At 48.8% G+C, this 143,800-nt stretch overlaps 1 protein-coding gene and 1 long non-coding RNA gene across 2 annotated transcripts; one reads left to right on the top strand and one right to left on the bottom strand.

The window, feature by feature from the left end:
* Window positions 1-40,665: 40,665 nt before the first annotated feature.
* On the bottom strand, window positions 40,666-44,488 carry LOC132244742 (uncharacterized). The gene is made up of 2 exons (XR_009456489.1): window positions 42,373-44,488; window positions 40,666-41,411 (listed from the first exon to the last, which is right to left on the bottom strand). It is a non-coding gene; the product is annotated as an uncharacterized LOC132244742 (long non-coding RNA).
* Window positions 44,489-48,332: 3,844 nt separating this feature from the next.
* On the top strand, window positions 48,333-127,620 carry LOC132244728 (AP-2 complex subunit beta-like). Its single transcript, XM_059717083.1, is given in 18 exon segments — window positions 48,333-48,416; window positions 49,582-49,740; window positions 51,929-51,986; window positions 55,545-55,650; window positions 57,006-57,141; window positions 60,381-60,626; window positions 91,003-91,193; window positions 94,093-94,314; window positions 94,906-95,026; window positions 97,067-97,109; window positions 97,112-97,161; window positions 104,563-104,678; window positions 106,582-106,747; window positions 108,108-108,206; window positions 111,870-112,129; window positions 116,429-116,619; window positions 127,285-127,430; window positions 127,603-127,620. Coding segments are annotated over 16 exon segments (2,133 nt in total). The 5' UTR covers window positions 48,333-48,416; window positions 49,582-49,740; window positions 51,929-51,949; the 3' UTR covers window positions 127,606-127,620.
* The last annotated feature ends 16,180 nt before the right edge of the window (window positions 127,621-143,800 follow it).

The following is a 143,800-nucleotide window of genomic DNA, read 5'->3' as shown; positions in this document are numbered from 1 at the left end:
GAGCAGCCTGACAAGGAAAAGGAACTTTTTCCTAGATTTCAAAGTTTGAAAAAGTTTCTAAGTTTGAAAAAATCCCTAACCTTAGTTCATCTGCAAATGAGCAGTTCAGTAAAAATCCCTGGGTGGCTCTGAGCTCTATGCTTGCTTACTTTGCCAGACTGTAAAAACTTATGAAATAAAAATATCTCAAATAAGGTTAGTAGATGTTTGGATATACCTAATATGTTATCTACTCAATAATATGAAGCTGCATTATTCTAATATGGGAATCAAATGCACCTTTTTGTTGTCAAGTAGAGATCTCTTTGCAACCACTAACATAAACCTAGTTTTATTGTAGATGCAGTTTACCTGGCATAAAATCATTAAAGTAGCTCTAAGTGACCCAAAATTGATGTACTTTAACCTAGGTTCCTCTCTAAAATCTTCTGAACTATAGCATTCCCCCACCCCCTTCACCATTATCTTAGCTTAGCTCTAGTCAAGCAAATGCTATTTTAGTCTAAATTATCACTATTTAGCAGTCAACTAAGGTCTATACAGGGTAGAGAGGGAGGAGATGGCAAGGAGGTTTAAGGTAGAGGTTTTCAAGTGGAGTGATAGCTGGAGTCCATGTTGCAGTAGATTACCAGATCAGCTGGGTAGTGTGTGGCTAGGTTCTGAAGGTCCTGATGCAAACGTGAAGTGAGGAGCCCACAGAGGCGCCAAGGAGGAGCTCCATCTAGTCAGAGCAACAAACCAAGAAAATAATCTTAGTAACAACATTCTGGATAGACTTGATGGGTGCAAAGCTTCCAGAGATGAAGCCAGAAAACAGGAGACTGCTGCAGTGACAACATGAACTCATGAGTGCTTGGACCAGTTTTGGCTGTACAGACAGGGACAAAAGACCAGATACTATTCACATGAAAGACAAAATAGTATCAACAGTGGAGGGTCAAGTCAAAGATGACACAGGCCAGAGGCTGGAGTGACAAGGAAAGTGTAAGTAGTGTCTGTAGTGAAAAAGAAGAGTCTGGGATGGGAGATTGGGAGCTCAGTTTTGGCCAGCATAAGTTCAAGATGACATCAGAAAGGAACATCAGAAGCCCCTCTTTACTTACACATATGAATACAGAGAAGGCGAGACCCACCCCATCTCTGTCCCTGGCTGACCCAGGGCTGCAGGAGCCTCAGATGCGCTTCTATCCTGCTCCAGCTAGGGCTGTGGGGAGTGGGAGCTGAGCTCAAGTGGGGACAGCAGTAGCAGTGGTAGCATGTGGGCTCCCCTGCCTTGCTGGTCCCACCAGATGTTCCCCACCAGTTGGGGAGCAGGCATAGGGAGGGGAAACCCACCCATTGCCATTGGTGTCTACAGTGCAACCTGGCTCCCTTTGCAGCCGTTCCCTGCAGCCCCAGCTGGAGCAGGCAGAAGCAGCAATGGCACATGGGTCTCCCATTCCTGTGCCCCAAAGCATAAGTGAGAGTGGAATGGGAGGGGACTGGAGGTCCTGCTGAGCACACAGTGAAGAGAGGGGACACTGAGGGTTGGGGATGGGGAGATTCTTACCTAATCTGGGAACTTTAAAAAATCCCTGGATGCTGCTTATGGTGTGGGGGAAAGGCCAGGAGCAGGGGGTGCAGCCACCCCCGACGTGCCAGTTTTTACTTTGGACCTCCCCCGCCCCGCTTTTAAAAAATCCTGGAACCACCTATGATGGCAGCCAATAAAGGGCAGAATTTTAAGATGTGTAAGGTGTAACCGCCAGCATCAACACATACCAAGGGATCAAGGGGTCTAAGACTGCAGTATAGGCCTTGAGATGGGCCAAGAAGAGGTCATGGGAGTTGCTACTTTAGTAACAGACAACAGCTTCAGTGCAGTGCAAAGAACAGCAGCAGGATGGACAGCCATGGGAGTAATTCCAGAGAGTTGTTGCAGACAACACCTTCAGCTTTGCCATGAAGTTTTCCAACCTTACACTATCTTTCATACAGCAAATGAAGCTGTAAATTAGCTCGGGATGCAACACATAGTAACAGGTTTTCAGAAATTGCCTCATAGGTAGGGACAGAATTGATACCCAATATGATGCATCTTTCCAAGCCAGAAAAGTGACGCATGCTGTCAAGAACAATGCCATTTCTCATCATGTCTTCTGCTGTTGTGAAAGATGCCTCCAGCCTGAAATGCCTCATTTTGTTTCTCATTAAGGATGGCAGAATTTCTAATAGCTTTCCTTCTCTCTTACTGTACAGCATAAAACAGCAATGTCTTTCCCTGAGTAACCATTTTTTAAATATTGGAGACACTTATCAACCACGTAATGTGCTATTTGCCTCTGACTCAAATTATACTTTATGCTGTAAGAACCTGGCAAGCAGCGGCCACATTCTGCTTCATCTAACAACTCTCTCAATTGTTGACAAGGGATATTTAGCTGCGAATCTTCTTCATCTGTTTTGCCATGATATTGTATATCTGTGTTGCGTTCCGGACCCCTTTAACGAATAACATTGCGAAGAACCAGGGGAGATGGGATTAAACATCTTCCTCCCACTTAAGAACTAATCATCATCAAAGATGTGGCAGGCGAGACCCCTGGGGAGCTGACCCAAGGCTGCTCTCAGTAGCCTGGTCGTGCAACCCAGGTGGCGGTGGCAAGGTTTCAAGGCGACCCAGACATGTGACGCTTGGGGAGAGAGGCACGGGAAGCTACAATGGGTAATCATAGCAACACAGGACTGTGTAATAGCAAGTTGTGGTTATACCAACTCCATTATATCCTGGCTCTGGTTCCTACCAGCCAAGACTTCTACAGAGCACCCTGCAAAAACCCATAACTAAAAGGGGGTAACTGGGTCATCATCCCTGGGCACTAACTGGGGGGCAGGGGTATAAAAATAGGAGGTTCTAGCCCTGCTGCTGCCAGGGCACAAAACTGCCCACTTATGTCTCTACAGAAACCAAGGCTGAGCAAGTATATAACCAAATCTAAGCATAGGAGTAGGTCCATTAGGATGAGAGAAGTTTAACAGTATGCATAGATCTGTGCCAGGGTTGGAAATCGCATAAATATGTTTGTATTATCCATGGTGAAAGGGGCTGCATGTTAAACTAAACTGGAGAACATATAAACCTGACAGTGAGTGGTCATAGTAATACAGGGCCATGTAACAGCAAGCCATAGATGCATCAACCCCATCACATGATGGCTATAGTCAGGGATTCCTTACTATAGCGTTCCTTGGGGAACTAAGGCTGAACCTTCTGATTTAGCCCCTAGGCAAGAGGCTACTAGTTTGAAGTTTGTCGTCCTCCACAGGGGCAAGTCTCCCAAATGGGGCAAAGGGGATAGTTGATTTACAGCAGAATATTTGACACAACTCTGGAGGGTGAATCTGGCCCCAAATATTTCAAGACACATGGTCAAGAAAAGCTTTCTAAAGTGTCTATACTGGCCTAAAACATGAAAACTACCCTCCTAGCTGTGACATCTTCTCAAGTATTGATTCTGCTCTCCTGGAGGTAGCAGGAGTACAAACTAGAAATGTGGATGAGGACCAGAGGTTTTTAACACCATCTCATCTCCCCCTCATTAGTATGGAAATACATTGCTGCTGAACTATGAGCCTGCCTGCTCATACTGGAAAGAAGGTGTCAGAGAAGTAAAGGCTTCCTACAAGTTTGGGAAAGATTTCTGGCTATCAAGTTCTCCCCAGTCTTAATCCCTTTCATGTGTATTACTGTATTTTCCCTGAATCCAAGATGACCTTGAATTGAAGATGATGCCCCAATCATTAGGTTCTATACATGGAAAGCTGTGTGACAAGCAAGCTGTGTGGGGAGATTAAACAGTTTGCCCTTTCTTGTTCCTGCCCCCTTGCCACTTCTTGCCCTGCCTGTCCCCCTCTCCTCTCCCTACCAAGCTTTGCCCACCCATCTCCCTCCCCGTCAACCTTTGCTCTCCTCCTGCCTCTGCCTGGCAGTTCCCTCTTCCCCCCAGCCTTTGTTTCCCACCCCTCTCCTTACCCTTCCTTCGAGCTGGCAGAGTCCATGCCTATTCTAGCCTGGGATATTGAGCACAGCCACAGTCTAGCCCTGATAGCAGCTGTATGGGCTGCATGCCAGTACTACATGGCTGGGCTGTAGCCATGTTCAATGCCCCAGGTGGAAGTATGGAAGGAGCCTGCCAGTAAGGAGCATGGGTAAGGGGAGGGGGACGTGTGTGGAAACAGAAATTAAATGCGGCATGGAAATGTGGGGGAAGAGGCTGCAAGGGGCAGATAGCAGGATACAGAGACAGATGTGGTGGGGCAGGAAGCAGCTGCAGCTGCACCTACAGCCCTGACCCTGAATAGGAGCTGGAGCTGGTGCTGGAGCTGCAGCAGTCACTTGGCCCCCCACAACCCTCATACTTGGTTCCAAGACAAGGGGCTTCTTTTTCATGCTAAATGGAGAATAAAAACTCAGAATTGAGGAGATAAAGTATCTAAATAAGTTTGGAGGGACATCTGTAATGCTTACATCACCAATTCTCTCAGGGGATGATTCTCACAAATGTAGAGAATTTCCTTCATTTCTCACAGAAACACATTCCCTAACTTCTCAATGATCTTCAGGGTCACAATTGTTTTCCCTTTTCCTTGCAGGTGATAAATAAACAGCTTCCTGGTTTTGCAGGGGTCCATGGTCACTAACTCATATTGTTTAAGAGTCAGATGGTTGAAAAACTCACAGGAAAGGTGGTCACTTAAAAAGGACCTAAAATTCAGCAAGCCAATCACAAGTGCATCCAGTAATTTTTTGATGACTTCATGGGATATGATATAACTATTGCGATACATTATTTGCAACATAACGTATCCACTATCACTAGTGTCAAGCGCATCAGGGCAGTTGGCACAATTCTCTCGGAGGCGCTGCTGCGGGGGATGTCTCTTAGCAGGGTTTTTCAAACACTTGAGATTGAACCTCTGCTTTGGTTACTTCTTTTGTTGACATCAGTCTGTGGCCGTACGGATGGATGTAAAGGAACGGATCAAACAAGAATCTATCCAGCAACCTTTGGGGCTAGTCTTCTCCTTGTCTTCTACACGTGTCCCAGCTGAGAGAGCTGACGATAGGGATTCAGCAGAGTCTAAGAATTATTCAAATCTGAGCGGGCCATGACAGGAGTTGGAATCCTGCACTGCCCTGCTCGTGCAGCATCCTCAGCCCTCTGTACTTCTCTGCTAGGATACCACTGTGTCGTGGAAACACACGCAGCATGCTTTTGGGTCAGGTCAGCAGAAGCTTTTATTCAAAAGAAACTACAGCTGTAGTGGGGATTCCAAAGTGACATGGATTTCCCAAGCACTTGGAAGGAGTCCCCGCCAAGAGCAAAATCAGGAGGCTTATATACTTTTTAACAGTCGCTTACAACTCACGTGATCATATAGTGAAATTAGCATGAAAAGCGGCTATAACATTACTTCATTACTTCTTTGCTGTAATCAGGATGGGAACTTATGGGGGAGGCGAGGTTAGTTCACAAACCTCCTTCTTGCACCTGGAAATCAGAGTTGTACATACTTTTTGCTATCTTCAAGACTGCGGTGAGGGAAGCAGTTGCAGAGGAGTTACAAAGAACAAACACTTGCCCTTATCTGTTCTACTCTACAGAGCCAGCAATTCTCCACAAAACGGTTATGTCATCTTCTAACTCAAATGATCAAAGTTTAAGGCATTTATTTTTTTCTGATTCCAGTCCCCACTTTGAGACTATTTAGTCTCACTTTAGCCTTAAACTTCCATTCTCATGAGCCCCTCTATTTCATCATGCAGCCTTTCATGTTTTCTTTCAATTTGCTCACACTTTTGTAACACCATTATTCTAGACTCTGCCGTGGGTTTTCTTGCCTTGCTAAAGCTTCTATTGTGGCTGAAATGTTAATTATGGCTAATTCCAATTCTCTTACTCTAAGCCATGGTATGAAGGTTCTCACAAATTGATGGAACCCTGTGTTTATGGAAGCTAAGGGGTTAACCGCCCTTTTCATGTGATGGTTGAAATTTTTTACTTGTTCCAGATATATTGCACTATGCATTTCGAAACCAGGGATAACACGTCCAAGAGTACATGCCCCCACCCAATTCCAGGGCAAGATTTTTTGAGCCCTCTTCCCACAGAGCCAGTAAAGGCCCAGGGCAGAAAGGGTACTCAAGTCTGGACAGGTGTTGTGCCGTATCCGGCACTTTGGATTGATATGCATCGTATAAGGTGGACCACGTTTGGCTGTTATCCTGCTGGACCGAGATATATTACAAGAAGTAAAATTGGAGTGAATGTCAAATTCCGATCTGTTTGCAATGAGAGCAACATGAGGTTCCTTAGACAAGTTGTAGACCATGAATCCTGTACAATTGAGAGAGGGTACTTTACCCAACAGGATTCCACTGGTGCTATTAGGGCTATAATCTAGTGTAGTTAGGCAATGAGGGTAGTGTCCTACAGGTGTGGCTTTATTATAAGCTCCGGTGTTGTTGGATCTGTAACAGAAAGGCACCTCTACTATTGGGACCAGTTAGCAGGGGAGGCTCTCCATTCCTTAGCAGCGGACCGATGAGCAGCTAACTAGTAGTATCTAACGAAGCCGCCGTTTATTTTTCCCCATTGCTGGAGGGATATTGGCACGCCGATCACTGGGATTCCTTAGTGTAGGTGTGCTGGGCTGTGAGAGCATATCCAGCAGTCACTTTTATTTCCAGCTTGAGCCACCGTAAGGGAGATCTGCGAGTACAAATTTTTCTCCTACCCCACTTGGGTGATACTAACATACCCAGGTGTGATGTATCAGGATATCAGTGCCATTTTTAGAGACAGGAGGGACAAAGAATTTCAACAACAAGCATAACCAGCACGAGTAAGAAAAAGAACACTACCAGCCAAACCCAGGATGGCAGCCAAAGTCTTTCTTCGTCCTCTGGGCTCAGGTTACCTAAAGGACTGAGAAAGTCGGCACTTGGTCTTGATCGAGGTGGTGATCTTCCGAGTGGGAGCATTCACTTTCTTCGAGGCCGGAGATGATATCTTTGTTCTTCAACTGATGAATCTGGCTGGGCTGAGGTGTTGGGTTCAGGGGAGAGGTTACTAGCACTTGCGCCCTGATGCTCCTCACTTGCCTGAGTGAGGTCCTGAGGGTCTTTGTCCTTGGCCTCAGGGAAAGGTCCCAACCTTGGTTAGAATACAGCTGCTTCAGGGTCAAATGGAGGTGATACCTTCTTGCAGTCCGAGGCATGAGTCCACGTTTGGTGACCTTGGCAACGAACAGCAGAATTAGTGGTCAGAAGTACCTGGAAAGGTCCCTTCCATCTGGGTTGAAGTGCGTTTTTCTGTTGATGGACCTTTACATAGACCCAATCTCCTGCTTTGAGGTTGTGACAGGGAACATCCGGTGGTTGAGGTAAGGCTTCTTGGACCTGGGCTGCAGACTGATGTTGAACCGGTTGTTGCTGATGTGTGAGTCTCAGGAGAGCAGGGTTCGAACAAAGGTCAAGGGTATCCTTTGCTGGCTCTGGTGGTGGGGGTGCCCCGGGCAATGCTGGATACATCGGAGCGGTGGCCGGCGTCTAATTTGGGGGAGCAGCCAGTTTCTCCCGAACAGCTTTGAACTGCTGTTTTAATTTTTCTTGAGAGTCTTTTAGACTTCTAGTTGGAGATTCTGTCCGCCTTTTGGACATTTCATCATACCCATAAAAGAATGCGTCCCACTGGTTTTGTGGTGTTTTGGATCCACGGGACTCTAAAGCCCCTCTTAAGTGCACTATTTTATCACGATCCAATGTTCCTTCCTGTGGAAAATGCTTCACGGGATCATCCCTAGTATCCCAGTTCCACTTATCCAGGTACTTGCAAGCCTCGGGAGAATAGTGTGTGTACATGAAGTACGCCGGAGTCCCCTTAGGGGGGACAGGAACTTGTTTAGACTGACTTGTTCCCATTTGCAGTCACACAGGGAGGCGTAGGAGAGGCTTATTTAGGATGTCCGGGCCGCTCAGTGCCTTGCCCCGCGGTTTTTCACCGCCCAGACAAAAGGCTTCTGACCCGACACAGGCTCATAAAATGGAAATGGGGAGGGAAACACAAGAGGGATCCTTTCACTCCTGCTCTTGGCAGAAGCTACTGGGACAAGCGGTTTGGAAAAGACAAAATCACTCAGACACCCTGTCCACTGGGTCACGAGGTTCCAGCTGGGCCCCTTGCTTTCGACGCTACCTTTTTAGGCAATATCGGGGCGGCTAGACCCAGCCTTAGTCCCAGACCTGGTCAGTGGCTCATTTTTCTAAATACACACACACACATTCATTCAAAAGCCAGATAGAAAAAGACCAAATCACTGGGAAGCCCTGTCCACTGGGTCACGAGGTTCCAGTTGGGCTGCCTTGCTTTCCAAACTGCCCTGTCAGGCAGAATTCGGGTGGCTGAACCCAACCGTAGTCTCAGACCTGGTCAGTGGCTCATATTTCTAAATACACACACACACACACACACACACACACACACACACACGCGTATTCATTCAGTCAGCCAGACCTCCTCCCCCACACCGCCTGGGTTAATTAACTACAAGCCCCGTGTGCTGTTGGATGAAGGTGCTTCAAACTCTTTCTCCCTGAATAAAATGTACGTTACCAGACACAAAATTGGATCCTTTACCCGACAGAAAAGTTTAGCTGGCAGTAAGGTTCAGACTGACCTGGGTCTTGTCATTACCCCTGGTGACACGTCGGCATGACGATCTTGTCTTTTCTTCTCTCTTAGGTGTCTGGTGAGAATTAAGACCCCAAGCATTCTGCTTCTGCCTTTTATGTTCAACTTCACAGCTCAACAGGTAATGGAAGTTAAATGGCTCATACTGGGCAGCCAAGTAAGGCAATGATGCTGCAGAAGCCAGATGGGTGTGAACTGCTTCCCTGGGCATGCTGGCCTTGGGGAAAACCACCAGATCCCTCCTGGCTGGGAGGAGAGCATCTAACAAGTTGACAGTGTCCCAGTAGAAGCTCCCAGGGGTGCCTCCATCTGCAAGCCCACTTTTCCCCCGTTGCAGCCAAGCCCTTGGCCACTGACTCCACTGTTCGCCGTGACACTGGATGCTTGAATGGCGCCGGGCCACCTGAGTGGCAGTGCCGAGGTGAGTCAGGTGGGGGCCTGTGACAAGGTTACATGAGAGTGAGGGGGCAATCTCAACATGAGGACTACCAAGCCCGTCTGTTGGAGTGCGCGGGCCCAAGGCAAGGACACAAGAGAAGAGACTGCAGAAAACTACAAGGAGTGAGAAGCCACTTACATGCTCAGACAGGAAGAGGCACTAAAACTGTCATCCCGTGGACCCATCCAGGCAGATCGGGCAGGGGAGGACACAGGGAGGAGACAACAGGGGTGGGCAGGGAGGGGAGGAGTGCAAGGCTTCACCTCCTTAAGGTGAAGCAGCATGGGAGCAGCCAGGCGAGCTGGAACCTACGGGAGAAGGGCAGAGTCAGGGCACGCTCAGTCTGGGGTCCTTCCGCTCACTCCCGGGAACAACCACGGGGTAAAGAAGTGTCTCCTCAGCAGGGAGCAGGACATGGCTCTCACACATGGCTCAGTGGGGCTTTCTGTCCCAGTGGGCCTGGCCTGGGCCAGAAGCTCTGATTCCCAGGATGAACCCCTGGCAACAGGGTCCTGAGGCCCAGAGGTGGGCAATGAGGGGCCAACCCAGGAGACAGCTGGTCCATGCAGGGCACTAGGGCCCTGGCAGAGAGGTGGCATGGGTCATCCTGAGCGGCCTGGAGGAAGGGGGCACCCGATCATCATGTGGGCTGGTGGAGGGGCAGCCCCTCAGGCCTGGGTCTGGTTGGGGTGCAGGGGGGAAACTCACCTCCCTGCTGCCCCCGACCTTCTCCTCTTCCCCTTTGCCACAGTGTCAGCCCTGCAGGTGGGACGCAGAGACACTGGTCACCTCCCATTCACCCCATGCCCCCAGGCTCCGGCCACTGCCACCACCCCATGCCCAGGCCTCCCCTCTCTCCATCACTGCCTTTGTACCAGGGACTTGCCCTGGGTGTCCTGCCAGACCCACCTCCCTTCCTCCCGCTGTGCTGCCTGCGCCTAGCTCTGGTTCCTGGCTGCCATCTGGACATACACAACAGGGACGGCTCCCAGCACAGAGAGCCCAGGCCTGCAGCGCCCCTGTCCCAGCCCTGTCCCACCTAGACACTCAAGGTGCTGGAGGGACTTGTGGGTAAGGCACTTACTGAAGACACACTAGTCATACCCCTTCACTCACCTCTTCCCTTCCTGGGATCCTGGCCCCCACCCCGTCCTTCTCCCAACCTGCAAGACCCTTCCCAGGACCAGGAACGGACTCCTGGCTCCAGCCCTCCTTCAGCTCCCCTCACTGATCCCACGCTCACAACCTAACGCTAGTGAAAGCATCATGTTTGCCGGCTGTAGGGCCACTTATGGTTCTGCACTGACTCACGGAGCTGGCTGATTTGTCTTGGAGCATGAAACATTTCTTTAGAAAACCCCCCAAAAAACTAGGCACATCATCATACCTTTCCCCCTGTCTTGTCGTCTTTGGACCCTGCAAGGCTTTGGTCCACAGGGGCAGGGGGTCACAGCCCACGTCTACCAGGCAGAGGGCCCTTGTCTGTGTGGAGGCATCCTGATTTTGGGGGCCCTCTGCCTGGGTGCTGGCTTCCACAGTGGGGTGAGCACTTGTCTGTGTCCCGGCCTCAACCACCTGGGAGGGGCGTTTCCGCCTGGTTGCACAAGAAGCAACTGGTCAGAGATGGATCATGGACTGAATTCAAGCCCAACAGGCCCTTTTACGGAAGAACTCCCTGACCTGCAAAGACCCCTGCTCCCAGCCTGCCAGCCTGCCCTGAAGCGGGAACGCTGCACATGACACCCCCAGCACCCCCACAGACTAGTAGTATAAAAAGCATCAAACCTCTCCCTGTGCTCCAGTCCTTTTGGACAGTGGTGAGCCTCTGTTTGTGTGCTCGTCACTGTCCTGGCCAGGGGTTGCCCCTGGCAGCCCATATTGGCCAGGCAGAGGACCCTGGTCTGGTACCGGCGTGCTCGTGGCAGGGGCCCTCTGCCTGGGTGCTGGCTTCAATGGTAACGAGCAGGCACTCCTTCACGACCCCCTCCACAGGAGGCTGTTGCAAATGAAAAGACAGCGGTAGTAAGGACAAAATGTAAGCCCCTGGCACAGTGCTGTCAACCTGGTGGAGTATGAGGAAGGGGACAGCCAGCCACGAAGCAGGGGAGGTCCGTACAGCACAGACCCAGACCTGTCACCCCACCGGTCCCACAGTGTGACACCCACGGGGCCACACACACTCCCCGTCTCCCTGGGCAGGGGTATGCAGAGCAACTCTCCTCTGTGGGGCTGTCCTCCAGAGCCTGGCCCTGCTTCCTGTGTGCCTGGAGGGCCAGCACCAGGGCGCAGTTCTCCTGTTGCAGCTCCTCCACTTGAGTCTGCATCACAATCACCCCAGCCCGTCAGACCATGCCCACGGCTGCACCGAGCATATCGGGCACCCAACAGAGGCACCTCCTCAGGCACCCGTCAGGCCCCACCTGTCCCCACACGCAAGGTGTCAGGACTCTGTTTCCCAGTTTCATGTCCTCTGGGATAAACCCAAATGGCCAACCTCGGCCTCAGCCTGCTCCCTCCCCTGCAAAACAGCTGTGCTTCCCACGCCCCGCCCCTCCCCACAACTCACCAGGAGCTGCTCTTCCCTTTGCCAAGCACTGTGTGGACAAAGCACATTTGTGGGCTCAGGGAGACTGACGGCGCCATCCCACAAAACAGCCCTTTCCCAAAGAGAGACTCGCGCAGAAGCAGGGATGGGCCCTGTGCTTCAGCCCCGAGCCCTGCACCGCACCCCAGGAACAGCCCGGTGCCCCCCAGCCCCACACCTACCGGGACAGGAGGCCTGCTGCGTCCTCCTCCTGTTGAACCAGGCGGGCCCTGAGTGCCTTCAGCTCCAGCTGCAGGAAACGAAAGCGTCTGGGTTAAAGAGGCCTCACACCACTGCCTGTCTGTCTGCGCACGGAGCCACCTCTTGCCCCACCTGTCCCTCTGGCCCTGCCTTTGCCCTCCATCCCTCAGCCCAGGCCCAGGCTTGTCCCTCTGGTCCACACCTCCGTGCAGCCATCAGCCAGCACACTTGGTCTGCTCACAGCCCCCAGCCCTGCTGGGACCCGCTCACCTGCTGCTGGTGGTACCCGCCGAGGGGTTTGTCCTCCTGGAGAAAGAAAGAGCGCCTGGGGCGATGGGCTCCCTCGGGCAGCAAGGTCCCATCTCCCCGTGATGCAGGGTTGGTGGCCCCCCGAGCCCTGGGGCCGGGCAGGGCTCCTAGAGCTGGGCCCGGGGATCCCAGGGGTTGGTTGTTACCCCCTGTCCCAGGTGAGTCCCCACCTCCAAGCTCCAGGTCCCCCCAGACACTCGTATTTGGGAAGGACTGTCCCTGTGATCGGGCGATGAGCCCATGACCCTCCCTTAGTCTTGGAGGGCCCCTGGAGTTGGTGGGAGACAGAGACTGTCCCCCGGAGTCCTATGTCCTGAATGGTGCTGGGAGGGGCACGGGGCACCTGGGGAGAGACCCCCACCCTCACAGCTGGCCGTCTACTCCCTGGGCAGGGGAAAGACTCTCGGCGTGGGAGGTGCAGCCACGTCTGGCCCCTCACCTCGCTTGCCACCCGCACTGCTCCCGGCCCTGCGGGGAGACAAGGGGCCGCCCATCAGCTGGTCCCAAGCTGCTGCAGGGCGCAGGGCGACCAGCCCCTCTGGGCCACAACGCATTGGGGCACCTCCGAGGAGTCCTGCGTGCCACACGCGCAGGGCCTTCCTCCACGGTGGTAGGGTGGGAGTCTGTCTGGGGAGAAGGAACTTGTCCCCTCCCCATGCAACCACGCAAGTCCCTCTACCGCTCACACCAGTCCCAAACTCACCGGGTGCAGGGTCCCTCCTCTCCTGCACTTGTCCAACGGAGGGGACACATGAGGACCCCTTAATGGGGGGCAGTATTCTTTTGGCCCATCCGTCTGCGCCCAGGCAGGCATCTGGTGCTGAGAGGACATGAGAGCTGAGCGTCAGGCTGGATGGCACTGAGCACCACTTTTAGGATGGGGATCCCAGAGCCTGTATGAGTGCCACCTTGCAAGGGAGCAGAGGGCAGCAGGGCCATGGTCAGGAGGCAGGCTCCCAGGGCTGGGGCATGGGCAGGGGCTGCAGGGCCAGGACCTGGCCCAGCGTGAGGAGCCCATGGGGGCCAGTCCTGTTACCCTTCCCCAGGGAACTTGCTGGTGAAGAGCAGGGGGTGACACCTGGGGGGCGGGGGTGGCACAGGGCGGGGGCTGTCCAGATTGCACCTTGGACAGCGTGGGCTTAGCCTGCTAAACAAACCCTGCTGGGAGGGGAGGCCACACAGCCCTGTGGACTATCGTGCTGCCCAGCCCTTCTTGCTCCCACGGGGGCACGTGCCCAGGTCTCACCCAGGTTGCTGGAGCGCAGGCGCACGGGGGGCAGCTTCTCCCACCAGAGCATCTGCAAAGAAACACAGCCCTGAGCTGAAGGAGGGAAAGAGGAGCCGGACTGCCGAGAGCAGGGAAGAGGCACGGGGCTGAGTGCTGGGCCCTTGTCCACCCTCAGCCCCTGCTCACAACTTGTCACATCTCCCAAAAGTCCCCGGGACGGACCCGTGCTGTGTCCTCAGGGCTGCCCCCACGGCTGAGCGAGAAAGGGCACTCACGTCTGCAACTTGTGCTCGCCTCCAACGCCCGGATAGGAGGATGGACTAATCCTAACTACCTAACTAATGCCTAAGGAACTACTAATCTAACTAAGAAACAAACAAACAACTAACTAATGAAATAATGAAATAACTAATTAACTATTGAACTATCTAACGAACTAACAAACAACCTTTCAAGTAACAAACTACCTACCTAATGAACTAAGAAACTAACTACCTAACAAACTAACAATCTAACTGGCTAACGAACTAAGAAACTACCTAAAGAACTAACAAACTACCCAACAAACTGCTAAAGTAAGGAACTAACTAACCAACAGAGATAAGGCACGTGGACGAGGAAGGGCAAGTGGCGCAGGTGAAGGGCAGGAGAGCACTGGGAGGAGCCGGTACCTGAGAGTGAGGCTGGGCATTGTGATGTCACTGGGCACAACAGCTCTTTTGCCATGGCAACCAGGGGTCTCCCTCCCACCTGGGCAAGGTGCTGAGTGCGGGGGCTGTGGGCGCCTTTGGCCTGGCCTGGCCTGGCCTGGCCTGGGGGTGCTCCCGCCCCAGATGACCTGACCCCTGAAGTCTTTGGGCGCATTGTCTGTCCTTGTCCGTGTGGCCCAAGCAGTGACCGCCCCAGCTGGAGGGTCACTGCAGTGAGCGTCCTGGTGCAGGGGGTCCCAGTTAAACAGTAGCCCCCTCTGATCACTGCCCGGTGGGCTGGGGCTGGGAACACAGAGCCCAGCTTGGCCTCAGCCCCATCTGCAAATCCAGAGTTACAATGGCCTCCAAACTCTCCACCCCTGCTTCTGTCGGAGAGAAATAGCTCCCATTCCTCTTGCCCCTGCTCAGATACAGCTCAGCTCCCCAGCACGGTGCGGTCACTAGGAGTGGACTTTCCTGATGGTCCTCTTGCCCCACACTCACCCCCGCCACCAGCAAGGGGAGAGGGAGAACTCGTGCAGCTCAGGGGGACACTCCCTGGGCTCTGTTACCCCACATGGGGAAGGGGGAGCATGCTCATAGTTGTGGCACAACCGAATCACCAACAGGACATTTGTGGGCTCCTCACATGAGCCCCAGTGCCAGGGATGGGCCCAACAATAGTGCTTACTCTATGGCATGGGTCCCAGGGATGAGGCACTCACTCAGACCTCCATGCCTTTGGGGTCTGTCCACGAGTCACTATTCGGCTGAGACCGGGGGGTGGCAAACAGCTTGATCTTTATTGGGAACAGGATTCAGCAACTCACAAGCTCACAGCTTGCAGGGAGAACTACAACTACCCACCAGCACAAACCACACCTGCAGGGCATCACGAGGAGAGACTGGGTCATCCCACTGCTGGCCCCTTCAAGGGACCTCCCATGTACCACATCCCCGTCCTTTACTCGGGCAGCTCCCTCTTAGCTACTTAGATGTTCATCAGGCGCTACTTTAACTGGTGTGGAAGAAATAAAACTTCGCGTTGTGGTTGTATTAGAATTGGTAGAGCCATCTAGGTTTATTTAAAACTATACAAGTGATCACAGGGAGAGTTCTCAAAGGAACTCTGACCTCTACGAATTTACAAGCGTATTTATACTTTAGACAGTGAGAAAAGATGCAGGGTTCAGACAAAGCAACAGAAAGATGTTGCTCATTCATTTGTCACACGTAAGCAGTTTACTTATTTAGAAAAAAACACTATGTTTTGGGAACAGTTCACAGCTTCTGGCTCGGCGGAAAGGAGGAGGTTAACATCTGCACACAGACAAAACAAGGCATGAAGGTTTCTCCTTATCTTAGAACATTTTAAAACACATAGCATCAGTGTCAACACCTTTTTTCTTCTCTTTCTCTCTCCTCTTAGTCAAGTAAGAGGCCTGGTTAAACTTATTTCCACTTTCCCGCCTTTTGGGCCTTTTTGGCACAACATATTAGATATTTATAGCCATGAGCCTTTTAACTTCTAATTTTTCTTTCTTTTTACCTTTTCACTATTTTAACATACATATCACAAAAGTCATCCAATTAAGGGAGAAAGCAATCATGGGCACCCCTGTCATTGTACTAGGAGGCAAGTGGGGACATACCCAACATTTAGAAACATTTAAATCCTTTGCATATTGATAAGACAGTTGAAGAAAAGCATTTTGGTGAGCATGCCAGTGTGGGAGTGATCTTTTTGACCTGTTTTGAAGTCTAGTCTGATTTACAAAGTTTCTTTTAGCTGCTGAGTTTTTAAGTTCATATAAGAGGATCCAAAAGGAAAGACTGAGAAGTACCCAAGTCACGACTAATGTGGAATCAGAAAAAATATATGCCTTAAACTTTGATTATTTTAGTTATAAGATGACATAACCGCTTTGTGTAGAATTGCTGGCTCGGTACAGTAGAACAGATAAGGGCAAGTGTTTGTTCTTTGTAACTTTTCTGCAAATGCTTCGCTCACCGCGGCCTTGAAGGTAGAAAAAAAAAGTATGTACAAAGTAGATTTCCAGGTGCAAGAAGGAGGTTTGTGAACTAACCCTACCTCCCCCATAATTCCCATCCTGATAACAGCAAAGAAATAATGAAGTAATATTATAGCAGCTTTTCATGCTAATTTCACTATATGATCACGTGAGTTGTAAGCGACTGTTAAAAAGTATATAAGCCTCCTGATTTTGCTCTTGGGGGGGGGGACCCCTTCCAAGTGCTTGGGAAATCCATGTCACTTTGGAACTCCCCCTACAGCTGTAGTTTCTTTTGAATAAAAGCTTCTGCTGACCTGACCCAAAAGTAGTCTGTGTGTGTTTCCACGACACTAACCAACCCCACCTCGGGAACCAGGAACTAGGCAGAGGCCTTTTTCCTTTCCCGAAGGGCATAGTGGTGTCATTGGGGTACATTTTCTTCATTCTGTAGCGGTACATCCTCTTCGCTCTGTAGTGGCAAATCCTCTTCTCCAGTAGGCGCTTGGCTCACTACTGGTCTTGAGCTCTCTTGTTGGCAGGCGCTAGGCTCACTACCGGTCTGTGGAGGCTGATTACAAGGTTGATATGGAGGAGACCCTAAGTCTAACAGGGCTGATGTTTTCTTAGTGTGTGAAGCATGGATCCACAGTTGGAGTCCTTGACACTTTATTGCACTGTTGGCTGTCAGGAGTCCCTGGAATGGGCCTTTCCAGCGGGGTTCCACCGATGACTTCCGTTGATGGACTTTTACATGGACCCAGTCAGCAGGCAGGATGGAATGGCAGGGCTCATCTGCTTCCTTGGGGACAGTTGCTTGTACCTGTGAATGAAAAGCCTTAACACACTTCATTAGTGCCGTACAGTAGTCTAGAATAATATCATCAAGTAAATGTATATTGCAAAAGTGAGAGGCAACAGGTGGTGAGGCAGGGAGCCTCATGGGTCTTCCCATCAGGATTTCATGTGGGCTAACTCCAGTGTTTCGATTCACAGTAGATCTCATACTCATAAGGGCTATGGGAAGTGCATCTGGCCATTTCAAGTGAGTCTCAGCACAAATTTTGGCCAGTTTATTTTTTTAAATGCCATTTTGGCGTTCCACTTGGCCTGAGGCCTGTGGATGGTACGGGCAATGAAAGTTCTGCTGGATTTGCAGGACTTCGCAGACTTCTTTCATTACCTGCCCAGTAAAATGAGTTCCTGTATCAGAGTTTATGGATAAAGGAATACTAAACCTTGGAATAAAGTCTCTGAGCAACTTTTTGCTCACAGTGATGGTATCAGCTTTTGCACATGGGTAGGCTTCTACCCATCCAGAGAACATACATACAATAACAAGACCATATTCATAAGAACAACATTGCTGCATTTGAATAAAATCTATTTGTAAATTTACAAACGGCCCCCAAGGTGGGGGATGTGCTGCTTTTCTGTTTTTACAGGTTTTCCCTAATTTTGGGCTTGACAAATAGGGCAGGTATAACAGTATTGTTGAGCCACAGATGAACAAGTTGGAGCAAATCAATCAAGCTTAACAGCTTCTATCATCCCCGCTTTGCTCATGTGTGCTATGCCGTGGTGTATGCGAGCAAGATAGGGAAGAAGGACCGTTGGGGCAAACAAGTGGCCATCCGGGGAGCGCCACAAATGGTCAGGGTGTAACAAACGCCCAGCCAGTCTCCACGTATATTTTTCTGGTTCTGGAGCCTGATCTTGGAGGAGGGCAACGTCATGAAGATTTGCCAATGGAGACTGGTTAGTTGAGACAGACAAAAACACAGGTGTAGCCTGAGGAGTGGAAATAGCCACAGCTTTGGCAGCGGAGTCTGCCAGAGCATTTTTACGTGTAACATTATCATAAGGTTTGTGGTGAGCTTGGCATTTTATAATAGCAACAGCAGAAGGTAACTGTAAAGCATTTAACAAGGCATTTACATATGGCCCATTACTAATTTTGGCACTTCTTGACATGAGGAAGCCTCGTTGCTTCCAAAGTTGACCATAATCATGTACAATACCAAAGGCATAGCGAGAATCGGTGTCAATATTAACAGAGGTACCAGAGGCTAGGGTGCAAGCCCTGGTAAGGGCCACAAGCTCAGCAACTTGAGCTGAATACACATTGGGCGAGTGATGGCTTTCTATAACATCACATTGGGAACATACTGCATATCCTGCAACAAGAGAACCTTTTGAGTTTCTTTGACATGACCCATCAACATAAAATACTAGATTTGGGTTTTGCAAGGGGGTGTCCTTTAGATCAGTGCGGGGCATTGTTAGGTGGGCAGTAACAACAATACAATCGTGGGGTTCACCATCTAAAGGAGTAGGCAACAGGGAGGCAGGGTTTAAAACAGGGCATCTAGTGAAAGTAATATTTCCAGCAGAAAGAAGCAAAATGTCATACTTAGTCAATCTAGCATTTGAAAGGTATTGAGTTTCAGTTTTTAGTAAAAGGGCTGCTACAGCATGTGGGACAGCAACAGTAAGGGGAGAACCTAATACAAGGGTACAGAACAGTTCAACAGTAATAGCAGCTACAGCACGAAGACATGGAGGAAGTCCGGCTGCAACTGGGTCAAGAGCAGAGCTATAATAAACAATGGGACGGTGCTTGTCTCCATGCGCACAGCAAGTGCAAATCCATCTTTTTCATGATAAAAAAGAATAAATGGTTTGGTATAATCAGGAAGGCCTAGGGCATGAACTTGCGACAGAGCTTGTTTAATAGAGGCAAAAGTAGCTTCGGCTTTTGAAGTCCAGGGCAAAGGCTCAGAGGTATTAACAAGAGTCAGGTTTTGCAGTGGCTTGACTATAGAGGCATAGCAGAAATATCATGACCCAAATAGTGGACACGAGGGAGACAAAGTTGTAGCTTTTCTTTAGATGCCTTATAGCCTTTTAGGGCAAGAAGGTGAGAAGAGTTAAAGAATCAGCTTTAGGGCGTTTAGGTTGTAGCCGCGTTGGTCTAAGGATATAGGCAGACAAGGTTCTTTGGGTGAATTTGATATCTTTTATTAGACCAACCCAAATGGTTGGAGAATAGTTATTAAGCAAGCTTTCGGGTTCAAAAACCCTTCGTCAGGCTAAGGAAGCTGCAGGAGTTGGTGCGTGCTCTTCCTGGATGGAATGAAAAGTAAAGAAGCCAGGGGCTGGGCTGGGCTGGGCGGGGGAGTCAGTTGCCAGGCAGATTATAATGTATCAAAAATCCAATGTCTATGTTTAGTCCCTGATCTCCAGTATCCAGCTGGTTGATGAAATGGAGCTCATGGGCTCGTCTCTGGGAAGTGTTGTGTAAGTTCCCCTTGAGGATCAGGACTGAGAGATCTCTCAGTGTGCAAGGATTGCACTTTTTGGTTGGACGTGTGCACTGCCAAATGCAACCAATGGAACATGAGCTGGAGTCTTCCGCACTTTCCCTTGCAAAGGCTTTGCTACATCTGCTGGGATAATGTTTGCTTCTGCTCTAGGATCTCACTTCAAAGCAACTGGCAAGCCAGCGATCACGACTGTGCTTTACCAGGCATTCTGGCTATGAAAGCTCTGTGAAAGCCACCTTGCAGCCATTAGGACCATATATAGGGCACTGGCTCCTTTTGCAGATTTTTTACCCTCTGCCTTTGATTTGCACATTTTTGCAAAGTGGTTCACTCCCAAGCATTTGTAACAAGTTTCTCCAAAAGCTGGGTAGCACCGAGACTTGTGTGTGCTTCCACACCTTCTGCAGGCTCTGCCTTTGTTAGCTTCATTGGTCACCTGTGCAGCAAGCTCGCTAATGCTTTTGCAAAGTGCTCTGGCAGCTTGGCTTTTGATCCCCTGTATGCATGCTTGCTTCTGCAGACATAACTCGGGCCTGAGCACTTGTGAGAGCCTTTGCTCTGCGGATATCCACAGGCTGCGCTAGGGTGAGGGAGGGATTTAGCTGAAGCCTTTCTTTCAGGTTGCAGGCAGTTATGCTGAAGACAATTTTGTCCTGCAGCACAACATCCTCAGCAAGTGCAAATTCACAATGCTGCGCTCTGCTTCTGAGCTCCCTTACAAAATCACCTATGCCTGCAGCCTCACATTGTAGCTAAGTTTCCAGGATTGCTACCTTTCAAAGACAGGGTTTTTCCTGGGTTTGCAGTACTTTTTGAATTCTGCAAGCACCTCAGGAAGAGTTTTGACACCCCTTGCATGTTGGTGTCAGCTTCTAGGGCTTTATCCCCAGTGCAGAGAAGCATGACTGCAATTTTATAATCCTCTGCCTCTTCTGCAGCCTTTGTGACTGCAAGGTGTAATCGAAGCCTCTGTTCCCATCTCCTCCAATCTCCCCAAGATTTCCAGTGAAGGAGGATGCTGGTGGAAGTTTGAAATGCTCCATGTTTTTCTTGGAATGAACGCTGCAGTCCCCTTAATCAGAATGCCCGTGACTCGACCGAGAGACGGGTCACTTGTGACACTGTACAGTGTTTGCTGTATGCCACCGGGTCCCAGGGACGGGGTACTCGCTCAGACCTCTGCGCCTTTGGGGCCCCATCCTCCAGTCACCATTCAGCAGAGACCAGTGGAGTGGTAGATGGCTTTATCTTGATTAGGAACAGGATTCATCAACTCACATGCTCACATCGTGCAGGTGTGGTAAAAATGTATCTTGATCCCTTATTCTCACTCTACAGGGCCTCATAGCTGAACTGTGAGGTGTTTCTTTTTTCCTCCTGCAGTAGATAAGCAGTGTCATAATAAGAAACAGTCCAGGCAATGCTCGTTTTGAGATAAGTTTCAAGGTTTCTTGTTAGAGCACATAAATTTCGTAAACATCATACACGCTCATTACCCTAGAGTTACACCAAAACACAAGGTTACTAACGGGCACACAGTTCAGAACTGCGCATGTGGCAGGCCTTTTTGCCGCAGTTCCATGTTAGGACTACGCATGTACTAAACTTTGCAGAAAAATGTAACCAATTGCAAATTGCCACGCTGGAATCTATTGTTCATGTTAGCTATAAAAATGGAACCTCGGGCAAGGCTCGGGGTCGACTTTGCTTTGAGCAACTGAGCTCCCTTGTCGATCTGTTTGCAAACAATAAACTCGAGTTGGACCCAGCCTGAGTGTGTGACTCTCTCCTTGAGGTAAATTGGACAAGCCTCCGGGGGCACGAAACTAGCAGTTTGTGCAACACAGGGAGAACTACAACTCCCCACCACCACAAACCGCACCTGCAGGGCATCACGGGGGAAGACTGGGTGGTCCCACTATTGGCCCCTTGAAGGTACATATCATATACCACAAACAATGCTCGCATCCAAAGGGGTGTGATGGTGAAGCCTAAAGAGCTTGCCCAGGCTTCCCCAGCAGAGACGGGGAGGCCTGGCCAGGGACAGAGGAGTGCACATGCCCTCTAATCTGTCCCGGCCTCCCCTGGCACACTACCTCTATGCAAATCCCAATTTGATCCTGCTCAAGGACCTGCCCTCGGGTGCTGGGGACCACGGCCCCAGGAGCTGAGCTTCCATGCTTGGCTCTGGGCTCCCTTCCTGCAGCACCATGACCGCCCTGGTCAGGGCTCTGCTCATCCTGGCCCTGCTCCCCCACGAGTGCTTGGGGCAGGACTGGGGCTGGCAGCAAGGGTAGAGTCAGGAACCCTGGTGCCCAGTGCCAGGTGCCCCAAAGCCAGGTTGGGGCAGGTGAGGGGGACTTCTGGAGGCTGTGGGGAGAGACCCGCATCCCATGGACATCCCCCTGCTCCCCACAAGCAGTCCAACCCCAGCCCTGACCCTCCAGCCTCAGCTTAGGCCACACCAGCCCTCTGGGCCACCTCTAGCCCCAGCTCCTTCTCCCACGGCCCAGCCCCTGCAGCTTCCCTGCCACCAGCACCCTCTGCCACTGAGGCTCTTTCCTGGGCCTGTCTCCAGGAGCAGGAGGTGCTGGACTGTGAGGGGACCTTGTGAAGGTCAAGTGAGGCAAATTCAGAGCCACAAACACCTGATATCTGCTGGCATCTTCTGGCCCCGCCAAGGCTGGTGTGGTAAAAATGTCTCATGATCCCTTATGCAAGCTGCACGAGGCCTTACGGCTGAGTTGTGGGCTGCTTTTTCTCTTTTTTTTCCTCCTGCAATAGATAAGCAGTGTCATAATAAGAAACAGTCTCGGCAACGCTCGCTTTGTGATAAGGCTCAAGGCTTCTTGTTAGAACACATAGATTAATGCTTACTCTGCACATAAATTTTGTAAACATCATACTCGCTCATTGCCCTAGAGTTACACCAAGACACGAGGTTACTAAGGGGGGCCCACAGTTCAGAACTGTGCATGCGGCAGGCCTTTTGCCGCAGTTCCGTTTTAGGACTACGCATGTACTAAACTTTGCAGAAAAATGCAACCAATCACATATTACCACGCTAGAATCTATTGTTCATGTTAGCTATAAAAATGAAACCTCAGGCACGGCTCGGGGTCGACTTTGTTTTGAGCACTGAGCTCCTTTGTCGAACTGTTTGCAAACAATAAACTCGAGTTGGACCCAGCCTGAGTGTGTGACTCTCTCCTTGAGGTAAATTGGACAAGCCTCCAGAGGCACGAAACTAGCAGTTTGTGCAACACTGGGGCTGGCAGGGGGGGTCTAGGGGTTTGGGCCCCCACCACCCCTGCGGACCAGCACAGTGCAGTCCTGGGGGAAGCTGCTCTTGCTTATCACCACCCTGCCAGGTAAGTCCACGTCTCGCTGCCCTAAAATATCCCAAAGTGTTGAGATCCCAGAGACCTCGGCACAGGGTGAGCCTGAGCAGGGGATCCTCCAGGTCCCCCAACATCTTCCCATGTGCTCAGGCAAGGACTGGCACGATGCTTATTCTTACCCTTTCTTTGTTATAGAAATCTGATCTCGGATCTGGAGGGGGAGTTCAGATGCCCGGCATCGGGTTCGGGTTTGGGGCCAGGGGTGGAGATGGTCTCTGCACCTCTCTGCAAAGCCTCTGGACTCACCTTTTGCAGCAACTCCAGAAACCAGCTCCATCAGGTGCCCGGGGAGCAGCTGGACATAAGTAGCCTGAGAGCGGTGGACAGAGGGTCTTCCCAGCTGCCATCAGGAGGTCATCACAACTCAACACTAGCCCTGCTCCCCAGATGGGGGTAATTTTGGGAGTGCCAGGCACGCCTACACGAGACGTTTACTGCGCACTTGCCTAATGAACCGCACAGCCTGTCCATGCGTCTTTGAAAGAGCACCAAACTAATCTCTGCAGCAGGGTAGGACTTGTAAATACACAGCTGCAGAGCTTTTTTGTGCACAGCAGCACACAAGTAGACCTTTCCAGCTGGCTGTGGCACACGGGTGCTTCTGTGCTGGGGCTGTCTGCCAGCGAGACCCGCGCCAAAGCACCCTCATGCCCCAGCCAACCCCTCTGAGCACATTGAGCCCAGTCGACCCCCTGGCTCCCCTGCCACCTAGCGCTGCTGTGACTTGGCTCAGTGTGCTGTGATCTGGGTGCACTTGCAGACACACACCCAGGAGCTTTGCCCCCTAAAGACCTGTGTAAACGCTCCCACTGAATCTCCTATGCTGTAGACAAGACCTCCTGTCCCGGGTCTAGGGGAGTCCTTGGAAGCAGCACATTCATTTACTAAAGCCTTCATATTGCTCTGCCTTACACCAAGGCTAGGGAAAGGACCTGTATGGCTCCATGATACAGGGAACACAGTAAGAGAGGAAATGAGACTCGGGCTGCCTGCCTTCTCCAGGACACATCGATTTTAATATTTGAAGGTTGGTGGCCTGTAGATATTTGGACAGTTCTCCAGCACCTTGGCTCCCTGGCCCCAGGCCTAATTTAGGATGGAGATGTGGTCCATGTCTTTACAGAGCAGAAAGATCCCAACAAAAAATTTGCATGAGACGAGCCATTGCAGCGCTGGCTAGCTGTGGCAACAAGCCACGAAAGGGAAACCGCTTTAGCATTCTTTGAGGCACATTTTGTTTCTTAAGGACATTTTTCACGTTCCAAGCCAAATCAGCCCAATGAAGTCCAATTCAGTGAGTCAGTTCAGACCCGTAAGTGGCCCTACAACCAGCAGGCCCAAGCCCAGAGGCTTGGTGTTCAGATGCCCCCAAATTTCGCCTGTCCTCAGCCATATGGCTGCAGAAGCAAGCGAGGGAGGAGCCTCCCATGTCCATAAAGTGGGCTTTAAGCCGCAACACCTTGGCGGGTACTAAACCACGCCAGAAGAACAGTTATCCCCAGGAACGCTTAAGGAAATCTGCCTGCATGGACCCAGATCCATGGTGTTTTCCCTGCCAGGAGCAGCCTCTCTGTAGCCTGCTGGAGCACCCCATTTGCTCCCCCTTCCTGGGATCTCTGCCGGTATCAGGCCGGGGAGCTGCACCTCAGAAGGCAAAGCTCCCACATGGACAGTACCGACGTAGAAAGAGGAATGGGATCTGCCATCTGAAACCTGAGCCTGTTCTAGCCTCCGGAAGGCCTCAGCCTCCTCTGGCAAGTAAAAGGGAAAAACCCTCGGGGAAAATGGAAAGCAATGACTAGGTAAATGGGCAGAAGGAACTGCTAAACCAAACCCGAGCAGGTTCTTTGCAGTGAAGGCCTCAGGTGAGTCCGCAGCAAATTTCAGAAGAAGTTGCAGCACTAATAAATTCTCCCATCTTTTTATTACATGTTACACACCTACTCAATGGTGGCTTTTACTAACACACACATAGCGGGAGATGCATTCTTCCCCTACGTGTGCAAAACTGTCCATGTGGCAGGGGCCGCTGAATGACTGATCTGTACTGAAGGTCACGAAAGTGGGCACTTGTATTTGGAGCGGACGTCACTGTGTGCTCTGTCCATTTGGAAGGCAAGCATTTCCCAATCATTCTCACTGAACCAGTCCTGAGGTTTCTTTGTGAGGAAGCCTTGACATTTTTGGCACGCCTCACGGATGCCTTTCTTGAAGCTCTTCCTCGAGCGGTCAGTGGCATCAAGGGCATCGGGGCAGTTGGCACGATTCTCTCGGAGGCGCTGCTGGAGGGCATGTTCCTTAGCAGGGCTTTACAGCACTTGAGATTGAACCTCTTCCTTGGTTGCGTCTTTGTTGACATGGTTTTGTGGCCGTACGGATGGAGACGATGGAACGGCTCAAACAAGGATCTATCGGGCTCCTTTGGGGCTGGTCTTCTCCTCGTTTTCTTCTCATGCCCCACCTGAGAGAGCTGACGACAGGGATTCAGCAGAACCGGAGGATTGTTCAAATTGGAGTGGGCCGTGACGGGAGCGCTTCTGCTGCGCCCATGCTGGCCTCTATCGGGCTCTGGTCAGACCGCAGTTGGAGTACTGCGTGCAGTTCTGGGCACCGCACTTCAAGAGGGATGCGGATAACCTGGAGAGGGTCCAGAGAAGGGCCACTCGTATGGTTAAGGGCTTGCAGACCAAGCCCTACGAGGAGAGACTAGAGAACCTGGACCTTTTCAGCCTCCGCAAGAGAAGGTTGAGAGGTGACCTTGTGACTGCCTATAAGTTCATCACGGGGGCACAGAAGGGAATTGGTGAGGTTTTATTCACCAAGGCACCCCCGGGGGTTACAAGAAATAATGGCTACAAGCTAGCAGAGAGCAGATTTAGATTGGACATTAGGAAGAACTTCTTCACAGTTCGAGTGGCCAGGGTCTGGAACGGGCTCCCAAGGGAGGTGGTGCTCTCCCCTTCCCTGGGGGTCTTCAAGAGGAGGTTGGATATGCATCTAGCTGGGGTCATCTAGACCCAGCACTCCTTCCTGCCTATGCAGGGGGTCGGACTCGATGATCTATTGAGGTCCCTTCTGACCCTAACATCTATGAATCAATGAATCTATGAATTTACAAACCACCTAGTTGTCCACCCTGTTCAATGTAGTCTAGCTCTGCCTTAGTTAAGGAGACCCAGGAGGTTTATATGTGGGGCCTGTGATAACAAATGTATTAATGATGTCAATTGTCTTGCATTGCCAGGTCCATTTGCCTTGATATCAAAGCTTTCGTGTTTCAGTTCCTTTCCCACGCTTTTCAGTTCTTTTCGCACACTCCGAAATGGCCTTCTTGGACATAAGCCTTGGCCTAGGGGGGTCATCAAGTTCCTCAAACTTTGGTAGTGAATTGAATATAGGCAGTATTCTGTAGACTCTTTCTTTAGCCCTTCAATGTCGAGGCTGAGGAGGAGGGGTATGAGATAGAAGAGACAGCCAAGGAACATGAGTGCGTCTGCAAGTACCTGTCATCATTCTCAATGCTTCATTCAGTTGCTTTGTGATGATTACATCACATTGTACATGCTTGTTCAGGAAAAGAAATCCATGCAGCTGTGCGCACAAGTGCTGTCCTTCAATCCAGTTGGGCGCTGTTCGTGCTGTGCGCTAGGGTGTGGACAGTCCAGGTTGCCAACCTCAGTTCTGGATTCAGATGGATCCCAGAAAGGTGACATGACATGGGCTCTTTAATGTGCCTTTTCTAGTGCCCTCCACACACAGGGGAGGACAGTTCATCTGAAATAGGCCTGCTCGGGCATAATTGCAGCTGCCTAATCACACTCCTGTCTCAGTTCCAAGTACAAAATAACCATCGTATGGTCATTGTCTCGGTATGCAAAGGTCCGTGACGAGAGGCAGGTCCGTGACTAGGGGCTTCGGGTAATCGCTAGAGTGTGCCCCCGTCGCCACTCACCCATCACCGTGGGACTTGCTATTGAAGCAACAGGCTTGTGCACGTCTTCTCTTAACGTGGGGATGAAATGGCACAACAGCAACCAGACAGTACTTCTCAGGAGGGAAACCTGAATCCCATGGAAAGGAAAACCGAGAGCACTGAGGATATCTTCTGCTGACGCCTACATCTGCCTCTGCCACCATCATGAAATAGTCTCGCTTCATCGGCATGTTCCACCATCAGTCACTTTTATCTTTATTTTTGGATCACTCTTAGCCTGGCAAGCTCGCTCTCCACTTTGCAAACACAGGTGACCCTGGCAGAAGTACAGAACCGCAGACAGCATCACTCTTGATGTCAACTATAGCAGACAAGCCTCTCTCCATCACATCACAGTTGCGATCCTTGTGAGGATGACTTGGCAGGACACACCTCTGCCTATGAGCAAGAAAAAGAAAGCAGAACAAACAGCCCGCATGAGTGAAAACCCCTGCGATTTCCACATCAGGACAATGAAGCCCTTTCTGCAAGGCACTTGGGTGGGCTCATTCTGTGCAGCTTTCTTCATGTAGCCATTGTTAGTAGCCAGCATACTGCGGACTACATGTACACAGACACTTGCCCATCACTCTAAGCTTTGGGAAAGGCTCTTGTGGGGTTGGTGCTTGCAGGAGGAGAGGCCAGAACTGGAGCAGGATACTCAGCAAAAGAGAAAAAGTGTAAAACGCAAGCTCCTCTCCCACGCCAGCCACAGCCTTCCCACTGTAAGCATTGGTCACAGCTTAAACAGTGCCCCAGTGTCCCTCCCCAGCCCACTTCAGAGATGAATGCATGCCCGTGTGCAGGGTGGCACTGGCACTGGCAGGGCTAACTGCCAAGCCCAAAGTCTGGGGCCTTGCGTTGCAGCACCCCACTACGACTGGGATTTCCTCAAACTCCCCATGCAGCAAAGTGCATATTAGGAGAGAGCAAAACTGACAGATGATCAGCCTAGACCCTCTGTGCTCCTTCAAGCTCTCCAGCATACTTGGGAAGACCTGAGACACTGAGCAACACTCCCTCTCCCCAGCAGGTCCTGTCCTCCATGGTCAGGTCCATGTTAGTATGTCAGCGTAGGAAGTACTGTATTTTTCAAAATACAACATTCCCGCTTTCCAAACAAAAAACAAAAAAACCAGCACTGCTGGCAATCCCACTGCTTGCTACGTGCAAGCCAGAGGGTGAGAACAGTTCCTGCCAGAAGCAAAAGACCACTCTTCATGTGATCTACGGGGTGCGGAGCAATGAGCGGGTTCAGGCTCCGTACCGTGCTCCCCAGTTAGGTACTACAAGTCACGATTTTTATTTGCATTATCCTGCTCGACTTGAATGTCACTCATTCTGTACGTGAACCTTTCCAAATGAAAAGACCAGTGTCGTGGTAACACATGCAGCATACTTTTGGGTCAGGTCAGCAGAAGCTTTTATTCAAAAGAAACTACAGCTGTAGGGGGGATTCCAAAGTGACATGGATTTCCCAAGCACTTGGAAGGGGTTCTCCCCCAAGAGCAAAATCAGGAGGCTTATATACTTTTTAACAGTCGCTTACAACTCACGTGATCATATAGTGAAATTAGCATGAAAAGCGGCTATGACATGACTTCATTACTACTTTGGTGTAATCAGGATGGGAACTTATGGGGGAGGCGAGGTTAGTTCAGAAACCTCCTTCTTGCATATGGAAATCAGAGTTGTACATACTTTTTGCTATCTTCAAGACTGCGGTGAGGGAAGCAGTTGCAGAGGAGTTACAAAGAACAAACACTTGCCCTTATCTGTTCTACTGTACAGAGCCAGCAATTCTCCACAAAGCGGTTATGTCATCTTATAACTCAAATGATCAAAGTTTAAGGCATTTATTTTTTTCTGATTCCAGTCCCCACTTTGAGACTATTTAGTCTCTCTTTAGCCTTAAACTTCCATTCTCATGAGCCCCTCTATTTCATCATGCAGCCTTTCATGTTTTCTTTCAATTTGCTCACACTTTTGTAACACCATTATTCTAGACTCTGCCGTGGGTTTTCTTGCCTTGCTAAAGCTTCTCCTGCTGGCTTTCACGCAGCGGAGGATCAGTTGCACAAAGACATAAAACATTGTCAGCACTATCAAGACAAACAATATTCCATACAGGATTTTCTTGCCAAGGGCCCCGAAATCGGGGAGCCAGGAGGTTAGCCAAGACCACATTTCTTCTAGACCCCAGTCAGTATTTTTTGAGGCCACTTGATGTAGGACCCTTAACTGATTTCGAATTTTACGAATGTCGGTTTCTATTCGCATGTCCTGATTGACATAGACACAACAGGTGGAGTTTACTAAGGCACATACTCCTCCCTGGAATACTAATAGGTAATCTAGGGCTATGCGGTGTTGTATAGTTACTTGTGAGATCTGGGAGATCTCTTCTTGCAGAGCATGAATTACATCCGCAGTGGCATTTCCCATAGCTTCCATTGTGGCTGAAATGTTAATTATGGCTAGTTCCAATTCTCTTACTCCAAGCCACGGTATGAAGGTTCTAGGAAATTGATGGAACCCTGTGTTTATGGTAGCTAAAGGGTTAACTGCCCTTTCCATGTGATGGTTGAAATTTTTTACTTGTTCCAGATATATTGCACTATGCATTTCGAAACCAGGGATAACACGTCCAAGAGTACGTGCCGCCACCCAATTCCAGGGGAAGATTTTATGAGCCCTCTTGCCGCAGAGCCAGTAAAGGCCCGGGGCAGAAAGGGTAGTCAAATCTGGACAGGTGTTGTGCCATATCCGGCACATTCGATTGATATGCATTGTATAGGACGGACCACGTTCGGCTGCTATCCAGCTGGACCGAGATATATTACAAGAAGTAAAATTGGAGTGAATGTCAAATTCCGATCTGTTTGCAATGAGAGCAACATGAGGTTCCTTAGACAAGTTGTAGACCATGAATCCTGTACAACTGAGAGAGGGTACTTTACCCAACAGGATTCCACTGGTGCTATTAGGGCTATAATAAAGAGTAGTTAGGCAATGAGGGTAGTGTCCTACAGGTGTGGCTTTATTATAAGCTCCGGTGTTGTTGGATCTGTAACAGAAAGGCGCCTCTACTCTTGGGGAGATTATCCAATTAGCAGGGGCGCCCCTCCATTCCTTAGGAGCGGACCGATGGGCAGCTAACGAATAGTGTCTAACAAAGCTACCGTTTATTTTTCCCCATTCCTGGAGGGATATTGGCACTCCGATCATTGGGATTCCTTGGTGTAGGTGCGCTGGGCTGTGAGAGCATATCCAGCAGTCACTTTTATTTCCAGCTTGAGCCACCGTAAGGGAGAAATGCAAATACAAATTTTTCTCCCACCCAACTTAGGTGATACTAAGATACCCAAGTGTGATATATAAGGATATCAGTGCCATTTTTAGAGACGGGAGGGACAAAGAATTTCAACAACGAACATAACCAGCACGAGTAAGAAAAAGAACACTACCAGCCAAACCCAGGATGGCAGCCAAAGTCTTTTTTCGTCCTCTGGGCTCAGGTTACCTAAAGGACTGATAACGTCGGCTCTTGGTCTTGATCGAGGTGGTGATCTTCCGAGTGGGAGCATTCACTTTCTTCGAGGCCGAAGATGATATCTTTGTTCTTCAACTGATGAATCTGGCTGGGCTGAGGTGTTGGGTTCAGGGGAGAGGTTACTAGCACTTGCACCCTGATGCTCCTCACTTGCCTGAGTGAGGTCCTGAGGGTCTTTGTCCTTGGCCTCAGGGAAAGGTCCCAGCCTTGGTTGGAATTCAGCTGCTTCGGGGTCCAATGGAGGTGATACCTTTTTGCAGTGTAAGGCGTGAGTCCACATTTGGTGACCTTGGCAACAAACAGCAGAATTAGTCAGAAGTACCTGGAAAGGTCCCTTCCATCTGGCTTGAAGTGCGTTTTTGCATTGATAGACCTTTACGTAGACCCAATCTCCTGGTTCGAGGTTGTGACAGGGAACATCCGGTGGTTGAGGTAAGGCTTCTTGGACCTGGGCTGCAGCCTGATGTTGAACCGGTTGTTGCTGATGTGGGAGTCTCAGGACAGCAGGGTTCGAACAAAGGTCAGCGATATCCTCTGCTGGCTCTGGTGGTGGGGGCGCCCCAGACAATGCTGGATACATCAGAGCGGTGGCCGGCATGTAATTTGGGGGAGCAGCCAGTTTCTCCCGAACAGCTTTGAACTGCTGTTTTAATTTTTCTTGAGAGTCTTTTAGACTTCTAGTTTGAGATTCTGTCCGCCTTTTGGACATTTCATCATACCAATAAAAGTATGCGTCCCACTGGTTTTGTGGTCTTTTGGATCCACGGGACTCTAAAGCCCCTCTTAAGTGCACTATTTTATCCCGATCCAATGTTCCTTCCTGTGGAAAATGCTTCACGGGATCATCCCTAGTATCCCAGTTCCACTTATCCAGGTACTTGCAAGCCTCGGGAGAATAGTGTGTGTACATGAAGTACGCCAGAGTCCCCTTAGGGGGCACGGGAACTTGCTTAGACTGACTTGTTCCCATTTTCAGTCACACAGGGAGACGTAGGAGAGGCTTATTTAGGATGTCCGGGCCGCTCAGTGCCTTGCCCTGCAGTTTTTCACCGCCTAGACAAAAGGCTTCTGACCCGACACCGGCTCATAAAACGGAAATGGGGAGGGAAACACAAGAGGGATCCTTTCACTCCTGCTCTCGGCAGAAGCTACTGGGACAAGGGGTTTGGAAAAGACAAAATCACTCAGACGCCCTGTCCACTGGGTCAGGAGGTTCCAGCTGGGCTCCTTGCTTTTGACGCTACCTTTTTAGGCAGAATCGGGGCAGCTAGACCCAGCCTTAGTCCCAGACCTGGTCAGTGGCTCATTTTTCTAAATACACACACACACACATTCATTCAATAGCCAGAGAGAAAAAGACCAAATCACTGGGAAGCCCTGTCCACTGGGTCACGAGGTTCCAGTTGGGCTGCCTTGCTTTCAAAACTGCCCTGTCAGGCAGAATTGGGGCGGCTGAACCCAACCGTAGTCTCAGACCTGGTCAGTGGCTCATATTTCTAAATACACACACACGCGCATTCATTCAGTCAGCCAGACCTCCTCCCCCACACCGCCTTAGCTAATTAACTACAAGCCCCATGTGCTGTTGGATGAAGGTGCTTCAAACTCTTTCTCCCTGAATAAAATGTACGTTACCAGGCACAAAATTGGATCCTTTACCAGACAGAAACGTTTAGCCGGCAGTAAGGTTCAGACTGACCTGGGTCTTGTCATTACCCCTGGTGACACGTCGGCATGACGATCTTGTCTTTTCTTCTCTCTTAGGTGTCTGATGAGAATTGAGACCCCAAGCATTCTGCTTCTGCCTTTTATGTTCAACTTCACAGCTCAACAGGTAATGGAAGTTAAATGGCTCATACTGGGCAGCCAAGTAAGGCAACGATGCTGCAGAAGCCAGATGGGTGTGAACTGCTTCCCTGGGCATGCTGGCCTTGGGGAAAACCACCAGATCCCTCCTGGCTGGGAGGAGAGCATCTAACAAGTTGACAGTGTCCCAGTAGAAGCTCCCGGGGGCTCCTCCATCTGCAAGCCCACTTTTCACCCGTTGCAGCCAAGCCCTTGGCCAATGGGCGAGGCTCCACTGTTCGCCGTGACACTGGATGCTTGAATGTCGCCGGGCCACCTGAGTGGCAGTGCTGAGGTGAGTCGGGCGGGGACCTGTGACAAGGTTACATGAGAGTGAGGGGGCAATCTCAACATGAGGACTACCAAGCCTGTCTGTTGGAGTGCGCGGGCCCAAGGCAAGGACACAAGAGAAGAGGCTGCAGAAAACTACAAGGAGTGAGAAGCCACGTACATGCTCAGATAGGCAGAGGCACCAACGCTGTCATCCCATGGACCCATCCCGGCAGATCGGGCAGGGGAGGATGCAGGGAGGAGACGACAGGGGTGGGCAGGGAGGGGAGGAGTGCAGGGCTTCACCTTCTTAGGGTGAAGCAGCATGGGAGCACCCAGGCGAGCTGGAACCTGCGGGAGAAGGGCACAGTCAGGGAACGCTCAGTGTGGGGTCCTTCTGCTCACCCCCGGGAACAACCACGGGGTAAGGGAGCGTCTCCCCAGCAGGGAGCAGGATGTTGCTCTCACACATGGCTCAGTGGGGCTTTCTGTCCCAGCAGGCCTGGCCTGGGCCAGAAACTCTGATTCCCGGGATGAACCCCTGGCAACAGGGTCCTGAGGCCCAGAGGTGGGCAATGAGGGGCCAACCCAGGAGATAGCTGGTCCATGCAGGGCACTAGGGCCCTGGCAGAGAGGTGGCATGGGTCATCCTGAGCGGCCTGGAGGAAGGGGGCACCCGATCATCATGTGGGCTGGTGGAGGGGCAGCCCCTCAGGCCTGGGTCTGGTTGGGGTGCAGGGGGGAAACTCACCTCCTTGCTGCCCCCGACCTTCTCCTCCTCCCCTTTGCCACAGTGTCAGCCCTGCAGGTGGGACGCAGAGACACTCGTCATCTCTCCCATTCACCCCATGCCCCCAGGCTCCGGCCACTGCCACCACCCCATGCCCAGGCCTCCCCTCTCACCATCACTGCCTTTGTACCAGGGACCGGCCCTGGGTGTCTTGTCAGACCCACCTCCCTTCCTCCCTGTGTGCTGCCTGCACCTAGCTCTGGTTCCTGGCTGCCGTCTGGACATACACAACAGGGACGACTCCCAGCACAGAGAGCCCAGGCCTGCAGCACCCCTGTCCCAGCCTTGCCCCACCTAGACACCCAGGACGCTGGAGGAACTTGCGGGCAAGTCACTTACTGAAAACACACTAGTCATACCCTTTCAGTCACCTCTTCCCTTCCTGGGCTCCTGGCCCCCACCCCGTCCTTCTCCTAACCTGCGAGACCCTTCCCAGGACCAGGAACGGGCTCCTGGCTCCAGCCCTCCTTCAGCTCCCCTACTGATCCCACGCTCACAACCTAACGCTAGTGAAAGCATCATGTTTGCCGGATGTAGGGCCACTTATGGTTCTGGACTGACTCACGGAGCTGGCTGATCTGGCTTGGAGCATAAAACATTTCTTTAGAAAAAACCCCAAAAAACTAGGAACATCATCATACCTTTCCCCCTGTCTTGTCGTCTTTGGACCCTGCAAGGCTTTGGTCCACAGGGGCAGGGGGTCACAGCCCACGTCTACCAGGCAGAGGGCCCTTGTCTGTGTGGAGGCATCCTGATTTTGGGGGCCCTCTGCCTGGGTGCTGGCTTCCACAGTGGGGGGAGCACTTGTGTGCGTCCCGGCCTCAACCCCCTGGGAGGGGCGTTTCCGCCTGATTGCACAAGAATCAAATGTTCAGAGATGGATCATGGACTGAATTCAAGCCCAACAGGCCCTTTGATGGAAGCACTCCCTGACCTGCAAAGACCCCTGCTCCCAGCCCCGCCAGCCTGCCCTGCAGGGGGAACGCTGCACGTGACACCCCCAGCACCCCCACACACTAACAGTATAAAAAGCATCAAACCTCTCCCTGTGCCCCAGTCCTTTCGGACAGCGGCGAGCCTCTGTTTGTGTGCTCACCACTGTCCTGGCCAGGGGTTCCCCCTGGAAGCCCGCATCGGTCAGGCAGAGGGCCCTGGTCTGGGTACCGGCGTGCTCGTGGCGCAGGCCCTCTGCTTCGGTGCTGGCCTCCACGATAGTGGGCGGGCACTCCCCACGACCCCCTCCACAGGAGGCTGTTGCAAATGAAAAAACAGTGGCAGTGAGGACAAAATGCAAGCCCCTGGTGCAGTGCTGGCAACCTGGCGGAGTACGGGAGAGGGGACAGCAGCCACGAAGCAAGGGAGGTCGGTGCAGCACAGACCCAGACCTGTCACCCCACCAGTCCCACAGTGTGACACCCACAAGGCTCACGTAGTGCCCAGCACCGCACACACACATGCCCTCCCCGCATAGAGCCGGGGCAGCACCCAGCCCGTCGACTGCACGGCCTGGCACAGCGGGGCACAGCCTTGCCCTGGGCGCACACAGGTGCACACACACTCCCCGTCTCCCTGGGCAGGGGCATGCAGAGCAACTCACCTCTGTGGGTCTGTCCTCCAGAGCCTGGCCCTGCTCCCTCTGTGCCGGGAGGGCCAGCACCAGGGTGCGATTCTCCTGTTGCAGCTCCTCCACTTGAGTCTGCACCACAAACACCCCAGCCCGTCAGACCATGCCCATGGCTGCACCGAGCATATCGGGCACCCAACAGCGGCACCTCCTGAGGCACCTGTCAGGCCCCACCTGTCCCCACACGCAAGGTACCAGGACTCTGGTTCCCACTTCCATGTCCTCTGGGATATACCCACCTGGCCAAGCTCAGCCTCAGCCTGCTCTCTCCCCGGCCCCACACCGCTGTAGACCTTGCCCCCCCCAGCCAACTCACCAGGAGCTGCTCTTCCCTTTGCCAAGCACTGTGGGGAGAAAGCACATTTATGGGCTCAGGGAGACTGACGGCGCCATCCCACAAAACAGCCCTTCCCCAAAGAGAGACTCGCGCAGAAGCAGGGATGGGCCCTGGGCTTCAGCCCCGAGCCCTGTGCCGCACCCCAGGAACAGCCCGGTGCCCCCCAGCACCACACCTACCGGGACAGGAGGACTGCTGTGTCCTGCTCCTGTTGAGCCAGGCAGGCCCTTATGCCTTCAGCTCCAGCTGCAGGAAACGAAAGCGTCTGGGTTAGAGAGGCCTCACGCCACTGCCTGTCTGCGCATGGAGCCACCTCTTGCCCCACCTGTCCCTCTGGCCCTGCCTTTCCCCTCCATCCCGCAGCCGAGCCCCAGGCTTGTCCCTCTGGTCCACACCTCCGTGCAGCCATCAGCCAGCGCACTTGGTCTTCTCACAGCCCCCAGCCCCGCTGGGACCCGCTCTCCTGCTGCTGGTGGTACCGGCAGCGGGGTTTGTCCTCCTGGAGAAAGAAAGAGCGTCTGGCGCGATGGGCTCCCTTGGGCAGCAAGGCCCCATCTCTCCGTGATGCAGGGTTGGTGGGCCTCCGAGCCCTGGGGCCGGGCAGGGCTCCTAGAGCTGGGCCCGGGGATCCCAGGGGTTGGTTGTTACCCCCTGTCCCAGGTGAGTCCCCACCTCCAAGCTCCAGGTCCCCCCAGACACTCGGATTCTGGAAGGACTGTCCCTGTGATCAGGGGATGAGCCCACGACCCTCCCTTAGTCTTGGAGGTCCCCTGGAGTTGGTGGGAGATGGAGACTGTCCCCCAGGGTCCCATGTGCTGCATGGGGCTGGGAGGGGCATGGGGCACCTGGGGAGAGACCCCCACCCTCAGAGCTGCCCGTCCCACTCCTTGCGCAGGGGAAAGACTCACGGCAGCGGGGCGATGCGGCCACGTCTGGCCCCTCACCTCTCTTGCCACCCGCATGACTCCTGGCCCTGTGGGGAGACAAGGGGCCGCCCGTCAGCTGGGCCCACGCTGCTGCAGGGCGCAGGGCGACCAGCCCCTCTGGGCCACAACGCATTGGGGCACCTCCGAGGAGTCCTGCGTGCCACACGCGCAGGGCCTTCCTCCACGGTGGTAGGGTGGGAGTCCGTCTGGGGAGAAGGAACTTGTCCCCTCCCCATGCAACCACGCAAGTCCCTCTACCGCTCACACCAGTCCCAAACTCACCGGGTGCAGGGTCCCTCCTCTCCTGCACTTGTCCAACAGAGGGGACACATGAGGACCCCTTAATGGGGGGCAGTTTTCTTTTGGCCCATCCGTCTGCGCCCAGGCAGGCATCTGGTGCTGAGAGGACATGAGAGCTGAGCGTCAGGCTGGATGGCACTGAGCACCACTTTTAGGATGGGGATCCCAGAGCCTGTATGAGTGCCACCTTGCAAGGGAGCAGAGGGCAGCAGGGCCATTGCCAGGAGGAAGGCTCCCAGGGCTGTGGCATGGGCAGGGGCTGCAGGGCCAGGACCTGGCCCAGCGTGAGGAGCCCATGGGGGCCAATCCTGTTCCCCTTCCCCAGAGAACTTGCTGGTGAAGAGCAGGGGGTGACAGCTGGGGTGGGGCGTGGCACAGGGCAGGGGCTGTCTAGATTGCAGCTTGGACAGCATGGGCTTAGCCTGCTAGCCAAACCCTGCCGGGAGGGGAAGCCACACAGCCCTGTGGACTCTCGTGCTGCCCAGCCCTTCTGTCTCCCATGGCGGGGCACGTGCCCAGGTCTCACCCAGGTTGCTGGAGCGCAGGTGCACGGGGGGCAGCTTCTCCCGCCGGAGCATCTGCAAAGAAACACAGCCCTGAGCTGAAGGAGGGAAAGAGGAGCCGGACTGCTGAGAGCAGGGACGAGGCACGGGGCCGAGCGCTGGGCCCTTACCCAACCTCAGCCCCCGCTCACAGCTCATCACATCTCCCAAAAGTCCCTGGGACGGACCCGTGCCATGTCCCCAGGGCCGCCCCCACGGCTGAGTGAGAAAGGGCACTCATGTCTGCAACTGGTGCTCGCCTCTGACGCCCGGATAGGAGGATGGACTAAACCTAACTACCTAACTAATGCCTAAGGAACTACTAATCTAACTAAGAAACAAACAAACAACTAACTAACGAACTAAGGAAATAACTAACTATTGAACTATCTAATGGACTAACAAACTATCAAACTATGAACTAACTACCTAAATAACTAAGAAACTGACTGGCTAACAAACTAACAATCTAACTAGCTAAGGAACTAAGAAGCTACCTAAAGAACTAACAAACTACCCAACAAACTGCTAAACTAAGACACTAACTAACCAACAGACATAAGGCAGGAGGACGAGGAAGGGCAAGTGGCGTGGGCGAAGCACGGGAGAGCACTGGGAGGAGCCGGTACCTGAGAGTGAGGCTGGGCATTGTGATGTCACTGGGCACAACAGCTCTTTTGCCATGGCAACCAGGGGTCTCCCTCCCACCTGGGCAAGGTGCTGAGTGCGGGGGCTGTGGGCGCCTTTGGCCTGGCCTGGCCTGGCCTGGCCTGGCCTGGCCTGGCCTGGCCTGGCCTGGCCAGGGGGTGCTCCCATCCCAAGGCGACCTGACACCCTGAGCTATTTGGGCGCATTGTCCGTCCTTGTCAATGTGGCCCAAGCAGTGACCGTCCTGGCTGGAGGGTCATAGCAGTGACCGCCCTGGTCCAGGGGGTCCTGGTTAAACAGTAGCCCCCTCTAATCACTGCCCGGTGGGGTCAGGGCACATCAGGGCAGTGACTGTGGCAGGGAACAGAGACCAGCTGTACCTTAGCCCCTTTCTGTGCAGGGCGGGATGACAGGATCCCGGGAAGAACAAGCTGGCCGGAGCAAGGCTCAGCATGCACCTACTTCCAATGCGGCCTCCCCTACCCGGCGCTGCTGGGCCTGGTCCCGGTGCAGCGCGTAGACAGTGCCCTGTGCTACACATAGCAGTAACACATATGGAGGTATACATGCATGCACACTGCCCCAGCCCCCCAGTGACACTCGCGTGCACACACACGGAGCAGTGACACCCTTGTGCACATACAAACAGATGAGCCCTGCCCCATCTGCAAATCCAGAGTTGCAAAGGCCTCCAAACCCTCCACCCCTGCTTCTTTCGGAGAGAAATAGTTCCCATTCCTTAGACTCTTACAGGAGCCCCCCAACATGATTCCTCGTGGGGGTTTCCTCTTGCCCCTGCTCACATACAGCTCAGCTCCCCAGCACGGTGCAGTCACTAGCAGTGGACTTTCCTGATGGTGGTCTTGCCCCCGTCCCCACCCCCGCCCCCAGGAAGGGGATGGGGTGAACACATGCAGCTCAGGGGGACACTCCCTGGGCCCTTTCACTCCACATGGGGAAGGGGGAGCAGGGACGGGCGTGCTTATAGATTTGGCACAACCGAATGACCAACTCAGGATGCTTGTGGGGTCCTCACATGAGCCCAAGTGTCAGGGATGGGCCCAACGATAGTGCTTGCTGTATGGCATGGGTCCCAGGGATGGAGCACTCACTCAGACCTCCATGCCTTTGGGGTCTGTCCACGAGTCACCATTCAGCTGAGACCGGCAGGGTGGCAAACAGCTTGATCTGTATTAGTAACAGGATTCAGCATCTCACAAGCTCACAGCTTGCAGGGAGAACTATAACTACCCACCAGCAAAAACCTCACCTACAGGGCATCACGGGGAGAGACTGGGTCATCCCACTGCTGACCCCTTGAAGGGACCTCCCATATACCACATCCCCATCCTTTACTCAGGGAGCTCCCTCTTAACTACTTGGATGTTCATCAGGTGCTACTTTAACTGGGAAGGTTTCAGGATCATGAAGCCAGAGGTTCAGCTCTAGCAGTGGGCTCTACCCTTTACTGCTATCCCATTATGGTCCATGTCTTTACAGAGCAGAAAAATCCCAACAAAAATGGCAAGAAGCCTTTAGCATGAGACAAGCCATTACAGTGCTGGCTAGCTCTGGCAAAAAGCCATGAAAGTGAAACCGCTTTAGCATTCTTTGAAGCACATTTTATTTCTTAAAGACATTTTTCACGTTCTAAGCCAAATCAGCCCAGTGAAGTCCAAATCAGTGAGTCAGTTCAGAACCATAAGTGGCCCTACAACCAGCAGGCCCAAGCCCAGAGGCTTGGGGTTCAGATGCCCCCAAGATTCACCTGCCCTCAGCCTTATGGCCGCAGAAGCAAGCGAGGGAGGAGCCTCCCATTTCCTTAAAGTGGGCTTTAAGCCCCAACACCTTGGCGGGTACCAAACCATGCCAGAAGAACAGTTATCCCCAGGAACACTTAAGGAAAACTGCCTTCATGGACCCAGATCCATGGTGTTTCCCCTGCCAGGAACAGCCTCTCTGCAGTCTGCTAGAGCACCCCATGTGCTTCCCCCTTCCTGGGATCTCTGCCTGTATCAGGCCGGGGAGCTGGACCTCAGAGGGCAAAGCTCCCTCATGGACCAGACCTGCATAGAAAGAGGAATGGGATCTGCCATCTGAAACCTGAGCCTGTTCCAGCCTCAGGAAGGGCTCAGCCTCCTCTGGCAAGTAGAGGGATAAAAACCCTCAGGGAAAATGGAAAGCAAAGACTGGGTAAATGGGCAGAAGGATGTGCTATACCAAACCCAAGCAGCTTCTTTACAGTGAAGCCCTTAGGTGAGTCCACAGCAATGTGATGTTGCGGCTAGTAAAGCGACCAAAATGCTGGCTTGCATCCATAGATGCTTCTCAAGCAAATCCCGGGATGTCATTCTCCCCTTGTACTCGGCCCTGGTGAGGCTGCAGCTGGAGTACTGCATCCAGTTTTGGGCTCCACAATTCAAAAAGTATGTGGAGAAGCTTGAGAGAGTCCAGAGAAGAGGCACGCGCATGATCAGAGGTCAGGGAAGCAGACCCTACGATAACAGGCTGAGAGCCCTGGGGCTCTTTAGCCTGGAAAAGTGCAGGCTCAGGGGTGATCTGGCAGCCACCTACAAGTTTATCAAGGGTGACCACCAGTATCTGGGGGAACGTTTGTTCACCAGAGCGCCCCTAGGGATGACGACCAGGTCGAACGGTCATAAACTACTACAAGACCATTTCAGGCTGGACATAAGGAAGAATTTCTTTACTGTCCGAGCCCCCAAGGTCTGGAACAGCCTGCCACCGGAGGTAGTTCAAGCGCCTACATTGAACACCTTCAAGAGCAAACTGGATGCTTATCTTGCTGGGATCCTATGACCCCAGCTGACTTCCTGCCCTTTGGGCAGGGGGCTGGACTCGATGATCTTCCGAGGTCCCTTCCAGCCCTGATGTCTATGAAATCTATGAAATTTCACAAGGATTTGCAGCACTAATAAATTCTCCTGTCTTTTTATTACATGTTACACACTGACTCAATGGTGGCTTTAGCTAACACACACATGGGTGAGATGAATTCTTCCCCTACGTGTGCAAAACTGTCCATGTGGCAGGGTCCATCAAGTGACTGATCTGTACTGAAGGTCACGAATGTGGGCACTTCTATTTGGAGCTGATGTCACTGTGTGCTCTCTCCATTTGGAAGGCATGCATTTCCCAATCATTCTCACTGAACCAGTCCTGAGGTTTCTTTGTGAGGAAGCCTTGACATTTTTGGCACGCCTCACGGATGCCTTTCTTGAAGCTCTTGCTCTTCCTCGACTGATCAAACCCAAGTCTGCAACCTGAAACCTGACATTTTCTTCTTATCCATTGGTTTGAAGCTTGAGGAGTTGTGGAATCACACATACCTTCTCCGTGTATCCCCCAATATTTACCAGTGTTTGCTTTAATGTTTGAGCAGAGTTTCTTGCATAATCAGGCATGGCTGCAGAATGGCTCTTCTCAGTGACTGTGTACAGCGTAGTGTGTTTGCCTGTGGCTATTAAGAGGGCATTGTGGACAACATGCTGGTTCTCTGACAATCCAACATCAACAGCTCAGCTTCTGGAAAATATCAGTAGTCTCTGGGAAGTCTCCAGAGCTTTCCTTTGCTCTTTTATTAAATCTTCCACGTCCTGATATTCTGAGAACAGTTCTTGGCTGAGTTTTTCTGGACTGTATGTTATCCCACTAGAATTCACTAGGGTTTCAGGAGAGAGAGGGAGAGAAAGAGACAGTGGAAAACAATAATAAAATAACATTAGCATCTTTCCAAGAAAGATGTATGTAGGACTGGAAAAGCCACCGCAGTCATAAGCCCAGGCATCTGTAATCAAGGGCAATTAAGATATTACATCCAAGAAGATCTACACTGTTATCCTCCCCACAGATAGGAAACACCATGCGACAAAATATGACAAACTAAGGGTCTTTAGTGTTAAACAATAAATGCCTCAAAACTGGCAATGTGTCAGAAAAGGAGAGCAGAAATGACAAGGCTCTTACCAATGCCTTGGGCCTGTGCAATGGCAAGGAATTTTTGGGGCCGGTATGTCCATACTAGGGATGTGAATGTTTAAATGTTTACCCATTCACATATTGATAATCGGTAACACCTTACTGTTTATCGTTTGCCATGGGGTGGGAGCAATCTGGCAGGGAAGGGACAGAGGAAGAGGAGTATAGTGCCCTGAAGGTGGCAGGGCAAACAGGAGGGAGGGAAAAGCATGGAGGAGGGGAGAGGGGACTAGTACCTAGTATAGCCGGGAAGTGGCGGGAAAGCTGCAAAATAGCAAGGGAGGAGCCACCACTGCAGGGGCTGTCAGAAAGTAAAGTCGAGCTGCTGCACCGCTCCAGCCCTTCTGCTAGCTCGGGGGGCGGTGTGACTGGCCACACATGCCACAGCCGGGGCTGCCCCTGCGGCTGGGCTGGGCAGGGCTGAGGGATCCACTGTGGGCCAGATAAAATCCCTTGGTGGGCTGAATCTGGCCCATGGGCCATATTTTGCCCACCCCTGATTTACAGCCTCAGGGTTAAAGCCAACAGTTTGTGATTGGAATATATAGTAGTAGTCTCTTCTCCCCTTCCCTTTCCTTCCCTTGCCAATCATCCAGCCTCTCTTAATTTCCAAAAACTTTTGAAACATGCTCACTCCACTGTACCTGCAAAAAGACGCTTTTGCAGATCTTCCAAACAGCTGAGGCCTTGCTTTAAATAGATTGGTTTGGCCACCGGAGGTGCACCTGACACACTTAGCTGAGTCATGAAGTCTGCAGCCAATTTGGAAAGATCTAGGAAAAACAATTAAAATTCATGTTAACACCCACTTTTCATTGCCTCAATCCAATCACCACTGGAAGGTCAAATGCCCAAATACCTAGTCCTGAATATCTCAGATAAGAATCCTGTCTCTGGCAATAGGAGCTATATAAGCCAAGGGTTACTCCTCCCAAGGGAGTCCTGTAACCACTACGCTACACAGGCAGGCTCCCTTTTGCTTATTTTTCTGGCCCCATGACTCTTGGCTGTCTATTGGTCCAGCTTCATCTATCCCAGGGGTTCTCAACCTTTTTTGTATCAGGACCCATTTGTAAACATTGATGGCCTGTCCTGACCCAGTGCCCCTCCTCCTAACTCACTGCCCTCTGCTGTCAGTCCTCCGCAGTGTGTGGGGCAAGGGAGGCCCCAAACAGCCCCTCGTAGGCTGGAACTCTGCCAACTTGCAGGGGAAAAGCCACAGTTTCCCACATTTTTCTCCTTGAAAGGAGAATCCATTTTTAAAGTTTGTTGACCCATTTTTAAAGTTTGTTTCATATATTTTTGTGACCCAGGTTGAGAAACAGTGATCTATCCTACTCTGTAGTCTAGTGGTGAGGGCATTCTCTAGGGAACTGGATTCAAATCCTCTAGGGGTAAAGAAGGCCTAGAACTCAGGTCCCTACTTCTTGGGTAAATACTGTAAATACTAGGGTATTGGGCACCACCTGTAACCTGGTAGTTAGAATGCAGTGCGGTTGATTTTAGATCTGAACTGAATACCTTGTAGTTGATTTTAGATGTAGGTTTTTAATAACTCTGCCTAACTTCTGGGTCCTCTCTGAGGCTGCAGGCAGAGTTCATGCACCTCCTGCAAGTGCTAGAAAAATCTCAAGTGGAAGTTAGGCTTGCAAGTGGCTGCTTCAGGTCAGGTCTCAGCAGGCTCACTGGCCTGAGTAAAGACACTTTGGGAACTTTGCCCTCCAAAATGGAAATGTATAAGGCATATGAGCACATAATGAGTGTTGTGCATGCTGGCACAAAGTGACTTTGAATCACTGCTTGGGATGTAGGTGGGCAAAGTATCCCTTATGTGCATAATGAGACATTCTGAATCCAGCCTTAGATGTAGTCCTCTTCACTAGACTGTAAATACATCTCAAGGCCTTTGTGTGCCTCCTCTCTTAGGGCTCCTATACATGTGCAGAGAGCCTGCTCCAATGCATTGGAGCAGACTTGATTAATAATCGAGACGTTAATTCCATGCTCTGGCAGACTCAAATTAATGAGCTCCAGCAGACGCTAGCATCATGTGCATCAGCATCTCTGTGCTGAAAAATGGCAGTGGGGTACTTTGAACTAAAGCTCATTCAATGAGTTTTAGTTCAAAGCGCCCTGCCACCATTTTTTAGTGTGGAAATGCTGATACACGTGATGCTCGGGCACTTTTAATTAGCACAGCTCGCTAATTAAAGCACCCTCCCATGCCTTCCAGAGCACGTGTAAAAACGCCCTTAGTGCCTGAACTAAAATCAGTAGGAAGATTCCCATTGATTCCAATGGCATCTGGATCATAGATCACTTGAAAATGTCCCACAGGTTGGGTTGTGGAAAGAAAATCCTACTACTTGGAAAGACATAAAGTCAAACTCATCCTGCCTGGAAGATGTTTGCCTTCCTGTTTACTTGTACCTAAGCTGAAATACTGTGGGGCCCATACCACTGTATTCTCCTAAATCCACAAACCAGGTCCCTAGTGCTTCTCATACAGCTTGGCCTTTTTATGTGGCTACTCCTTTTTTTCTATTTAATTCAGGTTCTTAATCAGCCCTCACCCACAATGTTTGTCAGTGCTTCATACATGTAAAGCCCTGCACATGTCCTTGGCAGGATAAAGGCAGACTTTTTTAGAGCCCTTTATATTATCATTTCAACAACAGACATCTGAAAGGTGGATCACCACCCTAGAAACACGAAAGCCAAAGATCAGGAGGAATTCGCTATGAGACTTTTCTTCTTTCATGAGACCTGGGTCAGCAGCCACCATCATGTCTGTCCATTCCGTGACTCTCAGTCTCTTGGCAAGCCGGGCCTTCACAATCCATGAATCAGGGTTGCATGAAAACACAACACAACAAAACAGCTCAATTTTCACAGCACAAACATAACCGTATTTTCTTCTAGATGCATCATATACATCCAAGATTTTGATTTCATATTTCGCTTTCCCCCCTGCTTTGCAGAAATGATAGATAGGCAAATTCCTGATGCCATGAATTACTTCCATTCGTAACCTGTCAACATTCACATCCTCTTGACATCCAACCACACTGTCCTCTTATCATCCACTCCAATAATTAAATAGCCTTATGTGTTTGCAAATGCAGATGCATAATTTGGAAGAGTGCTTTTAACATATTTCAAGACATTCTTTGTTGCAAACCCTTTAAGTTCAATATGCGTAGACTCAGTGAATGGCAGCAGCTCATCTCTTTCAAAACATTTAGCAGTAGCTTCAAGTATGTCATTTTTCTCCTGCACATTAGGTTCCAATGTTGCTTGAGTGTTGCTCTATCGGGCTCTCTTGGCTGTTGGACCTGTCTCTTCTTCATATCTTTGCCTAGAATTAGCTTTCCTCTCCTCAAGAAATTCAAAAGCTTCATCTGGTTTCAGGCTAACAACAAAAGCGAGAGATTTTTGACACAATCCAGAATTTAGGGAGCAAATATGTGGCTTCAAGAGAGCTGGGGCAGATGACAACTTCTCACTGCTCCAAGATTTAATAAAAATCAGAAATTTGCTGTTTTGCTGCATATAGTTAAAATATTTTGTCAAATCTGGAGATTTAATAACAGTTCCTAAAGGAGGTGTCTATATCCAGTTCAATGCCATAATTTTTGTAGTTGTAATCCTCATTTTCAATCTCTAGTGTTATCACACCACCTCCAGAATTTAATAGTGCACACGCTGCTGGGATAAGGACACTCATTTGTGTCCTTATATGATCACCTGCCATTTTTTTCCTCTTCTCACCCAGAGTTACTTTTCCTACATCTACAACCACATCAGGATAGTCTGTATCATAAATATGCAGCGGTTTCTCCTATTGGGTCATCCTGCTTCTTCAACAGCCAGAACTTTCAGAAACCTTTGGAAACACATGGTTATAATCAATACCACATCTTCACGCTAGATACAGTAATATGGACTCTAAGACGCTAGGAAGAATTTTCAAAGTAACATCAGAGTCTTATGGGATGGACATACAAACAACTTTGAGGTAGGAGGGAGCAGGGCTTTAGTGCACATAAGCTGTTCTGCAATAATGGCACATGTAAACAGCCTTACCCCGTGGTAAATGGAATTTAAATGTGGTAGCTTAGCCCTCAGTGAAGGAGGGCTAAGTAATCCAGTGGTATCTCCTATCTCAGGGGTTCCCAACACCGTGGGCTGTGGGCTGGTGCCGGACGGTTAAGGGTTGGCTGCTGGTCTGCAGGAGGGTTGGCTGCCAGACCAGAAGTGACCACGGACTGGCAAACTGTGGACTGGAAATGACCAGCATACTGCAGACAGGCAGCCAACCCTTTTTTATACTGAGCCATTTCTGGTCCACTGTTTGCCAGACCTTAGCATAAAAAGGTTGGGAATCCCTGTCCTATCTCTCCAGAACATAGACTCCGATTTCTGAAAATAAAATAATACCAATTTAAAGTACATGCCAACACAACTGTAACTCTGCACTTTGGGATGGGCAATGTGCACTGGAAATTATCTGCATGCACTCCAGCAGTATTCAGTGTGTTAATTGTAACTGCCTTGGGAGTGCTGTAATTATAATGTGGAGTGCGATGGGAAAACTGTCTTCTGGGTTGGGAAGGGGGTGAGACCTTCTCCCCTTAATCTCTGTGTGTGATCAAAGCAAAGGGGTATATGTATACAATGAGTGATCCAACATGCCTCCTTTCACCACTCCACTGTATGGTTGGGGTGGCCAATTTGTGATAGGTGGGTCCTATGTGGCATGGACAGCCTCTATGCAGAGCATGCAGCACATCAGGGAGGGGACAAGGGCAGGAAGCAGAAGGCAGCGCTGCGGAGAGAACTGTTAGGGTGACACTATTTGGATCTTTGGGAGTGCTGGATTTGCAGCTGAATAAAGGCTTCTTTCTGTCTCAGCAAAGCTGCAGACCACAAGGCAGAATGATATATTAAAAGTAACACTGCAGATGCTTAGGCAAGCAGTTTTCTAACAATGTCCTAGTGTTGTAAGTTCATGGTGTAAGGAAATAAGATGCAGCCCACCAGCTATTGTCAGGAGATAAAGCCAAAGCAAGACCTTGGAGATGAAGCAGAAGTCTGCAAGAAACAGCAATTGACCGAGAGAAGCTGAGTTCACAGTCTTACGCATGCGCTCATAGCAAAAAGATATGTAAATAAATGAAATGCATAGGCAATCTTATGCTAATGAAGTAAACCGTAAACAGAGGCAGAGCTTGAGATAGGAGGAGATATGGGTAGAAGAAAGGAGGGGCAAAGGTGGAGTAAACGTTAATGAGTATAAACCAAGGTGTATAAATGTGAAAAGAACTAATGTTTACTGCAGCTCCCTGGTATTTTTGGGGAGCTCCCCCGAAGCCATCTCCATTCTGAACAAAGCTGTTGTCGTGCAATGCGTGCTGGTGTTTGCTCCCTGCTTGCTCTCTGAGCAACTGGATCCACCCTGTCTCCCTAGTCATTGGGCACCGCATGGAGTCGGGGTCTCACAGGAACAGGGAGCACAGGGCAGGAAGCAGAAGGCAGAGCAGCAGATCAGGCATGGTAGGGGATTGGAGCAGCACTAGGGGAGCATGCGGGGCTAATTTGTGGCACACCTGCCAAAAACATTGCCCCCTGTGGTATGGGGCAGTGGCTGGCTACTGTATGGACTGTCAGCAATTACATGGGAGAAGGGTGTGATATGTGGGTTTAACCAAGGGTATGTGAAAACCTAGTGCCAGGTGGCATCTTGTACCCCAGACTGAAGCAATGGGGCAGTTTAGCAGGTACTGGCAGTGGCAGAGTGCAGACAGGTCCTATTTAACATGGCTCAAAGCCATGCAAGAATGGGGGGCCTTGGGCCCTTCCCATCGCCTGAAAAACGAGGGGCTGGCAGCCGCCCACCCCGGCTGTCCTCGCGTGTGCTGCGCTGCGCTGCGCTGCGGGGAGGACCGCGCTCTCGGCGCGGCTCGGTTTTCTCCAGTGATCTTTTGGAGTTTCCTTCCCAGGGTAACAGAGCGAAGAGCAGGCGAGGCCGGGGCTGCACGACACGACTCCGCTCCCCGGGGGCTGTCCAGCCCGGCGCCCTCCAGGGAAGCTCGAGACGCGCGGGCGGATGCCACGGCGGAGCGCCCCAAGGCAGGAGCCCGGAGCACGGGGGCTCCGCAGCCGCTGCCCCGGCATCCCCGCGCCAACAGGCCCCAGCGGCGCGGGCGGCGCCAAGCCCGAGCCGCGTTGCGGACACCCGCGGGGTCAGGCGTCGGGCGGGACCGCCACGCGGGACAGGCCGCTTCTCGCGAGGCGCTGCTGGGGGGGAGGGGACGCCCCGCCCCGGCCTGGTCCGGCCCACCTCACCCGCGGCTCCACAGCCCTCGAACCGCCCGCGCCGCCGCCGCCGCCGTCCCCCCCGCGGTCTCCAGGTCCTCCCGCCGCCGGGTCACGGAGAAGGCAGTGCGCGTGCGCACCCCTGCCTCAGGCCACGCGCTCGGCTCAGCCTGGCGTTCTGGTGCAGTCAGGTGATCCGTGCGGGGCGCCGTGATTGGCTGCTGCGGGGAGGGGGCGGGGCAACCGGCGGCGGAGCGTGGCAAGGTGGCGGTGTCGGGTCGGGGCGGCTGCTGCGGCCTGAGGTGGGGCCGGGCCGGTCGGGACTGCAGGCAGTGCGTTTAAAAGTGGACCTAACCAGAAGCGTGCTTGGGTTAGCTGGAAAGAAAAAGCAGAGTTTAAGGATGTAGACTTGTTGTGTGTGTAGTTGTAGCCATTGGGAGTGTGGGGAAAGTTGGGCCACAAGTCTCAGATAGTATGTATGTGTTTTTAAAATATTATGGGTCTCTTCTTGCTGCCCCTTGCCAGTCCTGGTGAAATCTACCAAAGGAGGAAGACCCATGCACTTTTCTCACCTTTGTCCTTCACATGACTTCCTCTTGGGTTTATATGATGGTTTATATGATGGTTGCCTAGTTATTTCCCTTGCAGCGCTCGGGAAGAGCTGCCTCTTGTGAGTCCCAGCTCCTGTCTCCAGGCTGGCTGGGCCTCACCTGAGCTTCCCCGTACTCTTATTTGGTTGGGAAACCAAATGATATGAAATACCTAGGGAAATTGCCTTTGACAGCGTGTGTGGGGCAAGCTCCAGCCCAGAAGGCAGCAAAATGTCTGTTCACCCCAGGGACGGGCAGCCTTAGACCAGGTTGCACTTGGATGGTGGAAGCTGTGCTGCTAACTAAAATAACAGTCAGATATTGTTTGGATCTGCTAACAGTGTTGTGAAGGCACACGCTGTGATTACATTTAAATACGGGCGAGCTAATTTAATGACTGCTAATGACACTTGCAGGTACGTGAGCAAAAATAATAAGGGACTGACGTGTTCATCTTCAAGGCATAAAGGTCTCCTTGGATGTTTAGCAAGGAATTTTCCTCTGGCATTGCACAGTCAGGTGGGTGCGTCTTGGGTGTCTGGCCTTTCTCTGAAGTACCAGGGGTTGGCTGCTGTTCATTGCCAGACTACATCAGCCAGCATTTCTGGCCCACACTGCCAAATCCTGCGTGTAATATAATGAAACTGAAGCATGGGAAGAAATTTACATTACATCTCTTTTGGATGGTGTTAGGCCTTGTGGCCTTGTATATAGCAAAACATCTGAATCTTCTTTCAACTGGGCTAAAATCCTAAGCAATGTGTCAGCAAGAAGATTGCAGTGGAAAGTAGGCTGGGCTTGTTTGATAATTAAAAAGACTGTGGCAGCTTCCTCTCTTGGAACACTTACAGTTTTGCTTGAAGGGATTGTTGCCAAGATTGGTAAGCTTGAGGGGTTTACATTTGATTTGATCTGGGCAATGCTATATTTCCATGTTTTTTCTAGGTGTTTCCAGGCTTCATGAATCAAAATACTCTGTCCTGCAGTAGACTTGCACTTGGCGTTGTGTTTAGCTCAGCCGAAACAGACCTGGAATGAAAGTAAATTGCCCTGATCACTATCATCCTGTCCTAACTGTTGAGTTAAGGACAGGTAACGCAAAAGGTACAGTACAAGCACAATCTTTAAGGGGCACAGGGAGATAGAGACTAACATTTGCCTTTCCCACACTGAGGCATTTGGACATCACAGTCGTGCCCAGAGTGCTCCCTCGAGAGCAGACTGAAACTAACCAAGACTTGCTTACTGCTTCTCAGCTGCTGCTTCTGTTAACTTTATGGCTGAACCAAGAGCAGCAGCATTAGTCTAATCTTAGGGGTGGAAGAAAAGAAACAATCTTTGAGAGGAAGAGACGCGCTAAGATGCAGGGTGTGTCTAGGGCAGTGGTACTCAACCTTTTTAGATTCAGGGCACCCCTTGTTAAATTTGGGGCACCCGCCAGCTCTTACCTTCACTTGTTTCTTGATGGGAAAAGTAGCAGAGCAATTTTTTGCAATAGAAGAACTCGAAAGACCACAACAGGTCAGAATGGTTTTGATTTTATGGGTTCCTATTTGAAATCTTGTGAATTTTACAGGTGTTTTTACACCTAATAGTGCAGCGTGCCATGCAATATCCTAAAAAGAATCTAATGGCACCCCAGGGTGCCACGGTACCCTGTTTGAGAATCACCGGTCTACGATTTGGAAGATGAGGTCCACAAATGATATATGGTGCTGTGTTGCTGTTCCATGCCAAATGTGTTCCCATGATTTCTGGGGCTGCAGTGTCTGTGTGCTCCATGGAAGCAAAGCAACCAGACCTTAGGAGAAAGAGATCTTATTTGTTTACTAGCCAATACTTTAAGCCAACAGAAAAAGGAAACAGGCTCAGTATCTTACTGTAGGTTCTTAATTTGTTCCTCTTTAGCTAGGCAGAGTCATTGAGAAAGCAGGGATATCCCAGGAGATGTCTTTAACCCAGAAAAAAAGGAAGAAAAATGAAATTGGGGTCAAGTAGGGCGTATTGCTCCAATATAGCAAGAGAGAAACAAAGGGAGGAGAGAAGTGTGCAGAAAGTGAGAAAGAAGATCAGGCAAAAATTGAAAGGAAAAAAGTGATTATGGCATTGTGGGGATAGATCGGATTTCAGGTTTTTGGTTGTTACCCTGATGTAATAAAATAATCAAAAGCAATAAGATCTCTTCCTCCAGTGGTCATTTCTTTCTCAGCCCATGGTTGCAAGTTTGCGAGAGAGTCAGTTTCCTCATCCAGCTGGCAGCAGTCCCATTTAAGAAAAAGTTCAAAATGGGTCTGCATTCATGGGAAGTTGGGGCAGCCCATCTGATCTCTATATTTTGTTGTTAATCAACTTAGCTTGGTGGAAGAAAAAAAAAGTGAACATCAAAGTCATTCTGAAATTCCTACAGCAGTAAATGAATGTGTGCTCCTACAGTCTAGTTTTCATGATCAGCCTATCCACAGTAGCTGCTGAATGTGAGACAATAGCACTACAGAAGAGGTTCCCAATCTGTGGCGCGGGTACTACTAGTGATACACAAACAACCCGTAAGTAGTACACGTTAACAGATTTATTATAAGTAATTTATATGACAAAAAATTTACTGGTGGTGCTTAAGGTTGAACTGAAAAAATTGGTGGTGGTAAGGCTGTATCATTTTAAATTGGTGGTGCTCAATCTATCAGAGTTTGGGAACTGCTGTACTACAGTAATAGGTCAAGGTGTCTGTGATAATGAGGGTGGAAAATGTTGGTGTAGAGAGCGATGGAGAGATTTCAAGCTTCCGTAAGGTTACTATAGAGCAATTTATTTTTCTTAATGTTGGGGGATTGCCAGTGTCATCATGATTCAGGAAACAAAGTGATTAAACAGCCTTGTGGTGTGTATAGAAACTGTTTTTACAGTCCTTTGTGTGGTGCTGCAACTCCTGAATATACCTGTAGGGGGAGTCCTACTTTTTTTTCTGTAGAGTCTGCCATTGTTTGAGAAGAGTCGTGAAACCTGGATTTCTTGCTTTTAGGAATCAAAGCCTTCTTTGATACTGTCTTTTTTTTTTGATACAGAATATATATATATTCTGGAGAGAGAGAGAGATGGATGTATCTCTATAAAAATACTCTGTGATGTCATTTGTTGGTGTAGTGTGAAGATTGTGAAACTTCTGGGGAATACATCTGCAGAGCAGCTATCTTCTATTATGTACTCTGGCTAAATTACGGTTCTTTTAATGCATGGCTCACATATTGGGGAACAGTGGCTACAGCGTTTGTCCAAATGTTCCTTGTTCTTGCAGGTGTTCTAAGGAATTGGAACCATGACAGACTCCAAGTATTTCACAAATAATAAAAAAGGTGAGCTTTAAACTATTCTAGTGTATTGGAGGCTCCTGGGGACACTGAGTGCCTATTTTAAAATGAGGTTTTTAACTCCATACAACAGAGTTTGTGCTTTCTTATGTGCTGTGTCCCCATTTCTCTTCTTAGTCATCCAGAAGCTGTTCAAAAGTAGGCCATAAAACAGTTCCCGAACACCCAGCCCCCTCCCACATGATGTCAAAAGACAGGATTGATGAATTGAACATGCTTGCAGTATGCAAACAAGGCAGCCCCACTTACCTTTTCTGGCTCTGTATTACTTTCTGGAAGGTCAAAAACAGAACTTTGGGATTTGAAACATACAGCAGCCTTTTATAGAGATTTATATACACGGCAAAGTGGTCGGGACTGCAGGCAGTGCATTTAAAAGTGGACCTAACCAGAAGCGTGCTTGGGTTAGCTGGAAGGAAAAAGCAGAGTTTAAGGATGCAGACTTGTTGTGTGTGTAGTTGTAGCCATTGGGAGTGTGGGGAAAGTTGGGCCACAAGTCTCAGATAGTATGTATGTGTTTTTAAAATATTATGGGTCTCTTCTTGCTGCCCCTTGCCAGTCCTGGTGAAATCTACCAAAGGAGGAAGACCCATGCACTTTTCTCACCTTTGTCCTTCACATGACTTCCTCTTGGGTTTATAGTAACTATGTTGGCTGCCTAGTGATATACTATAAACTGTGTTGAAAAGAGAGGTTTTTTCTGAGTAACTTGATTCATGGGCATAAAAAAGGCATAATGCACACATCAGGGTAGCTGTGGACTTCCTCCATCATTGTGAAGTCATTTTTTCTTAGTTTAACTTCTGGCATAAAGGACTAATGGAAATTATGGAACATTCATGCCAAACCCACTGAACTTGGCCTTTTCTAGTCCCAGTGGGCCTGTCGAACTAATCCTACATTGGATGCTGCCAAGATCAAAGTCCTGATTGAGGGGAGAATGTTGGTTTGATTATGTCGTCCATAGCCCCTCTACAGTGACAGAGTAGCTAGATGTTTCTGTTGACCAGTTACTAGTAACTGTGTGATGACATTGATGTCATTATGCTTCAGAGTCAACACACCCTTGGATCTAATGGAGTTCACATCTTTCTGAGAAACAACAGCACTCTCAACTTACTTCCCTTTGACTGAATCTGCAGGTTCTCACTGAGATGATTATACGAGGCCTCAGAACTGTACATCCTTACTCAGCGCAAAGGGAAAATGCTGGTGATGCATACCGACCGGTTCAGTCAGGCTCCTGGGCAGGATCTCAGCCTGTTTATGATCTGGATGTCTTTTTCAGGTAGCTGGCAATATAAACAGACACCCCAGCATTCCTCAGAACAATAATTTCATTCCTTTTCAGGAGCCCTGCTAGTGAATGCTACCAAGGAAGAGAATGTACCTCACTGTAAAATACTGTGTTCATTTATAGCCCTGTAGAAGTAATTCATAACAACTCGGCAATCTTCTAGCAGCTAGTTTTGCTGCTGCTGTTTCCTATGGAAACAGTGGCTTGCTATTACCTGGGCCAATCAGCCGATGAAGCAAGAGGGCCAGCATCTCTGCAGCACTTTCCTTTTTGATTTTCTGGCCTTGCCTAATTTAAAACTCTTGGCACCCAGTACATTCATGACTCAGATGGAACAAATGGCTGGGCCTGAGAACCTGAGGCAATGCTTAATGAGAAGAACAGGATTTATGCACCTCTCTTCTCTCAGCAACCCTGGCTGCTGCACCCTGTTTCCAAACATGCCAGCCCACTAGGCTTCCTTAAAATTGCCGTTTGGATTAGAACATTTTTAAGGATATTTGTTGCATCCTTAATTTAAAGGAGCTGGCAAAAAATCCCAAGCAGGCTCCTTTATCCAGTCTGTGGTTTCATTGGCCTGTTTCATTGCTGGCTCATAAACTTGACCTACAGTAGTCCCTGACACTAACAAATCCAGTTCCTCGTGTATTCTTTATTGTTTTCAACTCCCTTTTCCTGTTTTGTTTGCCTTTAGAGAATTGTGCTCACTTCCTTCACCTGTAGTTTGGCATGGTGGAATCAACAATAACACATCATACCCCCAGGGGACTGTTGTCACATGCTGATTTATCTGTTCCTTTTCCTGTTTAAACGGTGATCAGGAAAAGCTGGAAAACTAGGGTGGGAAATGTTTCTTTGGTTTCAGAGCTGCCCGCTCGGATCCAGGAGTCTCATCCACATACCTACTAGAGGCCCAAAGAATATCTTCTCTGTTGGCTGGTTCTGTATCTCTGCTAATCGTTAATGGAATAGGTACCTGTCACATTATTCAGCCCTCATACTGCAGTTGTAGGTTCTGTAGAAGACTCCTATGATAGATGGGACCATACCGTATCAGTGGTATATGGGAAACAATGGTTCAGACCTTGCAATGTAGCCTTGAAAGAGGTGTTTTGTCCCCAAAAGCTCATCTCTGCAGTTAGCCTGGACTTCTGCCATTCTGTGTGTCCTTATCGGATAGCTTGTATCCAGTGGTGATGCTGCCTTCTCTGTGTTCCTGCAAACCATCTCCAGTTGGAGGGAAAGTTATTTCCCTTCCCAGGCCAGCTGGATTCTATAGATAGATACTGTCCAAGCAGGTTCAGGAATCTGGTGTGGATTGAGGTTTACTTTATGGCTGCAGGGATCCGTCCTCAATTGATTTCTCTACACGGTAACAGCCGGAAGAGTTAATCTCACAGAAGGTCCTTCAGTCACTTTATGGATGGCATCAGGAATCCAGGCCTTGCACTTCCCTGGGTTTCTGTGCTTGTTAGCAGTAGTTCTCCCTTTTTTAACCTTGCATGTATTTTTCTGTTGGAGTAAAATTGATGCAGCTGTTCCTGCAATGTCTGTATTGCACTGTGACCTGTGTCATCTGCTGTTTCCTCATTTGTGCTTTGAGGAAGCAAATGATGATAACTAAAGGTAGGACAGTCCAGGGAAAATAATTAGCTGAACTGAGCCACTGTTTCTTACATTTTCTGTTCCAGGATGGCCTCTCTCTTCCCCCAGGTTTTTGTTTGATCCTTGATATGCTTCAGTGGCTAATTTAGAGATGCTGATCTAATGTTCCTTGAAAGTGGCAAGTTTTGATTGTACTTCATTACTTTTATTAAACATTTTGAAGCCACATCCTCCATATTATTATTACTGCAGCTCTGAAGATTGCCTTATCACTGTATCATAACCTCCATACATTTTGCAGGCCCCATGTGCTACTGCACCAATTCTCTGACTGTAGCGGACTGAAAAGAATGTCCTTAGGATACCATCAGCACTGCTCTTTAACTCAACAGGTTAGCTCAGTTAATCTTTCCTTCTTCTTGTCACAGGCTACCTCAGCTTGGATTGGAAAAGTCCAGTAATCAAATTGGCACACACATGGTGGTTTTCTGGTTTCCCAGTAGCCAATGAATCACTTGCACTAGCCTAGAGGCAATGGCATTTACTTTTCACCTGTAGTGGTGGCACAAATCATTCTTCAGGGAGCCCTAAAGCTAGCCTTTCTCTTCATCTGAGCTTCAGGCTGTTGTGTCCCTTTACAGGAGAGATCTTTGAGCTCAAGGCTGAGCTCAACAATGAAAAGAAAGAGAAGAGGAAAGAAGCTGTGAAGAAGGTTATTGCTGCCATGACTGTAGGGAAGGATGTAAGGTAAACGCTGCTTTTGCTCTTCCTGGTGGTCTAACTTCAGCAGGTCCAGTCCTCCCCTATCCTACCTGAGGATCTTTCTCTCCTGAATTGGGGTAAAACGAACAGCTTAATCTTGGAGGGGCTGGCAGAACCAAAGGGCTTTGCAGGTTTGGGGTCTGGGTTCTTTATTAGATCAATGGGAACTAGTGGCAATATGGGGGAAATTTTATCTGTCTTTGGCAGCCCTTTTGCTTGGTTCAGACCAGTTCTCACTTGGTGATTTCGTGAACAGTGATTTAATCACAGAATGAAAAAGTAACCAGTCCCAGATAAGCCAAAAGCTGTGTAGTTGTTTAAAACCTGTTTGTAACTCAGCTATTTTAGATGTCCTATCTGAGCTGACATTTTCAAATCAAGTTGTTAATCCAGAATTTTTTTTAAAGTTTTAAAAAGGCATTGTTTTTCAGATACCTCTTAGCTTGTGATAAAGTCATTAAACTGGGCCTTTAACACTTAATCGCGCTTGCTAAAGGGAAACCTTTAAATCAAAGGCAAATGACTGCCAATATTTTTCTTTTGTAGCAGCTGAAGTGACTTGAGTCAAGGCTTTCTCCTGTCAGCTTCTCCTAGATCCTGCAGTAAAGTCATAATAGTCCTGGATTCATGGTGACATAGTCTGTTGCCAGGAAAATAAATGTAAGGTTCCAGGTTTAGCAGCATGACTTAATTGCAGGATGAAGGAGCAAATGAAGCGTTGGAGGGAAGCATCTTTCAGTTAGCCAAAGACCTTAACCTTTAGATTCTCATAATGGACCTGAGATATGGGGATCCAGTATAACCTCTGAGTTTCCTCTGCAATGCGACTTACTAGTTGCCATTTGGTATTTATGTAAGACTCTGGTTATTGCAGTTTTAATTTCTTAATCGTTTTAGATTTTACCAGCCTGAAATTTGCTATATAGGTTCCTCTAAACAAGGCTCCTTTCTCAGGCAAAAAAATCTGAGGATTTATTTGTTTCCTGTTGTTGCCAGTTAACCCCCAAAGCTGGGCACATTAACATTATCGTCTCGTTCTGTCAACTTCCTAATTGGATCCAATTTTGTATGAGCACTTTATTTTACCTGCTTCAGGCACCAGTTTAATCCAGGAGGAGATTAAATGATTAAACAGTTACAAAGTCCCCTGCAAACTGCTTTTGAAGAGGAGAGTGACCTAATTTGAATATAGAGTAGTTAAAACAGAATATATGGGTTATGTTCCAGCGTTCCCCTGGCCTCAGTCAATAATGTTACCATGTAGTCAGGAAGCTCCCTTTCCCTTTGCATATGGTAAATGTAACTTTTCTCTCCCTTTGCCCCGCTCTCATTTTATCCAGCTCTCTCTTTCCTGATGTGGTGAATTGCATGCAGACTGACAACCTGGAGCTGAAGAAGCTGGTGTATCTGTATCTAATGAACTATGCCAAAAGTCAGCCAGATATGGCTATTATGGCTGTGAACAGCTTTGTGAAGGTAACATGGAGCAAGGCTCATTAGAAGGCTCCCTCCTATGGTTTTTGTCATTGTGCCTGCTTTGGTGTGTACTGTTTATCACATGTAGTCTGTGGCTTCGTGCTCGAAAGTTGCTGGACTGAATTGGGATTGTATCTAAGGAAGCAAAATTATCAGAGTGGACCAGACCAATGGGCCCATCTGAAATTGTTCCCTGTCTCCATCAGTAGGCAACACCAGGTGCTTTAAAGCAGGGGCAAGAAAAGTTCAGCCCACGGGCTGGATCCAGCTGGCAGTGGACTCCATTTCCTAACAGTGCCTGCCTGCATGGCTGGGGCTAATTTCCATGGAGACTAGAGCAGCAGTCACACTGATAGCGGAAGGCCAGGGTTTCCATGGAGACCAGCCCCAGCAATGCTGGCAGAGTATGTGGCAGGGCAGGGAGCTGCTCTGGGGCTGGGCTGGGATCTTGCAGCAGTGACGATGTGGTCTGGAGCCGGGGCAGAGCCATGATCTGCAGCCTGCATGCTCTGGGCTGGGGAGTGTAGGCAGTGGATTGTGACTCTACCTCGGCTTACAGATTTTCCCTTTTAAAGGAGACAGTCACGGGAAACCATGGGTTTCCCCTTGCAGGCAGGCAGAGTTCCAGCCTACAAGGCTGCTTAGGCCTCAGGGGAGTGGGAGAAGGGTGATTGGGGTCAGGGGACCATGTTCATGTGCACGCACAAACATGCACATGGATCGGAATGCAGACAGGCAGCATGGTAAAAAGCAGCTCCCTGGAAGTAAGTTTATGGGGTGGGGGGCATAGGCGATGTATGGGAGAACATGTGCCTCCCCCTTTCAGGTTTCTGCACCCACAGTGGGGCTTGGGGCTGCCTCCTGGCCAGACCAGCACTGAGCAGGTGCTGCCTCTGCAGTGCAGTGGGCAGGACCTGGCACAGGAGGGTGGAGTGGGACAGGGAGGCTCAGTGCTGCTGCCGCTGCTGCCACTAGGAGTGCTACACCACCATGGCCACCAAGGTGTGAAGTGTCCCCTGCCCACCAGGCAGCAGTGGGGGGCACAACTCCATGGTGCCGCCACTGCAGCACCTCACCTTGGTGGCCATGGCACGAGCATATCAGGACTGCTCAGTGCCCCAGAGCATCGGGGGGGACAGTTGCAGCTGGACCCGTGTCTTGGTGAGTGAAGGAAGCAGGGGGAGCTCTAATTTGCTATGATAATAAAAACCAACATCAAATGCCAAAATATGTAGGTATTCAGAATTTATCTTATTATAATGATTGAGGTACTGGTAGGCTTCCAAATTGCTTTAAAATTGTAAATATATAAATAAAACATTGTGTTCAGCTGATCCCTATATATATGGTTGCGTTTCATTTTATTGCGGAAAAACGTGGATTTGGGGTTTTTTAATTAGAGACTTTGTGATTTTTTTGCTTCCTGTCAGGCGCAGCTCTGGCTCCGTCCCCTCCCAGGACATGGAGCACATGGAAGCTCTGGCTCCTGCCTGACCACACAGCAATATCCTGGGGCCAGAGCTCCTGCTGCCACTGCTGCATGAGCAGGCAGGGACTAGAGCTTCCATCTACTCCATACCCAGGAGGGAATAAAGCTGAATCTGAACCTGACAGTAAGTGGTGGGGGGGAGGGAAGGCTGTAGAGATGAAGGCTGTGAGGAATGGGGCGGGGTGGGCCGCAAAGGTAGAGGCTGTGGGGAGTGGGAGGTAAAGGACAGTGAGTGGTAGGTAGACAGGGCAGGCAGGGGAGCAAGGGGCACAGGCATGATGGAGGGGGCAGGCTGCAGGGGAGAGAAGTGGTTGGAGGCAAGGGGTGGCTTGATCCCCACCATCTGTCTCCCCTCTACCATATACCCCTTGTTGCTGCTTTCCATGCTGCAGCAGTGAGGGGGATGAATTTAAGGCAACCCTTTGATAATTAGATTCTATACATGGTGAATTATAACAGATTTATACATTTTCCATATATGGAATCTAATTTTTGGAATGGGTCACCTTAAATTAAGTTGTCTTCGTTTCAGATAAATCTGGTAAATTAGAACATGTCTGAGCTTCTAGCATGGCAGTAGGGGGGTGTCCTTCCTGGTTACAGGGAGGAAATCCAGTTCAGAATGGACTTTTGCTTTCCTGGCTAATTAAATTTTAGATGAGACTCAGCAGACTTCTAGGGCAGTGCACTCTTACCCATTACACCTTAAGCCCTTGCTTCCTTAATGACAAATTAGTGAGTAGATCTAATACTTTGACCACCTTTTTCTTTGGAAGGAAATGTTTTATCTCTGACTTCCCCTTTAATGTGTTACAAGGAACAAGGGTTGGTCAAATGAAAGTGTGTTTGAGATAATTTATGGTAAGTCAGCATTTCAGCTACAACTTGTCATCTCCGGGGTCTGTAAGAAAATAGTCTCTGTACATTTTAAGCTCAACCCCTTCTTGGTGCTTCTCATTGATAAGGGATTAAATAATTAAAGGAAGTGTGTCTCATGCTTTTGTAAACTAAATTTTGGAGCACTTTCTTGACTGTATAAATGAATTATGTTTGATATGCTAGAAACAGACTGAAGCTAATGCTTGAATTTCTAAAATCAGGGTTTGAAAGTTGCACTGTCTGAGGCATTGAACCTGCTACGTGCATTTCTGCCTCTGAAAAGTACATCTATGTTGATATATCTTTAACTAGGGTCTGATATATCAGATGGATTACTGCTGAGTCTGTAAAATCTCAGCTTCAAGGCAATGCTGTGTAGAACTCTGTTTCTAGACCTGATGGTCTTCAGGAAGTTTACCTTAATGAAAATCGCCATGAGTTAATTACCATCTTTCACCACTCGAATTCTCTGATTTGAGCAGTGACTAGAATCACAGATGTGTTAATGTGCTGTGCCATCTGAAAGCCAAGAGTTTCTAGCTTTCAGGGTGCAAAAACATTTCTCCTTAGTTAGCAGTTCCCCAGATTTGGCTGTAAAGTCATGTTAAAGTTTTGGATGGAGAAAAGCAAGTAGCACAAACTGCCAGAAGTACAAACCATTTTGAACTTGTATAGAATGTTTTTGGAACCTGTAAACTTTCCTGGGGTTTGGCTTGGACTGGGACAATTATTGCTTTACTTTAACGAGAGACCCATTGTCTGGGCAGGGTAAGAATAGAATATCCTAATTCCAGGGCTAGCCATTCTAGTGCTCACTAATATCAGTGGTTAGTACTACAAAACCCACTTATTGCAAGTGCTTCCCCTGCAGGACTGTGAAGATCCAAACCCACTGATCCGTGCATTGGCAGTCCGTACAATGGGATGCATTCGTGTGGACAAAATCACAGAGTATTTGTGTGAACCACTCCGCAAGTGTCTAAAGGATGAAGACCCTTATGTACGGAAGACTGCAGCCGTCTGTGTGGCGAAGCTGCATGACATTAATGCCCAAATGGTGGAGGATCAGGGGTTCCTGGATTCCCTACGTGACCCGATTGCAGACTCCAATCCCATGGTAATGTATTTGTCCCTCAATGTCTTCTCCTATATTTGTAATAGGGCATGTAGTTGGAACTATTATTTTGCTGTCCAGTTCATGGATGTGTTAACTGGAGATTATTCAAACCTTGAAAAGAACAGAAAGTATCTTGTTCTGTAGGTCTGATCAAGGCCTTACCTTGTTTGGACATGCCCTGACAACTAGGTTGGGTTCCAGTCCTTGCATCCTGTGTGCTTCAAGGCTCTAGGGCTTGAACAGCTTGTAGATGCTGCCCATGGCTCAGCTGGGGTCTCTTGGTATGCAGAGCCTTGATTTAGCATACCTTCACCCAAAAGCTAGAACCTATAATCCATCTATTTGTCACCCTGCATCTGATGCTGACCCATCTGTAGCTTAAATGCACGCTTTCCCCAGGGGCATTCTAGGCTGTGGTTTAGCCCTTCAAGGATAGCTGATAATAAAAGCAAACATGAAGACACATTTGTTTGCATGCATTTGTATGCACACAGGTGGCTTAGCACAAGGATTTTGAAAGCACCATTGCTCATTATTAAATAACCTGAAAAACGCACAGATCTATGAACCCTGCATGCATTTTCCATGCTTTAGCTTCCTTACCACTCTAAAGTATGTTGAGGGCTGAGGTCAGGTCCTCTGTGGTGATGTGGGATCCTTTTGTGATGCTCCCAGTTTGTCTTCTGAACCATGGAGTCCTTTCAGGTCACCTTCTTTCTGGCCTTGCCTGCTCCTACTGCTAAACCAGGATTTCCCACTACAGAAAACATACTTACCTATTCCTCTCTCCTGTTCAGTACTTTGTGTGAGGGTCATCCCCTTGTTTTTTCTGAGTTCTTTATATACTGTTTCTTTATTACTTCTGTCCCATCATTCTGCCTGGGGGGGAATATCGATTCTTCACTAGCCCCAACAGAGGACCATGGTCAGACTGGTTTCCCTGTTCTATCCATCTCAACATGTACCTGGTTTTGGTCAAAGCATAGTTGTTAAGCTAAATACTCTCTCCATGGACCCTTGTCTAATGAGTACAAGCCACAAGTGTCCTCTGCCGGAGGGGTACACATTCATGAGGCTTTCATAATCCACCAGTCCCATGGCAATCCCAGAGGTGGGCCAAGAGCACCCTTCTGCAAATACAGAGTATGTCAAGTTTGCTTGGCAAAAATGTGTCAGAGGTTGTTCTCTGCCATTTTTCCTCAACTCTAGAACTCTTCCTTTTGAGGTCTGCCAGAGCCCAAGCCTGGACATGTTTTGGAAGCACTAGAAGACCTTTGCATTTGGTCAGGCATTTAGCAAGCAAAGCCATGCTGAGATGCTCTTTAGTGGGTTTCTGTTTTATATTCCCCTTTTAAGTTGTTTTGTTTTCTTGCTCTTTTTTTTCTTGTCAGTCTCCTATTTTGTTCTCTTACTGTGAGTTGCCTTGAACCTTTATTGGGACAGGTAGCATATATATTGCATGCATAAATAAATAATAAATAAGTCTGCATAGTAATGAGTGCACAACAACTTCATCACCACAGCCAGAATGCCTGAACTTACAGTAGGTTCTTAAAATTATTGCAGTTTGTCCTTTCACGTATACCCTCATTTTCTATACCTTGGTAGATTTCTTGACTATCTTCCATGGTTGAAATGAAATTTTGGTTCACCTGGTACCTCTTCTCAGTATATTAAGCACCCTTTCCTTCCAAACAAATGCAGCAAAACTGTGTTGTAGATCCACATTAAAGTAAGAGAAGCATCAACCTATATGAGTTGGAAGGGTGATGGTGATGAAGAATCAGTTCTACCACAAACCTGCACTCTGGCTTGGTGGCAGCTGAGAAGCAGGGCTAGCCACTTGTCAGTTGTGGCTGCATTTGTCTTTATTAAAGTGGTTATGAACCAGTGTCTGGTTCTTTAGTGTAGCTGAATAGGACTGGCACTTTAACCAGCCCATGAGTCAGCTGCCTCTTAAATCTGGCTGAAACCTTGGAATTGATCCCTCCTCTTCCCCAGTTAATGAGAAAAGCCTGTATTTCATAATTATAGTCTCTTTTTGTAATCAACCAGCTTTCGAAGGCAGATGGTAAAATTTACTGTGACTCCTGTTCTTTTCCCGTACTGAAAGTTTTAGTCCTGGGAAGAGAGGAACACCACAGTATCAGTGTCATGCAAGTGACACACTTCCCTTTCAGCCAGGGCTGGAGCTGTAATGAGTGACTCATGAACAAGTCATCTCTGATCTCCATCATAACAAAGGCACTATCTGAAGTGGAGTCCTCAAGGAGGTTGAGGAGGCCCAGGGGCTCTCTAGTGCTCTCTTCTGTCACCCTAAAAGTTGTTGCTCATTTTCAGTAGTTCTTAGATCTAAATGTGTGTGGGCTGGGGTTAGTTTTTCCAGCCAGGTGGGACATCCAGGTTTAAGACTGTATTGCAGGAAAAGCAGCCAGGCTTTCCAAGTAAATGCAGAGCCTATGCACAGGGAAACAAGTTGTAAGTGAGAAGCACAGAGTAATTTGATTTTAGGTGTGTGCCAGCAAATAAGCACAAAGAGAAGGAAGGTTTTATCAATACAATGACAGCCATGGTAACAAAAGCAAAAGGTATTTGCACTTGAGAAAGGGAGAAGATTGAGGCGAGTTTGAGAGTCTTGCTTCATGGAATATCATTTTAATGGTCTCCTGCTATTCTCCCCAGGCTCACTTTACCCATTGACTTGGCTGCAGTGCAAGGGAATCATGTATCCAGGTAGATTCATCCCTAAAATTTCCCTGACCTTTAATGTGAAGGTGCTTGCTATAGGTGGTTTGAGCCTGAAAGAAGGCCCTGCACTCCTTTATTGCTCTTTTAGTTCACTGTTCTTCAGCACAGTTCTGTTCCTTTTTAATGGATGCTAAAGGCTTTGGGTTCAGAACCTGTAACTTGTTCATATTATAATAAAAGTAAAAAATATGCCCTGCCATGAATATGGTATCGTGGCCCTGATGGTTCGTTTTGAAATAGTGTTCAAGAAGAGACTGTGTCATCCTCAGGTTTTAATTATTCCAGGTAAGATCACTATCTGAGCGATCTTGGGATCTACACTTAGCTCATTCAGGTACCACTGTTTTCACTTGCAAGGAGAGATGCAACACTGAGGCTTAATTGGGGCACTTAGGCTTAGTTGCTTCAGGCAGAATGAAGAGTTCATTGAACTCCCTGTGGGCACTGCCCATTTTAGTGCTTCTGAGCTTGAGGGAAAAAATGCAAGTGATTAATTGCAACATGGCCAGACAAGGTTCCTTGGGTGAATTTGATATCTTTTATTAGACCAACCCAAATGGTTGGAGAATAGTTATTAAGCAAGCTTTTGGGTTCAAAAACCCTTCGTCAGGCTAAGGAAGCTGCAGCAGTTGGTGTGTGCTCTTCCTGGATGGAATGAAAAGTAAAGAAGCCAGGGGCTGGGCTGGGGAGTCAGGTGCCAGGCAGATTATAGTTTGGCTTCTTTCTTTTTCATGTTGTACAGTTTCCATTTCAGACGGCTGAATTCGATATCTTCCATGTTGCAGGGGTGTAACATGGGCACTTATAAAATCAAATTGCTGAACAAGGGCAGTGGAGTCATCTATACAGGTCACTAGGTGTTAAACAGGTAATCCCTCTTTGGTCGTTACTTATAAGCAGGGATCCTGGTTTTCCCTGATAAAAAATCACAAAGTCTCTGCTAAAACCCCCAAAATCCATGATTAAAATTAAAGGTGCCCCCACAGCCCCTGCTCCCCCAGCCTTGCCAGAGGGGGCCCCCAGCTGTCAGGAGTATGGGCCTGGGTCTGCAGCACCCTGCCCCCCCCTCCCCCCCCCCCCCCCCGCTGCAGGCCCAGGTTAGGTGGCTCTCCGCTGCTGCATGCACTCCCAGGGGGTAGTGGGGACTGACACCGCCCCCCCCCCCCCAGATCTGTACCTGGGGCAGGCACAGGCTGAGGCTGCTGCCCAGTCAGGTGGGGTTTGGGACCCAGGGCTGCAGCGCGCAGCTGCAGGGCCCCAGCGGGGAGCAGGACGGGGCCGTGGGTAGCTTGTCAGGGGAGGTTAAGAGGGAGGGCCAGTTCCCCACTGCCGTGCACACTCCTGGGGCTCAGGGGAGACCCATGCCCCCTAGATCTGTACCCAGGGCAGGTGCACGCTGCGGGTTCAAGCTTCTGCCCGCTTCCCTTCCCCAGGGCCTCTGGAGCCGGTGCACACGACCCGGTGCAGCTGGGGATAGCAGGGCCGCATGGGGGTTCCTTGCCACCGTGAGCTGCCATTGCCGCCCGCCCGCCGCCCCCCCCACACTACCCTGACAACGCGCCTCCACCTCATTGCATCTGTGCACACAGGAGGTGTGTCGCCAGGGCGAGGGGGGGGCAGTGTACAAGGATGGGCGAGGAGGTTTTCCACACAGCTCCTCCACTCCCTGCCACACCGGGTCATGGCGGGAGAAGTGGTGCGGCAGGGAACAGTAGGCCCCCTGCTCACCACTGTTCCCCAGCCCTGCCTAGCTCCCTCCCTATAGGGTCCTGAATTCCCCTCTTTCCCCCAGCACTTACCTGCTGGAGCTGCTCTGCAGGCTGCCTGAGGCCACACGCATGTCTATACATGTGATGCCCACTGTCTTTCCACCTTCTTCCTGCTCCCTCCCAGTCTTCCAGCCTGCAGGGAGCTCATTGCAAAATGGCAAAATCCATGGGTTTCTCTGGTAAAATGAGAAATCCGCGTTTGCTTCTGGTAAAAGGCATAATCCACAGTTTACTCCGTTTTTTGTGGAAAATGGAAAACCCAGATCTCTGCTTATAAGTGAGGAGGGGCAAGCTAGTTTTAAAACATCATCCATTCCCTGAGGGCTATTGTAGCAAAGTCATGGTACAATTGCTGTATCTAGGAATCTGTGTGCAGCCGATGCCAGATTGCAAATACTTATGAGGAAAAGTTTCGTGGGGAAAAGCCTCTTACAAAATTCAGTACTGGAAGAACAACCTAATGAATTTTCTTTCCCCCTCCCCTGTCAAGTTTGCAAAGCAGATCTTGCTGTCTTCACTCCCTGTTTATCTACAGTGCAAAGGAGCAGAGATGGTTTTTCTCACCTAGCTGGTGAGAACTGCAAATACTAAGGAACTCTTTAGAGGCAAGATTGCTTTGAAGTCAGAATGGGAATTTAGTAAATAAAACTACTTTTCCTTCAGCTTTCTGCAGTTCAGGGGACCTGTCCTCTTCAATCACACTTCTTGAAATACTTTTCCCTTCCTTAGCTACTTGTTAACACCTTTATCCAGTCCTAGAACTGGGTAAAGATTAGAGCGGAAAAATCCTCTGCTTTTATTTTATATTGTTTGTACATTTGATAACACATGGATAGTGTCAGTTTCTCTGTAGTGCACACCTTTAATTAACTTTGTCAGGATGAAGAACAACAAAATCTTCCTTGTGCCTTTTGGCTGAACAGAACTTCTTATATTAGCCTTTTTTTTTTAATCCACAGAAAATGCATGTGGGTGTATATGCTGGCAGTTTTTCTGTCACAATTGTGCTTTACTTTTCTAGCTGCATTTTACTTCCATCATCACAATGATCTTTAGCTGGAGAGAGACTGTAGATATTAGAGCCTTAGATAACATCCATCAAATCCTGCTGGGCCCAATAATAGCGCAAGGGAGTTTTTTTATGTTTGGATGCTGTATTTATGCAAAATGATATTGTCACTTGTGTGTTTGACCTGGTACATCAAGTGGCACTGGGATTTTTCAGAGACCTTCAAGGGAGAGATTTGGGCATTCACTGAATTTCAGTGAGTTAAGTGCATAACTCATAGGCCCCTTAGAGAATCCCAGGCTTTGTCCAGCTGTGGCAAGACCTCAGAATCTTAAATCCTCCTTTAATGGCTTGAAAGAGTGAATGGCATGGAAACAATCCCTTCATCAACATGTGGGTGTTTGAATGATGAAGGGCTAGTTTGGCCCAGCCGTTTAATGCCATCTGTATGTTCCATATCTAATGTTTTAACCCTCTTATGACACCTTCTTCATATAAAACAGTGTCTTGAAATTGAGAGGTTTGGAATTCTATATAGCTAGATGTTGGCTCAGAGAGCTGCTTATGGCAGTTTGGAGTCCTAGGGTGCTGAAGTCCCATAAGGTTACTTTTCCATGAGGAAAATCAGAGTTGCAGAATCGGTCCATAAAAAATCCAGGCTTGCCCTGTATGTGTGACATCTGCTCGCTGCTGCCTTCCGCAAGCTTCCTGGCTGTCCTGGGGGTAGGTGGATTGATGACTTCAGTCATGACAGGCAGTGAGTTTATATGAATTAGTGACTGGAGAAAATCAATGCTTATATTTTTAATAAGGTTATGTGAACTGTTGGAACAGAGATGGAGATTTGGGATGAATAGTCCATCCTTTACAAGACACTTCCACTGGGCTCAGTTATGCAGTAGATCCGTCCATCAGCTGGGATTCTAAAGGAACCTGTTTCCGCCCCTGGGCCATCATTAGTACTTTTGATTAAAGCTGGTGGACAACAGCTTGAAAAATCCCTCAGTAGATGATCCTTTAAGTATATTTCCTAGGGATACATGTAAGATCCCTCATGTCTGATAAACTCTAAATGTAATTCCAGCAGGAAGCAAAGAAGGTAAATTTCTTCAAGCTTTTATGTTGGAAAGCAGGGGGACATAAAACTGTCACTGATTTTTGGCAGCTTGGGAGTACCAGGTTTGATGGACTCTGTTTGTGGTGATCATTTCCCACTATTCTATGTCCCACAGCTGTTTGTCATTTGTGTACATATCAAACCATACAACTACTGACTTGCCCAGAATTTCCTGCAATCAGTAATAAATCAGGGCAGGTGGTGAAAAGCCAACTTTTTTTGCTCTTTCCAGCCAGAGAAGAGAAGGTTCTTACTGCTCTTCTTGTGCTCTTTTTAGAGGCAGTAGAACTTAGGTGTTTGGCTTTTACGGGGGCAAGGCTGGTAGCTGGGACTCCCCCTAGATGTTTAGGGGACCTGTCAACTGAATGATCTCTTTCAAGATGTGTGTGTTTTTTTGTGGTTTTTTTTCCCATTCTGCCCTGAATTAATACCAGGCTTTCACATGATGTTTGCTTGGATACACAGTGCCCTTTCGAGGCAGTTGGTCCTGTCCTTTGAAGCATGAGAAAGGACAGGTCGGGGAAGAAAGGGGGCGCGGGTTGCACTTTATGTCAGTGAGCAATATACATCAACCCTCATCAAGACAGAATCCAAGGTTGAGGAAGTAGAAGGATTGTGGGTTAGGCTACATGGGGGGCAAGGAAAAAGGGATTTGGTGGTAGGGGTCTGCTACAGACCCCCACACCAAGGGGAAGAAATAGATGCGGGGCTCCTGAGGCAACTCTAGGAGACCATAAAAGCTAAAGAGGCAGTAGTCATGGGGGACCTAAACTACCCGGACATCTGCTGGGAGACGCAGACGGCAAAGTCCCACCGCTCACACAGGTTTCTAACCTCCGTACAGGACCTCCACCTGACACAGGAGGTACACGGTCCCACTAGGGGGAATGCCATACTGGATCTGGTTTTGGCAACAGGGGATGACATGGTAGGGGACCTCCAGATCGGTAGCCATTTGGGAGACAGTGATCACCTAATAATAGAATTCAACATAAGACGTCGAGTGGGTAAGGTAACTAGTAGGGTGGAAGTGCTAGACTTTAGGAAAGCTGATCTCAATGAACTCAGGCGATTAGTCAAGGACGCGCTGCAGAGTAGGAGATTTGAAGAAATGGAAGCCCAAGAAGGGTGGCTGTGCCTGAAGGAAACAATCCTTTGGGCACAAAGCAAGACGATCCCCGAGCGAGGCAAAAGAGGGAAAGGGGCCAGGAGGCTTCCATGGCTGACCAGAGAAATCCAGGGCAGCCTAAGGGCCAAAAGGGGAGCACATAAAAAGTGGAAACAAGGTGAGATCACTAAAGATGAATATACCTCCTCTGCTCGTGCTTGTAGGGAGGCAGTTAGATGGGCCAAAGCTACCATGGAGCTGAGGATGGCAACCCAAGTAAAAGACAACAAGAAATTGTTTTTTAGATATATAGGGAGTAAAAGGAAGGCCCAGGGAGGAATAGGACCCCTGCTAAATGGGCAGAAACAATTGGTGACAGACAGGGGGGACAAGGCTGAACTCCTCAACGAGTTCTTTGCCTCAGTGTTCCTAAGCGAGGGGCACAACAAGTCTCTCACTGGGGTTGTAGAGAGGCGGCAGCAAGGCACCAGACTTCCATGCGTAGATCCTGAGATGGTGCAGAGTCACTTGGAAGAACTGGATGCCTTTAAGTCGGCAGGCCCGGATGAGCTCCATCCGAGGGTGCTGAAGGCACTGACCGACATCATTGCAGAGCCACTGGCGGGAATATTCAAACGCTTGTGGCGCACGGGCCAAGTCCCGGAGGACTGGAAAAGGGCTAACGTGGTCCCCATTTTCAAAAAGGGGAGGAAGGAGGACCCAGGCAACTATAGGCCAGTCAGTCTCACCTCCATCCTTGGTAAAGTCTTTGAAAAAATTATCAAGGCTCACATTTGTGAGAGCCCAGCAGGGCAAATTATGCTGAGGGGAAACCAGCACGGGTTTGTGGCGGGCAGATCGTGCCTGACCAATCTAGTCTCTTTCTATGACCAGGTTATGAAACGCCTGGACACAGGAGGAGGGGTGGATGTCGTATACTTAGACTTCAGGAAGGCCTTCGATACGGTATCCCACCCCATACTGGTGAACAAGTTAAGAGGCTGTGACTTGGATGACTACACAGTCCGGTGGGTGGCGAATTGGCTAGAGGGCCGCACCCAGAGAGTCGTGGTGGATGGGTCGGTCTCGACCTGGAAGGGTGTGGGCAGTGGGGTCCCGCAGGGCTCGGTCCTTGGACCGATACTCTTTAATGTCTTCATCAGTGACTTGGACGAGGGAGTGAAATGTACTCTGTCCAAGTGTGCAGATGACACAAAGCTATGGGGAGAAGTGGACATGCCGGAGGGCAGGGAACAGCTGCAGGCAGACCTGGATAGGTTGGACAAGTGGGCAGAAAACAACAGGATGCAGTTCAACAAGGAGAAATGCAAAGTGCTGCACCTAGGGAGGAAAAATGTCCAGCACACCTACAGCCTAGGGAACGACCTGCTGGGTGGCACAGAGGTGGAAAGGGATCTTGGAGTCCTAGTGGACTCCAAAATGAACATGAGCCGGCAGCGTGACGAAGCCATCAAAAAAGCCAATGGCACTTTATCGTGCATCAGCAGATGCATGACTAATAGGTCCAAGGAGGTGATACTTCCCCTCTATCGGGCACTGGTCAGACCGCAGTTAGAGTACTGCGTGCAATTCTGGGCGCCACACTTCAAGAAGGATGCGGATAACCTGGAGACGGTCCAGAGAAGGGCAACTCGTATGGTCAAGGGCCTGCAGACCAAGCCCTACGAGGAGAGACTAGAGAACCGGACCTTTTCAGCCTCCGCAAGAGAAGGTTGAGAGGCGACCTTGTGGCTGCCTATAAGTTCATCACGGGGGCACAGAAGGGAATTGGTGAGTATTTATTCCCCAAGGCTCCCCCGGGCGTTACAAGAAATAATGGCCACAAGCTAGCAGAGAGCAGATTTAGACGGGACATTAGGAAGAACTTCTTCACAGTTCGAGTGGCCAAGGTCTGGAACGGGCTCCCAAGGGAGGTGGTGCTCTCCCCTACCCTGGGGGTCTTCAAGAGGAGGTTAGATGAGCATCTAGCTGGGGTCATCTAGACCCAGCACTCTTTCCTGCTTATGCAGGGGGTCGGACTTGATGATCTATTGAGGTCCCTTCCGACCCTAACATCTATGAATCTATGAAACTATAAAGAGAAGACCTTTTTTCCTATGTTTGATTACAAGGCTGCATGTGGAGTAGCCCAAGAAGATATTTGCTTGTGGTCTTTTCAGTTTCACTGAGAGGAGACATTTTTTTTTTAGCAGGAATTAATAAGGCTTTGCCTGTCCTCCGTCCTGAATCCAGCACCTTGACCAGAAGAAACCACTGTGGTAAATTAACCTTCAGCTGTCATGAATGACCATATCTGTGTCTAAAGCATTTACACTACAGTTCTGCATTAAATTAAGTGAAAATGGGAAAAGTATCAAAGGCAATGATTGTCCCATTTTTCTGGGTTAACCGCTTCAACCAGGCTGGGGAATCTTAATAAATCATCTCACCTACCATCCAGCAGAACAAACCTAGAATAGCCTACCTGATCCCAAGGAGGGTTAAGTGGAGCGGGTGTTACCTGTCATAGGTATCCTCCAAAAATTCAACAAGGCAGCAACACAAAACTGATTGACACATTCATTCCTGGCAGCCCTCCCTGGTTTTTGGGGTGTATTCACAGGAAGAGTGTTGATTTGAGGAGCAAGGTCAGGGAGGGGTGCAGAAGGCATCTAGTGTATGTATGTATTTATTTATTTATTTATTCTGTCATTAGTTGGACTTTGTACATCCTTATCTTTTAACAATGACCAGGGTGAGAATTTATCCATTTCCAAGGGCAGAAGGGTTGTCTATATAACATTTAACCTCATTACAGTCTTTTATTAAAGGCATCAGTTAACCTGACTAGATATCTTTTACCAGCCTCCTGTGATGGGGTCCACAAGGATTTTGTCTGTATCTGCTATAGATTAATATATTCATTTCTTTCCTATTCAGAAAGTCCAGCTCATCACTGCTTTCCCCAATGTGAAATTAAATTGGTTGTGTTGCTGTGAAGCTGATCACCAAGTGCTATATAAAAAAATACATCAAATAAGTTTCATCTTTGGGTAAACACCAATATTTGCTAACAAGCTCCTTCTCTTTGATCTTGGGCTTTCACTAGGTGAAAGCAGGCCTGACTGGAAATTTTAAACAAAGAGTAGCTATCCAAGTACAAACAGCCTCTATCCCTGCAGGATATTCTCTCTCATGTACAAAGGTGTACCCAGCTGGCTAGAGCCCTTTTTTCTTAACTCATTCATGTTTTCTTTGGAACAAAAAAGTCTTCCTCTTCTTTTGATGAGATGTGAGAATGCAAAGCAGCTGCCATTTCGCATAAGCATAATGTTTAGCTTACGGCAAGAAATCCTCATTTCTAGTGTGTATTGGGTTTTTCTTTCCGGGGAGATGGTAAATATTTCTTCAAGAGAAGGCAAGAGGGGTATAGGATGGAAACCTCCTCTTTAATGACACATACATCCAGCATGATGGGTTTTTATTGTCTCTAATCAGCTGCCTCTCTGCCACATGGTACATCATTCAAGTTGGTTGCTGCATAGAGTAATAACTCCATCTGCAGTCTGCTGATTGCTGGGTAATTGAGCAAAGACTGGGATGTGTATTCCTACCGATCCAAATCTTCCTTATTTTTCTGTTGTCTGGCTCTAAATTACAGTGACCTTGTTAGCAGCAGACATTTGCCCTTACAGTAATATTTTGTTATGAAGGAGTCATGCAGCATTTAGACTTAAGTGTTCAGGTGCCACACTACTAATATAGAAATCCATAAGAAGGAATGCATGTAGATGTGTGCAAATATACCCTTAAGCTGGGCATCCTAAAACTTCACATTTCTGTTATTCTTTAAAATGTAATAGCCCATTTGACTTAGAAGGCACTGCCTTTTGAATAGGTTTACATTGTGGCCTTTCAGCCTTTGTAGTAATCCTTTTTCCCCCTCTCCCCTCTTACTAAGATGGGCAACATCTGGCTTTTCTTTTTGATTTATTCAGAAGCTGCTCTGTAGCGCTTATTAGGGTAGCTTCTCAGCTTTGCAGACCTGAATTAACTGGAACTCTCAATAGTTGTCTGAAGCAGAGAAAGAAATGACTCTGTTCACAGTCATGTGAGGTCCAGAGTACCTGGTACTTGTCCAGTGTCCTCCATGAAACTGAAGAGAACCCAGGTCCTTTCCCAGACCTGTTGCTTGATCGCAAGACAACTCTTTCTTTCTCTTTACTGCCCACTCCCTTGGTTCAGAACCAATGTGAGGATAAGTGTGGAATTCGGAGAGTCGCCAGCTTAGAAGTATAAATTCTTTCTGGTCATTTTCAATCTCATGGCTTCCTTTGTTATACTAATAGCTTTGTGTCAGCTTGGTTTAGGAAAGGCATCTCAACTACATTTGCCTTATTTTCCTGAGACAGTATCTTCATTTTTTAAAAACCTCAGTTTTAATGCTCTAGTGTGCAGGGTTATGTCACCTGAATTCAGTATAATTGTGCTACTTCCAGAGATGGCAGATCTTACTGGGTCTGTTAGTATTGTTAATGAGAGAGGCTGGCACTTAATGGAGAAGCAAAAGGTAACTGGGCTCACCTGGCTCTGACTATTGGAGTATCTTCAAACACTTGTAATAAAGCTCCTGGTTTCAGTGTCATGAAATCTACTTATTACTGTTAATGGTGATCCTAGTTCATATGTTCCTAAGGAATTGTTCCTTGGTGTGCACAAGATGCTGGTACTGAAGTTTGTTCTTGCATTTTGAAACCCTGTTGTAGATGGGCTAATCACCAGCCTTTTCAGTAGTCCTGCATGCAAAATGGTCTCTGGGTTGTCTCCATGGCTATTAGAAAGTAAACCACAAGATGGCAGTCTTTTAAAGTAGAACATGAACTCCATTTGGATGAGAGAAGATCTTATTCTATAATTACTTCTCTTGGGGTTCAGGACATAGAGATGTTTGACTTTTTTCAGGAATTGGAAAGGTAGCAGGAAAGCACAGTATAAAATGCATCCTGGCCCGTATCAACCTTCTCGCTTTTAAACCCAACAGTAGTTTTCTGTCCTGATATTGGTCATGTTGCTACCATTGGTAACTTTTAATCTTCAGAGCAGTCTCTGTAGACAACTTCCCTAGATTCCATGCGTCTTGGGCTCAGTTGGCCTCACTCTTTTTGATTGGTGCCTTCAGGATGTAGTAATGCATGTTAGTCTTGCACATTTCTCCTCTTCAGGCTGTAGTAACACTTGGTACCATTCTCCTAAGTGTGGCTCTGGCAGTGTGACTGAGCACCACATGGCAGGGTTCCACATTTGCATCTAGGCTTCCCATGGGGTTAGGTTACTAGAAGAAAAATGTTACATTCTAGGCCCTGCAAACCTAGGTTCTTGGCTTAGAGCCGAGTTCATTTTTAATACACCACCATCAGGCCAAGCTAGACTGTCAGTAATATATGTGAAACCTTGTCCTCAGGTTATACAGTTAGTGACTCCTCTGCCAGCCCATTATCTTCAGTCACCTTCTTTTCTGTCCTTGTTGTTGTTCCATTGTTTGAAGCAGGTGTTGATTCCCAAGAAGGGTGGAAATCCAGACTGGACTCTGACTTGTGTTGGACCAGATGAGCTAAAAGGAATAGAATGCATGTAATCAGCTCTAACTTCTATCCCAGGGAAAATCCTCGAATAATTAATCAAGGAATATGTATGCAATAGGCTTGCAGAAGGTGGGATTCTGAACGACAGCCAGCATAGCTTCTTCGCCACGCTGGCTCGAGAGAGTCCAGAGAAGGGCCACCCGTATGATCAGAAACTTGCATGCCAAGCCGTAAGGCTGAGGAGGGACCTGGGACTCTTCAGCCTGAAGAAGAGAAGGGGTCTGAGAGGGGACTTGGTAGCAGCTTACTGCTACATCAGGGGTGTATATCAAGGGCTCGGTGAACAACTGTTTACCAGGGCACCCCAGGAGTAATGGCCACAAACTCCTGGAAGACTTTCAGGCTCAACATTAGGAAAAACTTCCTACCACAGCCATGGTAGGAAGCCTGTGGAATAAGCTGCCTCCAGAGGTGGTGCAGTCACCTACCCTGAAGGTCTTCAGGAGGAGAGTGGACAGTCACCTTGCTGGGGTTATTTGACCCCACTTGTCTTTCCTGCTTGGTTCAGTGAGACTGGACCCAATGATCTTCCGAGGTCCCTTCCAGCCCCTTCCAGTGTATGAATCAGAGCAGATGCGCAGTGAGTGTGTTAATGACAGGGTTCTTTTGTTAGTTTCTATTCACCAGTAAATATCCAGCTCATTTTGTTACAGAATACATGCATGACAAGCACTGAAATGTTCAGTGGCTGTAACAGCACCAAGATAACAACAGCCAAGTGAGTGTGCAGGAAGGAAGGAAGCTTATATTGCAGGCCTTCTGAAATAGGGATGGTCTTTTGATTTTGTGCTTGTTTGTGCAGGGCCTAACACAATAGCATTTTTGTCCATGAGTAGGGCTCCTGAGCTGTACAGTAATACAAATACTAAATTGTCTTGGCTGGAGGTTGATGCAGACAGCTTGGCTGATGGGAGAAAACTGCCTGGGATTAGACACTATGCAGCTGGGACACCATTCTCCTCCTATGCAAAAGCACCCTCTTGGTTTCTAATCTCTTTCCTTTGCCAGTACCTTTATGATAAAAGAATTCAGGAGTTATGCTGATATGCTGAAACTCCTGTATTCTCTTGATGAGCATAAAGAGCAATTATAAAACCAAATGGTTTCGCAGAATATTATTTTTGCTGGGGTGATGCCGTTGTGCTGATTCTTGGCAGAGAAGAGGCGTCTTTGCTTGTGACGGTGAACGGAAGCTGCTGGGAGGGGCTGCAACTGGGGGGACTCTCAGCCTGGGCAGCTGCTAACTCTGGGTCCTGGCAGCTGCAGACACTGGGTCCTGGCAACACATCTGGTGCTGGAACCCAGTTGGCTCTCGACAGCTGCAGGGTCTGGCTGCAGTCTCCCAGCCCCAGGAGTGTGTGAACCCTTGGGGCTGGGAGATGGCAACTGCCACTGTCGCCCAGCCTCCAGGATTTAATGCATCCCCCAAGGCTGAGAGATGATGGCAGCCATGATCTCTCAGCCCTGGGGTTTTCATGCACCCCCAAGGCTGGGAGCCCCTCAGCTTATGGGGCCCCCAGCCACAGGAGTTTGTTTCTTGCTGATGCAGGAGGAGCCTAGAATCAGGCAATAAAGTGTGATGAGATCTAATATGCAGTTCAACAATCATGCCTCCTGCTATGCATGTGTGGCATAGCAGGAGGCGTGATTGTATGGATTACATATTGGATCCCCATTGTGCCTTTACCTGCACTTGTAGAGGGGCCCTGAGTCTGGGCGTTCTTGAGAACTGGATCAAAGAAGCTTTAGTTGGTGGGACTGTTTTCCTACAACAAAATGAAAGGGTAATTGTTGCACAGGTAGGCATACCTGTGATATATTTAATCTGGATAAAACAAGGAATTGTGAACATATGGCCTTGTGAGCTAGTGAACAGAGCATCTATCTGGCCCAGCTGGGCTTGAACTGTTTGCTGCCCCCTGCCAGGATATCTTTTCTGCTGTCGTCAATCCATCATTAACCTTATTCAGTAGATTAAAGCTATGACAGTTGTAGCTGCCTGTTTGGCAATCACACCTATGTTTTGCTGTGGGACCTAACCCTCAGCATGCTATTTGGACACTTTATTCCATTTAATACCTTATACAAGTTCCCCTTTCACCACAGAGTTTCTCCTGACAAACTGTATGAGTAAGCTGAAATAGTACAACAAGCTAATTAGCAAACATACCAAGCTATAGTATAGAACACGTAATTAGACTCATTTTGTTGTGCCTAGATCTTCTTCTGGCATTAATGGTGTGTACTGAGAAGAAAGTGCATACAGGTCTGACAGCTGTGTAGGTGCTTTGAGCTGGTAAACCCATCAGGTTGATTTAATTGATCCGGTCTAGCAGCCTAGAGCTTATATCACTCCTAGATCAAGTTACAAACCCATTTAAGATGGGCTGTTACCACTCTGGTCCTTTTCTCTTTCCAGCTATAACTGTTACTTCCTTTTGGTGATCTCCTGGGGAGGTGGAACTCAGTAGTGTCCGTTTGATCAGTTCAGTTAGTTGATCTCTTTAGGGCAAGAGAGGGATGGTTTTTACCTCTCCTCCCCTCCCCTTCTCCACCCCGTCTACTGGATGGTACAGTTTGTGCAAGCACTGAAGATATTCTTGTGTAGTAGGCTAGATTCTATCCATAAAATAATAGGTTATAAGCTGCTGATATGCTCTTATCCCCCCATACTGATGCTCCAGAGATTTGATTCCTATTGACTAGTTATTAAATATTAAAGGTAAGAAATAGAACACTTTGTAAGAAAATAGTAATGGCTACGGAGTCCCAGGAAGACCTAAAGTAACTGGCTTTGCTCATGTTCTGACCTGTTTCTCATAGCAAAGAGCAGAGGGACCTTTTCTTGCTCCTGCTGTACTTGAAAACAGCCTGGCATTTGGGGTCTGTTTTGAATAAGCCACCTATTCCTAAAGGATGACACTCCAGGATCAGAGAACGTGCTGGGATTGGCAAAGAGTTGCAATGAGGAGTGCCTCTGTTAAGAGGTTTAAACTGAGCAGCAAGCAGATATGAGTCAGGCAGGTCATCTAGTCACAGGGGTATGCTGTGAAGCACTCGGGTGCAATGGACAGAATGGGGGGTATATATTCTGAGTTGATTTAAATTTTAACAAATGAGGGTTAATTTTTTATTGAACAGGAATCTAATCCCATACATTTACACAGTGTTTCTTATCCCACTGGATTAAGCCCTGTATTGGAATGCACAAGATATGGATGCAAATTCCAGCTCTGCCACTGACTTGCTTTGGGAATCTGTCAAGTCATGTGGCCTTCCCTTCCCCTGTTTTCCTGATATATTAAACAGGGATGATGATTCTGATCACCTTTATGAAACTGATTATGGGGGGCTGGTATGATTTTTGCAGAAGAAGCTGACTCCCATCTCCTGGGTGGCTTCGTGCTATCAGTCTTCCCTGCAGCTAGCTTTTTGTGCCATGTAAGAGCTGCCTTTGTCAGGCAGAGTTTGGGATTCTGCCTACCCACCCATCTCTTCTTCCAAACTGGGGATTTGTAGGAAAATTTTGCATTGGAATGTGCTGCTTGACAGAGGCTGAGATTTGCAGTTGGTTCTCTAATGCCAGTGCTTCTGTGCCTGGTGTGCCTCTTGGGCTGTTTGTTTTGATGCTTCTTGGCTATGCCTGAGCAGTGTATTATTAATTCCTGCCTCCAGACCACACTGGATTCTCTTCCTCCTTCCAGCTTGTCTACTGCAAGATGCCTAAGATTGGAGTTCCCAAGCTGCTCCAGCCTGGGATGAATATCCTCACACTACCCTTCCTGAAAGGGTTGGTTGCAGTTGCTGGTGTGAAAAGTGAACGATGATGTCCCTTGTGATGGACACTGGCTCCATTGTCATTTTTTTCTTGGCAGCATGGAGCATGATCTCATCTTACCTCATACTGGGCTTTGCAGCAAGGGAGAGTTATACCATGGGATTTGGGATAGAATAAGGAGGTGACTCTTTATGGGCAGCTCTTCCTAAGTGTTGAAGAGCCTACATGGACAAAGCCACAAATCTCCATCATAGGTGATGGCATCAACCAGGTGATACTGAATGGAGGAGGATGCATATGGTGGGAAGGGCTTTGAAGCCCACAACTTATGTTTGATACAGTAGAGATTGGGGAAGCCACTGGAAAAGAGACTGGCATGGTCAAAGCAGTAAGCTTGGAAGACTCTCTTCTCAGAATACCCAAGAATCTGAGAAACCAGCCATATGGTTGTATTGCAGGGCAAATAAACTGGAGTTTAAACTACTGGTTCTCTACCTGGGTACCACAAGATGCTTATGCTACAGGGTGCCACACAATATTAGAAAGGTTAGGTGTGCAAACATATAAACAAGATTCACAAGATAAACCCAAAGATTTCCTGTAGGATTCCATGGTGTCCAACACATTCTGTTCTGCTCTGGTCCTTCTGAGTTGTTTGCAACAGAAGAATTGCTAAACTATTTTTCTGTTGTCAAAAAGTGAGTGAAAGTGAAGAGCTGGTATTTTCTGAGGGGTGCCTCGATTCATAGATTGTAGAGTCAGAAGGGAACACAATGGATCATCGTGTCTGACCCCCTCCCCCTGGCAGGAAAGAGGACCGAGGTCATATGACCCCAGCCAGGTGACTATCTAGCCTCCTCTTGAAGACCTCCAAGCTAGGTGATAGCACCACCTCTCTTGGAAACCCATTCCAGATCCTGGCCACCCTTACTGTGAAAAATTTCTTCCTAATATCTGACCTAAATCCACTCTCAACTAGTTTACACCCGTTATTCCTAGTCACTCCCTGGGGCGCCTTAGTAAACAGCGCTTCCCCTATTCCCCGTTGACCTCCCCTAATAAATTTATAGGCGGCCACAAGATCTCCCCTCAGCCGTCTCTTGTGAAGGCTAAAGAGATTCAGCTCTCTCAACCTCCTCCCGTAGGTTCTATCGCGAAGGCCACTAATCATGCGAGTGGCCCTCCTCTGGACCCTCTCCAGGTTCGCCACGTCCCTCTTGAAGTGTGGCGCCCAAAAGTGGACACAGTACTCCAACTGCGGCCTGACCAGTGCCGCATAGAGGGGGAGCATCACTTCCTTTGTTCTATTAGTCATGCACCTGCTAATGCACAACAAGGTGTGTTTGGCCTTGTTGATGGCCTCGTTACACTGCTGGCTCATGTTTATTTTGGAGTCAGTTATGACTCCAAGATCCCTCTCTGCCTCCAAGCTGCTGAGAAGGACACTCCCCAACCTATAGGTGTGCTGGGGGTTCTTCCTTCCCATGTGGAGTACCTTACATTTATCTTTATTAAATTGCATCCTATTTCTCTCTGCCCATTGATCCAACCTGTCCAGGTCAGCCTGAATCTGCTCCCTGCCCTCCGGTGTACTAACTTTGCCCCATAACTTGGTATCATCAGTGAACTTGGAGAGGGTGCTCTCCACGCCCTCGTCCAAATCGCTGATGAAGATGTTGAATAATATCGGTCTGAGGACCGAACCCTGCGGGACCCTGCTGCCCACCTCCCTCCAGGCCGAGAAGGAACTATCCACCACCACTCTCTGGGTGCGGTCCCTAAGCCAGTTGGCCACCCACCTGACCGTGTAGGCATCCACTCCACAGTCCACTGGCTTCCCAATGAGGATAGGGTGCGAAACTGTGTTGAAGGCCTTCCTAACGTCCAGGAAGATGACATCAGCCTCGGCTCCCGTGTCCAGGCAGTGTGTGACCTGGTCATAGAAGGCTACAAGGTTTGTCAGGCAGGATCTACCTGTGACAAACCTGTGCTGGTTTCCTGCACAAATGTGTTCTTTGATTATTTTCTCTAGCATTTTCCCAGGAATAGAGGTAAGACTGACTGGTCTAAAGGTACCTGGCTCATCCCTTCTCCCTTTCTTGAAAATAGACACCACATTGGCCCTTCTCCAGTCCTCAGAGACCTGGCCAGAGCACCACAAGTGCTCGAACAGCTGTGCCAGCGGCTCAGCTACGACACTGGCCAATCCTTTCAGCAGGTGTGGATGGAGGTCATCCAGGCCTGCTGACTTGTACCCATCCAGCTCCTCCAGGAGCTCCTTAACTATTTCAGAAGTAACCGTAGGCGGACTGGTGCCACATGGACATCCGTCAATGATCGAGGTGGGGGAATTGGCTTGGTCGGTACATAGAAATACTGAAGTGAAGAACTCATTGAAGAGCTCTGCTTTTTTCCTCGTGTCAACCACCAACTGTCCTGATTTGTCCTGCAGGGACCCTATGTTGGTCTGAGCTTTCCTTATGCCCGCTATATACCTGAAGAAGGACTTTTTATTGTCCTTGATTGTTGAAGCCAGCCTGAGCTCAAGCCCCACCTTGGCCTGTCTAACTGATTCCCTGCAATAGCGTGCCAGGAAGATCTATTTCTCCTTGGTGGCTGCTCCCTGCTTCCATTGCCTATACTACTCTTTCTTTGCCCCCACACTCTCCTGAAGTTCCCTGTTCAGCCAAGGGGGCTTTTTTGCCCCCTTATCTCCCTTCCTACATAATGGGATTTACTCCTTTTGAGCCCCAAGGATCACTCCCTTAAGATACCTCCAGCCCTCCTGGACCCCCATTTGCTCTATGTTCTTGAGTTGCATCCCCTCACTAACTAGCCTTCTAAGCTCGCTAAAATTAGCCCTTCTGAAGTCCAACACCTTAGCCCCACTAGTTACTTTACCCATCCTTCGCTGGATAGTGAACTCGACTAAGTGATGGTCACTATCTCCCAGGCTACCATGAACTTGCCTGTTCCCCACGAGATCATCCCCTGTTGCTAAGACCAGGTCAAGCAAGGCACTACCCCTGGTGGGACTAGACACCACCTGGGTTAGGTGGAGGTCCTGCACACAGTGTAAGAACCTCCATGAGCGGCTTGTTTTGGCTGTCTGCTCCTCCCAGCAGATATTTGGGTAGTTTAGATCTCCCATGACCACCGCCTCCCTCGCCTGCATGGCGTCTGCTAGCTGCCTGGAGAATACATCGTCTAGTTCTTGATCCTGATGAGGAGGCCTGTAGTAGACCCTCGCAACCAAGTCCTTTTCCCTGGCCCCCCCTGGATCCTGACCCACAATGCCTCGGTGTTCCCCTCCTCCACCCCCGCCTTAATGGTGGAAGACGTATACTGTTCCTTAACATAGAGTGGCTATGTTAAGGAGCCCTTCTTAACATAGAAAGGCTACCCCCCTACCTTTTTTCCCCACTCTGTCACGCCTATACAACCTATACCCCTCAATGTCTACCGCCCAGTTGTGTGTAGAATCCCACCATGTCTCGGTTAGTCCGATTAGGTCATACTGGGTGCTAGCAAGCAAGAGTGCGAGCTCCTCCTGCTTGTTCCCCATACTCCTGGCGTTTGTATAAAGATATTTTAGTCCCCCAAAGGGGCTCTTGGTGCCCCTGTGCCTTGATGGCATGTGTTCCCTTTATTACTTACCTTGTGTTCTGGTGCCTTGTTTATGGCTTACCAAACCCTTAATACTTACCTGGTGCGATCTGGCATCTTGTTTGTGCTTTACCAACCCTGGGCTCTCTTCGACCACCAGTTCCCCAACCCCCGTCAAGCCTAGTTTAAAGCTCTTCGGAGGAGATCAGCCAGCCTGTGGGCAAACAGATGCTTACCTCTGGGAGAGAGATGAAGATCATCTCCCAGGAAGCCTCCTGGAAGTGCTGGTTATGGCTGTAGAATCCAAAGCTCTCCTGAAGACACCAATTCTGGAGCCACTGGTTGACTTCCGTGTTGCGGGCACCCTGGCGTCTCCAGCTGCTGCCAACGGGAAGGATGGAAGAAAATACAACCTGTGCTCCAGTCTTCTTGAGGTTGTCTCCCAGTTCATGGAAGTCCTTCATGATGCGGTCAGGGCTGGTCCTAGCCGCACTGTTGGTTCCCACATGGACGAGGACCATGGGGTAGTAGTCAGAGGGCTTAATGAGAACAGGAATCGCCTCGGTGATGTCCCTGATCTTAGCTCCAGGCATGCAGGAGACTTCTCTCACAATAGGATCTGGTCGACAGATCGGCCTCTCCATGCCTCTCAGGATCGAGTCGCCCACCACAATCACTTGGTGTTTCTTCTTCTGCCTGGGCAGTGATCCCCCAGCCTGCCCAGTAGGGGCTACAGGGATCACCACCTCTGCAGGAAAATGCTCCTCCTCTGTCTCCTCCACGGTTGTCAGAGCCCTGTATCTGTTCCCCACACGCAATGGGGAAGCAGACACCAGGCCCTGCCGCCTGGATCCAGAGGTGGCTGTCCTCCACTCCCCTGCTGCAGACTCCTCATGTGGAGTTTCACCTGTGGGCATCTGGAGCTGTAAGGAATGGAAATACCTGTCAATCACAGCCTCATCATCCCTGATCCCCCTTAGCCTGCTCACTGCCTCCTGGAGTTCCCTCACTTGCTCCTCCAAGGCCCCAAGGTGGGCACATGAGGGACAGGCAAGGGGGCTCCCCCCCTTCCCTGATGGCAGGGTCACCACCAGGCCACCCCTGCAGACAGGGGGGCGGGGCTCAGTCTGAGCAGACACCTCAGAGGAACCACGGGTGGGCAGCGCCATCTGAGCTGCAGCTGCCTCCTGTGCTCTTACCTTAGCTGCTCTTACCTTAGCTGCTCAGCTTCAAGTCATCATCGCTCTTGCTAGGTGCTCCTACTTGTTGCTTACTCTTTGGGGGCCGCCTCACGCGAACGCCTGCGCAAACGCAGGCGCGCCCTGTTCACTGCCCGGCTCAGCAAAGAGAGATCCGGGGACTTCCCCTCCGGATCCTCTGCAGCTGCGCCAGCTCCTGCCCCACTTACCTTTGGGGGGTCAGCTGCTGCTGCCCCCACGGTTGCTTCTCAGCCTCCGCCGCCTCAGGTACGTTGCAGGGGACACGTGTGCTGAGAGTCCGCACATGTGCCCAGTCAGCCTCCTCCCTCTCCTACTGCACCCAACTGCAGTCTAAACAGGTTAAAAACCACTGATTTAAATAGTTGCAGTGGGGGCTAGGAATCATAGGAAACATCACAGTTCCTAGCTTGGCTGCATTTTTTACCTCCTTGTGCCCTTTAAGGTTTCCCCACTAGCCATCTCCTCTCTTGGGCTGAATCCTGCCATTCTCTCCCTGCTGACTGGGGCTTTGGGTTGCATTGCCTCAGTAGGTCTTCCTTCAGCTCAGCCTCTGTAATAATGCTCTCTAAAGCAGTGACTGGGTTAACCAAGACCAGGCAGCTGTCACAATGCCATGCAATAGTTGTTCAGAACAAAATAATTTCAGAGAAAACACAAGTGCATGCTTAACTTAGCTTACCTTCCATAGAGTGACCCCAGCAGGTTTAAAGTGTTTCAAGTCTACACTGGCTGGTGTTACGCCTGTCAGTTCTTGGATGGAGTGTGTCAGTTTTACACAGCTCTCTGCAAGAACCATTTCTTATCCTACTCTAGGATTACAACTTCTGTCAATTCCGCAAAGATGCGTAACATTTATAGCATTAAGACAATCGTCTGTGCATATTTCATGATTCCATAGTATCTGTTTCAGCAGACACCTCATTTATAAAGGTTAACCGCTGGATTCATCCATCATAAGCCTGTCGTCTTCCGATTACTGAGCAATAATTTAACACCTGCTCCCAGTATCCAGCTCATTTCCAAGCTGTGCTCATTCTAGGTTGTCTAATACCCATCAGAAGGCTGCAACCCTTGAGTAGGTTTTACCGTATGTCTGGCCTGTGTGTTTTGGAACAGAATGGTAGCTATTTGCTAGAGCAGACACTTGTTGCCGTGTATTCCCTTTTTTTCAGCTTGTGAGTTTTCTCCCCGATGTGACCATCTATGCTGTTGCCTAGAGTTTACATTGTTGTGTTTAGTGTTTGGTTAGAGCAGGGGTGGGCAATTATTTGGGCTGGAGAGCCACTTTGGAAGTTTTGGTGAGCTGTTGTGAGCCAGCGCAGCAGGGGGATAATGCTAGCACAGGTGGAGTAGGGGGACAGGCAGGTGAGTGATCCTTTCTGGCCCAGTCCCATCCACCTGGCACCGGGTTGGGGTGCCCAGGTAGAGTGACTAGGTCCAGCAGCAATGAGAGTGGCATTGGCAGCTGAGGGAGCTGCTGCTGGCAGCACTGCCAGGAAGCTGAGGCTGGCTGCTGAGCCACCATAGCCCCACTGTGCACCCAGGAGCCACAGAACCAGCTTCATGTGCCATGGCCTGTCCTGTCCCTTGTACCTGGGCTGGGTGCTGAGGGACCTGCCATGGGTCAGACAAAATCCCTTGGTGGGCCAGATCCAGCCCTCAGGCCTTGTTTTGTCCACCCATGAGTTAGAGCCAATATACCAGGGTCGGGTAATTATTTCAGCAGGAGGGCCACTTAACGAGGTTTGGTGACCTATCGAGGGCCGCATGGGTAGTCCCGCCCCTTGACAGTTGCCCTGCCCCCTGGTCACCATATTGGGACAAGAAGTCCCGCCCCCTAATCCCTGACCTTTGCCACCAGAAGTCTGTCCCCCCCCATAAATTCTCCTTTTGGGAGGGGAGGGTTACCAACTTACAACCAGAAAAAAAATCATCTGCTAAAAGTCAAACATCTATTATAACATATTTTAATTTTATTACAAAAAATATTTTTTCATGTGGGGGCGAGGAATGCAGCCTACCCGGCCCGCCTCTATTGTGGGGGCTCTGTGCTGCACGCCTGCAACCCCCACACTTGCACAGCACTGGGGGAAGACCTGTGCTGGAGCTTCCCCGCCCCTTGCCCTGCAGGTCCCGGGACTCCGCCAGGAGTGGAGGGCGTCCCACCCCTGCTTCCCAGCAGAGTCCTGGAACTTGCACGGCAGGTGATGGGGAAGGCTGCCAGCTCCAGCCCGGGTCTTCCCCCAGTGCCGCATGAGTGCCAGGAGCTGCATGTGTGCTGCATGGAGCCCCTGTGATAGAGGCGGGCAGGGCAGACTGCACTCCTCACCCCCACCCGCAGCGCTGGCCAAAGCCGCATGCTGCTGGGTGCCAGCGCCTACGTGGAGCACAAGCACCCTGAGCACCCCCACCTGCTGCTGCTGCCCCGAGGGGGGGCTGTGCATCATGTAGGTGGTCCCCACAGCCCCCCCACCCTCCCTAGCCAAGCCTGCATTCCCACCGCACCCCTGGGCGCAGGCTGTGCACTGCCGCCAGCCCTAGCTCCATGCTATGTGCCTGCACCCAGCTGCAACTCCTCCTGCCTCCACCTCTACCCTACATACTGCCTGGAGTGAGGGGGACACTGGGGAAGCCAAGCAGATACCCCCCAGGGTGGCTGCAGCAGTGGCAGCAGCCCCTCCTGGAAGCTGCCGCTGGCTGGGCCAGGCCCTTAGGCCCACGAGGGTGGGAGCAAGGGTATGTTGTGGGGTGGGGGGGTGTATACAAGGGTGCCTCACTCCCACCTGTGTAGGCTGAAGGGCTAGGCAGGGTACAGTTCATTGGTGGCTGCCCACAGGCCGGAGGAAAGTCCCTGGTGGGCTGGATCCAGCCCACAGGCCATATTTTGCCTACCTCTGCTGTATATTGTGGGTGAGCAAAATGGGAGATCCGGTTGGTAGCTGGACTCCATTTCCCAGCAGCTCTTGCCCACACTGAGCTGGCCAGTCTCCATGGAGACCCCACGGGGCTGTGATGGCCCCGTGCTCGCAGGGTTTCCATGGAGACTGGCCTGAGCAGCACTGGCAGGGCACGCGGCTGTGAAGGGAGCTGCATCTGGGGCTGGGATCTTGTGCAGGCAACAGATCTTGGCTCTGCCCTGGCTTTGGCCTTGCGCTGTCACCACTGTAAGATCCCAGCCCTGGCCCCAAAGCAGCTCCCCACCCAGTTGCATATCTTGTCAGCAGCACTCGGGCTGGTCTTCATGGAGACCCTGGAAGCAGGGCCCCGTCACTCCTGGGGTTCCCACGGAGGCTGGCCAGAGTGGCATGGGCAGGGGCTGCTGGAAAATGGAATCCCCCGTGGGCCTGATCCGGCCCATGAGGCAGACTTTGGCCACCCCTGCTATGTATACCAGCAAGCCTGCCTATGAGACCGTGGTCATCTCTGCCACTGAATGGCACCAGGAAGTCTCTGCAGAGGAAATTACCAAGTGCCTTGTTTGAGAAGTGGCAGACAAACCTTGATAGGGCGTGGAGGACATTTGCCTGAGTAACCCAGAGAGAGAAAGATGGGGAACTGTCTCTCTGGGCAAGGAGGGGGTAAAAAGACTGCTAAACGGTCTGCCATGAGACTCCTTGGAGAAGACCCATCTGGGAATTCTCACTCTGCCTGTAGTGCTCAGAGCCACCCTGCCTAGGAGCCGCTGTCGCTGCTGGAATCCACGTGCGCGGCCTAGACAGATTCTCTGCATCCTGCCAAGAGCTGTGCCTCAATCTGACTTCCAGAGTAAATCTCACTTCCCGTCTGACTGCCAAGGTGGCCGTGTTCCTGAATGGGAGATGAGGAGGGGGAAGCGATGTTTCAGTTTGACAGAAGGTGGCATTTTTCAGCTCCGCCTGGTAGGAATGGGAAATGCTTAAAAATAGTTTAAAGAAGGCAGGCTGGTAAAACTTAGCACACATCCCCCCTCTTCCCCTCCCCCCCACACTCTACCTCATACAAAAAAATTATCTCATTGTCACTAAAAGGTTAAACTACAGGATGAGGGTTTTTATTCATTTGTTTGGTTTTTTTAACCATTTTAAAATGGGGAGCACTCTTCCAGCCTAGATTGAGGACCAGTCATTTACTCTCCCAAGGGCTGTAGACGTTACGATGCAGCAGCCCGGGAAAGCGACTGTAAGTTAGAGGATGGATGCGTTGCCCAAGGGCCCAGAAGGGAATTCTTTGTCAGTGGTAAAATTAGAAAATGGCACTTATTAGCGTCCAGTTCAGACCAGGAATAGCGTCACCAGGAAGGGAACAGTAATTGGTCTTTTTAAAATTGATACATGTTACTAGCCTAAAATGGATAGAGGGCAGTCTGACCTTAATCTAAGCTATCTGGCCACTCAGGACGCATATGCTGTTTACTCAATTCCACATCAAGGTTTTTTCCCCTTATTTAACATGGTGGGAGGGATCTTGGAATAGAGTATGAGGTGGCAGGGTGCAGACAGCGGCTAGAGCCGTAACTGCTGCCTGCCCCTGCATTAGCTTCTGCACCCTGTGCAGCCTCAGGCCCCTGCCCCCTGGCTCCTTCCTCCAGCAGGCTCTATTCCTGCTGCAGTCTGGGGTACGAAGCACAGCCCAGCGTTGCCCCACAGCAGTGGCATGGAGCTGGCACTGCTGCTACAGGACTGAGCTGGGCCTCTGTTTCAGGCTGCAGCTGGGACAGACTTGTTAGCACAGAGCAATGGTAAACAGGAGAGGGGCGGAGAAGCTGTGGGGGGGAGCCAGGGAATTGAGGTTGTGGGAGGGCCAGGCACAAAGTGTAGGGTGAGTTGCTGGGAGGGATTACAAGGGCAGGGGCAGCCCCTGCTGCTCACCCTACAACCTGCCCTCTGACTGCCTCTTCCACTGCCTGCCCTATTACCACAGCTTTCTCTACTGCAGTGATGGTGGGGACAAACAAGATAATCCTTTAATAATTAGATTCTACACATAGAAAACGATAGCAGAATTTCAATGTATACAATCTAACTATTGGAAAGTTTTCTTAAATTTGGGATCATCTTGGATTTGGGTAAATACAGTAATATTTTTAACCGTTGTACAGGAAGCAAAGTTAAGGTACCCCATTGCTGTAGAAAAGGGTGTAACTAGTATGAGCAGCAGAGCCTGTCACAACTCTCAGTACAATGTGTAGGTGCCAATTCAATAGTCATGTTAATAGTGTGGATCTTATGTTTGAGGGTCCTTATGATTGCTCTCCTGTTTTACCCATCACCCAAGTGCAGAGTTAACGAGCATCATTGTAACTCTGCACTTAATAACATATACAGGTCAGTCTCATCATAAGTGCATTTAACTTGTGTGAATTCAACTATACGTGTGAATTCAACTATACGTGGGGTGGGTGGGGGAGGCGGGGCTTGAGTTTGCACGTGTGCCCGGAGCTGTGGCCGGGTGGCACGCAGCCATCCCCACCACCACCACCACGCGCTGCGCTGCTGCTGCCGCCGGCCACACAGCTCTAAGCACGGCTCCGTGACAGCGGCGGGAGGCTTTGGAGGCAGAGACAGTCACGGCTGGCACAGTAATATGCGATTTCGCTATACACGATTTTCGCCTTACGCGCTGACTTTGGAACATAACCCCCGCGTAAGACGCGACTGACCTGTACATACCACATGGTCCCCTAAGCTTCTTGGGGAGGCAGAGCTGTTCATTGCTGCTGTGAGGAAAGCTCTTTGCTCTTTATGGAAACCAACCCGTCATCTCTCTTTGGAGCTGCTTAATCTGGTCACCTGCTTTTCACCATTTCTTTCTTATTTTAATGGTATAGTAAGTGGAAGATTCCTGTTCTGAAGCAGCAGAACATTATACTTCATTACACACTTGGTTTAATTTCCATTTAGCATTAAATGCTAAAATAATCTGATTGCTTATCTTGCTCAGCATTCTCTGTTCCCTCTGCTTCCCCCCCACCCCCCCTCCATCAAAGCTTTTCTGTGTAGGTTGACAGAAAAACACGTGTTCTGGCTTCTACCCACCCCCTGCCTCCTTGTGAACATAATTTACTCTGCCATTTGAACTGAGCTGAGGGTCGGAGCTGCTGGAGGGGATAATTCACAAGCCAGAATTGCTCCTTCTGCAGGTTTCTCAAGGACTTGGTCTGGTCTAATACATTTGCTGCATAAACCCTGTTTCAGTGTCTGTCATGCCCCATGTAAACTTATATTTACAAGCCTGTAGTGTGGTTTTAAGACAGGTTGTCAAAGGAATGTAGTAAAAACTTGATACCCAAGACCCAAGGAAATGCCTTCTGAGAATCTGAATCCTTCAGGAAATCCCAGCTGAAATTTATATCCAAACGGTGCTGTGACCCATGTTTGCAGCTCCCTTGGAATATATTGAAATGAGACCAGCAAGGGCTGATTTTAAATCAGAATGATTTAAGTTGCTGACTTGATCATAATTTTTCAGCAAGCAGAATACCTTGATTTTGAATGGTCAGTTTAGTATTGCTTTACACTTCTATTCTTTTTCCAAAATAAATTATGTTTGATTGGTAAACATTAAACAGGTTAAATTCTTAACCTAAGAAATACCCTTTAAATTTAGTATTTTTTTTGCTGTCTAAGATGCAGTTTACTTAAGTAATTATATTGCATATTATGCATTTATCTGGGAACTTTTTTTCAGGTTTTATGGCAGAAAAATGTGAATTATAAGTTTGTTTTTTTATATACTCGATGCTTAATATTTTTTATCAGATCTGTGGTGTACTTGGATGGAAATTTGGGATAGAATTCAAAATGCAAAAACAACATTTTAAAACTTTATATTTTAAAAAACTTTCAGTACCTGTGCCAGATACTTTTTCTGTAAGTTAGTTTATCCAAACATATCGTGCATTTCAAACTAATTTACACTCAGGTGTAAATAATCCCAAATTATGTTGAAAAATGTGGTAGCTATTCTCATCAGTCTCATTGCAAGCTTTTTATAAGTCCCCAGCTTTTCATTAAATCAGAGCAGTGTTGGAAGTCAGGATTGAGAGCCCTTTCTTTGGTTTTGTGGCAGGAGGATCATTAAAGAAATGAATTTATTTTTTCTCGTAGAGGCTAAGGAAGCTGGGCTTATTTAGTCTAGAAAAGAGAAGACTGAGGGAGGATTTAATAGCAGCTTTCAGCTACCTGATGGGCGGTTCCAAAAAAGATGAAGCTGGACTGTTTTCAGTGGTGGCAGATGACAAACAAGGAGGAATGGTCTCAAGTTGCAGAAAGGGAAATTTAGGTAGTGGTAGTTTGGGGGAGTTTTCTCATCAGTCTCCTCATCACAAGTTTTCTATAAGTCCCCAGCTTTTCATTAAATCATAGCAGTACTCATGAAGAGGGTAGTAAAGCACTGTAGCAGGCTACCTAGAGTGGTTGTAGAATCTCCATCCTTGTCTAGGACCTGGCTAGGCAAAGCCTTGGCTGGGATGATCCAGTTAGAGATGGTCCTGCTTTGAGCAGGGGGTTGGACTAAATTACCTCCTGAGGTTCCTTCCAACCCTAATTTTCTCTGATTTTTGTTGCAGTTGCAAATGTATTTACAGCACCTAGATCCCCTAAAGATATCAGTACATAGACACTAGTATTGGGGACATTCTGGAATCTGGTGTGACTTTGTATGTTAAAAAGTCGGTAGGGAGACTTGTTGGCTTCAGAAGCTGCCTGTTGCCTTTCAAACTGAATTAATTGGGTGTCATGCATATCAATATGGGAATCAGTGGTTTTATGATGAGGACTGTTTTCTTAAACATTTTTCATTTAGTGGGGAGAGTGACCTTTATGGAAGTTAAGGCCAGGAAGAGCTTCATAACCTGGGTAGATATTTGACACCTGGAGTTAGTTGGAATATTTTGTCTACTTTACTTGTTCCAGCTGTGTACTTTGTATTGCTACCTCTTTTTGGCTGACATGGCCAAAAGTAGCATCACAAAAGGCAGTATTGCTGGAAGGACTCCATTCATTTGGACAACACCAACCAGCCACACCTATAGCCAATTTAGGACTTTACCCTCTTTTAAAAATATTTTTACTACAGAGTTTTTCTGCCTGCACCATCTGCTGCTGCAGTCTCTTAGTGCTCCCCTGGTATATCGGCAGCTGCCTCCCAATAGCACTGCTGATGTTCTCTTTCTGTTCCTCCCTCAGAGACAAAAAGCATTTTAGCAAGGACTCTCCATGCTTTTGGCAGACAGTGAAGAACAAATTGCAAGTTCTCAGGCTACTTTGGGTCCCCTGTGAGCTAAACCGGATAGTGCCATCAACCCCAATTCTCAACCTGTGCTAAGCCCCCAGATCCCAGCTATACACCCCAGTATGAGTGACACACAGGCAATGAATTGTTCTCATCTCTCTCTCCCAGGTGGAGGCGAATGCTGTGGCTGCCTTGTCTGAGATCAGCGAGTCGCATCCTAATAGTAACCTGCTGGACCTGAACCCACAGAACATTAACAAATTGTTAACTGCTCTAAATGAATGCACCGAATGGGGCCAGATCTTCATTCTGGACTGTCTGTCCAACTATAACCCCCAGGATGATCGTGAGGCTCAAAGGTATGCTGGGTCATACCCTTCACATGCAGCTAATGGCCACATGTCTATGCTGCCTCTGTGTCACATCTGGCACCCCTGCTGAGAAGTATATCTTGGTTGCTCACCCCTGCTCAGCGTGAGTCGCATCCAAAAAGGAGGCAGGGTAGAAGATTTAGAGCAACCCTAACACACCTTGGCACCACTCTCAACTGCTCTTCCTTGAGCATCCTCCCTGTTGGATGCTCAGGGTTGTGCTAAGGCCTCATCTCTGGTATTTAACTGGACCAGCATGGGGGCAGTACAAAACAAACCCAGTGTCCCATCTCTTTGAGGCTGTATGGGCAGGCTTGATAAAACAGGTTTTTACAGGCTTTGAATGGCAGAAATAGATTTCACATAAAGTACTTCAAAGGCATGGGTGTTTGGTACTGCAGGCATCTGCTAGGACCAGTTATCAAGCTGCATAGGCCTACCCTCTCCTATCAGGCCATTACTGGTATCTTGTTCTCTGTATTTTCCTTAAGGAGCTGGACATACTAATCTCTCATCCCAGCAATGGATTAGTGGAGACTAGCCCTACTGTTAGAACTGGCCAATGCACTTTACACAATATAAAAGTTTTAGTATTGTTCCTTAAAAGAAAAAAATGATTTTTGCTTTGTTTTCCTAGTTTGCATGCCATGAAAGCCCTGGAAGGTGTTTTAAAAATAACTTATTTTTTATATTATGTCAGGTTTCTTATAAACCGGAAGTTCTTATGACTAGAAAACTAAGCTAACATCACAGGGCGGGAAATAAACCTGAGGAATGACAACTAGGAAAGGATCTTTGTCTTGTGTTTAAAACTCTCTCTTTGGTTCATACCTATAACTTCAATGCACAACAGAGAATAAAAGGAGTTTGTGCTAGATTCAGCACCATCAATTCTGGTTAAGATCACAGTTAACACTACTTGAAACCTGCCTTTTGGTTCTCTGGCAAACCACGGAAAGGCCAGGCTCTGTCCCTGATATTTGAAGGGTGGGAGGAAAAGGTTGGGGGAGAGCATAAAGTCAAAAAGCTACAATTTTTTTTCTTAAAGTATTGAAAAAGGATGACGACCCGTGTCTTTAAAATTCTGTGCAGGCCTCCTTTTGATGTGCTAGGTTTTGTTCAGTGGCTGTGTTTTTGCAGCAGAACAGCTAATTCCATCTTAAATTGTGCTGGTTTCTTCTTTATACAAGATGTTCTAATATCTCCTGTGCCTGGGCCCAAACTCAAGCTCTTAATTATCTCTAAAACCCCACAAAGATCTCCAAGACATTATGCCTGAGTTACCTTGGCTTCACCAGAATGGTGCTGTCGGTTTTAAATCCTTTGAAAGGCAGTGCTTGAAAACAGGTGGAATGTGTTTGTTGCACCTTTCTGTGAAGCTTGACCCTTGACTCCTTAGTTCAGAGTTGCTGGGTAGTCCTGACTTCTTGAATCCTGCCTGAACTCTGATAGGATAATTCCTCCTTATACAGGTTTCCCTCGATTTATGTGTTACATGTGTTCCTGGAAAACTGTGCATAAATTGAATTTGCATAAAGGGAACCCAGTTTACAATATAAGAAATAGGGATACATTCCCACAGCGGTGAGGGAGGAAGGGAGTAAGGCTGGGGGGGATGGGACTAGGGAAGGAGCAGGGGGAAGGTTGTGGCCACTCCTGGGGCTGCAGCAGGGAGCAGAGCAGAGGAAACTGTGAGTGGGCGTGGGGTGCAGCGGGTGCGTGGCTTAGCTTTTGCTGCTACGCACATCCCAGGAGGGCCGTGGCTTGGGGGGGCTCTGCCAGGCTCTTTCCAGGGGACACACGGCCCCAGATCTGTGCGCGGGACGAGGGCAGGCTGCTGCTGCAGGCTGGAGCTGGTGACGGCCCCATTTTCTTCTCAGTGCTCGCTGGTGGTGCTGGAAGGGCAGGTTGCGGGGGCTATGGCGAATTTTGAGGTAGTAGCAGCTCCCCTCCCAGCGCCGTCAAACTCCAGGAAGAGCCTGGTGCCACTGCCGGCCCACCCGTCCCATGCCCTGCACCCACTTACAGTTCCCTCTGCTTTGCTCCCTGCTGCAGCCCCAGGCCTCTGCCTCTCCCCACTTGCCCACTGCTGCAGCCGCCCCAGGAGCAGCCAACACCAGCTACCTGCAGTTGCTGGGCTGCACCATGCCCCAACCCCCCAGGGGCTCCACTTTTCCCCACTCACCACAACACCTGCTGCAGCAGCCCCAGAGCAGCCGACAACACCACCTGCCTGCACCGTGGCATGGCGCAGCCCAAGAGCTGGCGTGAGTGGGGACAAGTGGAGCCCTGGGGGGTTCGGGGCACAGTGCAGCCCAGCGGCTGCAGGCAGCTGGTGTCAGCTGCTCCCAGAGCAGCTGCAGCAGGGGCTGGGGTGAGTGGGGCCTTAGCCCCATGGCCCTTTCCCCTCCCCGCACAGACTTACCTGCTTTGGGGAGGGGGGGGAGTGCCTATGCTGATCGCATAAGAGTGAATTTACCTCACATATAGTGAATTTGGGGTATAAAAAGGGTCATCGTATAAGAGCTAATTCATATATACAGAACCCGCATAACTCGAGGGAAACCTGTATAGCACTTTGTAAAACTCCTGGAAATCTATGAAACAAAGAAGGTTGGTATCATTTCCATTTTTGGGGATAAATGCTGAGCGGAAAGTCTCGGCAATGTGAGCAGTGATACTTCCTTGTTCGGTTCCTTCTGTGTTCAGGAAAACAAGACTTGGATGGTTCTTTGTAAATATGCACCATTGCATGAAACAAACACCTGATTTCAGCCGTTTCTCTTCTGAACAGAAACAACTTTGTGTCCTCAGTTCAGGTGAAGTCTTATGGAAGGAGTTCTGAAATAATCTTAAAAAAAAAACATTTCTTGTGTTTCTTCTTTAGCATTTGCGAGAGGGTGACTCCACGGCTGTCTCATGCCAACTCGGCAGTGGTGCTCTCTGCAGTGAAAGTCTTGATGAAGTTCCTGGAGCTCTTACCCAAGGACTCAGACTACTACAACATGCTGCTAAAGAAACTAGCTCCTCCGCTTGTAACGCTGCTGTCAGGAGAACCTGAAGTTCAGTATGTTGCTCTGAGGAATATCAACTTAATTGTGCAGAAAAGGTAAAGACTGGAGTGCTGCCCTCCTTGGGTGCAATGAAAGGGTGCTGGTTGATATGTACAAGCTTACTTGGAAGACTTAAGCTCTAGATGCATCTGTGATGAAATGGTTGACTAGTTGTCACAAGAGTGTTCAGCCAGTAAGACTTTTTTTAGTTTTTGGTTTTTTAAGTGGATGATCTAGGACACTATTATTTTCTTCCTTTTCCTGTCATAGTGACAGCCAGAAGGACCCTTCCCTCCGTGCAGTAAAGTAAGAAATCTAAACCAATAGAAGGGATTCATGAACATGGAGCTCTGCTGAATTAGAGGGTATGTGGTTGGTCTCTTTGAAACCAGTCCATTCTTGTGTACTCTTCAGATAGACAGTGGCAGCTTGAACTGTACATTTTGAAAGCATCGCTCTGCCACTAGAGCTTTGTGATTTCTTTTTGAACAACTGTTCTCGCATCTGTTTGCAAATCTGTGCTGAACTGATATCAGTGAATTCCCAGCAAAAGCTGAAGTTGATTTAAAAACTAAACTACTTGTGTGTGAAATAGGAAGCCGTTTAATTTTCAGGCTTGGGTTGATTCTGTTGCATGTGTTCTCCAGGCCTGAGATCTTGAAGCAAGAAATCAAGGTGTTCTTTGTGAAGTACAATGACCCCATTTATGTCAAACTGGAAAAGCTGGACATCATGATCCGCCTGGCCTCTCAAGCAAACATCGCCCAGGTCAGCTCCTCAAGGTGCTTTTAGCCCTGCATGCATCCTTGGGATGGCAAACAATGTGAGGGAGGATTTATGTACAAATTGATACCTCCTTAAATTGTTCTCAACTACTGTGCAAGAAATTACAGCAAATCAATGCTCCCTTCAGCACAGTATATTGTTTAGTTACTTAAAAGCAGGAGCAGCACACCTGTTAATTGGGTTTTACATTTTTGTAGTTGGGTCTCAGCAGAGCTGAGGTTAGAATTTAGGAAACTCTTGACTGTTCATGCTGTGCATCTTCTCTGTCCTGTTACTACATTGCTGAAATGCCATGGTGTGTCCATTCTCTTTGGCAATATTTGTGAGCTCAAAGAGCCAGTCTGCATGAGAGAGCTTTAAGAGCAGCGAGCAAAGAGAAAGCGGGCACAAATTCTCCAGACAAATGTTTTTCTTCTTTTTTGCAACGCCTTTGTGACATAACCAATTCACATCAGCTCTTTCATACACATGGAACATATGAGAAACAAGAATATAAATGCTCTGCTGGGTCAGACTACAGATCCATCTAGCTCAGTATCTCATCCCTCATAGTAACAGAGTAAATTCTAAAGGGAAGAGTTTAAACAGGACATACAGTATCTCAAATGATCCCTCCCCTGCGCCTCTCTCTTCACTGCTTCCAGCATTCAGGGTCCTAGGTTGTCCTAACTTTGAATTTGTACTCTATTGCATTAATACCCACTGAGGGACCTATCCGCCATGAATTTGTTCAATCCCCTTTTGAACCTGGTTAAATTATCAGCTTCCAAATGAGGAGGAGCAGATGAGTTTGAAGTAGTAATACTATACAATAACACATCCCATTTGTATTTTAAATATCTCTAGGACTAAAAAAAAAAGTCAACCCAAAATTTTCCCAAGAAAGAATTGCTTCTCTTAGGCAAAGTGTCCTAGAACCTTTATGCATCTACCCGCAAGGACTGCTGTTGTGCCCCAGAATTCATGCATCTCCATGCATCAGACTGATAGGCCAGGGGTGTGCAAAATGGCAGATCTAGCTGGTAGCTGGACTCTATTTGGTAGCAGCCCTTGCCCACATGGCTGAGGCTGATCTCCATGGAGACCCCAGCCACAGCTCACTGTGATACCAAGGCTACAGTTGCCATGGAGACCAGCCCCAGCTGCACTGGCGGGACGTGCGGCAGGGCAGGGGGCTGCTCCGGTGTCACTGGGATCTTGCAGCAGGGGCAGCTTGGTCAGGGCCAGGGCAGAGCCACAGTCTCAGCCTGCATGTTCTTGGCAGGTGTGTGTAGGCAGCAGATCGTGCCTTGGCCCTCGCTCGGGACCACACTGTCACCGCTGCAAGGAGCCAGGGCAGAGCCGCGATGCGCTGCCTGCGGTCTCCTGCCCAGTGGGCAGTCTGCAGATCACAGCTCTGCCCTGGCCCCCACCAAGCTACCCTGCCACAAAATCCCAGTAGCTCCAGAGCAGCCCCCTGCCATGCGCCCTGCCGGCACAGCTGGGGCTGGTTTCCATGTGGCCAGGGGCTGCTGGGAAATGGACTCCACAGCCAGCCGGACTTTGCACACCTCTGTGATAGGCCTATAAAGGAATGGACAGCACTAGCTCCCTTCTCCCCTTTTTCTCCTATACTCTCTGGTGCTGCTTCTAAATAAAGGATGGATTGTGCTAACAAGTTGGTCAAGGAAATTTGAAAATAGGTCAGATTGTGTCATTCTTCTTTCACCCACAGTGAAGTTGATCTTGCTGCTTCATTCTCGGCAGCCCTTCTCTAGGTGGAGTTCAGAGTTTGAATCTGCTCCTGGAGTTAAAGGAGTATATTCATTTAATACCTGCACCTACAGTTATGGAGGGGACATTTTAGATTAAGTTTAAATATAAAACTTGAATTGCATTTACTGCACTCTCTGCCATGGGGACACTATAGCTCCACTTACAGTCTAATAACCAAGCTTGGTTAGAAGTGAAAGAGTCATTGGAAATGTTACCCTTCACTCCCTGACCCAAACAACTCAGGTTTTGTGTGATGCTGCCCAACAGGTTCTGGCAGAACTCAAGGAATATGCTACTGAGGTGGATGTTGACTTGTCCGTAAGGCTGTGCGAGCAATTGGACGATGTGCCATCAAGGTTGAGGTAAGTATTTGGCATTTGTTTCTAGACTTCGCTATGACATGTGCAACAGCACAATTTTTGAGCTCTTTGGCAATGCTGATGTATTTCCCTCCTCTACCCTGCATGGTGGGGAAGGCTCCTTATCCCTGTCTTAAAGATTAAATGACTTGCTTATGGTTATACATGGGTCTGTGCCAGAGTCTAAGATGGAACATGAAAATCGTGACTTTCAATTCAGTGCCTTAGAGGGGATGGTCTTATGAGTCTCTTGGATCTTGAGGTTGTGGCGGATGCTTAGCTGATATAAATTGCCATCACTCCACTGGCTTCAGTAGAATAATGACAATTACCCACAATGGCTGTGAGCTGGCATTTGGGGAAGGGAAAAGAGAGACCATGTTTATTGCATAAAAAAGCAGAAAAATGTTTCTCTAAAATGGTCGATGGCCCCAGATGCATTTGAACAAGAGCTTGGAGAAGTGTTGAAGATTTGTTATTTTTCAGTATTCAGATTTGAAGTCCCCCCATCCTCGTCCTGCCCTTTAGATCATTTAGTGTTCAGATCATTTTGTGTTAAAGGTCTGTAAAACTTCTAGATTTATTTCAGTGTTCAACATTTCTTTTCAGTTTAAAGGCAGAAACTATTTTCAAAGGAAAACAGTAGGCAATATCTTAGTTTACTATTTTTAGGCAAACTTGTACTTCTCAAGGGTTGGACAGATCTATGAAGAGAGCAGGGACTTGTGGTGTAAAGTCCTGGCTTCTTAAGCCACTGTAGATAAACTCATGCAAAGTACTATGTGGACACTTATGCTTCAGGTTAAATCAAACTTGTTTAAATTTAGCTTAAGTCGCTGTTGACTTTGGGAGCAGATTTAAGCGAACCCAAAACAAACCTGCCTTAAACTAAAGTGTCCACACACAGATTTGCACCATTTGCTTTCTTCTAGGGGATATGGTCCATTTGCTGCCTCCTGCCTTGCTGTCACCTAGTTCCTCTGGTCTGAATAGATTTTGGTTGAAGATTTTTACCTCTGTGGACTTCCCGCCACATGTCGGAGGCAGCAGAGGAGGTGATCTCCTGCCAGCCCATTTGCATTTCTAATTTTGGTGAATCTTTTCAAGTCAAATAATGAGGAGGAGACTGTTTAAAAACCAGCAACAGCAAACAGTTGGGCTCCTGAGGCAGAAAGTGCTACCTCTGTAAAGGAGCTTGAACAGATTTGGAGGGGATGCATTTACAGGCTAGTACTCTCCAAATCTCTTACTTGAATCCACTCCAGTCCCTCCACATCAGAAGTTGATGAGCTAACCGGGCCCTCTGATTTCCAGAGAATCGGGTTGCTAAGATATCAGGATGCTGTAGGAGGCCTCTTGCCTGCCCTCACACATCAGGTCTTGTGAGACTCATGTCCAGTATATGTAAGGACTTAATAAGATGCCTAGCTTATTTTAAGTGATAATTCTTTACCATATTCCCATAAAAATGCACGTCCTAATAAACAGTTAATTTTACTTTTAGCATCTTGTGAAGACTTTGCTTTTGAAAATTAAGGTCTGTTTATTTCTCTAACGATAGCTTGAAAAGAAGGCAATCTCGAAACAATCCACTATAGCATGTAAGAGGACTCTTGTCTCTGGGTTAATAGATACCTGTTCCCAGGGCAACAGAGTTTATTAGAGGCCATTTCCATCATGGATTGTAACCAATGGAGGAATCTCCTCATTCTCTGAGCCATCAAAGCTCTCAAGTTTTTGATGGCTTAAAAATCTTCCTTTGACACAGGACAGAGCCAGCAGGAGCTCATGATGAATGAGAGTTCACAAGGAACCTCATCTCCACCTGCAGGAATCCTGCCTTTCATCTAATTGTGTCTGTTCTAGGAGAGTAGATTCATGAATATATTTGTATCCACTGCGATTAGAGGCTGGGAGCAAATGCATTCCTCTAGTATGGGAGCACGTGCATTATCTGTCAGGGGTACAGGGAATTGTGTATTGGCTAACTCTCTGCAAGGCAAAAGAGAAACATGCCACCTGCAGCTATTGTCATAGGGATACAAATGAAGCATCAGCCCGGCCCCAAAACTTTCCATCAGGTTAGAGTAGACAGGCTAAACAAGACACTGAGTGCAAGTAGCAAAGCTAATGTAGTAAATACAGTAGGTGTGGGGGGTGTGGGGACATGGCAGGAGGGGTCAAATCCCATTCACAGTAAGACTTGCTCTGGAGAGACGTCAGCAAAAGTTCTCAGATAATTGCAGGAGTGGGATCTTTACAGTACAATTTACAGAATTGGGCTCACCTTTCCTGGGTTGTGTTTGGTTTCTGTAGAACAGCAGCAATTTTGAATACCCCCTACCTGGAAACTGCTTCTTTTCATATTGGCTCGGTTTCTACCTTTGCACTGCACAGTAGTCTGCCACACACACACATCATTTCTGAACTGATATGTTTTTGTATGGAGTCTGCCTGCAGAACCCTCTCAAATGCCTGTCCTGCAATAATAAACTCCCCCCATATGGCGAGATGCATCTTGCCAAGAGTCAAAGTAGAATTGCATGTCCTTCCATAGCAATTCCCTTATAAAGAGCTCCTCATGGTACAGATCAGTACTGTGTAAACATAGGATATTATCCCTGGCATAAGAGAGCATTCTGCAGACTGTTCAATGGGTCAGAATTACCCATATTAATTTGCTTGTCCTGTTCCTGGTGCAGTTCTCAGCACTTGGACAATGAAGTTTCATCAATTTCACTTTTAAGTTCTCATGCCCTGCTGCATTGTTTGGACTGCAAGCAAAAATATTTCTAATGGCAAGCTAGGCTTTGTGCAGCTACTTTGAAAAGAAATCATACTGTTTTAGTACAATTATAACCCATGTTCCTTTAAGGTCAGGTAGGAAGAATGAAAAGTTCACCTTGTTTGAAATCAGGGAGCAAAGTGGAGCTGTAGAACTGCTTCATGTCCATCATTGCTATTGAACACCTGGGAAGAGATGAAATAACTCATCTGGATATGTCTTCCTTACTGGCTGAGCCTGTGGAACTCATTGAGATCCCAAGTGAACAGGCAGCCCAAAAGTCCATCTGCATAACATTTGTAACCTGGAGACCCTGAGGCTTTTCAGCTTCACAGTCCTCAAATGATGGCTTCTTACACCTCAAATGATGGCTTCCCAAGCAAGCAAGAGAAGAGATCAGAGCACCCTGTTATCAAGGCAGACACTTTTCAATTACAAGGTTCCAGGTTGTATTTTTCTTGCTGTCTTAATGGTGTAACACACACTGAGCAGTGCTGAGGAGGACACCTTTGCTATTCTGTGTGCCTCTGTATTTCTAGGTAGCCTTTTGTTTTCAGTGCAAGGCCAGGACAAGTATGCAATTAAAGGTGTGCCCCTTTTCTACCTCTTCCTATTGCCAGTGCTGTCACTGAGTAGGATGCTACACTTGGAAAAATGTTGTTTTCTTGGCTGGGAGGAGGTTCCTGGTCACTTGAGCCAAACGTCACAGACTTGATTTATTTGCTGCCTGAGGTTTGTCCATGAGATTTTGCCAGTTCTCAAACTGAGCTTCTGATTTTGCTGTTTAATCCCCTTTGTTCCTCCTTACCACCCCCAAGCACTTCAAGATTGAAGGGGACTATTAGCTCACTCAAGTCTAAGATCCACCTACGTAGATATTGTCTGTACCCTATAATGTTTGTGTCTCTCTACTGAATGCTCTGTGAATATATTTATGGTGGCTGCTTATTCACTGCCTTGAGCAGTCTGTTCCTCACGTTTAATCATTGGCTGTGTAATGAGGCTTTGTATGTACTCTGCTAACACCTCATTCTAGGCCCTGTTGCATCTGAGCCATTTATAGCTCTTGGGTGTGGCATCCTTTGCTAGTACCCCTCAGAGCATTGTCTTCCTCATTTTCCTATCTGCTAATGAATATAGCTCTACTACCTAGATATTCTGTTAGCACAGAGAGCATTCTAGCATCCAGTCTTACCCTGTAATGGTGCTTAAAGCTAAGGTTTCAAGCCAGTTAGTCTTTAAATTGTTCTAGCCATAGTTAATCTAAGAGAGGTCTCTGGCCATAGAGTTAGTGAACCCACCCCATAGATACTGAAGCTGCTGTTCCATAGTTCCAAGTTTGCTTTGTGGTGCTAATCAGCAGGGAGCTGGGTTTTCTGTCTCCCACAGAAAAACGTAGTAAAACAAGGATTTCCCTCCTTACTGGAGTAAAACATGGGTTTCTCATTTTAGCAGAGAAACTCAAGGATTTTGCAGTTTTGCAGTGAGTTCTCTGCAGGCTGCCAGAGTTCCAGCCCGAAAGGGGCTGGGAGGAGCAAGAGGAAGGCGGTTAGGCAGGGGGTGCCATGTCATTGGTGGTGGCAGTCCCTCAAAGTCGAGGATGACATCCGTTAGGCTTGATGGGTCCTCAGGTGACTGAGGAGCCCAATTCTGGATGCGTACATTCTTTTGCAATGGGGCATGGTGTTACACGGAGGAGTGGAATTCATGTTATGCGGAGGAGTGGGATTCACAGTCCTGGGTTGGTCTCCTTGTCCTTCCTCTACTGCTGCCATTCCTCCTCAGTATCGAATTGTTGGGCCTCAAAATGGTGTGCACCTTGGTGGACCAGATGGCTCAACACCGAACAGTCAGCAGCTTGCTCCTCCCAGCTGTTGATGTCAATGCCTATGTGCTTGAGGGCAACCTTGAGCATGTCTTTGTACCATTTCCTTCAGTTGCCCTTTGAGCATTGGCCAACAGAGAACTGGGAGAAGAGAATCTGGCGAGGGAGGCGGTTCTCGGACATCTGTACGCGGTGGCCTGTCCATCAGAGTTGATTTCTCAAGAGCAAGGCTTTGATGCTAGTGGGCACAGCTTCATGGAGGACACTCGTGCTGGTCCAGCAGTCCTCCCATTTGATCCCTGGGATTTGACACAAGCACCACTGGTGAAAGCTCTCGAGGGTCTTAATGTGGCGTCGGTAGACAGTCCAGCTTTCACTGCAGTAGAGGAGGGTGGTCAGCACGACAGCCTTTTAAAGCAGGAGCTTTGTTGACTTCCAAAGGTCTCTATTTTCGAAGACACATTGCCGCCGTCTTCAAACTGCGACACTGATGCAGTTGACCTGATGGTAGCCTGTTGAGAGAGGTGGCTGTTGAGATACAGAAAGTGCTCCATGTACTCCAGAGCCTCCTTGTCTACGTAGCTAGCACAAGGGATGTTCAGCTGGCTTGGGGAGGGTGGGTGGAGAACCTTTGTCTTGGCAACGTTCAGGAACAGGCCAAGTCTCTTATATGAAGTGTCAAAGAGATCTAGGGTCACTTGCACATCCTGTGCAAAGTGACCCATCACACAGCAATTGTCTACAAACTGAAGGTCGTGGATGTCCTTGGTGGTGAGTTTCGTTTTTGCCCAGAAGTGCCCAAGATTGAAAATCTTCCCGTCCAGTTGATACTGGGTACTGATGCCAGATGGTGGATAATCTTGGATGAGGTAGATGATGACGGTCAGGTAGATGGTGAACAAGCTGGGGGTGATCGTGCAACCTTGTTTGACCCCAGTCTGGGTGCAGAAGACGTTGGTTTCAGATCTTCCACTCAGGATAGTGGCAGTCATATCGTCATGCAGGAATCTCAGTATGGTGACAGACTTCAGCGGGCAGCCAAGGTATTGGAGGATGGTCCACACAGCTTCACGATTTAAGGAATCAAATGCCTTGGTCAAGTCAATGAAGGCAAGGAACAGTTCTTGATTTTGCTTCTGACATTTTTCTTGGATCTGCCTGGCAATGAAAACCATGTCTGCAGTGCCCCGGGATGGTTGGAAGCCGCATTGGGTTTCCGGAAGGATCTCCGTGGTGAAGGGATGAAAGCAGTTCAGGAGGATGCGGGCCAGGATATTACCTGCAGTGGACAAGATAGAAATCCCCCTGTAGTTCCCACAGTCAGATTTGTCTCCCTTCTTGTGGAAGGTCATGATGATCGTGTTCTTGAGATCCCCAGGGATGCCCTCTTTGTCCCAAAGGTGGAGGATAAGCTGGTGGAGTTGTGATGCGAGCCGGAAGCCACCAGCATGGTAGACCTCTGTGGGTATACCATTGGGCCCGCAGGCTTTGTTTGTTTTCATCTGTTGGATGGCCCGCCTCAGCTCTCCGATGGTTTGTGGATCACCAAGGGAAACCACCACAGGGTGTTGCGGGATGACTTGGAGAGTCTCCTCTGATACGGTGAACTCCCGTTCAGGAGGAGTTCGAAATGCTCCTTCCAGCGCAGATGGATGGCATCATCATCCTTGAGGAGCCAGGAGCCATCCTGTGATCGGAGGGGGTTTTGTCCAGTGGAGCGGTGTCCATAAGTTGTCTTGGTAGCCTGGAAGAAGTTATGTATGTCATGCTGGTTGGCGTAGCTCTGGATCACGCACACCTTCTCTACCCACCAGTTGTTTTTCATGTCACGGATGCATCACTGGACCTTAGCCTTCAGCTGGTGGTACACTGCTGTCTTTCGCCGAGTTTGTGGATGGCTTTGCCAGGTGATGAAGGCTGCACGCTTCCACTAGAGGAGATTGCAGATCTGAGTGTCATTGGCGTCAAACCAGTCCTGGTTCTGTTGCAATGCAAACTCAATAGTCTGGGCGCAGGCATCTTGGACAGCAGACTTGAGTTGCTCCCAGTGTGCCTGGATAGAGATGTTATCATTGCTAGGGACTTGCTCCGGTGTACTATACAACTGGGCCTGGAACTCCTCCCACTGTAGAGGGGTACCAGCAGGGCTGTGCAGGCTGTGGGGAAGGTGTGGGGAGTGAGGGGCACCAGCAGGACTGTGGGGGTTGTGTGGTGCCTTTAATTTTAATCATGGATTTGGTGGGTTTTATTAGAGAATTTGCAATTTTTTTATCAGAGAATATGCAACTTTTTATCAGGGAAAACCAGGATCCCTGCCATTTCTCCCTGTAGCTTTTACATTTTTCTCTTCCCCCAGCACATTGTACTAGTCCTCCTTGAACTTCCTTTCAATCCTGAATACTGACAGGCAGCTCCTGCAGGGTGCTAGCCTGTTTTGTGTATTGGCTAGCAAGGGGATGCAGAAGTATTAATGCAGGTAGTGTCTGTTAATATCACTTTTGCATGTGTGCTGACCACTGGTTGGATATCATGTCAGAATAAAACCTTTTTTTTTTCTTGTGACAAGCCCTTGAGTTAAAGGGCAGTGTCTTTGTCCTGCAAAGTTTTGAATATGCCAGCACTAAGCTCCTATCTGCAAACTGTGCATGTGCTCAGGGCTGCTTGCTAGCCTTTGCCTCTGTTTTGGGCTTAGAAGTACACCTCAATTTTCAGATCATATACAACATGTGGGTGGTTTATTTGCTTTGCCTTGCGGCAAGTTGTTCTAAGACTACCTAACTGCTTTTCTCCTCAGCAATCTGCAGAACGCTGTGTGAGTACCCTGCTGGACCTCATCCAGACCAAGGTCAACTATGTTGTCCAGGAGGCTATTGTTGTCATCAGGGACATCTTCCGCAAGTATCCCTACAAGTAAGTGAAAGTATTTCAGGCCTAAGGACCTGAGCAGCTAATGCCTTAAAGGACAACTGCCCCTATTTTGCTCAGTGCCCTGTAACTCAAAGCTCCCATCATTTGTGTAACTTCTCCAACTTTAATGGATAAGGTGTCTCTCTTTCTGAAAAGTGGACTATTCTAATCCAAGAATGTGGTACCCTAGTGTTGCTAATAGATTGCTCTTTGACACAGTATGTGTTTGAGTGGGAAGAGTTTTCCTCCATACAGATGTTTAGTTTTCATTAAGTACAAGTTAATTAAAGTCAATAAAATTCTGATTATGGTGGTTACATTGAAACACTGACCTATCTTACAGCATTAGGCTCCTGTAATTGCTAGCGTCTGTCGGGTGATTTTATAAGCCACCTCCAGCAGAAAGTTCACAAGCTTAAAAACATGTTTCACCTCCCAAGAGCTCAGGGTGTTGTTTCAAACAAACTCCATTTGTTAAATGTTACCATGTGCTTAGCCTTCTGTTTTCATAGTTTCATAGTTGGTAGGGTTGGAAGGGACCTGAGGAGATCATCTAGTCCAACCCCCTGCCGTGGCAGGAAAGAATACTGGGGTCAAACGACCCCGGCCAGATGGTCGTCCAGCCTCCTTTTAAAGACCTCCAGGGTAGGAGCCAGCACCACTTCTTTTGGAAGTTGGTTCCAGATCCTAGCCGCCCTGACAGTGAAATAGCTCTTCCTAATGTCTAGCCTGGAACTACCCTCTGCTAGCTTATGTCCATTGTTTCTTGTAACTCCCAGGATTGCTCGGGGGAACAGAGATGCTCTCATTGCCTGTTGGTCCCCCTTGACTAGTTTGTAAACGGCCACTAGATCCCCTCTTAGCCTTCTCTTTTGGAGACTGAACAGGTTCAGGTCCCTCAGCCTCTCCTTGTATGGCCTGCCCTGCTGCCCCCTGATCATGTGGGTGGCCCTCCTTTGGACCCTCTCCATATTGGCCACATTCCTCCTGAAGTGTGGCGCCCAGAACTGGACTCAGTACTCCAGCTGCGGCCTGACCAGTGTCGCATAGAGTGGGAGGATCACCTCCTTGGACCTGCTTGAGATGCATCTGTGGATGCACGACAAGGTATGGTTGGCCTCCCTGACTGCGTCCCCACGCTGTCGGCCCATGTTCATTGTGGCGTCAATGATGACTCCAAGATCCTTTTCTGTCTCAGCACTGGCAAGCAGGGAGTTCCCCAGCCTGTAGGTGTGTCGTTGGTTCTTCCTCCCCTTTTATTTGAGGGACCTGTGTGTGTTTAACTAGTACAGCAGCATCTTTCAACTGAGATGTGAGGATAGATGAGTAGCAAAGGGTATACATACATCTTCAGGCCTCTTTGGCTAATCCTGCTGTCAGTTGCAGGGAGACTCACTACATGCCATAGAGGTACCCCACCAGAGCTGTGTGCTGATGCTAATATTAATTTTAGAGCTAAGCTATTGGGGAGGTATTGATACCCTGGTTAGAAATCCCAGACAGGAACAGGAGCCAGTGAAAAGGCAAGACCTGATAAAGATTCAAGAGAAGCGACTGAGCTTATTTGACTTGTTGGAGCAAAGATACCTTTTATTAAGGAGACAAATATGGCAAGTCTGTGTCTTGAGTTTTATCTCCTACATAGTCTTGCTGCCTAAAAGAGAAAGAGGAGCCTTTGGAATCTTAACTAAGTGGGCATCATTTACGAAGATGATAGTGTCATTGGAAACATTTTTATCATGTAACTCATCTCCTTGCTGTGTGCCATTTTATAGCTCGTAATAATGTAAGTTGTCATGATTTTGATCAGAGGGCTTCACCCCAAATGGCATGGCATGGGTTAGAGTGCTAGTTCCACAGTGACGTGATTTGCCCCCAGTAATCAGGCTTTGTTCTGGTAAATCAGGTATGAGAGCATCATTGCCACATTGTGTGAGAATCTAGATTGCCTGGATGAGCCGGATGCCAGAGCTGCCATGATCTGGATAGTGGGTGAATATGCAGAAAGAACAGACAATGCAGATGAGCTGCTGGAGAGCTTTTTGGAAGGATTCCATGATGAAAGCACCCAGGTAAAGCTGTGCTCTCCACCCCCATCCTTCAAGGTGATATGCAGTGGGTGTACATGGCTGACCATAGTATTACTAGAGCTAATTGGAAAACTTCAAATGTTTGGCTAAAATTCAAGGACTCTTGGGAGGCTGTCCTTCAGGATCCCCTGCTTTCATTTCCCTCTGTAGACTGGCTCCCTGGTTTGACTGTGTCTTGCATAATACACCATAATATGTCTTCTAAAAAATAAAACAGGTGGAAAGCAGTGCATGATGGGAGTTTCCATATGTAGTATATAATGGGAAATGTTACTTCTGTCAGGGAAACCAGGACAAATGGGGACACAAGGATATCCCAATGTGAGGCCCCTGAAGGTGCTACAACAGCAAAATATTTTGTGGCTTGGGGCCATTTTGTTTTCTGACAAAAATATCAATGTTATGGGAAGACCTGACACTTCATGCAAAATTTCATTTAGTTGAAGACCCAGTTTTCTAGAGCACACTCTCTGTTGAAAACTTTCAGCCAGTCCTGAGTGTGAAATTGCATATTCCAAGGCATATTACATCAGGAGTGATCCTGACTGACCTAGCTATGCTGGCATAGTGGGGACTCAAATTATTCTGACAAAACTTCACTGTTACTAGTTTAAATCTGGTTCACTAGGTTGGAGGTTAAAATAAGCTAACACCAGCTAGAGTGCAGTCTTGCCATTATGAGTTGATGGTAGGAGCACTTTGCCAGTATAGCATGTTGGTATTCCTATTGGGGTAATGCACTGCTAGTGTAGCCATGGCCTGAGGCTAAGTCTGAATGGTCCTCTCTGCCATTTGCAGAAGAATTCAGTAGGCTTGTTTTGTGTCTTACTGGAATACTGAGTTAGTGCATCAAGTAGGTAGTTTCTTTTGCTCTGAGGAAAGGAAAGACTTACATATGCTGTCCTAGTTGGCTTTAACATCCCCTCCCCGCCATGTATGCTTGGGAGAGGTGAACAATGAAGTAACTTATAATGTGGTCATCACTGACCCCAACAGCTTGTTAAGACAGCTTGAGATCTTAATGCAAAACTACAGCAATGGAAGTATAAAATAAAACCTGTGATTTAAAAAAAAAACCATGGAGCTGTTTAACTCATTGGGCAAAAGGTTCACATGCTTTGTGCTAAATCAGTATTCTGTATTTGTATGTGATCTGTGCAGTTTGCATTAGCTTCTAGCCAGTTAAAATGAGACAGTAGCATATGCTGGTATGCAGGGTTCTGCTGTGTTGTTTGGGTTTGGACAAGGCAGTGTTACAAGCTAACCTCACATTGTATCTTTGAGTATCTGCATACTTTTATGTTTCTTTCCTAACCTTTGTTGTGTTCCTGCTTTATCTTAGGTGCAGCTCACTCTGCTGACCGCTATAGTGAAGCTGTTCTTAAAGAAGCCCTCAGAAACGCAGGAGCTGGTTCAGCAGGTCGTAAGCCTGGCCACACAGGTATGCCAAGCTGTATCCAGTAGGAACCCAGGTGGTCCAAGCATCGTGATGCTGGCAGACAGTACAGTGTGTTCTGCCTTGACAATGCCAAGGGAACTAGATGTGCCAAGAGACAGGAATGAAGGGTATCTACAGCATAACCAGTTCCTCCACTCTGAGTCAAAGGGCTGTGACTTTCAGTGTTTGGGTTTTCCAAGGCACTATTGCTGTGGTGTAGTTGCTGCTTAATTCTTCTTCAACCCTTGCTCCCACCCTGGTTTTGTCTCTGTGATGTGGAACACGAAGCATAGGATGGGTAGGTTCCATAGAGATCCAAAGAATTTTCTCCCTCAGAAAGATGGCTTGTAGTTAAAATCAGAGAGATGAAGTGGAAGAGAAGAGATGTCGGGACTGGCAAACATTTTGTAACCAGCGGGCATTGGAGCAGAACACTAGCAGTGTTATGAAATCAAAAGAACAAGGCTTTCTTTTGCTCCCAGGCTGCCAACAAAAGTGGCAATGTTGTTGGACATTTTTAATACTGGATTTAGACCAGCTTGAATGGGCTGCTGAGCCAGAGATCCCCTGACCTTGGATCCCTGTGAATCTGAACCAGATTTGAACTGACAGCCTGAAGTCCTGCAACTCCAGATCGTTAGAGAGGATTTTCCTCTGACAGGAACAGCGGAGGCCTCAGCTTAGCTCTCTTGCATTCACTGGGGCTAGTCGTCCAGTGCCCTTTGCACCCTCTCTTCCAAAGACCTGCTGCATTGTACAATTAATATAAAATCCCTTCCAGCTTTCAGAGAGTTTGTTCTTTTTCCAAAATGTTTTAAACTGCCATCATCTGGTCTGCTTTGCTTTAAGAAAGGTCACAGGCACGGTCTGCTGGCATTTAGAATCCTCACCTTGATGTGTGGAGCCACTGTTAATGCCATCAAAGAATGGGGTAAAAGTTAGGTTTGGAGCCTGCATAGCAGCAGAGACAAAGATGCCATTAGGCAGTCCCTGAACTTTATGCTTGGTTGGGTCTAGGATACAGTGTATCATTATAGAGCCAGCCTGCAAAAGAAATGTGCCAGGCATTAAAACCCACTCTGCTGAGTCACAAAACACTTAAGAGCCTAGTATGATCCTAGGGTGCCATTTTTTCCCCTCTTGTTTGTCACAAACCTTAATTCAGTCTGGCTTATTGCATATTTCTATGAATAATAATGCAATGCAAGTTGCATAGCAATAGGCCCTTTAGTGTTTTAGTGCTCTGACCTCTGATTCAGAGGTAGAGATACTGTTATTTTTCACTTTAGCATGAGAGTATCTAAGCATGTATTTCTAGCCATCTCTAATTTGAGGGCTTAATGTGTGTCAGGAGAGATCTCCAGAACAAAATGGAGGTGGGATTGTAGCATGTGGTAGGGTACCCGTGCTAGCCCAAATCATCCAGCCTAGATAACAACCTCACTGAAGACAGAGTAGAAGAAGGAGGTGAGGAGAAAAAAAAATCTACTTTTGTCTATTCCAGCAGGTGTTTTGAGATTTGAAATCTTATAAAACCTGATTACATTCAGTTGGCTATAATGCTGGAGAAGCATTTAGACTTGAGTACGTGGGGAGGGGTGCATTTGGGGAGGGATGTGTGATTGTGTGTGGGAGATGGTGTGGTTGTGGTGCTTGTGGGAGAAGGGTTTTTGGGTATGGCGGGGTGTGCATGGAAGCCTGCTGCACCCCCCTCCCCCCCTGCACGCAGCCCCGTGAGCTGGTCAGCATCTGCCCCACAACAACCTGGAGTCTGTGCGCCCAGCCCCACAGTCCCAGCCCCATCCCACGCCCACTCTGGACTCACCCCAGCAGGAGCAGACCAGCCAGAAATCCACATACACATCCCTGACCCCAGCCTGCCCTGTGCCTGCTCTGCACCGCCCACATGTGGTATATCCTGCTGCCCCCTGGACACACAGCAGGGCTGAGGCGGCTCCACACCTGGACTACTTTTCTAGACAGCCCAGGTGGCGGTGGCTCCTTCCAGCTGCTGCCACCGCTGGCCCCAGGCCTGTTGTACTGGTAGGAGCCTATGTTTGTAGCCCTGATCCAGCCTGCCCCATGCTTGCTCTGGACTCATGTGCCCAGGCTCAGCAGTGGCGGCTGCCAGGCAAAAATTGTTCCTCAGCGTGGGGGAAAAATGGCTCCTCCCCCTCATTGCTGCTGGATCCTTCCTGCTGCAGCTGCCTGGAGCCCGTGTTGGGTTTCCCTGCATCTTCAGCACCACGTCTGGGCTGCCCAGTGGGGCAGCAGTGACAGAGCAGTTGAGACACAAGGCACCCCGGCATAGGCTCTGGGCAGCTGCAGCAGGAAGTACCTGCCTGGCAGCCGCCACTGCTAATCCTGGACGGGTGAGTCCCAAGTAGGTGCAGAGTGGCTGGGTTGGAGTTGTGCTGCTGGTTCCTTGCTCGTACCATGGATCTGGGGCCAACAGCAGTGACTGCCAGAAGGAGCCACTGCCGCCTGGGCTACCTAGAAAGGCAGTCCAGCCACAGAGCCACCCCAGCCCTGCTGCGTGTCCAGGGGGCTGCAGTACATGCCATGGGTGGGTGGTGCCTGGGCCAGGCGGGGCTGAGGGACCCACCACGGGCTGGGCAAAGCCCCTCCATGGGCCAGATCCAGCCCACAGGACGTATTTTGCCCGGCCTTGGCTGAGGGTTTGCCGCACTTTTTGCAAGAAGCTCTTGCAGGCTGGAACTCTGCCAGCCTGCAGAGAGCTCTTTGCAAAAGTAGAAAATCTGTGGGTATCTCCATTAAAATGAAAAATCCACTTTTTTTGTCTGTTAAAAGGGAAAATCCACAGTTTTTCCCATTTTTGCATGGGAAGCAGGAAACCTGGATCCCTGGTGATCAGCGCCCTTACTTCCATGGGTAGCTTAAATGTCCAATATAAAATTACTCCTTACACCCCAAAAATACTGGAGCTTCTTGTTTCTTTTCCTTTGGAAGCTAGGCTTTTATCTCTCTTTTTTAAAACAGCTTTTCATGCTGGTACAGAATTATCTACAATAAAAAGGATGTTACTGACAGCTGGAGGCCTGAAAGACTGAAGGATGTCTTTAACAACGAGTGTGTGTGTGTGTGTGTGTGTGTGTGTGTGTGTGACCTTTTATGCTCCCTTTCAAAAGTGTATGTAAAGCAAACTCTTAGCAAATTAGCCACCTATCCTGTGGCTTTATGTGCCTTGTCCTACCAGTGCCCTTGTAATCCTCAGTCATTGTCTTTCATGGCACAGTATTATGCATCTGCTACTAGTATGTGGCTGAATGAGGAAGTCATTTTGATCCCTCTATTTATATTTATGGTAGGATTAAATAAGGACAATTAGAAGAGCACATTTGGAATGGAGTGGAGGGAGTTCTAAACCCTGAGGTCTGTTGTACTTGATTATCTCACTCGATCCCTTTTCTATTCAACTAGATGTTTTCCTCTTTGACTGGCTATTTAGCTGAGGGGCAAGAAGCCAAACTCTAATTTTTGTTTCAAATGTTGCTGTTTATGACAAGTACTTCAGTCAGTAGCATTGTCTTCAAGGTTGTAGTTTCATTTCCAGTAAAAGAGAACAAGGTTACTGGAAGAAAAAGAATGTGACTGCAGCAAATAAGCCTGCTTCAAATCCCTGGATGAGACTCTGTTTCCTTTTAGGATTCAGACAACCCAGACCTGCGAGATCGTGGTTATATCTATTGGCGCCTTCTCTCCGCAGATCCTGTGACTGCCAAAGAAGTGGTTTTATCAGAAAAGCCACTGATTTCTGAGGAGACTGACCTGATTGAGCCAACACTGCTGGATGAGCTCATCTGCCACATTGGGTCATTGGCTTCTGTGTACCACAAACCACCCAGTGCCTTTGTGGAGGGCAGCCACGGGATCCACCACAAGCATTTGCCAATTCACCATGGCAGGTAAGCAAGGAATAGCTACGTTATTGGCCTTCCCTGCTCTGAGAATGTGAATTAGGGAAGAAATAGTAAAAAAATTCCCCCAGCTTTGTTTTGAAAAGTTAACTTTTCAAAAACAGAACGGGTAAAAAAAGTGCTAGGTCAGGTCATTGAAATTTGGCCTGGAGTAAAACTAAGATAAGTTAAAGCTTAAATAATGCTGTGAAAGTAGAAAGGTTTTGGTTTGTTCTGTCTGTTACAAATTTTCTCCGAAGACAAAAAATACAAACCAAAGAGCAGACTGGGAAATAAGCTTGTGATGTGAAATCAAATAGTAAGTGCACAGTGTACTGGAATCCTTGTTTTATAGCAGTTCTGTTCAACTGGCAGCCCACAGGCTGTGTGCAGCCTGTGAGGGGTTAAATTGCAGTCTTCAGGCTCAAACCAGGCAGCTGCTCCTAGCAGCCAAAGTCTCTGGGCTCTCCCTCCTCCTGCTCTTGCTTCAGAAGGCAGTGCAGTGCAGCACTGCATGGGGAGCTGATAGTCAGGCTGGGCTGTGCAAGGGGAGAGGGAAATGGGAGGTCGAGGGGGGAAGCATTGTATTCCCTGTGGTATGTGAGGTGGCTTTTGGTGCAGTGATGCTGGGGAAGTGCCCATGAGTGCATGTATTGCAGCAGTATATAAAGGAATTGTGCCTCTACGGTGTAGCAGCTTGGGGGAGGGATTCACAGAGCAGTTGGGGGCCTCGTGGTGCGTGCCTGTGCAGCCCAGTTGTCCATCCGTGGCTTGCCTGCTGCTGTAGCCTGCACAGTGTGCAGCCCCCATTGGTGTGGCTTTCAGTGGCTTAGAAGTTGGACAGCCCCATGTTACAGTATTTCATTCCGTTCCATGGTTCCTTCTTCAGGTGAGTTATACTACTTGCTAAGTGCATCAGTTACAGTTGCAGCTCTTTTTCCAGTTGAAGGTATAGTGTCAATGTAATGTGTACCAGAAACCCTGGGAAGTCGTTCTTGAACCACTGTTGGTTTATTGTTTGTCTGATTGTTTTGCTATCCTCTTGCAAATCGGTATAGACAGTTGTGCCTTTGCTGTCTCCTCATATCTCCCTTCCATAGATACAAATACTCCTGATGGCTAAAACACTTTCCATGGCTTTGGAGCATTATGAAGTTTAGTAGCTTTTCCTCTGTCTGAAACTTAGTCTGGCTGCATTGACCAAAGGCCTGCAACCTCAAGTTACACTCAGGACTTCTGGGGCTTCTGCAGCGTAGTGCAATGGAAACAGAAGAACTATGTCCTGCTCAGGGGCCAAGAGCAGAATGGGCTAGCTCAGGCCAAAGGTGAGACCAAATCTCCATCTCAGGTTTGGCCAACTAGCTCTCCTGTTCATTGTTATTTCAGGTCAAAGCTGGTATCTGAGGTTTTTACTAGCTCAGATGAGTTCTTCACCACTTCTAGAGCACAGAGCTTAGGGATTCAACACTGGCAGATGCTGTCCAGATAGCCAACGGACTCCCTTTGATTTTCCAAGTACCGTATAGCTATTGCTTATATCACTGCACTGCTCTAATATCACATGTTACTTAATCATCTGTTAGCTGGGCCAATATCCTCTATACCTCAATCCGCAACAACGTGAAGAAGCAACCAGGGGAACAACAAACAGTACTTTGGAGAGAGTATTAACTGTCAGTGCTGTGCTCCTGTGGTCTTTGTAAATTAAAGGCAAATGGTGCTATTCATTGGAAATTAGATTTCTTCTACATGAGCTCAGCTTAATAAAGAGATGTCCTTATTGTGATTATCAGCCTTACTGCCTGATAAAAAGACATGTTGATCAGGCTTTAGGGGAGGGCCTTCTTTGCAGCAGTATTGCAGTAAGCCAAATTATGGCTTTCAATTTCATATTCACAATACTACTCCTCAGGGGCAGTGTTGCGGGGAGACTGAAATCACTTATTGCATGTCCTCTTGCTCTGCGCAAGGAAATTGACTTGCATCTTCCGGATGCCAGCAATACTTGCATATCTGTTCACTTGGATCAAGCTAAAACTGCCAGTGGAAGACAGTGATTTTTAAAAAAAACTTGGGTGGGATCTTAATTTCTTTTGTTCTGAGGAGATGAAACTTTTCGGTGGCAGATTCTTGGGATAAGTGCTTGCTTAAATTATTGATTCCACCCCTTCCCCCCCTCCCCCCCACCATACGAATGGTATAATTAAAATGGAAGGGTTAAGTGTTGAACTTCTGGGCGTAATCCTGCAAGAAATTACTCATAGTTGTGTTGGCAGTGTGAACTTTCTCCTATGCATTGTCCTCTAAAGGTAGTATGTTGGCCTTTAACTGCTCCAGTTCTCAGCTGATAAGAAGTTCTCAGCCACATGGGCTGCTCAGCCACATGAGCGGCTTCCAGGTGCTCTGCTCTTTCTATTCAGGCACACCAGTTGTCATGAATTAGTGGTACCTTTTTGGGGTTCTGTGATGAAATCCCAAGAGTCAGGAGAGGAGGTTGAAAGCCAGCGTTTTGCCTATCAGCCGTGGAAGGTCAGACCCTTTTTTTGCTTGTGGGGATTTTTCTTTAGAGTGATATTATCTTTAAATACCATGCTTGCTCTTCTCTTAGGATGTTTATATTTCAGTCCTTGGTTTGCAGCCACCAGCAGCTACTTGTCTTCCAACAAGTTTTTGCTGCTGGTGTTCTGGGAGCAGCCAAAGCTGGGTCCGATTTAACTTTGGCTTAAGGATTCTGGGAGCTGTGCTGACGTTCTGGGAAAGCCCAAATGTATTAATTCAAGAGAAGATCTGCTGGTGAACAGGGATTGAAACATTCTCCCTTTCATTGTTCTCCCAGTGCAATAAAAGAAGGGAAACATGATAACTTGTCTGTATTCTTAATATATGGCCATTCATGATTCTTTTTATTCTTTTGAAAGCTGTCATGCAGATTTCTCATTGGCCTTGGGGGCCGCTAGAGTTTAAAAAAACAAAAAACGAAAAACACACACACACACACACACACAGTCTTTGAAGAAAAGTGATTGTGCATCTCCATTAGAGAAGAGAAAGGGCGTATAAGTAGAGGAGAGGTGGAACATTAAAGTGTCATCGTATACAGGAGGAAGGAGACTGAAGGAAGGGGTTTGACCCTTTGGCATTGCTGTAATACAATTTTACTCATGTCCATTGTTCATAAAAATCATCCAGGTTACACGTTTTGCTCTTACTGGGGATTGAACTGGATCAGGGAAATTGCTTTCAAGTAAGCATTTCAGCATATTCAGTATGTAAAAGCCCTGCTAGTAAAGGTGGAAGCATGAAAAAAAGTCAGCATTAACACTATTAAGGGACTAAATTTCATTCCAGTAATCTTTTTCTTATATCCTTTTCTGCATTCACCAAAGTGACCAACAGCATGTATGCAGTTTCCAAAGGTATCTTCAGACAAATCATGGCAGTATCAGGAAGGAGGATCAAGGCTACTCACAAATTAGTAGGGTGGGATCCCTACAGGAATGTTCCCATTTTAAAACAACTTATCAGAATATTACTTCCAGGAGAACTTCCTTAAACCCCCCTGATGCATGTGCAGTAATACTGCGTGAAAATAACTTGCTCCCTTACTGCAGACAGTTGGGAGTGTGGGGGTAGGAGAAGCATAAAGTGAATCTAAAATTGTATAGCTTCTCTGAATATAAAAATATTGTAATGATGCACAGGAATTTGAGTGGCCACTATGGCACTTGCAGTCCACCTGTCGTGTGTGTGTGCATCTTGTGTGTGTGTGTCCCACTACCTTACATTGAAATAATGCTAGCTGGGTTGAAAAAAAGGTCTAGAATACTTCACAACAAGTGAAAGTTAGATGCTGGCATAGGGCAAGTTATATTTCATGCTTTAGCAAGAAAGCTAATTTCTAGAGAAAGAAATTTGTCCTTTTCCCATTTGTGCCTTGTGTCTGAAGCTTCAGACTGTTGCGATTGCTAGAAGGAAGAAAAGACAGTTGAATAACTTGGTATGTCCCATGTGTGTTGACTAAGGAGATAATTCGGCTAACCCAGGGACACCTTAAGCAATATACACTAACCACCAATTCCCATTACTTGTTGCCTCCAATTGGTGATCATAAATCATGTGTTTTGGTCAGTCGCCAAAAAAACCAAACACCATTGCTTGGAGCTGTACCATGTCGCTGTTTGTGGGTCATTTGTATTTTTGGCGGTCATTCATGGGTCTTTGTTCTGCAGTTTCTCTTCTCTGGAGCTCCAAAGGCTGCAACAAAAGTGACTAAATATTCTACCTTATTTATTTTCTGTTTGCCCACAGCACTGACGCAGGAGACAGCGCTGTGGGAACCACTGCCACTACCAACTTGGAGCAGCCTCAGGTTATCCCATCTCAAGGTGACCTTCTGGGTGATCTTCTGAACCTTGACCTGGGCCCCCCAGTGAATGTACCCCAAGTGTCCTCCATGCTGTGGTGCTGTGGACCTCATTGGTGGAGGGTTAGACAGTTTGGTAAGGAATGTACTCTTTCTTCCATTTCAAATGCTGTACAGTAACTAAAAACATTTGTGGTCTCAGCGGTTGGCAAGACCTTGGGTATTCATTCCCTTTGTGCTGAGTGCCTGCTACTGGGACCTGAAGAGATTCATAGATTACTGGGACCCTCAGCAGCCAGTGTTACTTCTGTGCCAGTTCACAGCCAGGTTCTTCCTTTAGTAAAGAATGCTACCACACAACTTAGATTCCCATTGTAGATCGATAGGACTATTTCCTGCTTTCTCTCACTGGAAAGCAGGGGAGGAGGATTGAAGAGCCCTGTCAGTTCCTAAGGTGTCCGAGAGCATTATAAAATACACCAGTTCCCCTTCTAAAGGGCTTTCATGGTGCCCTCTTGTTCCCAACTCAATTGAATTTCATTACAAGCTCCATCTTTATAGCCTGCACCATCCTATTTGTGTATTCTCCAGAGCATGTCTTGCCTTAAGTATCGGTGACATCTTAATTGCAGTTAGGCCAAGAGGAAGCACTCTGCTACTCCGCATAGTCCAGCCCTTCACCACAGGCACTCACAAGGTAGTATTCTAATATTAAAAGGGTCAGACACCAGAGAATGAATAAATTCATTCTGCCTCTTGCCTGGGGAGGGCAAGCTGGGCATAAGCTGTCATGACCGAATCAGAAGGGGGAAACTTTATTATGCAACTGAATAATGGATGCAGCAGGTCTTAAATTTGTGGCTGCCATTCAGTAAGAGAACAGATCACTGAATACAGTAGCACATTTAGCCTTCAGCACTGTGAGTCAGACCTCTACCATCAAGCGGCAGCTTTGGAGGAGTGGGAGGCTGTTTGTACAGCTGGACGAGCCCCGATGCAACAAATCCTTATTTGTCAGCTTCTCCATTCATTGTAGCAGTCTTGCTAAAACAGACATTAAATACAGAGCCCAACTTGTGGTGTTTCACAAGCTGATGAAGTAAAAACAAATCCAACCCTCCCTAGCATTGCTATTCACAGAGATCAGATGTGCTCAACTTATTTGATCTCTGTGCTGTTTGAGCAGCAGTTCATGCACCTGAAGTTCACATCAGTGGAACAGGCATGCTAGTCCTTGGCTGCAGTTCTCAGCAGCATGTACTGTATAAGCCCAGCAGCGGGAGCTCAGTTCAGTGACCTCTGATGAAGAGAGAGACAGCCACTGCTGTGCACTGTAACTAATTTTATTTCTTTAATTACATTCATACAATTCAGACAACAATGTCATGTGACAGCTTGAAAGAGGCATTTGAGCCAGAAATCCCTGTAGAGACACCTTCATCTCTGGTTGCAGAGACAAACCTTCTGTATTGAATGTCGAGGCACTTGGTTGTTGGCCAGAGACCTTGTGGATGAGAGTAACTTAAGGACAAAAATGGGTTAGATAAGTCATGTCCAACCTTTTAGCCCCATGTGGTTGGACAGTTGGGGTAGGATCAGTGTACAGGGTGGATCCAGTTTGTGTGCCCAAGCTGCAGCAGTCACTTGGCCCCCCACAACCCTCATACTTGGTTCCAAGACAAGGGGCTTTTTTTTTCATGCTAAATGGAGAATAAAAACTCAGAATTGAGGAGATAAAGTGACTAAATAAGTTTGGAGGGACATCTGTAATGCTTACATCACCAATTCTCTCAGGGGCTGATTCTCACAAATGTAGAGAATTTCCTCCATTTCACACAGAAACACATTCCCTAACTTCTCAATGATCTTCAGGGTCACAGTTGTTTTCCCTTTTCCTGGCAGGTGATACATAAACAGCTTCCTGGTTTTGCAGGGGTCCATGGTCACTAACTCATATTGTTTAAGATTCAGAAGGTTGAAAAACTCACAGGAAAGGTGGTCACTTAAAAAGGACCTAAAACTCAGCAAGCCAATCACAAGTGCATCCAGTAATTTTTTGATGACTTCATGGGATATGATATAACTATTGCGATACATTATTTGCAACATAACGTATCCACTATCACTAGTGTCAAGCGCATCAGGGCAGTTGGCACGATTCTCTCGGAGGCGCTGCTGGGGGGCATGTCTCTTAGCAGGGTTTTTCAAACACTTGAGATTGAACTTCTGCTTTGGTTACTTCTTTTGTTGACATCAGTCTGTGGCCGTAGGGATGGATGTAATGGAACGGATCAAACAAGAATCTATCCAGCAGCCTTTGGGGCTAGTCTTCTCCTCGTCTACTTCACGTGTCCCGCCTGAGAGAGTTGACGATAGGGATTCAGCAGAGTCTGAGAATTATTCAAATCTGACCAGGCCATGACAGGAGTTGGAGTCCTGCACTGCCCTGCTCGTGCAGCATCCTCACCACTCTGTACTTCTCTGCTAGGATACCACTGTGTCGTGGAAACACACACAGCATACGTTTGGGTCAGGTCAGCAGAAGCTTTTATTCAAAAGAAACTACAGCTGTAGGGGGGATTCCAAAGTGACATGGATTTCCCAAGCACTTGGAAGGGGTCCCCCCCAAAAGCAAAATCAGGAGACTTATATACTTTTTAACAGTCGCTTACAACTCAGGTGATCATATAGTGAAATTAGCATGAAACGCGGCTATAATATTACTTCATTACTTCTTTGCTGTAATCAGGATGGGAACTTATGGGGGAGGCGAGGTTAGTTCACAAACCTCCTTCTTGCACCTGGAAATCAGAGTTGTACATACTTTTTGCTATCTTCAAGGCCGCAGTGAGTGAAGCAGTTGCAGAGGAGTTACAAAGAAATAACACTTTCCATTATCTGTTCTACTGTACAGAGCCAGCAATTCTCCACAAAGCGGTTATGTCATCTTATAACTCAAATGATCAAAGTTTAAGGCATTTATTTTTTTCTGATTCTACAGTCCCCACCTTTGAGACTATTTAGTCTCACTTTAGCCTTAAACTTCCATTCTCATGAGCCCCTGTATTTCATCATGCAGCCTTTCATGTTTTCTTTCAATCTGCTCACACTTTTGTAACACCATTATTCTAGACTCTGCCGTGGGTTTTCTTGCCTTGCTAAAGCTTCTATTGTGGCTGAAATGTTAATTATGGCTAATTCCAATTCTCTTATTTCAAGCCACGGTATGAAGGCTCTCACAAATTGATGGAACCCTGTGTTTCTGGTAGCTAAGGGGTTAACCGCCCTTTTCATGTGATGGTTGAAAATTTTTACTTGTTCCAGATATATTGCACTATGCAGTTCGAAACCAGGGATAACACGTCCTCGAGTGCATGCCCCCACTCAATTCCAGGGCAAGATTTTATGAGCCCTGTTTCCGCAGATCCAGTAAAGGCCCGGGGCAAAAAGGGTATTCAAATCTGGACAGGCGTTGTGCTATATACGGCACTTTCGATTGATATACATCGTATAGGGCGGACCACGTTCGGCTGCTATCCTGCTGGACTGAGATATATTACAAGAAGTAAAATTGGAGTGAATGTCAAATTCCGATCTGTTTGCAATGAAAGCAACATGAGGTTCCTTAGAAAAGTTGTAGATCATGAATCCTGTACAATTGAGAGAGGGTACTTTACCCAACAGGATTCCACTGGTGCTATTAGGGCTATAATCTAGAGTAGTTAGGCAATGAGGGTAGTGTCCTACAGGTGTGGCTTTATTATAAGCTCCGGTGTTGTTGGATCTGTAACAGAAAGATGTCTCTACTCTTGGGGAGATTATCCAGATAGCAGGGGTGGTCCTCCTTTCCTTAGGAGCGGACCGATGGGCAGCTAACGAGTAGTGTCTAAGGAAGCCGCCATTAATTTTTCCCCATTGCTGGAGGGATATTGGCACTCCGATCATTGGGATTTATTGGTGTAGGTGAGATGGGCAGTGAGAGCATATCCAGCAGTCACTTTTATTTCCAGCTTGAGCCAACGTAAGGGAGATCTGCAAGTACTAATTTTTCTCCCACCCCACTTGGGTGATACTAAGATACCCAGGTGTGATGTATCAGGATATCCGTGCCATTTTTAGAGACAGGAGGGACAAGGAATTTCAACAACAAACATAACCAGCATGAGTAAGAAAAAGAACACAACCAGCCAAACCCAGGATGGCAGCCAAAGTCTTTTTTCGTCCTCTGGACTCAGGTTACCTAAAGGACTGAGAACGTTGGCTCTTGGTCTTGATCGAGGTGGTGATCTTCCGAGTGGGAGCATTCACTTTCTTCGAGGCCGAAGATGATATCTTTGTTCTTCAACTGATGAATCTGGCTGGGCTGAGGTGTTGGGTTCAGGGGAGAGGTTACTAGCACTTGCACCCTGATGCTCCTCACTTGCCTGAGTGAGGTCCCGAGGGTCTTTGTCCTTGGCCTCAGGAAAAAGGTCCCAACCTGGGTTGGAATTCAGCTGCTTTGGGGTCCAATGGAGGTGATACCTTCTTGCAGTGTGAGGCGTGAGTCCACGTTTGGTGGCCTTGGCAACGAACAGCAGAATTAGTGGTCAGAAGTACCTGGAAAGGTCCCTTCCATCTGGGTTGAAGTGCGTTTTTGCATTGATAGACCTTTACGTAGACCCAATCTCCTGGTTCGAGGTTGTGACAGGGAACATCCGGTGGTTGAGGTAAGGCTTCTTGGACCTGGGCTGCAGCCTGATGTTGAACCGGTTGTTGCTGATGTGGGAGTCTCAGGAGAGCAGGGTTCGAACAAAGGTCAGCGATATCCTCTGCTGGCTCCGGCGGTGGGGGCGCCCCGGACAATGCTGGATACATCAGAGCGGTGGCCGGCGTGTAATTTGGGGGAGCAGCCAGTTTCTCCCGAACAGCTTTGAACTGCTGTTTTAATTTTTCTTGAGAGTCTTTTAGACTTCTAGTTTGAGATTCTGTCCGCCTTTTGGACATTTCATCATACCAATAAAAGTATGCGTCCCACTGGTTTTGTGGTGTCTTGGATCCATGGGACTCTAAAGCCCCTCTTAAGTGCACTATTTTATCCCAATCCAATGTTCCTTCCTGTGGAAAATGCTTCACGGGATCATCCCTAGTATCCCAGTTCCACTTATCCAGGTACTTGCAAGCCTCGGGAGAATAGTGTGTGTACATGAAGTACGCCAGAGTCCCCTTAGGGGGGACGGGAACTTGTTTAGACTGACTTGTTCCCATTTGCAGTCACACAGGGAGACGTAGGAGAGGCTTATTTAGGATGTCCGGGCCGCTCAGTGCCTTGCCCCGCAGTTTTTCACCGCCCAGACAAAAGGCTTCTGACCCGACACCAGCTCATAAAACGGAAATGGGGAGGGAAACACAAGAGGGATCCTTTCACTCCTGCTCTCGGCAGAAGCTACTGGGACAAGGGGTTTGGAAAAGACAAAATCACTCAGACGCCCTGTCCACTGGGTCACGAGGTTCCAGCTGGGCACCTTGCTTTCGACGCTACCTTTTTAGGCAGAATCGGGGCAGCTAGACCCAGCCTTAGTCCCAGACCTGGTCAGTGGCTCATTTTTCTAAATGCACACACACACATTCATTCAATAGCCAGATAGAAAAAGACCAAATCACTGGGAAGCCCTGTCCACTGGGTCACGAGGTTCCAGTTGGGCCGCCTTGGTTTCAAAACTGCCCTGTCAGGCAGAATTGGGGCGGCTGAACCCAACCGTAGTCTCAGACCTGGTCAGTGGCTCATATTTCTAAATACACACACATGCGCATTCATTCAGTCAGCCAGATCTCCTCCCCCACACCGCCTTAGTTAATTAACTACAAGCCCAATGTGCTGTTGGATGAAGGTGTTTCAAACAGTTTCTCCCTGAATAAAACGTACGTTACCAGACACAAAATTGGATCCTTTACCAGACAGAAAAGTTTAGCCGGCAGTAAGGTTCAGACTGACCTGGGTTTTGTCATTACCCCTGGTGACATGTGGGCATGACGATCTTGTCTTTTCTTCTCTCTTAGGTGTCTGGTGAGACTTGAGACCCCAAGCAGTGGAAGGGGAGGGGAGAAGTTCAGGGTTTCACCTCCTCAGGGTGAAGCAGCACGGGAGCAGCCAGGCGAGCTGGAACCTGCGGGAGAAGGGCAGAGTCAGGGCACGCTCAGTGTGGGGTCCTTCCGCTCAACCCCGGGAGCAACCACGGGGTAAAGTAGCGTCTCCCCAGCAGGGAGCAGGACGTGGCTCTCACACATGGCTCAGTGGGGCTTTCTGTCCCAGCGGGCCTGGCCTGGGCCAGAAGCTCTGATTCCCGGGATGAACCCCTAGCAACAGGGTCCTGAGGCCCAGAGTTGGGCAATGAGAGGCTAACCCAGGAGATAGCTGGTCCATGCAGGGCACTAGGGCCCTGGCAGAGAGGTGGCACGGGTCATCCTGAGTGGCCTGGAGGCGGAGGGCACCCAATCATCATGTGGGCTGGTGGAGGGGCACCCCCTCAGGCCTGGGGCTGGTTGGGGTGCAGGGGGGAAACTCACCTCCTTGCTGCCCCCGACCACCTCCTCCTCCCCTTTGCCACAGTGTCAGCCCTGCAGGTGGGAGGCAGAGACACTGGTCACCTCCCATTCACCCCAAGCCCCCTGGCACCGGCCACTCCCACCACCCCATGCCCAGGCCTCCCCTCTCTCCATTACTGCCTTTGTACCAGGGACCGGCCCTGGGTGTTCTGCCAGACCCACCTCCCTTCCTCCCGCTGTGCTGCCTGCGCCTAGCTCTGGTTCCTGGCTGCCTTCTGGACATACACAACAGGGACGGCTCCCAGCACAGAGAGCCCAGGCCTGCAGCGCCCCTGTCCCAGCCTTGCCCCACCTAGACACTCAGGGCGCTGGAGGGAGTTGTGGGCAAGGCACTTACTGAAGACACACTAGTCATACCCCTTCATTCACCTCTTCCCTTCCTGGGCTCCTGGCCCCCACCCCGTCCTCCCAACCTGCGAGACCCTTTCCGGGACCAGGAACGGGCTCCTGGCTCCAGCCCTCCTTCAGCTCCACTACTGATCCCACGCTCACAACCTAACGCTAGTGAAAGCATCATGTTTGCCAGCTGTAGGGCCACTTATGGCTCTGGACTGACTCACGGAGCTGGCTGATTTGGCTTGGAGCATGAAACATTTCTTTAGAAAAAACCCCAAAAAACTAGGCACATCATCATACCTTTCCCCCTGTCTTGTCATCTTTGGACCCTGCAAGGCTTTGGTCCACAGGGGCAGGGGGTCACAGCCCACGTCTACCAGGCAGAGGGCCCTTGTCTGTGTGGAGGCATCCTGATTTTGGGGGCCCTCTGCCTGGGTGCTGGCTTCCACAGTGGAGGGAGCACTTGTCTGCATCCCACCCTCAACCACCTGGAAGGGGCGTTTCCGCCTGATTGCACAAGAAGCAACTGGTCAGAGATGGATCATGGATCATGGACTGAATTCAAGCCCAACAGGCCCTTTGACGGAAGAACTCCCTGACCTGCAAAGACTCCTGCTCCCAGCCCGCCAGCCTGCCCTGCAGTGGGAATGCTGCACGTGACACCCCCAGCACCCCCACACACTAGCAGTATAAAAAGCATCAAACCTCTCCCTGGGCCCGGGGATCCCAGGGGTTGGTTGTTATCCCCTGTCCCAGGTGAGTCCCCAGCTCCAGGTCCCCCCAGACACTCGTATTCGGGAAGGACTGTCCCTGTGATCGGGGGATGAGCCCACGACCCTCCATTAGTCTTGGAGGGCTCGTGGAGTTGATGGGAGATGGAGACTGTCCCCTGGGGTCCCATGTCCTGCATGGGGCTGGGAGGGGCACGGGGCACCTGGGGAGAGACCCCCACCATCACAGCTGCCCGTCCCACTCCCTGGGCAGGGGAAAGACTCATGGCAGTGGGGGGGTGCGGCCATGTCTGGCCTCTCACCTCTCGCCACCCGCACAGCTCCCGGCCCTGTGGGGAGACAAGGGGGCCGCCCGTCAGCTGGGCCCACACTGCTGCAGGGCACAGGGCGACCAACCCCTCCAGGACAACGCGTGAGGGCACCTGCTAGGAGTCCTGCGTGCCACATGGGCAGGGCCTTCCTCCACGGGGGGTCGCGTGGCAGTCCGTCCGGGGAGCAGGAACTTGTCCCCTCCCCATGCAACCACGCAAGTCCCTCCACCGCTCACGCCAGTCCCAAACTCACCGGGTGCAGGGTCCCTCCTCGTGTACTTGTCCAACGGAGGGGACAGATGGGGACCCCTTAATGGGGGGCAGTTTACTTTTGGCCCATCCGTCTGTGCCCAGGCTGGCATCTGGTTCTGAGAGGACATGAGGGATGAGCGTCAGGCTGGGTGGCACTGAGCACCACTTTTAGGATGGGGATCCCAGAGCCCGTATGAGCACCACCTTGCAAGGGAGCAGAGGGCAGCAGGGCCATGGCCAGGAGGAAGGCTCCCAGGGCTGGTGCATGGGCAGGGGCTGCAGGGCCAGGACCTGGCCCAGCGTGAGGAGCCCATGGGGGCCAGTCCTCTTCCCCTTCCCCAGTTAACTTGCTGGTGAAGAGCAGGGGGTGACAGTTTGGTGGGGGTTGTACAGGGTGGGGGCTGTCCAGATTACACCATGGACAGCGTGGGCTTAGCCTGCTAGCCAAACCCTGACGGGAGGGGAAGCCACACAGCCCTGTGGACTCTCGTGCTGCCCAGCCCTTCTTGCTCCCATGGCGGGGCACGTGCCCAGGTCTCATCCAGGTTCCTGGAGCGCAGGCACACGGGGGGCAGCTTCTCCCGCCGGAGCATCTGCAAAGAAACACATCCCTGAGCTGAAGGAGGGAAAGAGGAGCTGGACTGCCGAGAGCAGGGACGAGGCACGGGGCTGAGTGCTGGGCCCTTGCCCACCCTCAGCCCCCGCTCACAGCTTGTCACATCTCCCAAAAGTCCCCGGGACGGACCCGCGCCATGTCCCCAGGGCCGCCCCCATGGCTGAGTGAGAAAGGGCACTCATGTCTGCAACTGGTGCTCGCCTCTGACGCCCGGATAGGAGGATGGACTAAACCTAACTACCTAACTAATGACTAAGGAACTACTAATCTAAGAAACAAACAAACTAATGAACTAATGAAATAACTAACTATTGAACTATCTAACGAACTAACAACCTATCAACTACAAACTACCTACCTAACGAACTAAGAAACTAACTAGCTAACAAACTAACAATCTAACTTGCTAACGAACTAAGAAGCTACCTAAAGAACTAACAAACTACCCAACAAACTGCTAAAGTAAGGAACTAACAAACAGAGATAAGGCAGGAGGACGAGGAAGGGCAAGTGGTGTGGGTGAAGGGCAGGAGAGCACTGGGAGGAGCCGGTATCTGAGAGTGAGACTGGGCATTGTGATGTCACCAGGCACAGCAGCTCTTTTGCCATAGCAACTAGGGGTCTCCCTCCCACCCGGGCAAGGTGCTGAGTGCGGGGGCTGTGGGCGCCTTTGGCCTGGCCTGGCCTGGCCTGGCCTGGCCTGGGGGTGCTCCCGCCCCAGATGACCTGAGCCCCTGAAGTCTTTGGGAGCATTGTCTGTCCTTGTCCGTGTGGCCCAAGCAGTGACCGCCCTGGCTGGAGGGTCACAGCAGTGAGCGCCCTGGTGTAGGGGGTCCCGGTTAAACAGTAGCCCCCTCTGATCACTGCCCAGTGGGCTGGGGCTGGGAACACAGAGCCCAGCTCGGCCTCAGCCCCATCTGCAAATCCAGACTTACAATGGCCTCCGAACCCTCCACCCCTACTTCTGTCAGAGAGAAATAGCTCCCATTCCTCTTGCCCCTGCTCAGATACAGCTCAGCTCAGCTCCCCAGCACGGTGCGGTCACTAGGAGTGGACTTTCCTGATGGTCCTCTTGCCCCACACTCACCCCCGCCACCAGGAAGGGGACGGGGCGAACTCGTGCAGCTCAGGGGGACACTCCCTGGGCTCTGTTACTCCACATGGGGAAGGGGGAGCAGGGACAGGCATGCTCATAGTTGTGGCACAACCGAATCGCCAACAGGACACTTGTGGGCTCCTCACATGAGCCGAAGTGCCAGGGATGGGCCCAACGATAGTGCTTGCTCTATGACATGGGTCCCAGAGATGAGGCACTCACTCAGACCTCCATGCCTTTGGGGTCTGTCCACGAGTCACTATTCAGCTGAGACCCGGGGGGGGGTGGCAAACAGCTTGATCTTTATTAGGAACAGGATTCAGCAACTCACAAGCTCACAGCTTGCAGGGAGAACTACAACTACCCACCAGCACAAACCTCACCTGCAGGGCATCACGGGGAGAGACTGGGTCATCCCACTGCTGGCCCCTTCAAGGGACCTCCCATATACCACATCCCCGTCCTTTACTCGGGCAGCTCCCTCTTACCTACTTGGATGTTCATCGGGCGCTACTTTAACTGGTGTGGAAGAAATCAAACTTCGTGTTGTGGTTGTATTAGAATTGGCAGAGCCATCTAGCTTTATTTAAACTATACAAGTGATCACAGGGAGAGTTCTCAAAGGAACTCTGACCTCTACGAATTTACAAGCGTATTTATACTTTAGACAGCGAGAAAAGCTGCAGGGTTCAGACAAAGCAACCTGGGGAGAAACAGAAAGATGTTGATCATTCGATTGCCACCCCTAAGCAGTTTACTTATTTAGAAAAAAACACTATGTTTTGGGAACAGTTCTCAGCTTCTGGTTCGGCGGAAAGGAGGAGGTTAACATCTGCACACAGACAAAACAAGTCATGAAGATTTTTCCTTATCTTAGAACATCTAAAAACACATGGCATCAGACGAGTGCTCGTCATAGGCGACTCCATCCTGAGAGGTACGGAAGGACCCATCTGTCGCCAGGACCCCTCGGCACGAGCGGTATGCTGCCTCCCTGGAGCAAAGATTCGGGATGTGACGGAGGTAATCCAGGCCAGGATCAAGCCCACCGATTATTACCCCATGGTCCTAGTCCATGTGGGTACTAATGATGCGGCCAGGAGAACCCCCGATCACCTGATGGCGGACTACAGTGCTCTGGGTGGCGTGCTGAAGGAGTTCGGTGCACAGGTGGTTTTCTCTTCCATCCTACCAGTGACCGGACGAGGAAGATGGCAGGAGAACTGCATCAGAGAGACCAACTGGTGGCTTTGGCAGTGGTGTCTCGAGGCAGGCTTCGGATTCCTGGACAATGACCCGCACATCACAACGAGGGACATGCTCAGCTGGGATGGGCTTCACCTGTCCCCCAAAGGTAAGCGTGTGTTTTCTACTAGGTTGGAGGATCTCCTCCGGCGGGCTTTAAACTAGGCTCGTCAGGGGGAGGGGAGTATGAGGGCAGGGGAAGCTGTGGACCACCAAACCATGTGGCACCCACAAGGACAGCCCAGCCTGAAGAAAGAGAGCATTGGGAACCTGAAAGCCATAGGGAGACCAGCACTACAGAACAGGTAAGAAACAAGAAGGTAAGAAACAATGGGCCCCTTGGGACTCGGAGCGGGGGGGCAGCAAAGGCACCAGTCGCAGAGCTCAAGTTGCCTATATACTAATGCTAGGAGCATGGGGAACAAGCAGGATGAATTAGCGCTCCTGCTTGCACTAAACACCTATGACTTAGTGGGGCTAACAGAGACCTGGTGGGATTCATCCCATGACTGGGCGGTACATATTGAGGGCTATAGACTGTATAGAAAGGACAGGTCGGGGAAGAAAGGGTGGGGGTTGCACTTTATGTCAGTGAGCAATATACATCAACCCTCATCAAGACAGAATCCGAGGTTGAGGAAGTAGAAGGATTGTAGGTTAGGCTACATGGGGGGCAGGGAGAAAGGGATTTGGTGGTAGGGGTCTGCTACAGACCCCCACACCAAGGGGAAGAAATAGATGCGGGGCTCCTGAGGCAACTCTCGGAGACCATAAAAGCTAAAGAGGCGGTAGTCATGGGGGACCTAAACTACCCGGACATCTGCTGGGAGACGCAGACAGCAAGGTCCCATCGCTCACGCAGGTTTCTAACCTGTGTACAGGACCTCCACCTGACACAGGAGGTGCATGGTCCCACTAGGGGGAATGCCATACTGGATCTGGTATTGGCAACAGGAGATGACATGATAGGGGACCTCCAGATCGGTAGCCATTTGGGAGACAGTGATCACCTAATAATAGAATTCAACATAAGACGGCGAATGGGTAAGGTAACTAGTAGGGTGAAAGTGCTAGACTTTAGGAAAGCTGATCTCAATGCACTCAGGCGATTAGTCAAGGAAGCACTGCAGAGTAGGAGTTTTGATGGGATGGGTGCCCAAGAAGGGTGGCTGTGCCTAAAGGAAACGATCCTTCGGGCACAAAGCAAGACGATCCCCGAGCGAGGCAAAAAAGGGAAAGGGGCCAGAAGGCTTCCATGGCTGACCAGAGAAATCCAGGGCAGCCTAAGGGCCAAAAGGGGAGCACATAAAAAGTGGAAACAGGGTGAGATCACTAAAGATGAATATACCTCCTCTGCTCGTGCTTGTAGGGAGGCAGTTAGGCGGGCCAAAGCTACCATGGAGCTGAGGATGGCAACCCAAGTAAAAGACAACAAGAAATTGGTTTTTAGATATATTGGGAGTAAAAGGAAGGCCCAGGGAGGAATAGGACCACTGCTAAATGGTCAGAAACAATTGGTGACAGATAGGGGGGACAAGGCTGAACTCCTCAATGAGTTCTTTGCCTCAGTGTTCCTAAGTGAGGGGCACGACAAGTCTCTCACTGGGGTTGTAGAGAGGCAGCAGCAAGGCACCAGACTTCCATATGTAGATCCTGAGGTGGTGCAGAGTTATTTGGAAGAACTGGATGCCTTTAAATCGGCAGGCCCAGATGGGCTCCATCCGAGGGTGCTGAAGGCACTGGCCGACATCATTGCAGAGCCACTGGCGGGAATATTCGAACGCTCGTGGCGCACGGGCCAAGTCCCGGAGGACTGGAAAAGGGCTAACGTGGTCCCCATTTTCAAAAAGGGGAGGAAGGAGGACCCGGGCAACTATAGGCCAGTCAGTCTCACCTCCATCCTTGGTAAAGTCTTTGAAAAAATTATCAAGGCTCACATCTGTGAGAGCCTGGCAGGGCAGATTATGCTGAGGGGAAACCAGCACGGGTTTGTGGCGGGCAGATCGTGCCTGACCAACCTAGTCTCTTTCTATGACCAGGTTATGAAATGCCTGGACACAGGAGGAGGGGTGGATGTCGTATACTTAGACTTCAGGAAGGCCTTCGATACGGTATCCCACCCCATACTGGTGAACAAGTTAAGAGGCTGTGACGTGGATGACTGCACAGTCCGGTGGGTGGTGAATTGGCTAGAGGGTCGCACCCAAGGAGTCGTGGTAGATGGGTCGGTCTCGACCTGGAAGGGTGTGGGCAGTGGGGTCCCGCAGGGCTCGGTCCTTGGACCGATACTCTTTAATGTCTTCATCAGCGACTTGGACGAGGGAGTGAAATGTACTCTGTCCAAGTGTGCAGATGACACAAAGCTATGGGGAGAAGTGGACATGCTGGAGGGCAGGGAACAGCTGCAGGTAGACCTGGATAGGTTGGACAAGTGGGCAGAAAACAACAGGATGCAGTTCAACAAGGAGAAATGCAAAGTGCTGCACCTAGGGAGGAAAAATTTCCAGCACACCTACAGCCTAGGGAATGACCTGCTGGGTGGCACAGAGGTAGAAAGGGATCTCGGAGTCCTAGTGGACTCCAAGATGAACATGAGCCGGCAGTGTGATGAAGCCATCAGAAAAGCCAGTGGCACTTTATCGTGCCTCAGCAGTTGCATGACGAATAGGTCCAAGGAGGTGATACTTCCCCTCTATAGGGCGCTGGTCAGACCGCAGTTGGAGTACTGCGTGCAATTCTGGGTGCCACACTTCAAAAAGGATGCGGATAACCTGGAGAGGGTCCAGAGAAGGGCAACTCATATGGTCAAGGGCCTGCAGACCAAGCCCTACGAGGAGAGACTAGAGAAACTGGACCTTTTCAGCCTCCGCAAGAGAAGGTTGAGAGGCGACCTTGTGGCTGCCTATAAGTTCATCACGGGGGCACAGAAGGGAATTGGTGAGTATTTATTCATCAAGGCGCCCCCGGGGGTTACAAGAAACAATGGCCACAAGCTAGCAGAGAGCAGATTTAGATAGGACATTAGGAAGAACTTCTTCACAGTTCGAGTGGCCAAGGTCTGGAACGGGCTCCCAAGGGAGGTGGTGCTCTCCCCTACCCTGGGGGTCTTCAAGAGGAGGTTAGATGAGTATCTAGCTGGGGTCATCTAGACCCAGCACTCTTTCCTCCTTATGCAGGGGGTCGGACTCGATGATCTATTGAGGTCCCTTCCAACCCTAACATCTATGAATCTATGAATCTATGAACCCAAATGGTTGGAGAATAGTTATTAAGCAAGCTTTCGGGTTCAAAAACCCTTCGTCAGGCTAAGGAAGCTGCAGCAGTTGGGGTGTGCTCTTCCTGGATGGGATGAAAAGTAAAGAAGCCAGGGGCTGGGCTGGGCAGGGGAGTCAATTGCCAGGCAGATTGTAATGTATCAAAAATCCACTGTCTATCTTTAGTCCATGATCTCTAGTATCCAGGAGGTTTATGAAATGGAGCTCATGTGCTCGTCTCTGGGAAGTGTTGTGTAAGTTTCCCTTGAGGAGGACTGAGAGATTGGAGAGAGAGCGGCCCTCCTGTGAGAAATGTGCCTCCACTGGTAATTGGGTGTTTCTGTCTTTGATGGATTTCCGGTGTGTATTCCTTCTGGTGCGCAGTTGTTGTTTGGTCTCTCCTACATATCTTCCATCAGGGCATTTGGTGCATTGGATGAGGTATATAACATTTCTGGAGGTGCAGCTGTAAGATCCTGGGATGCTGATGGCTCTGTTGTGGGGTGTAGTAATAATGGGGGTGGGGAGATGTGTTGGCAGGTTTTGCATTTCTTTCGTTGAATCAATCCTAAAACCACTTGTCACCCACAGAGCAAGTTTTGTACAAGACACCACAGACTTTCTACGGAAACTTAAAAACATAGGCCACCTTCCCAGCAACACACTCCTAGCCACCATGGACGTTACCAGCCTCTATACCAACATCCCACACCAGGATGGCATCCAAGCCTGCCTTGCATATCTACAGGAACATGATTACAACTCAAAATACAGACCCAAAGATATTACTGACCTTATACCCTTCATCCTCACACACAACAATTTCACTTTTAATAATCAACACTTCCTCCAGATGATGAGAACAGCTAAGGGGCACTAAAATGGCCCCAAAGTATGCCAACCTTTTTATGAGCCACCTGGAAGAAGACTTCCTCAAGAACTGCCCCATCAAACCCTTGCTGTACATAAGATACATCGATGACATCTTCATCATTTGGACTGAAAACCTGCAATCTCTGATTGAGTTCCATCAGAAATTCAACAATCGCCATCCCTCCATCCAACTTTCTTTAGAATACTCCAGCACCAACATCCCCTTTTTAGACACAATGATCAGTATCCAGAAGGGGAAAATACAGACCACAGTATGCAAGAAACCCACAGACCAACATACATATCTGCACAGAACCAGCAATCACCCTAAACATACCAAAAAAGCTGTGATATACAGCCAAGCCCTCAGATACCACTGCATTTGTACCGAAGAGAACACCCGGGATCGCCACCTCACCAATCTTAAAAAGGCTTTCACCCAGCAAGGACACTCCTCCAGAGAGGTAGATCGTACGTTTGGAAGAGCCACCCGGATACCACATGAAGAACTGCTGCAGTACAGCCCCAAACCCCAACCCACAGGCATCTGAACTCCCCCTCCAGATCCGAGACCGGGCTTCTATAACAAAGCAAGGGTAAGACTAAGCATCGTACCAGTCCTTGCCTGGGCACATGGGAAGATGTTGGAGCTCCCTGAGGATGCCCCGGTCAGGCTCAGCATGTGCCAAGGTCTCTGGGATCTCAACACTTTGGGATATTTCAGGGCAGTGAGACGTGGACTCACCTGGCAGGGTGGTGAGAAGGAAGAGCAGCTTCCACCCCCCCACCCCAGGACTGTATGGTGCTGGTCTGCAGGGGTGGTGGGGGCCCAAAGCCCTGGACACCCCCTGCCAGCCCCAGCCTTGGCGGGGCCAGAAGATGACAGCTGTTGTCAGGGAAGCTGCAGGGGCTGGGCCGTGGGAGAAGGAGCTGGGGCTAGAGGTGGCCCAGAGGGCTGGTGTGGCCTGAGCTGAGGTTGGAGGGTCAGGGCCGGGGTTGGACTGCTTGTGGGGAGCAGGGGATTGTCCGTGGGATGCGGGTCTCTCCCCACAGCCTCCAGGAGCCCCCCTCACCTGACCCAACCTGGCTCTGGGGCACCTGGCACTGGGCACCACGGGCCTTGACTCTACTCTTGCTGCCAGCCCCAGCCCTGCCCCAAGCACTTGTGGGGGAGCAGGGCCAGGACGAGCAGGGCCCTGACCACAGCTGTCATGGTGCTGCAGGAGGGGAGCCCAGAGCGGAGGAGGAAAGGTCAGCTCCTGGGGCCTTGGTCCCCAGCACCCCAGGGCAGGTCCTTGAGCAGGAGTGAATTGGGATTTGCATAGAGGTAGTGTGCCAGGGGAGGCCGGGACAGATGAGAGGGCATGTGCACTCCTCTGTCCCTGCCCAGGCCTCCCCGTCTCTGCTGGGGAAGCCTGGGCAAGCTCTTTAGGCTTCACCATTGTGGTAAAAATATAGCATAATCTATATTTTCCTGCTTTTATAATTGCTTCTGCATATTTTCATAATTGCTTTTGCTAAGGCATATATGCTAATGATAGATTTATGAGTATGCACAAAAACTTCTGCAGACAGAGCCAGGAACAGATGCAATTAATAACTCCTTACGAGAGATAAGAGAAGAGGGGCAGGGAAGATGCTGAGGTGGAGAGACCAGACCCTGACCGAAGGATGACCGCAAGGGGCTTAAGAACTGCCCCTGGGAGGGGATTTAAGATGTAAATGAGACATGTATGTAAACCATCATAGAACATGTAACTGCTAGACATACGATGCAAGACGTAATGCTAAGTCTGCCAATAATTGCACGATACGTTGAAATCTATTGTTTACCTTGGCTATAAAAAGACGTTTCAGACCCAATTTGTTGTCGACCCTGATCTGAGTGGCTCAACTCCTGGGTCGGTCTGTTTGCAAACAAATAAATCTGAAATTGGACCTAGCCTGTGTGTGACTCTCTCCTGGGGTGGATTGGACAAGCCTCCAGGGGCACGAAACTAGCCGTTTGTGCAACAATTTGGCGAGCCAGCCAGGAGAGGCTCTTGGCCTACCCTGGGGTCAACGACGGAAGCGGGAAAGGTGTCTGTGAAGTGCGCACCAGACTGATTTTGGAGTCTGTCACGGTCACTGGGAACGTGAGTCGGGACACCCAGGAGGTTAAAAGGCTCTCCACTGAAAGAGTCACCCAGGCTGAGCAGGGTCCGAAGAGATGGCGCCAGGGTGTTGGCAGGAGTAAGTATTCGCTTTCCTTGTGTCATTTGAATAGTCTCTCGGGGATTTTGGAATTTTGGAACGTTCAGTATATAAGTCTGAACATTAGCCCCAGGGACTTTGTTTTGAGTGATTTTGTTTTAGTGTTCAGCAAATAGGTCTGAATTTTGATTGACACAATGGGTTCGGGTAGCTCCCGGGAAGAAAACTCTGCAACCCCATTAGGATGCATGCTAAGGAACTTTAGTAAGTTCAAAGGAAATTACAGAATAGAGATGTCAAAGGACAGATTGATTACTTTCTGTCAATTGGAATAGCCGTCGTTTGAAGTGGGGTGGCCGGATGTCAGTTCTTTTGATGTGAAGTTGGCTAATGCAGTGTTAGGTGTGATAACAAGGGACGGTCATTGGGATCAGTATCTGTATATAGATTGCTGGGTGAGTGCTGTGATGAATCCCATTCCCCCATGGATTCAGAAGTGTAAAGAAAAAATGTGTAAGATGTTACTGGCAAAAGACGCTGGGAGAAAGCCCCGAGTCCTCTCTGATTCTGATAGTGAGGGAGATCTGACTCAAGGGTTAAGGCGCTGGGATGAGGCTAAAACACCACCGGACACAGACCAAATGGATTGGGAAGAGATAGCTGACACAAGCCGTTCTAAAAACACCTCCCCCACATGAGGAAAAAGCTGCAAAAGACTGAGGGGGGGACTAGAAAAACTCTTTTCAGAACTTGTAGAGATTGCATATAAAGTTTATGGGAATCGTGATCAGGTGGCAGAGAGGAGAGAGGAAAAGCGTGGACAAAGACAGATGGCAATGCTAGCAGCTGCTTTGGGCAAAAGCGCAGACATTGGCGGGCGATGGAAGGAGAAACCTGAGGGGGGGGAGAAGACTGGAAAAGGCCGACCTAAGCCTGACAAATGTGCATATTGCCGAGAGAAAGGAATACTGGAAGAGGGATTGCCCTAAGCTGAAGGACAAATGGAGGAAAGCTCAGCAGGAGGGCCGCCAGATGCGAGCGGAGTCCTCAGGGGAAGATACTAGCTGAAGGAGACCGGAAAGCCCCCTTTAGCTAAAGAAAGTGGAAAGCATGTGACTGTAGAAGGTATAGAGGGAAGACGAACTAGATTGCCTGTAAGCAAGCCCCTCCTCACAAAAATTGGGAATAATATGTTAGAGCATGCTTTTATCGTTTCACCCGCCTGTCCTGTAGCTCTCTTGGGGCGAGATCTACTAACAAAACTCCAAGCTGAAATCTTCTTCCGTGAGGATCAAATTGTGATGCATCTACTCGTGAAGCAGGGCTCAAATTACCAAATGGCCCTCAGGGCAGCTGAGACTGTGTCAGAAGCCAAAGGAATTGAGATTTTAGAGAATGTTGATTCATGTGTGTGGGCAGATGGAACTCCTGCCCAGGCAAAACATGTAAATCCAGTCAAGATTCCTCTAAAGGAGGGAGAGGGTCCTGTGTGTGTGAGACGGTATTCTCTGAAGAAATCCACCCGCGCAGGTTTGAAGCCGCTGATTGAAAAATTCAAGCAGTATGGGTGGTTAATAGAGGGATCATCCCCCTTTAATACCCCGATCCTGGGTGTGCCCAAAGCAGATGGTGCTTCCTTCAGGTTAGTGCAAGACTTGAGAGCTGTAAACAAAAAGGTTTTAGTAAATTATCCAATGGTCCCAAATATACACACCATTAACCCAAGTTCCAGCAGATGCCAAGGTGTTTTCTGTGTTAGATTTAAAAGATGCTTTCTTCTCTATCCCGCTACATAAAGATAGTCAGAAATTGTTTGCCTTTGAATGGGAAGACCCGGACACGTATCATAAGACTCAATTGTTATGGACTGTGTTGCCCCAGGGATTCGTCTCATCTCCCCACATCTTCGGAACAGCATTGCAAAAAGACTTGGAGCACTGGAAAGAGAGTCACCCTGAGGTGGCGCTTCTGCAGTATGTTGATGATTTATTGATAGCAAGCCCTGATGTGCAGACGGGAAAAAGAGCAACAGAATCCTTGCTGAATACCCTGGGAAAGAAAGGGTATAAAGTGTCACGGGAAAAGGCTCAAATTTGTTAGCCAAAAGTCACCTTTTTGGGTTATGAGATTGAGGAGGGGGCTCGGACTTTGAGCAGGGATCGAATTCAAGCAATACAGGATATGCCTGCCCCCACAAATCCCAAAGAGCTGCGAGCTTTCCTGGGCCTAACCGGGTTTTATAGACTGTGGATTCCTGATTATGGGGGAAAAGCCAAACCCCTATATGAGTCCCTCACAAAAGAGGGTCTCACAAATTGGAAATGGACGAAGGAAATCCAACATGCATTTGAGTTAATAAAAGCTGCCCTTTTGCAACCCCCAGCGCTGATGATTCCAAATGGGCGCAAGCCGTATAGACTGTATGTGCATGAAAATAAAGGGGTGGCCTCAGGGGTCTTAACTCAACCAGTAGGCCCAACTTGGAAGCCCGTGGACTACTACTCCAAGGTCCTAGACCTGGTAGCGAAGGGATGGCCTGCGTGTTTGAGGGCTGTCGCTGCCACAGCTACTCTTGTGGAAGAGGCCCAAAAGATTGTTATGGGAGCGGATATGGAAATACATACACCCCATGGGGTTCCCCAGATCCTCGGAGGAGAGGGAGGGAAATTCTTAAACCCCTCCAGACAATCCAGATATGAAATCTTTCTCCTATCTAATCCAGGCCTCACCTTCAAGCACACCACTGCTTTGAACCCAGCCACCCTGATACCAGAACCGGGACCTCCGTGCCATGATTGCTTAGAGGTATTGACTCAGACAGTACTAATCTGTCCTGACTTGACAGACGACCCACTCGAGGACCCAGAGGAGTTCTTCGTAGATGGTTCAAGTAGTGTAATACATGGCGTGCGGCATACGGGGTGTGCTGTGGTAACCTTAACTGAGACTGTATGGAAAGAAAAACTCCCTGCAAACTGGTCAGCACAGGCAGCGGAGCTCACTGCCCTGACACGTGCATTGGTATTAGGAAAAGACAAAAGAGTGAACATTTTTACAGATTCGCGCTATGCCTTTGCCACTGTACATGCCCATGGGTTGTTGTAGAAAGAACGTGGGTTCATCACGGCCTCTGGACAAAAGATTGCAAATGGGCCACAGATTGTAATGCTATTGGAAGCCCTCCGGCTACCGAAAGAGGTGGCCGTGGTGCATGTTAAAGCCCATGGCAAGGCTGCAGACGAGCGCCAGAGAAGGGGAAATGCGAAGGCTGACGTAGCAGCCAAAGAGGCAGCACAGATAGGAGGAGAGGCAGTGTTTCAGGGCTCGGCCCATGAGGTGCCTTTTTACTTAGAAGATTGTAAAGCAAAGTATGGGCCAGGATCAGATAAGCTAGCCGCAGAGTTCAAGGCTATTAAGAACCCTCAGGGATGGTGGATTGTACCCGGAGGGAAAGTATTAATACCTCGATGCTTATTGGGAGAGATACTCCACCGGTTACATTATACCACTCACATGGGAGGCAATGCGATGGGAGACTTGTTAACTCGTCAAATGGTGGCTCCAGGACTTTATTTGGAAGCCCAGAGAGTGGTCTCTCAGTGCCCGACCTGTCAAAAGGTAAGCCCAAAATCTACAAGACCACCAGCCCCTATGGGAGGAAGACCGTGGGCCCATTATCCCGGACAAGCTTGGCAGATTGACTTCGCTGAACTTCCAAAGTCTGGTCGTTACCGTTATCTGCTAGTATTGGTTGATCAACTAACTGGATGGGTGGAAGCATACCCCACAAGAACGGCTACCGCATCCACAGTGACACGAGTACTACTCCATGAGATAATACCCCGATTTCTGTTGCCTGAATCCATTGAGTCAGATCAAGGAAGTCATTTTGTGGGGAAAATAGTGCAGGAAGTGTCCAAAGCTTTAGATATCACATGGAAACTCCATGCTCCATGGAGACCCCAGAGTTCAGGTCAGGTGGAGTGCATGAATAGAACACTGAAGGCTATGCTAACGAAAATCTGTATTGAGACTGATTTGAAATGGCCGCAGGCACTCCCACTGGCTTTAACTCGTATTCGTAGCACACCACGTAGAGGGATTAAATTGTCACCTTTTGAATTAATGTTTGGTATGCCTCCCAGAGTCTTGCCAGAGGGGTGGAGGGAACAGGTTACTGTGGATTTGGGAAAATTCGAAATTTGGGAACATGTTATCGCCTTGCAGTCTGTTTTGTCTTCCCTACACAGGTTTGCTGCACCCTTCCAGAGCCTCCCGCTTGATGCGCCGATCCACAACTTTAAACTGGGTGAGCAGGTCCTGGTACAGAAGTGGAGAAAGAATCCTCTTGCGGAAAGGTGGGAGGGACCCTACCAGGTGCTGCTGACTACACACACAGCTGTTCGCTTATCAAACAGTGATAAGTGGACCCATTGCTCGAGAGTGAAGCCTTTTCATCAGGAAGACACCAACTCCCAGGGTGTGGTCACTCCGGAAGCTGATAATACCCGGGAACAAGAAGCCAACAAATGGAAAAGTGAACCTGCTGGAGATTTAAAGTTACGCTTGCAAAGATGTGGGCCCTAGTCTATTTGTTGAAGCTCTTGTCCCTTTTAGGTATATCAAACCCAGCTATTATGCCCACCTGTTGTAAGCGTCCCCAAAACGGGGGTGGAACCCTCACTGAGGCTAACTACAAACTTTCGAAGTCTACAATACTTAGTGCCCTCCTGCACCCCATTTCCCGGTGCTGCCCACGCCGAGAAATTATAATTCAATCCGGCGATACAACACCGCTGTGTGTAAAGCCAGACCCAGAAATCTGGTCTGCAATTCTCAAAGATTGGCCTTCAAGCCTTCAACCTGTCAATAATATATGGGAACCTAAAGGCACACCTACAAATACATGGGTGGGAAATTCATGGGTGGCCCTTCTTAAAGACTCAGCTCGGGCTCTAACTAACGAAAGTTGTCTTTTGTGTGCGCTTACTCCTGTTTCTAGTGATGAGGGAGTCCCTTTCTTGCCTATTCCCCTCAATAGAACTGATATAGTCTCAGATTGGGGTTTTAACCGGAATTTCTCTTTGCGATATAATGGTTCTGGGAGAATTATGGTGGCAAAAGTTACTGGATCTATTTGCATTTCCCAACACGGAAGTGGATTTAAAGTGGGATAGTCAAGGTGCAAGAAAACATGGATTTCTAAGGAAATCGCCCCCTGGGAAGGTGCATGGACATGCGCAAATGTCTCATATAACAATTTTGACAATTGTAGCTGCCTATTGAGTAAGGAGTGGATTTCAGTTTGGGGCATTAATTGTACCCACTATCGAAATGGTACCAAGGTGAATGGGAGTTCAACAAAAAGAAGCTCACTAACTCTAACTTTAATGAGCTCTCGTTCCACCATCACAAATGAAGCCTGTGGGCTATGGTGGATTTGCGGGTGATGGGCATATAGGCAGCTTCCCGCAAATTGGGCTGGGACTTGTTATTTGGGGGCTTTAATTCCGGGTGTTTGGATAACACAACCCAAAACTCATCGAGCCAAACGAAATACTGATGTTTCTTTTGAGGGCATTGCAGCAGGGGGAGGCCAAAAGTGGAAAAATGATGAGTGGCCAGCAGAGAGAATCATTCAGTACTATGGTCCAGCAACTTGGGAGCCAAACGTGGTTGGGAGAGAGCCCACATATTTGACAGATCGAATTATTAGACTCCAGGCTGTAGTAGAAATTGTTACCAATAAAACTGCCGCAGCCCTGCGTCTGATTGGCAACCAGCTCACTCAACTACGTACTACGGTACTGCAAAACCGCTTAGCTCTTGACTACTTACTTGCAAGTGAGGGAGGGGTGTGCAGGAAGTTGAATTAATCAAATTGTTGTGTTGAAATTGATGATAATGGTGAATTGATAAAGGCCTTAGCGGATGAAATGGAGGAGGTAGCACATGTCCCAGTCCAAACATGGAACGGGTGGAATTTTGATTGGTTTACATCCTGGCTCCCTAATTTTGGATGGTTAAAGGGCGCGTTCTTAATCTTTTGTCTGCTAATGTTGATACTTTGTTTGATTCCCTGTATTATACCCTGCATCATGGCTCTCGTGAGACGAACAGTACAGTCGGTCGTCAACCGAGAGATGTTTGTGCATTATCAGAAGTTAGCCATAGCTGAAAATTATTAAAATTAGAGTTAGAGAGCATCTTGAGGGGGGATAATTGTGGTAAAAATAAGCATAATCTATATTTTCCTGCTTTTATAAATGCTTCTGCATATTTTCATAATTGCTTTTGCTAAGGCATATATGCTAATGATAGATTTACAAGTATGCACAAAAACTTCTGCAGACAGAGCCAGGAACAGATGCAATAAATAACTCCTTACGAGAGATAAGAGAAGAGGGGCAGGGAAGATGCTGAGGTGGAGAGACCAGACCCTGACCGAAGGATGACCGCAAGGGGCTTAAAAACTGCCCCTGGGAGGGGATTTAAGATGTAAATGAGACATGTATGTAAACCATCATAGAACATGTAACTGCTAGACATACGATGCAAGACGTAATGCTAAGTCTGCCAATAATTGCACGATACGTTGAAATCTATTGTTTACCTTGGCTATAAAAAGACGTTTCAGACCCAATTTGTTGTCGACCCTGATCTGAGTGGCTCAACTCCTGGGTCGGTCTGTTTGCAAACAAATAAATCTGAAATTGGACCTAGCCTGTGTGTGACTCTCTCTTGGGGTGGATTGGACAAGCCTCCAGGGGCACGAAACTAGCCATTTGTCCAACACCATCACACCCCTTTGGGTGCGAGCATTGTTTGCGGTATATGATATGTACCTTCCAGGGGCCAATAGCGGGACCACCCAGTCTCTCCCCGTGATGCCCTGCGGGTGCGGTTTGTGATGGTGGGGAGTTGTAGTTCTCCCTGCACGATGTGAGCATGTGAGTTGATGAATCCTGTTCCTAATCAAGATAAAGCTCTCTACCACTCCACCAGTCTCTGCTGAATGGTGACTGGAGGATGGGGCCCCAAAGCCGCGGAGGTCTGAGTGAGTCCCCCGTCCCTGGGATCCGGTGGTATACGGCAAACACTGTACAGTGTCACAAGTGACCCGTCTCTCGGTCGAGTCACCGGCATCCTGATTAAGGGGGTTGCAGCGTTCATTCCAAGAAAAAAATGGAGCATTTCAAACTTCCACCAGCATCCTCCTTCACTGGAAATCTTGGGCAGATTGGAGGAGATGGGAACAGAGGCTTCGATTACACCTTGCAGTCACAAAGGCTGCGGAAGAGGCAGAGGATTATAAAATTGCAGTCATGCTTCACTGCACTGGGGATAAAGCCCTAGAAGTTGACACCAACATGCAAGGGGTGTCAAAACCCTTCCTGAGATGTTTGCAGAATTCAAAAAGTACTGCAAACCGAGGAAAAACCCTGTCTTTGAAAGGTAGCAGTTCTGGCAGCTTAGCTACAATGTGAGGCTGCAGGCATAGCTGATTTTGTAAGGGAGCTCAGAAGCAGAGCACAGCATTGGGAATTTGCACTTCCTGAGGATGTTATGCTGCAGGACAAAATTGCCTACAGCATAACTGCCTGCAACCTGAAAGAAAGGCTTCAGCTAAATCCCTCCCTCACCCTAGCGCAGCCTGTGGATAACTGCAGAGCAAAGGCTCTCACAAGTGCTCAGGCCGGAGTTATGTCTGCAGAAGCAAGCGTGCATACAGGGATCAAAAGCCAAGCTGCCAGAGCACTTTGCAAAAGCAAAGCAAGCCATCAGCGAAGCTTGCTCCAAAGGTGAGCAATGAAGTTAACAAAGGCAGAGCCTGCAGAAGGTGTGGAAGCACACACGTCTCGGTGCTGCCCAGCTTTTGGAGAAACATGTTACAAATGCTTGGGAGTGAACCACTTTGCAAAAAGGCAAAAATCTGGAAAAGGAGCCAGTACCCTATATATGGTCCCAATGGCTGCAAGGCGGCTTTCACAGACCTTTCCTAGCCAGAATGCCTGGAATAGCACAGTCATGATGGCTGGCTTGCCAGTTGCTTTGAAGTGAGATCCTGGAGCAGAAGCAAACATTATCCCAGCAGATGTAGCAAAGCCTTTGCAAGGGAAAGTGCGGAAGACTCCAACTCATGTTCCATTGGTTGCATTCGGCAGTGCACGCATCCAATCAAAAAGTGCAATCCTTGCACACTGAGAGATCTCTCAGTCCTGATCCTCAAGGGGAACTTACACAACACTTCCCAGAGACCAGGCTATGAACTCCATTTCATCAACCTGCTGGATACTGGAGATCAGGGACTAAACATAGACATTGGATTTTTGATACATTATAATCTGCCTGGCAACTGACTCCCCCGCCCAGCCCAGCTTTTCATTCCATCCAGGAAGAGCACGCACCAACTGCTGCAGCTTCCTTAGCCTGACGAAGGGTTTTTGAACCCGAAAGCTTGCTTAATAACTATTCTCCAACCATTTGGGTTGGTCTAAAAGAAGATATCAAATTCACCCAAGGAACCTTGTCTGCCTATATCCTTAGACCAATGCGGCTACAACCTAAACCCCCTAAAGCTGATTCTTTAACTCTTCTCACCTTCTTGCCCTAAAAGGCCATAAGGCATCTAAAGAAAAGCTACAACTTTGTCTCCCTCGTGTCCACTATTTGGGTCATGATATTTCTGCTATGCCTCTATAGTCAAGCCACTGCAAAACCTGACTCTTGTTAATACCTCTGAGCCTTTGCCCTGGACTTCAAAAGCTGAAGCTGCTTTTGCCTCTATTAAACAAGCTCTGTCACAAGCTCCTGCCCTAGGCCTTCCTGATTATACCAAACCATTTATTCTTTTTTATCATGAAAAAGATGGATTTGCACTTGCTGTGCACATGGAGACAAGCACTGTCCCATTTGCTTATTATAGCTCTGCTCTTGACCCAGTTGCAGCCGGACTTCCTCCATGTCTTCGTGCTGTAGCTGCAGCTGCTATTACTGTTGAACTGTCCTGTACCCTTGTATTAGGTTCTCCCCTTACTGTTGCTGTCCCACATGCTGTAGCAGCCCTTTTACTGAAAACTAAAACTCAACACCTTTCAAATGCTAGATTGACTAAGTATGACATTTTGCTTCTTTCTGCTGGAAATATTACTTTCACTAGATGCCCTGTTTTAAACCCTGCCTCCCTGTTGCCTACTCCTTTAGATGGTAAACCCTGTAGTGCGCAGGTTTGTTATTACCCTGAAATAGAATAGTTTTCTGAAAGCATACTTTTAGGTTTACAATAATTTGGATTATTAAGAAGTATTAGCTTTACAGCTGAATACAAGGCATGACCTGTGGCCTAGCAATGCAGCTAACCACAAGGCAGAATGATAGCTAGGCCTTTGCTTGTGTCAAGTAATCATTTTAACTGCACCAAGCATTTTCTGAGTTAAAAAGTGAATCTGTGTCTGTGTGCTAAAAAAAAATCAGCTACAGCAAGAAGTAAGATAAGACAGAGAAACCATTGTTTTAAGGTTACTGGTTGCGTCCTTGAGGAGTATCTTCTACTGTGTAAGGTTTTGCTAACATATTATAATGTTACAGTTACTTAACTTTTAGCTTGTACAAGTGCTAGTTCAGCTTAATAAAAATATGCTGTTACAAAGATTTGTAGAGCACCGCCCCAAGTATTGCTTTTTGTTAACCATATAGTCTTGCTTTGTTGTAAAAAGTATAAAAGATTGGCTCACCCTTGAGGGGGGGCCATTTTGCCTTTTGCTGGCTTTACGGTCTTTGCTCGAGCAAATAAACATCTGTCTTTCTTTACCCGCGTTGTCTGTCAAT

The sequence above is a fragment of the Alligator mississippiensis genome, chromosome 14 (assembly GCF_030867095.1).
Source record: "Alligator mississippiensis isolate rAllMis1 chromosome 14, rAllMis1, whole genome shotgun sequence".
NCBI classification, from domain to species: domain Eukaryota; kingdom Metazoa; phylum Chordata; order Crocodylia; family Alligatoridae; genus Alligator; species Alligator mississippiensis.
The sequence above is the reverse complement of the archived record's forward strand: the minus strand, read 5'-3'. Positions and strand labels throughout refer to the sequence as shown.